We start from the raw sequence: 144,179 nt of genomic DNA on the forward strand, positions 1-144,179 counted from the left end.
TATCTACATCTTTTCACAAAATTGATCAAATGGCTTCTAAAACTATCCAGCACTTGAGTAGTATTCATTTTGTGTCAAGTATTGCTCTAAATGCTTTTACATATTTTAAATTACTTAACCTCATAACAACCCAATGAGAGAGAATGATTGTTATTCACATTTTACCTCTGAGGAAATAGGTCACAAGAGAATTTGAGTAAATTCCCAAAGGTTGCAGATAAATGGAACTCTGATTCATGCCCAGGCTGGCTAACAGTTGAGAGTCCATTATCATCTTGCTATATAAGCTTTTAACAGAACAACATTCAATAAAATAATAATATTATAGAAGTAAAAGTAAAAAATAAGTATAAAAAGCCAGTCATAAATGTCCACACATTTCTGAGGTTAAGTTCCAAAATGTTTTCTATGAGTCTTTTCAGAGCAATCACACAACAAACTCAAATCACTCAAATACATAGATCTTACAGAGACAATTTTTTTTTAATTGAAAAGGAGAGCAGCTTTTTAAACAGCTTCTTCAAATATTGAATTTGAGAATTAATTCTTCAGATAACAAATGTATTTATGCTTAGACCCAGCAATCCTTCTATAGGGAATTTATCTAACAGATAGATCTGCACACATACAGAAATGACTCCTTTGCAAGACTAATCGTGGAAGCCTTGTATTTAGTAGAAAAGGGCTGAAAGTCACTCAAAGGTCTATTATTAGGGATGAGTTAAATACAGACTATGCATTCTACATGCAGACATGAGAAGGACCCCCAAACACATTCTTAAATTAAAAAAAAAAAAAAGAAGAAGAAATGCCTACATCAAAGTATATAACATGATACACTTTGTAAAATAAATTGAGAAACTAATGATATTTACTTGTACGTTAATGAAGATATACTGGAAGGATACATACATTTTTTTTTTTTTTAAAGGCAAAAGTCTTCTTTCTTTCAAATCACACATTTGCAAATCCCTGGTTTAAAAACATGTGGCAAATCTGACTATTTCTAGCATCCGTCCACTACATCCACTCTGGCCCAAATCACCACTTTCTCATGCCTAGGCGGTTACAACAGCCTCCACCCCTAAACCTTTGAACCGTTTCAACATGGCAGTTGGAGTGATTCTCTTAACAAGATTTGTCACTCTTTTACTTGGAATCCATCTCAGAGTAAAAATCAACTCTTATTATGACTTACAGAGCTTTATATAATTTGGCTCCAAGTCTCTGCTTTTATTTTACTCCGTACTAATCTTCCTCTAGTTCATGTAGCTGACCCTATGCTGTGTTTGGAATTAAAAACACTCATTAATTAACAAAACAGTACAAATAAAGAAAATTTTTCTTTTACAATCAAACTTCTAAACTTTCCATAGATGTGCTTATATTTAAATGTACATTGACAAGCATGAATACCCACATACTTACATACACAAACACTCATGTACACATACACACACGCATATATATAAATAGAGACATTACCATAATGTCAAGCACAATATAGTGCTACGTTTTGTTTTTAGGGCTTCATGGATGTCTCTTCGCATAGGAAAGAGACTGAAAAACCTGAAAATAATCTTGTGAATAAATTTCATTGGCTAGGTCGGGAGGAATTTAGGAAATAATTTATAATAACATAAGAGATTGGTTTGAAGTAATAGTAATATTGCTAAATGTTTTAATTCCCTCTCTCCCACTGACCTTTCCTCCCTCTCATTAAAAAAGTTAAAGAGCTATTATCAAATGTTAACAATTAATTTTCTAAACTTCTTTTCTTTCAACTGTTTTAATAGATCTCCAAATGCTCCAAGCCATCAAGCTTGCAATGATATTGAGGTATAATTTCTCATCTTATGTGTGGAAACAATGTTGAAACAAATTTTCCTTCTGTGAAACAACCATTTTAAAATCTGAATTTTTCTTTTGAGAAATAAAATAACTTATATTTCTGAGGGGGAAAAAATCCCTGAAAAGAATAACTCCTGAATCAAGTGACTTAAAATAAATTCTTCTTTTACATGCCAATGCTGAAAATAAACAAATGAATAACAGCAAGACATAAGAAAATACATAACAGAACATGTTTGTTGCAGACATGGTTTGAACTTTTGGCTAAAATTATGAATACAAACCACCCCAGATAATAAAATTCAGCCTGAGTTGTGTTTTAGTTTAGAATAGTTTAATTGAGGAAGCTTAAAGATTTATTGTAAAAAGAAAAAAAAAAATATATATATATATATATATATATATATATATATATATATATATATTAGTACCAGACTTAAAGTGGATTGGGACTGAATAGTTTTGGACCAAACCAGCTTTGGGACCTTTTCAGTACCAGTTGACAAACTTTCATTCTAGCAGTCCACTGTTAAAATGACTCAGAGACTCCAATTCTGATTCTTTCTGATCTCTATGCCTCTGAGTTCTAATTGGTTAAGAATAAACATTCTGCCTCAACTCATCTTTTTAAGTTGAGTCTCTCATGTTGTGGGCTGTTGCCCAGTATTCATTCCTCATGATCTAACCAGTTACTGCCAGGGAAGCAAGATGACATGAACCATTGCCCAAACTGTGGAATGAGCAAATGTTCTGAAAAAGGAACACAGAAGAGATAAATACCCAAAAGCTTATTTAACACACTGCAACCCAATATGTCTAATGTATGTTTCCCACTGACTAGCAGACAGCTAAGCAGATAGGCGATCAATAAATATTTATAGAATAAATCCATGTTTGCTAGGCATATATGCCCATTTTCTTGTGACATCTATCCAAAGCTATTATTGCCCAACATTATCCAATGTTTGTAGGCACAACTTCAATGGAATCATCCCTTCCATAATACAATATAATAGTTATGAACAGTTTCTGAAACCATAAACAATGAATATACTGTGGTTCCATAGGGTTGTTCCTAAAGTCACAGTCAGTCACTGAGTTTTCCCCGTACTCATTATAGTCTAGTTCAGGGGTTGGCAAAATCCAATCAGTGGTCCACATCCTTCCCACTACCTATTTTTACAAACAAAGTTTTATTGGAAGACCACCATGCTCATTTATTTATATATCATCTATGCTGCTTTCAAAATACATTTGCAGAATTGAGTAGTTGTGACAGAGTCGTTATGACCCACAAGCAGAAAATATTTATTATCTAGCTCTTTACAGGAATAGTATGCTGACCACTGCTCTAGTTCATCTGTTCAGTTTATTCAACAACTATCTTATGAGTACCTACTGCAAGCTAAGCATTGGCTAAGGGCCAAAGATTTGAAAGTGAACTTAAGAAAATCCTTGGTGCATTACAAGTTAAGATGGTATACAAACTCTGAGGAAGATTTGGGTGTTATAGATAAAGCACTTGTGCATGCTCAGTGTCTAGGGTCAGTTATTGCCCTTTCACCTAGTAGAAAGCTAATCATGAAAAACTCTTTCAGTAGGGTGATATTTGAGGAACAGTCTAAAAGAAACAAAGGTAAGATCAATGTAGATATCTGCAAGAAATATGGTATAAAGGAGGAAATAATGCATTTTTTCTCTTAAAATAGAGCTCCAAAATACATGAAACAAAACTGAAAGAATTGAAGGGAGAAAACAGAAATTTAAAGTATTAGAGGTCAAATCAATGGTTTGAACTGTGTGGAAGATCATCAATAAAACAAAAGAGTTGCACATATTATTAGACAATACAGATATCTTTAGATCCAGAATACACATTTTTCCCAAGCACACATGAAATGTTCTCTAGGATAGATCATACACTGGGCCATAAAACAAGCCTAAGTGAAATTAAAAGCATTGAAATCATACAAAATATAGTTTCAACCACATGGAATTAAAGTAGAAATCAATAATAGAAGGATATTTGCAAAATTCACAAATATGTGGAAATAAAATGATGCATTGCTATGTAACCATTGGGCCAAAAATAAATCAAAAAGGAAATTAGAAAATACTTTGAGATGGATAAAAATAAAGACATAACATATAAAAACTTACAGGATGGAGCTAAAGCAGTGTTTAGATAGAAATTTACAGATGTAACTATTCAAATTAAAAAAGAAGAAAGATCTCAAATCAATAATAATCTAACTATTGAAAAAAAAGAAAAGGAAACTAAATCCAAAGCAAGCAGAAAAAATAATAATAATAAAACCTGGAACAGAACTAAATGAAAAAGATTAGAAAATTAATAATATAAATCCATGACTCAGAGTCTTTTTTTGGAAAGATCAACAAAATTGGAAAATCTTTAGCTAGTCCAAGTATATAAAAAAAAAAAAAAGAGAGAAGACACAGATGACTAAAATAAAGAATGAATTAGGAAATACTACCAATCTTGCAGAAAAAAAATATTAAGAAACAGTTATTAATATCAGTATGCCAACAAATTAGATAAAATGGATGTTTCTAGAAAGATAAAAATAAATAAACTTGCTTAAGAAGAAATAGAAAATCTGAATAAACCTATAGCAAATAAAGAGATCAAATTAGCAATTACAAACATCTCATATAGAAGGCCAAATGGCTTCACTGATGAATTTCACCAAACATTTAAAGAATAATTAGTACCAATCTTTCACAAGAAGAAAAAAGAAGACGTTTTCAACTCATTTTTATGAGGCTAGTATGATCCTGATATCCAAACCAAACAAAATATCAAAAGAAAAGGACCCTGTAAACCAATTTTTCTTTTTTTTTTTAATGCAGAACTTCTCATCAAAAACTAGCAAACACAATCCAGTAACATATGGAAAGATTTATACAGCATGACCAAATGAGATTTACCTCAAGAATACAGGTTGATTTAAAAACCAAGGTCAAGAATTAAATACTGCCCCAGCTGTGAAAAACACTTACCTCTGAGAACCTGAAAACAATGAAATGAAAAATAATTAAAAATCAAATGAATAATTGTATTACAAATTCATGGTGATATATTAATATTTTGTAAATAAACTATTTATACCAGAAACACTTTGTCCATAAGAACCAATATCAGAATTTATAATATTTGGAAACTGGAGAAATAATCTATGTCAGACGAACTCAGGCCAAAGGCTCATTTATAACCAGAACTTCATTCATAAATTGAACCTGAACTCAGTCAGGTTACTGTTGTGTCTGGACACAGGAATTACATTGTCCCAGGCACTACTAGTTGGTTTACTTTTCTTCCTCCAAAGAGCAGGCACCAAGATTAAAATTTACAGGTCATAACAGAAGGGGTGACAAGAAAGTTTTCATGTGATACTCTTGTCAGATTGTAGGCTATTACTTTTACAACTGCTCCCCAGACTCCATGTATTCAAGGGTTCTGGGATGATGAATAAACTCATGTCTAAAAATTATCAGACTAACAAACTGGTTTGAATCAGAGGATCTGTTTTCAAATCTAGCTGTTGCAATTAAACAAACGAGTGAGAAAGAAACAATAACAATAAAAAAACCCTTAAACTTAAATCTTTAATGGATAGCCCTTCGAGTATATTTTTCCCCATGATAAAACTCTAGTCTGTATTGAAGTATTAGAAATCTCTGCATGTCTGGCCACCCCCTGAACCAGGACAACTTCCTGGTCTTTCTTCTGCTCATTGTAAATGATCATCTATTGGCTTGTGCTACTTAACTGTCTCTTCCTGACCAGGACATTTTTGTTTTTTCTCTCAAACTTACTGAAGTTGACATTGAGTTGCCATTTTCTCCACTAAGATTGTTGGCTGAGAAAGAATTGTCAAAATTGTCAATTCTAGTGTGACAGGATCGTTTTTGACAATTGCTTATAACAATGAGCAGAAGAAAATACTGTAACATAATTCAAAGGTCAACAGACAGCACACACAGGATAGATAAGCCTAACATTCATGGCTCTTGAGCTCTTTAAATTCCTTCATTTAAATTGTGATAATGACTTTCGATGTCAGCTATCATAAGCCAGCCTTGGGTGCAAATTTTTTATCAATTGACTCAGCAAATTCTTCCATTCACAGCTGGCTGCCTACAGTACTACACTGAAGGCAGATTCACTGGCATGAGACACCAGTAAAATTAATTTGGCCCAATGTAAAATTATAGTCTGTTTTGGCAATATTTGTCAAAATGTAAAAGATACATTCTGTTTTGCCAAGAAGTTCCACTTGAAAGAATTCATTCTTCAGATACTCTGGTGTAAGATCTGAAAGATGTATATAAAAATGTATTTAGTAATGCATTTTATAGTGATAGGAAAAACTTGGAGACAGAAGTCGAATGGGGAATAGGTTTAATAAGTTAGTGTTTCAATACAATAGAATTCTAAGCATTCTTTTACAAAATAAAGCACATCTACACATACTGTGTTAGTAGGTACTCATGATAATTTCTTTTATTAAAGAAAAATAAAATAAAGTTAAAACAGTATAAATAATGTGTATAAAGTGATGTCATTAATGTACCATATTTGTTGAGTATCAACAGTATTAGCAATGGCTACCTGCCTTTGGTAGCAGGATTATGAGTAGGAGAGTCTTTTATTTAGTTTCTTCACTTTTATACATTTGATTCTTACAAAGACAAAAGCTCATTCTGTTATTTATTTAAATATGAAAATTCAAACAATGATAGAAAATTGCATAAAATTATGCCCAATTTTTCCTAGTAGAAGAGACATGAAACCTCTTACTTTTCTATTTTACATTTATATCTACTCCCCAGGGTTTACCTGGGTTAGTTCTGTTGTCAGTGGCCCATGTTGGTAAAATAGGAACTTTCTCTGGGTTTAGGGGTGCATTTTGGAAGAGTAGACAAAAGAGATTGATCATTTACTGGAAGCCTTCTAGAAACTCTGCTTTAAAAAAACAGATCTAGCCAGCTCCAGATGCCAATGCCTCTGAGATAACACAATCAGAACTGGTTGAAAAACTGCCATACACGTATGATAAATGAAGAATAATCCGAAATTCTTATATGAGTGATTTTAATTTAGCAAAGGATTAACTTGTGTTAATTTCCTGAAGGCCAATAATTGGAAGTCATACCTCATGACTGAACACATGAAGTCATGAACACATCCAGTGGGTCGTTTTTATTGTGAGCGTTAGTGGATATTTCCAGGGACCGTTGGTGAGCTGTACCTCCTGAAGCAGATTCAGTACTCACTAAGTCTGAAGAACAAGTGTGCAAGAATGTAGCTCTGGAATTGAGTTCCTTGACTTACAAAACATGTAATGAGAATCAGCTTTTTAAATTGTATAATGGGATGAATAATGATAGTACTTACCTTGTAAAGTTTCTATGAGAATCAAATAAGTGGATATAGTAAAGCATGAGTATAGCTTAAATTAACTAAAGTTGTCACTATTATTTCATCATTACTTTAGATATAATAAACCCAAGACCCTGTAAATGTTTTTCAATCTCAGTCATTTATTCAATTTCTTTATAAAAAATGCAATAAATAAAACCCTTACTGTCAGGAAAACAAACAAACAAACAAACAAAAAACCTCTTTATTTACTTATCTGAATAGTTTCAAGAAATGAATACAAACTTTCAAGATATGAATATAAACTTGAAAACATGATTAATGATTTCCACATGAATTTTCTAAACCCCGTGGAAGTGGTTAGCAAGTAAGAAACATTTTTTCCCATTATATAGTAGTTAATAAATAGTTTGGCACTCAGACGAATACATTCTGGCAATCATTTCAGATGCTTTCTTAAAGCAAACTTTGTCAAACAACATTCACTTATGTCATTTTGGTTGTGAATTAATTGCCAGAATCTATCCTTATCATAGAAAATGTTAAAATATTATTTGCCTTTCTGCTTATATTAGGAGGGCCCAGTATAGGCTGCAGTAATAAATAAACCTTAAAATGTCATTGGCTTGTCACAACAAAGGTTTATTTCATGCTCGTGCCAGTTTGGGCAGCCTCTTACAGTTTCAGCTACCGTTTCTGGAACAGATGGCCTCTAAATTTTTTGGAGAGAGATCTGAAGGGCCATTCAAGATGTTTCTAAAAGCAAGGCAGGCCTGAAATCACTCTGTATCATCTGGCCCACATTTCGCCAACCGAGTCCAGGAAGATGGGCCGACCCTCGCTGCATGGGAGGCTGCTGTTTAACCTGGTTGTGTACTTTGGAAAGAAAGATAGATGAGTGGAGAAGTCAGATCTTGTCTCTATCATACAAATCCACATCCACACACGATTTGAAATTCTGCTAGTTGGTGAGTCTCAAAACTGAACAGCAGACTTATTTTATGCTGATGAGAATAGGGTCTGGCACAGCAGGGGCTACAAGAATCTTGGTGGATTAACTGATGTAGAACCACAAAGTTTGTTAAACTAAACAATGTTGAACTGATTGCTTCTAGCACATACTGATTACAAAAAGTTCCCTTCATTCAGGACTTTGTTTTCAGATATAATTCTTTTTTGAAAACAATCAATTACATGTAATATTATTTGCATTTCATTATTTTATTTTAAAATGTATCACATTAGTATGATTTATCGAAATTATGTTTACTCTTACTTCTGATTTCTGGGAAACAATACAGGTTTTCCACTTTGGCTAGTGTTAAATGTGTTTCTTTTAAAATGAATGCATCAAAATAAGGCAGTTTTATGTATAATCTATTAAATAGCTAAACATATAGGTATACAAACACATAGGAAAAATTGTGACTGCTTTCCTCAAATAATTGAAGTTCAGAAATCACATGTCTAAAAAGTACCATATATTAGTCATAAATTTAAAATAAGGCTGATGCTTGTAGGTAACCATTAGAGACAGTAGCTCATTTGAAGTAAAGCCAATACTAAAAACAGCAAATGAATTCACAACTTATTTCACAAGTCTTTCCTTAATATTATGTAAGTCACATAAATTTACATACATTATGCAGGGTTAGTTGTTATTTAAGTTAAGTTGAAAATAAAGTGAACAAAAAACGATAACTGAATTGGCTAATTTTCTCCACTTGTTCACAAAAAGGCCAAGTACTTAACATTCCCACTGTTTGTATTTGTGTGTGTATATGCATTTTTGTGTGTGTGTTTATGAAATGTTCTTTAAATGAGAATGGAAAAATACCACTCTCAAGAAATTGTATTTCACGTTAAATAAACTTAGTAGCTATTTGGAATTTTTACTGAGAGTCATATATTATGGAAAAGTTGGTCAATGTAATATTGAGATGTTATAAATAATATGCACTACTATAATCAGGATAAATGTTGATTTTCAACAAATATGTATGATCTGACCAGTGTGCTAGATTCTGGGATGGCAATAAAACAGGCTTTGTCCTTCAGAATAAAGGGGATGGAACACATTTGTAAGTCAGTATGCTAAATGCCAGTGAGTAGTGTCCACTGATCATCTTGAAGCCACATAAGGGAATATCTAAATCTATTTGGGAGAATACAGTTGGGGGTATACATTTAGCAGAGATAAATTTATGATTGTATTACATTAAGAATGAATAGGACTTTCCTAGGTGTTCAAGTTGAGTGAAACTATTACAGACTACGTGTGTGTGTGTGTGTGTGTGTGTGTGTGTGTATCACCAATGTACAAAGGTAGTATATTTGAGAAACACAGAATACTTCAGTATAGCTGAGGGAAGGGAGAAGAAAAGGAATAGTCGGGGCCAGTTACATAATTTGCAGAGCCCAGTGCAAAATGAAAATGCACAGCCTTTTCTGGGCTTGTGCATGTGTAGGAGTGGGGAAATGTGAAACCTCCTCCTCTCACAGGCCTGCTGTCCTTTTCCCTATGGGATAGCATCTTTCATGTTGGAATGACCAGTGTGCTCTGCATACCTGGATTGGAAGTGGGAGCAAGATTCCCACCTTGTCATCTGCCAGATCATCAGGTATACAGCCCATGGTGCTCCTGCTTGCCTAGACATGGCAGTCCTGCCCTGCCTTGCTCTGAGTGCCACGCGGAGTGTGTTTAAGCCCTACCCTTCTCTGCTCTCCCCATACACACACCCAGTACACTGCCACAGCCAAAAACAAAGATGGATAAATACAAGTATGATTCCACTATCTCAACCCAGTCATCATCCCCTGTGAGAGCAGCAGAAGTTACTATGAGGTGTGGGATCTGGGAGGCAGAGAACTTGACCTGTAGGTGATGGATGGACCATGTATGAGCCTACTGTTCAAGTCTCTGGTACATTATTCCATAGAACTTTACCTACAAAACACAAATTCAAAGATGAAAATAGTAAGCATTCAAAGACTGTAACTACCTAACATTAAACTTTAACTTTCTCTGGTCACCTGCCCATGAAGGTATACCATGGGCAGCAAAAAAAATCAGATGAGCAGAAGTAAAGGCTGCCTGTATTTTCATGCCAATGTGCTCAGTTTTACAGTTACAAAGAGGTAAATGTACAGTATTAAAGGATCTTTTTTTTTTTAATATAAAGGACAAGTAGCAGTAGTAGTATAATCATTGAAAAGAAGTAGAGGTCAAGAGTCAGAAACATTGTAGATTTCTCAGATTAAAAAGTTTCATTAAAATTTATTTTAAACTGTAATTTTTATAACTGAATAAAGCTCACAATCACTATTATAGCTATGACTTTATTGGGTTATATTAGTAAAAGCATCTGACGATTTAATTTCAAAATTGTAAAGTTCTAGATTTCTAAGGATTAGATTTCTTCCACATATTTAATACATGAAACCAAGAGATGAATATTCCTGGTTTATTATGAAACTTGGAGATAAATATTACTAAAATACAAAATCTCAGTACATCACTGTCTTCATATAAATTGATATTTACCTTGGAGATTATATTTAAAGACTTTCTGTTACAAATGTGTATACAAATTTGTTAGAAACTAATAAATAGACTGCACTAAAACCACAGAATACTACACCTTACAAGTCTTAGAAATTACCTCCTGGAAAATAAAAACTCACACTCCTCCAGAATTTTATAAAATCAAGATCATGATATTGTCAAACAGCTTATTTGATAGAAATATCAGAACATTAATAACCTGATTTTCCAAATTTATAGGCCAATACTTGTATGCTGCATTTAAAGTCATTATTTTCACTGAAACAGTCACCTAATTTTTTCTAGCATTTAAATACCATTTTTTTTTTTTTGCAAACACTACTGCCGTGATTTTGCTATAGACTTATTGTCATAATATTTGCAAAATGCTTCTGAGCCAGAATTTTTCTCATAGAATTTCAAGCTTAATTTGACTTATCCTACAAACAGACAAAATGAAATGATATAGCCAATAGAAAAACACAGAAGTGAGTCAAACTCATGTTTCAAGACCATGAGTTTATCTCAGCATATTTTTCTGTGGGCTCTGTGGCAGCTTTAATTATAAGACAATGGAATGATACATCTAACCACATCTTTCTCGCTCATTTCATTCTTTCGCTTACTCCTCCAGCTACCAGATAAAACTCGTACACTGTCAATGGACGATTTTCTGCCTCCTGCCCTTCACTGCTCCTTACTGCCATATTTCATGGTGTTTTCCAACCAGTTTGGCTATATTTTCAAATCTACTTATTCTTATCATAAATATTTGTGAGGGGCCCTATGTTTTAAAGGATATTAATTAGATAAATTTCATTTTGAGGAAGTAATTTCTTGTTTTGCTTTTCTTAGGTCAAAAATTTAAAATACAATGTAATCAGGCTCCAGTTAATGAAAGCAAATAAATTTTCCTGAGGGTCTTTAAAAGGAAAAGTTTATAGATGCTTTATTATATCATTTTCATCTTCCTGAATTCTAATAAGTAAATAAGGATTCTCAAAGTTAGGGGTAGAAAACTACACCCTTATGGACAGTTGGAAGTGCCCTGGAATAAGACAAGAGGGTATGATGGAGACATGAAAAAACTAGAGAATGTTTATACTGCCTGAATTCATTTAAACTGCATTTAAAATTTTAGTTAATTCGACTAACCTACAGTGGAAATTTGTTTCCAAAGATGGCCATGACAATAGCTCACATCTTACATGCCTTTCACAATGAGACTTTATCACTCTCATAATCAAAAATGGTATCATCCTCACCTCCTCCCTTTGAAATTAGTCAGTCCTTAATAGGTTTCACGGTGAGACTGTAGCCAAAGTGAGACTTCGGGGATTCCGAAGCTCATCTTTACAAACACTTGTAGTTTCCGTTTTCATGCTTTCAGCAAGTTTTCTTCCAGACCACTACCTTGGGACTTCCGGGGTGTGAGGAAGGCCAAGTAGGCCATGTGGAGAGACCATAGTAGGGAAACCAACGTGCCCTTAATGAGAGACACTGCTTTTGTGCTTTCGCTTCCCCTTGCAAAATGCAGTCACACTAATTACCCTAGGTGAGTCCAACAGAAGAACCATCCACCCATCTGACAGAATTGTAAGAAAGAACAAATCATTGCTATTTAAACCTATGTTTGGGTCGTTTTTATTTAGCCATTGATAACTGATACATTACCGAACTTTATCCCCTGCAGTTTATGACCCTAGCTCTAAACCCTTAAGAAACTAAATTAAACCTCTAGGACCTAGTAGGATAGAATTATATTATTTTATTTAATTGTTTAATGTTTAAGCAGCTTTCTTTGAGTCATAATATAAGCTCTCATTATATGCCAGATATAAACTCATTCTATATAATATGTTTTTGCTGTATACCAATTCAAATTTGCGAACATGGTTTGTACATGGAAGGTGACAATTAAAGTATTTAAAATGTCTTTTTACTGACAAAGCCTGGGTTAACATAGTAATTCGAATGTTAGTTATAAATTCATATATATTTCACACTGTTTCTTGAATCAAATCTCCAATTGGGAAGTGGAGAAAACAATTTGAATTCCTTATAGATTTTAACAGTAGTTTTAATATAAGCCTACGTACAAGTGAGCTTAGAAACAAAACCTAATTACATGGAATTTTATACAACAAATGCCTGGTAATCAACTTGCTGTACACATTCTTTCCTTTTGCCCTTCCTTCCATCCTTTGTTTTGGTAACCCTGCTTCAGCTAGGGGTCATCTTTCTTTGACTGCGGGGTCATGATGGTCTATCTGGCCAACTAATGCTTACCTGTCAGCTCTGTCATGAAACCTTTACTGATTCTCTAGGCAAAATAAATGATTTCCTATTTTGTGTGTCGCTCTGCCCTGTACCTGTGTCTATAACAGTACCTATAATATTTATTTCAATATGTTTATTAACTTGTATATTCCTTCTTATAAATTGTAAATTTCCTAAATTGAATGACCACTGTCTGACTCATATGGAATCTCTAGAATATAACAAATGCTTGGTCGGTACTTAGAAATTTAACGTATGCATTTTAAGGAGTGAATAAATGAATCTACTGTTTATTTTTGTGACTATATGGTCTTTATAAACATTAATCCTTATCTTAATCAGACTCAATTATCGCTATCTTCATCTTCCAATCTATATAGTGTTATATTACATGCAGTGCTATTTCTCCTAGGAGCTTATGGATATCATCCCATCCCATGCTGGGCTGAGATAAGATAGAGTCTCAATTTTATTCCAGAAACTTCCAGCTGGGCTAACTTTTTTTTCATCTCCTTGTATTAATTCTCACTTAGTTTCAAGTTGTAATGCAACAAATATCTAAATGAATGAAGAACTGATTCAGTAAATCAAACAAATCTCAAGTACTTTACTTGTTTTAGTACATGGTAGCTGCTTTAGATAATAAGACCCTCATCAGTGATTACAATCACAATTATAATATTATCCTGTAGGAAAAAGTAGCCCCTTTGACAATTATTATCTTATTACATAATTAAATACACCTATCTATACAGGACTATTACATGATGCATTATTTTTCTGCTTTATATTACTTTCAATTATACAAATGATCCATGATTTTTCTTTTCTTGCAAAAATTTAATCTACAAACTGCAAAATATTCTTTGAGTACCCCCTCAAATTCCATTTCCTTTACTTCCTCCCTAGATATAGCTACTGTCAAGTTGTATATTTCTTACTATATCTGTAAGACATACATACATGGTTAAGTTCAATTAAACTCATTGTATTTATGTACCTGTCATTTTGCCCTGAGAAAAAGAAAGACGTGAAAAGCAAATTCCATTAGTGGAATGAGAAGACATCAAATGTTAACTGTATATTTTCCTTGAGTACACAGTTAAAATCATGAAATCTGCCAGTCATAATTTTGAAATCATGTTTTTAAAAGCCCACTTCATTTTAAATTATATATATCACATAAAAGAATCCAGATATTTATGTTTTATGATAGCTTGCTTGGATGTAGTCCAAAAGGTAAAGTGGGTGAGTTTATAGTCTCCTAACTAACAACATATTGAAACAGCATGGTGTAGCAGCAACGATGTTAAGTGTGCTTGTTTGTTTTGCTTTTATCAAACGTTAACATCTGCTTTGCAAGAGGGACTTCTTAGGATTTCGAAGGACAGCTATGTTTTACATTCCCATCTCCTCCTCCCCCACACCCTAGCCTCAGACATTTCCAGAACCTCTTCTACCAGACCCTCCTTGGTCTTAATTGTGAGAACAATGGGGCTGTTCATAAAGAGCCGCTCACCCCAGGGGCCCTGCTGGCTCCTTTATGGTTTCTGTGTGAGCTTGACTGATTACCCAAGGAACATATACTATACCTTGTCAGATTGCTTATTAAGGAGGTTGGGACTTGATTTTTAAAGAACCGAGAAGAATACATTTTTTTTTTTTCTTAACTGTTCCATAATACAGTTCCTCTGGGCACATATTACAAAAGACTCAAGGTGAGGCAAGCACCAGGTTGCATTTAGGCAGAGCGGAAAAGCACTGTACATTGTGATGAAGTGCTTTTAACATTTCACAGTTTAACGTAATTGGATTCTAATAGGAGGTTTCTGTCATGGAGTCTTTTCAGTCAAGACTCTTATCAAAAATCTTAGGTCACTTACATTTCCCTTTGAAAAGCAGATTTTATTCCAAATGCTATCCCTGGAAATAACTAAACAACTAGAAGACATATCGGCAAAGCATAGCATGAGAGATTAATGTAATTATCTTTACATGGATTTTACGGAATGTATGTATGCATACATGCATGTGCATGCACACATATACACGTGCACACATACATACAGATAGACAAATAAACATGCACTTATTTATTTTCATGGAAAATATATCTTCTGTTATTCAATGACTGGCGCAGGGGATGATGAACACTTTTCACTATTCATTTTTTTTTTTTCTCATTATTTGCAAAAGCAAGTAACTTGAAAGTGTGCAACAAAGTTAGATAGATACATGTTAGATATGTTAGATATATGGTTTATTTTTATACTATATCAGCATAATCACATAATGCATACATTTGTCTGTTTTAAATGAAAACGGAGGAAAACAGAGGTTCAGGGTAGAAATGAAATTCCTAGGAATTTAAGAATGTTGTTTCAGATTTTGAAATTAGTTTACTATGTAGCATTGGGCATTTTCATTAACTTTCTTATATCTCTTCATGATTCCTCAAACATAAAATTAAATCAAATATTGGATACATGTTAGCAGGTTATGTGTGAATCACTAAATAGATATTCTATGAAAAAAGAGATTCTCACCCATAAAAAACTTAAGTGTCGCATTTAATAAAAAATGTTCTTACTATTTCATTTCTTCCTGGCAAATAAAAAATGTCAGGTAAACAGTCATTCGATATTAGTCTCAAAAAGCCTCTTTCCATCTATTTATAACATTATCAAATTTTAAAATGTATTTGAACAATTGTTTTATTTTGCACATTCAAACATTTTATTTTGCAGCTGGAGAAACTGAAATGCTTAGAAGTTTTTATATCTTTTTAGGCTGTGGAGTGGAACAATCAGAGGAACTGTATTTCTGGACTCAAATGGAAGCCTAGTTAAGTAATATTTGAATAAACTAAATGATACAGTTAGAGGTCCTTTAAGAAGAGCACTTTGTGATCTTGCGGGGACTTTTCATTACTTATTCATTTTTTCAAAAATAGTTCATTCTAAAAGCTGAGGTAAAAGTAAGAAATGCTATTTCAGCATAAAACCAGTAGATTCTGTGTATTCATTATTGATATAAAGTACATTTTCCTTTTATAATGCGACTGAATATGACAGACATATTTTGAATATTAGCTACCAGAGCACCGCTGTAATGAATCCTGCAGAAGTTTAAAGAATAGTCTACCCTTTTTTAAAACTAAACAGAAGAATGTTTAGTCTTTTAGAAAACTAATAATGGCATACACAAAAAGAAAGAAAATAATCAATATTTGATGTCATGATTTATCTCTATATTAATCTGAACTCTCCAGATAAGAGTAACTATTCAAAAACTCAGTATATCTTACACAATATAGAGAATGCGTCATCCAAAAGAGATGTGGTTTCCAATTGTGTATTCCTTACTTAGGAGCTTTGTGACCTTACACAAATTACTTAATCCTCCAGATGCTGAGATTCTTCATCTTTAAAATGTAGTCTAAATTGATATTAGATATATTAAAACTAGTAATAGATCATTTTCTCTCCAAATTGATTCATAATATGAATCTGATAGATTCAAGAGGAGGTCCAAAATGAGATAAATGAGACTGACTTCCATTTAAAAACATTTTAGAGAATGGATAGAACACTAAGTAAAAGGAGAAAACTTTAGAAATTACAGAGTAAAAATAGATTAATTTAAAATAAATAGCCATGAGACTGACAACAGACATCTCAGTAGCAATAGCATAATCCAGAAGACACTGAGATAGTATCTTCAAAATGCTCAAATAACCCAATTTTTATTTTAGAATTCTATGCAACTAAACTGTCTTTCAAAATGACAGTGAAATGAGAGAATGGTGCACAAAATTAGAATGAGAGAATGTGACTAAAAGGTCATTATTAAAATAACTTTAAAGAATGAACTTGAAGAAGTAAATCAAACTAGAATGAAGAATGAGATATTAAGAACAGTAGTGAATTTAAAAAAACTTGTAAATGTATGATCAAAAATTTTAAAAAAACAGATTTGGTTTCAGCTTTGCCTTGGAGTCATTACTCTTGTTATAACAACATAAACATAAAAAAAAATAAACCTAAAGTGTCACATTAAATAAAAAATGCTGAATAGCAAAAGCTAAATAAACCAAAAATCAATGACTTATCTTGGATGTATCAGAGAACTGAGATTGCAGACAAGCTACTCCCCCCAAACCTGGAGAAAGGCTAATCCACAAAGTTATAGTCAAAATCTGTTTGCCTACAGTAGAAGTCACTATTGCCATAAAACTGGTAAAATTTACCATTTCAATGTTAATTTTGATAAATTGCTGGAGGAAATGTATGGGTGCACATGAGTGAGAAGCTCCCAGAAACTGCAGTCCTAGAGGAAGCTCGATGCTTTGGTGGGTTTTACTTTCAGGAACTCCATCCTCTTCACAGTGAGTATCCCAGAAAAAGCCCAGTCTGGCTCTGGCAGTGGAGAATAATGAGCATACTTAATGATAAAAAACACTACATTTCCACCTAAGACCTGGAACAAGGTGAAGATGTCATCTCTTACCACTATTATTTAATATTATACTGAAAGTCCTAATTAGTGCTATAAAAAAGGAATCAAAATGTATACAGATCGGAAAGGAGTAAAAAACTGTCTTTGCCAAAGGTGACATAATTTTCTATCTGCAAAATCCCGAATACACACACACACACACACACACACACACACACACACACACACACACACACAAACTCTTATGATTAATAAGCAAGTATATGATTAATTATGATTAATAAGCAGGTATATAGTAAGTTAACATGAGACAAGGTTAACATACAAAAGTAATTGCTTTTCCATACACCAGCACACTGAAATTTGAAATTAGAAAAAAAAAATCATTTACAATAGTCTTCCCTCAAATAAAAGATTTCGATATAAATCAAATAAAATATGTATAAAATCTATATGTAAAAATTACAAAAATTCTAATGAAAGAAATTGATGATCTCGATAAATATACACATATTCCGTGTTCATGAGTTAAAAGATTCTATTGTTAAGATATCGATTGTTCCCCCATACATTTATAAATTAAGTGCAACCCAAAAAAACATTCAGCAAGACATAGATGTTGACAGACTAATTCTACAGCTTACATGGAAAGACATAAAACCTAAAATAGCCAACATGATACTGAAGAATAAAGTTGGAAGATTTCATATAAAAATACAATAATCAAGACAGTATGGTATTTCTGAAAGAACAAATACATAGATCAATAGAACAGAATAGAGATTTTTGATAAGACCCGTGTAACAGACAATATAATAGCAGGAGTGCCGAAGACAAAAGATTGTAAATAAAAATAAAATTTTTTAAAAATGAAAAGATATATAACTATAGCTAAAATGTAGACTAAGAAAATGAAACTATCATAAACTTTATTTATGCCTAAGAGTCGAAAACCACAGATGAAATGCATAGTATCCCAAAAGATTCAACTTACCAAATCTAAATTTTAAAAAATCGTCAGTTCCCAAAATATAGCTGTTGAAAGTTTGAGACAATACTTAAAAAAAAAAAACCCACCTCAATTCAGATTGTTGTTAAGATGAATATTCTTTTTTTATAGCCAAATGCTTATGCAAAGTCTTCCAGAAAATATAAAGAAAGATTTCCTTCATTTGTTTTATGATACTCTTATAATATTTATAAAGCCAGACTAAGATAATATATTTAAAAATCCATTAGCCAATATCAGTAAACTAAATGTGAAATTATATGCAAAATATAATACATCATAACTATGTTGAATTATTCACTTAAATATAAAAGTGATTTTTACTTTGCCTCACCCATTTATATAAAACTACTCTGGAAAAAAAAATAAGATGAGCATTCTTTAATTTGACTGTTCAAAAAAATTGCAAAATAAATGATTAAATGTAGTATAATATCCTTAAAGTAAATATATAGCTGTACTTTATGTTTATGTGTGTGTGTATATATACATATATATATTTTTTCGTTTTGTTTTTACTCGTTAATGCTATTTTATTGTACAACCAATGCTTACAACATAACCAGTGCAGTAAGACAGAAAAAGAAAAAAAGCAAAAGAAATAGCTTTGGGAGAAGAATAACATTATTATTAATCATTAGCGATATAGCCTAAACAAAATCCAGAAGGATCTATAAGAAAAAAAATAATAAATTTCCTTAATAATCTCTTAACTGAAACACTTAGGTCCATATGTTTCAGAATTAAGAATGTTTGGGTTTTAGAAAGGTAAAAAGGTGCATAATCATATATTATGTAACATTCTCAGCACATTGGGAGCAGCATTCCATAATCGAATACATTAATGCTTTTCAATGAAATCTATGAATATTCACATTAATTAAGACAAAGACTGTAAATAGCTTAACATCTGTTCAGATCAGATTTGGCCTTGAAATAAGATCGGGTGCCAAACTTAGTTTAAAAACTCAGTATTTAAAGCATTTTTAATTTCATAATTGTGAATAAGTGATTATGAATCTGTTGCAAGAATAGAGTTAAACACAATTGCTATATAAAATTTAAATATACAAAAACCAATTACATTATTTTATACTAGTTACAAAAATCAGAAAATACAATTTTTTGATAATTGTTTACAATAAAAACTATAAAAATACCTAGGTATTAATCCAGAAAAAAATACTACCAACAAATCATACAAAGAAAATTATTAAAAGTTATTAAATTTTAATGACATAATAATAAAGTTTGAATACGTTGAAAAACATCATATTCGTGTATAGAAAAACTCGATAGTGCAATTTTTTTTTAAACTAATTACACCATGAATTCAAAAGCATAATGCGAATCCAAAGAGATTTTTAGGCAGAAATTGAAAATACATTGTAATATTTACACAAAAGAGCAAAAGGCCTTGAACAGGTAATTAATTTTGAAGTAGAAAAAGTGGAGCCCTTTCCAAAGAAAACAGCAAGACTTAAAAAGTTTGAGTAGTGAAGAGATGGGTAAAATGACCCATGATACAGAATAGAGATCCCCAAAACCAACTCTCCATATGAGAGAAATGTGACCTTATGAAGCAAGGAAGAAAACATGGGCTATACAAACAACAGTGTGAGCCAAATTTCTTATCGATGAGGAAAAAAAAAAAAAACTTAACTTCACAACAGCCACACATTAAGTAGATAAAAGTCTGCCTGTTAAAAATATTTTAAACATTAAGGAAAAAAAAAAATCTGATCATATACTTATAATTATGGAACAAGGAAGGATTTTATTAATCTGATACAAAATGTATAATATTATAGGAAAAAGTGATAAATCTGTGTTAAAATCATTTTGTTTCTGAATTTAAAACACTGTAAACATAACTAAAGAACAAACTTTAAATTGAGGGTAGGCATTTACTCTTTATGTAACTCATAACAGATTAATATCTTTATATAGACAAACCCTTCTCAATCAATAAGAACAAAATAAACAATCCATTAAAAATATGAGAAAATAATATAAAGATACGATTCGAAGAGGAGGAAATTCGAATTGCCAATGAACATGAGAAATGTTCTGCAAAAACGTGTCTGCAGAAGGTAAATTCAAATGATGAGATGTCATTTCATATCCAATAGATTAGTAAACACTGATAGGTCTGACAATACAAGTTTAGAGAGGACTGGAGAAGCAATGATTGACGCACTGCTGCATGGAAATGGGTAAAAACTTTTAGTGGCCTTTTCACAATATCTAGTGAAATGAAAGGTGTGGATAACTCATAACTTGTAACCTGTCAGTTCCATCCTTAGCATGGACCCTGGGGAATCTCTTGAACACATGCACAAGAAAATAGATTTAAAAAGTAATAGCAGTAGTATTGGAAATCATAGATAAATTATAAACATTTTTAATGTCCAGCAACAAGAGAATGGCTACATTTTGAACAACAGTAAAATAGGATGAAATGCAGTGATTCAAATTTATAAACTGGGCCTTCATTTGTTATAAGGCTTGAAAATGAAAGATAGGTTATTGAATGAAAAAGAGCACGTGCAGAAAAATATATACGTTAGATGATATGTAATATTCGTAATAAAATATAGAATATAAAAAGAAATATAAATAAATGTAAGAGATATATGGTCATTTATTAAATAGATAAAAGATTTTATATTTAATATGAAATTTAATTTAATATTTAAATTTAATATTTAACATACATTTGATTTATATTATTCATATAATTAAAATAATAGATATTTTCTGTGTTGTATATTATATTATACGTTTTATTCAAAAAATCTCACTCTGTGTAGCACTGTTCTAGAGGTTGAATTGTGAGTAATTGAAAGGGTGTCCTGGTCAAGAGCCTCTTGGTCTCAGCTAGGCAAAGCTGTGATCTACCTTAATCTTCCCACATCCCACCGTGATGTTTCACCTATCTTGAGTAAATAACCCCTCAGGTGCCACTAGACTTGGCATCCCTTTGTCCTCCTCTTCTTCTAATTTCTTTCTCATGGTTTCACACCACTTTATCCTCCTTATGTTGAAATCCATATCCCATATCCTCCTCCAGCTATGTAGAAAGGAATGCCTATGTGTCATAGATCTCGTAAATGTGCCTATGAGCTGAAGCTATGGTAAAAGAACCAATTTTAATAATTGCTTTGGTTTGAAGTCTTTATGCAATTTTACCTATCTCTCTACTCTTTCTGATTCTTCTCATATCTTCGTGTAGATCCAAGTTCTTATCTAGGATTATTTTTCTTCTTCCTGAACAAGTTCTTTCACACTGTAGTGCAATCAACTCTGGACAGTTTTTATTATGAAATAGTCTTTATTTGGTGTATCAGTCAGGGTTCTCCAGGAAAGCAGAACCAATAGAATGAATATATTTAGAGAGGAAATATTTATTTTAAGAAATTGTCTCACTCAACTGTGGGGGCTGGCAAGTCCAAAGTCTGCAGAGGAGGTTGACCCACTGGAGACCCACAAAAGAGCTGATGTTGCATACTTGTGTCCAAAGTTGTCTAGAAGCACAGTGCCTTCTTCCTTGAGAGTCCTCAGTCTTTTCTCTTAAGACCTTCAACTGACTGGATGAGGTCCAACCACTATGTAAGGTAATCTGCTTCACTCAGTCTACTAATTTAAATGTTAATCACTTCTAGAAATTACCCTCACAGCCACATCTAGACTGCTGCTTGTCTAAAACCTGAGTATCATGGTTAACCACGATTGACACCTAAAATTAAGTATTACATTTTGTCTTCATTTTTGAAAGGTATTTTGTGAGTGTAGAACTCTATGTTGACAAGGTGGGATATTTGTTTTGTTTTCTTTTCTTTCAACACTTTAAAGCTGTCTTTCATTATTTACTATTCTGCATGGTTTCTAGGGAGAATTTTTTGACATTCTTTGGTCTTCCATATGCGATGTGCCTTTTTTTTGCAGGGGGGGGGGCTTCTTTTAAGATTTTCTCTTTTTCACTGTTTTCAACAATTTTATATTACTTATGTTTCTTCTTCTTAGATTTTTTTTGTACCTACTGGTTATGCAGTGCTAAGGTCTGAATGCACGTGTCCTCCCAGAATTCACATGTTGGAATCTTATTGTCCAATGTGAAGGTGTTAGGAGGTGGGATTTTCAGGGGTGCTTTGGTCATGCAGATGGAACCCTCATGAATGCCATTAGTGCTCTTATAAAATGAATCCCATACTGTTCCTAGCCCCTTCCACCATGTGAGGACACAATGAGAAATCTGCAACCTGGAAGAGGGCCCTCACCAAACCACACTAGCACCCAAATCTTAGACTTCCAGGCTCCAAAACTGTGCAAAATTAATTTCTGTTGTTTATAGCAACTCAGTCAGTGGATTTCGTTATAGTAGCCCGAATGGACTAAGACATGCAGGTTTATAGTTTTTTATCAGATTTGGAAATCTTTTAGCTATTACTTAAAAAATGTTTACATTCTACCTCCTTATTCCATTCCTCTCCTTGTGAATCTCTGCTTATACATACATAAGACCAATATTATTCCACAGTTCATGCTCTTCAGTCTGGCTCCAATCATTTTTCTTTCTGTGCTTCATTTCAGATGTTTTCTAAATGCAAAATGGTTAAGTAGATTAACTTTTGGAGACATTCTGAACTAGGTCTTGGCAGAAATGGAAACACGGAGAAAGTTTAAGAAGCAGGCACCACTGTTTGTGATCATTAACTCTCTCCGCTTCCACAGGACTCTGCCTTCATGCTCAACTCTACCTCAGTGGGAGAACTGGAGTAAGCACATAGATTTACATGTTCTGCTGTTCAGGACGTCTCTCTTGGGGAGTTGTCACCACCCACCCTCCCTCCCCCTTTCTTGTAGGCAAACAATCTCTGTTAACTGTTCTCTGAGAACCGCCTCTATCATTTTAATTTGGCTAGGTGATGAGACAGCTTCTCTGTGAGCACAGAAATCCCCACAAAACCATAACCAGTGTCCCTCAGTACACCTGAGGGACAATAACCAGCTCAATTCTTTGCCACACTTTTTAGAGAAGGCCATTCTCAGCATTGCTTTGTGCTCAAGTTTGCATATGAACTTCTAGTTTCCAGGGGCGTTCTACTATTTGTTTGATAATTAAGGTCACTAGTTAAAGAAATTCAAATCTCCCATTTTTGAGAAATATTGAAATACCATTATCAATACTATTGGGTTGATATTTTATTTTTCTCTATTAGGCAGTATTTCTATTTTTGATTACTACTTGAAATAAATCCAGATTAAAGAATATTAATCAAAATTGTATTTTAAAAGTGAAAATGTTAACGTTTGACTACTTAAGACAGAAGTCAGTTCCTAATCCTTAGTCTTCTCAAATTATTATTTTGGAACTAATTAATGGTCATGATACAATAATAATTGATCCCATGGTACACATACCTTTTCCAGTGCAACTCATTAAAATAAAAAACATTTAATATGATAATCAACTAAAATATCATTTAGCTAATAAGATGCAGCATCATTTATTGGCTTCAAAGTTATTATATATGGCAGAATACTAAATAGCCAACTAAATACAGGAACATCCGGTAATCCTTTAATCAATGTGTCTTCACCTGTATTTATATAAATCTCAATTTGGTCTATGTTGCTTAGAGTTCATAATACAGTATTATGGTTATTATTATTACCATTATTTGGTTGCTATATTATATTTAAACATAACCATGACATTACATCAGAGGACAACATTATAATCCACCATTTTATATTCTAAGTGCACTTAGGTAAAAAAAAAAAAAAATCAATGGAGAAAACAATTTCTTTCTAAATATTTTAAATATTTTCATATCACTTTGTAATGCATAAACATCATAAAAAGCATGCTAATGAAATAATGTGCAGCAATGAAAAGTCAAAATGATCTTTCACATAAAATTATGTATTTTATATCATTGCTTACTCCATTCATCACAAAATATGAGTTATTACCCTTTGGCTTCATCACAAATTTCTGAAAAAAAAAAAAAAAAGCATAGTATTTCCAATTTACAGATAAGAAAGTGAAGTCCCAAGAGGTTAAGTTACTTATCCTAGTTATTAAGTGGTCCAGCCAAGATCGATGTTTTTGTCTATTTTATTCCAAAGCATCTTCACTGTGCCATGATCCTTTCTTCATATTTTTATAATACGCATGCAAATAACTTAATTTTATTTCTAGGAATTTTAGGAAAAAGGAATGGAATTTTTTGGGGAGGAGGTTAAGGATTACATTGTTAAGTTGTTCTCAGTTGAAGGAGGAAAAGGAAGTGGAGGAGGAGGAAGGGAAAAACAAGAACAAGAACAGGAACAAGAAGAACAAGAGTAAGATGACTTCTTCCATGTAGCATCCATATTCCTATCTTATCTTATATTCAGATTAACATATTTCTTTCTCCTGTTCACACACAGGTGTCATAGCCAATGTTTGTTTTGATCAATTTATTTTTGTATTATTCCTTTATCGATACCACATTTTTTTGTACTGGATTGATCAGACATGGTGAGATCATCAACTTAAAGTTTGCATCTTAAAACAAAATTCCCTAGGGTAATGTAATATACTGATTTGGAAACACAAAGGACTTATTCTGGAAATGCTGATGGTATTTTCATCAGAATACTGTTAAATAATGTGTATGTGAGAATCATGGAAGTCATACTCTCTGATAGTCTTTGTTCATTATAGGATAATGATGAGTAGAATTGAATTAATTTGACAGAATAATAATTATCAACAGCAGATTTACAATGCCTTATCACTTATTACATATCAACATGGTTTGAGAATATAATTTTATTTGATTCCACATTTTTAAAAATATGAACATTACAATATATCTCATGAATAATCCAACCAAAATAGTCCATAGATGTTCAATGACCAATCTGTGAACTATTTAGGACAACTTTTGACTTCTGTTTCAAGTTTTTTATCTGAGAATATATGACTAAATCAAGGTCATACAACAAGCCAATTAAAAAACCAGTAAGCAAATGTCAAATTTTGTGTTCTCTCCAATGTCTTAATTTATTTTCATTAAATTCTAGAGTTAAAAGTTACCAATAGGCAAAAAAAAAAAAAAAAAAAAAAAAAAAATCACTTTAAAGAAATGTTAAAAACCTTCTGGAATAGAAACAAACCAATTTCGTAGAGAAGAAAGGATTCAAATCACTTCCATGAACCTGACCCAGACTGAGACAATTCTCTTAGAACACAGACTTTGAAGTGAAAACCTGACAATTTGTTATATTACCAATTTAGAAAAATCATCTCATCTTCTGTTGATACAATGCCAACCTGTCATCTTACAAAAATTCTCCTCTTATTCTGTCAGATCATCCAACATAACAACTGTTTTCACTCAATCTTTCAAATTTTGGGGGCAAGGGTTAGAGGAAGGCTGTTTCTTTTCTGTTAGGAATCTTTTAAACCTCTTTTGAAAAATAAGGGTAGGAACCAGAATTCGTGGGCTGGAAATTACCCAGATTAATTCTCCATCACCTTTTGTTGCAAGAGCATAGGATTTTCCAAATTCTGTGGAAAAAAAAATACAAGTTTTGTGAAACCGAATGTTACTTTACTGGCAGAATGTGTCGTGGATCCAGTTCTTCCACAGAAACACATTCTTATTCTTCATAGCAATAATATCCATTGTTATATTACAATATTGCAGCTAATTTTATAAATGCCTAGCTCTCCAACTACATCTTAATATTTTAATATTCTTAAATGTCAGAACCTTCCTCACATTGTTTGTAATGTTATGTATATAGTTGGTGTTTAATATTTAAAATGAATGTTTAGATTATATACTTTTTTAAAAAATCCGTGCTTTTCTGGTGGTTCTTATTACTGATACTTCATGCAAGAAATTGGGACACATCCAACTGTCTATCATACAAATATACTATCCGTGTAGTACATTCTGTGATGATCTTTCTGCCACTTTCTCACAAGCAAATTTTGCATGACCAGTTAGGAATGAGAAGACTGAAAGAGCATATATACTGTTAATCACCCATGTGTTCTGCCCCATTCTTCATCAGAAAAGATATTCTCACTCAGGATCAGATCTTTTTTATATTATTATTTATAACACATGAGCATCCATACTAGTTATAGCTCTGATATTGTAAGAGAGAGAGAGAGTAAGAGAGAGAGAAGAGAGAGAGAGACAGAGAGAGACAGAGAGAGAGCTTGTATGTGTATGCTGTATTGTGAGTTCCTTCAATGCAGAGACCATGCTGTATTAGTCAGAATTCTCCAGAGAAATAGAACCAATAGGATGTTCATAAGTTTGTGTATATACTGGGGAGGATGCAGGAGTGGAGGAGAGAGGAAAGAGAGAGAGAGAGAGAGAGAGAGAGAGAGAGAATTGACACTTGCAGTTGTGAGGACTGAGGAGTCCAAAATATGCAGAACAGGTTGGTTGAGAACCTAGGGAAGAGCTGATGTTGTAGCTCAAGTCCAAAGGCAACCTAGAGGCAGAATTTACTGTCCCTCAGAGACCTTGGTCTTTTTCTCTTAAGACTTTCAACTGATTGAATGAGGCCCACCCACATTACAAAGAGCAATATGCTTTACTCGAAGTCTACTAATTTAAATGTTAATCTTATCTGAAAAATACCTTCATCAAGATATCTAGATGCTATTTGACCCAATATCTACGTACAATAGCCTAGTCACAATGACACATAAAATTAACCATTACACTTGCCATAGGTATTAATCACCCACTGGATTCCGAACTCAGCATAGACTTTGAAAACTTGGATGCTTTTTCATATTCCATGTATTTGCTGTATTTTGAATCTCTTGGGAAGGCCTCACTAATCATAACTTAGTTGCAGTGACCCAGCTCAATTTCTACACTTTAAGACTAATTCTTAGATAGAAAAATTAAAAAAAAACATTTAAAGAGACAGTCTTGCTTATCAGTTAAAAGTGAATGTCAAAGGCGGAAACATTTGGAGATATATCACCTCATCAATAGTTTAGTAAGAGTAATTTCTACTGTAAAACTTTGTTACTACTAATAAATTAATCATAAATATTATTAATGGTAATATTATATAATATGACTTGATCATCTTGAAGAGGACTCATGTTGAACGTCTATCATTAAAAATGCTACGTTATAGTGGTCCAATACGATACAAGGACCTGAATTAAGTGGACTCTGAATCAGCATCTATTGTTATTCCTCCAGGAAAATATATATGTATGTATGCATGCATGCATGCATGCATGTATGTGTATGTATGTGTATACGTACATACACATACATACATACATACATACATATGCACAAAATTGGTATGCACAAAGGTGGTACATTTAATACTTCAGAGATGTTGGAATAAAGTCAAAGTATGGATCAGAAAGTCAAAGTATGGATCAGAAAGAATAGTTTTAAAGGTAATTTTTAAATTTCTTAAATATATTCTTGATCAAAAAAAGAAAAAAATTCTAATTTCATCTCAAATATTGTAAGTACCACCTGGCTGCATAACATAGCCTCAACAAACAAGATATGGCTGGATTTTACTCTTGTTTTTTTAAAAAAATATAATTATAATAATATATAATAAATATATAACAAACATAATGTTAACGGAGACTGAAGTCAAAAATAGGATAACATTCTAAACAAACCATTATTCTTTTACTGGGTCCAATTAGCAAGAACGGCTTTTCTCTGACTGGCAAGGCCTTCAACTAGCAGTAGTTGTCTTTGGGGACAAAAATAAAATAGAAATTATTTAGTTCCAAAAAACATTTGATTTTCTTTTTATTATAAAAGATTGGGAACATCATGGTAGGTCTGCTTTTTTTTTTTTTTTTTTTACTTTAGGTGTCCCTTTGCCTCTAGATCACTAACAGCTCCCACCCCAAATCAATTCTGCAGTATATTATCTAGTATATTAATAAAATCCAAACAGTGATATTAGTAATAATGCTTTGTATTATGAAAAACATGCCTTCATTATAGTGCTGATTTGTTGGCAAAAATTTGACTTTGAATAAAGTCTGATGGTGAAAACAAGTAGATTCACTAAACACAGGAGCTCATACAATTTTGATTTATTCATTCATCAGGCAAATATATTTAATATCTTAGCTGTGGCAAGCACTAAAGTAAATTTAGTCAAAGCAAGCATGATTAATAATCTTATTTTCATGTGGGCTATAGTCTCCTACAAACTATTACTCTAATAATATTCAACCGTAATATTACTATAATAATATTATCAAGATTACTAGATACTCATTAATGATATTCTACTTTGTTTTACCTGCAAAATATAAAAGTTTTTTAAATGTAAATACTTTATTGGGTAAAAGAGCTAACAGTTGAACATTGAGCTCTCCAATGTATCGCAGTCACTGAAAACCAAACTGTTCATTTTTAGTCAAGGGGTCACTGTTGGTTGATAAGAATTTGAGGTTGCTTCTTTTTTCCTGTTCCCCTTCTTTTTTCCCTTCCTGCACTCCCAACTCTCTCTCCCTCTCTATCTCTTATTTCAGCATCTTTTTTATACAGCATCATTTCGGGGGCAAGGAAAGTACCATTTATACAACAAAAATCAGAGACAACTTTATGAAGAACATTTTACTAGTTATCACCTAGTACTATTTCCCCCTAAAAAAAAAATTATGGTGGCACAATCATTTCTTTCGAAAAGGAACAAAGTACTAAAAGAAAATCACAAAATCTCTCAGAGTACATAAAATAATAAATATATAAAAATAAAACAAGATATAAAAATATCCTAATGGAACTTTGAAATGACTCTGAAGCTGTGTTCCGGAGGGATTCTGAGTGACTGGCATTATTCTGACACAAGTGTTCTGTCACACCTTCCCTCATTAAGACACAATTGCATAAGGCTGCAGGTTGTGGGGTGTTAAATGAAGAGCCTGTGGTACAGTAATTTGTGCCCTGTGTGGTGAGAATGGCAGCAAGGATGTGTTAATTATATTTATTTTTTGTATTAATGTGCTGGGCCAGAGAATAACAAGAAACAAATGTCAGCATCCCGTTGATTTTTTTTTTTGTACACCTCAAGGTAGAAACATGTTACATAACCATATAATAGAAAAAAAAAAGAACTGTGTGTTGTCAGGATTGATATAAAGCTTACTCCTGTAGGAGATGGAGAAAAACCTACATGATCATTTTCAGAGGAAAAAGTTAATCAGGGGAAAAGTTAATCTTGTTTTATGGACCTGTGGTTAGTGAAGGGATTAAAGCTATGGAAACATACTCTAAGCATTTTCTTTAAACATCAGTTAGCAAAATATACTTATCCAGCTGTCTAGGCCTGCATGGAAATGAGAGAGACAACATGAGGTGACTACTCTTCACTCCTTTATTAAAAAAAGAAATGACCTTTTTAGTTTTCTTCATGGACATTATCTGTTATCAGACCCATACTTGGTAGCTTTTCTTTTATCTGATAATGACTTTCCTGCCAAACTTAAATGAAATTCAGTAGTTCACAGATCTTAATTTATTAGCTTTAACCCTGTTTCAAACCCAAGGGTCACATTATCTTTGTCCTGTGTAGGGAAAACCAGTGGAGACACTGGATTACCTCAACCCAAAATTTCTTCACTAACTGTGTGAAAGGGTGTCTTGTTCCATATTAAAAGCACGTTCCTTTAGTTTAAGGTGCTAGACTGTGAGTGTGACAATGGAAGATGGAGAGAAGACAGAATAGGGATTAGTAAACCAAAGCAAAACTAGGACAGCCTGCAGAAAAGCTGGATTGTAGGCAGCATAAAAAAAGGTAGAAAAACGTTGAGTTAAGATGTGTACAAATACCACTGCATGGAATAAGACTGAGGTCTTATAGTCAGTGGCCCTCAAAGCTCAGGTTTCAAAGTTCAAAAGTTTAGAGGACATGTGAACTGGAAAATCTATCGTAAGCAAATGGCATGATGAAAACATGCCCATTTAACCAGTCGATGAATATTGGCTATTGTCACTCTGTGCCTGTCAGTATGCTAAGTTCTCAAGATAACATTAAAACACACCGTCTGCCATCAAGAAGTTTACAGCCTAGCTAGGGACAAGCCAATTAATAATCATTGAATATGGTAGGACTACGAAAGGGTGCTAAAGGAAATAGTAAAACACACTTAACCTAGCCACCTAGCCGAGTGATGCCATTTGGGGTGGAATAACTGGTTTGCCACTTCAAGCTTTATGTCCTTGATTCATTCCTCATCAAGGTAATCTTTTAAAAATATAAATTGCATCAAGTTACTTCCTTGCTTAAAGTTGCTAACAATTTACAATAATCCCTTCAAAAGCTTTTTTTTTTTTACCACCCAATCTAAATTGTGTATCTATATCTGCTATTGACTGAATCGTGTCCTCTCCAAATTCCAGTGTTTAAGCCCCAACCCACAATGTAATGCTATCTGGAGATGGAGCCTTTGCAGGTTTGGATAAGATTATGAAGGTGGGTCTTCCATGATGTGAATTAGTCCTCATATAAGAAAAGAAAAGACATCAGAGAGTGTCATCTCTCTCTCTCTCTCTCTCTCTCTCTCTCTCTCTCTCTCTCTCTCTCTCTCTCTCTCTCTCTTTCCCTCCATCCCCGCTCCAAAAGGTGAGAATCTGGACAGAAGGCAAACCACCCTCAAGTCAAGAAGAGACTGGTTACTGGAGAATCAAATCATTTGGTACCTCGATCTTAGATTCCCCGGGCTCCCCAACCATGAAGAATAAATTCCTGTTGTTCCAGACACCCAGTATAGTATTTTGTTATGGCAGCCTGAACTGGCTAAAATATATCTATATCAATGTCATCTTATAAGTATGATTGTTTAATATCAATTTTCAGCATTAGACTCTAAGCTTCATGAGGATTACGTCTGTGTCTGTTTTACATCTGTGTTTGTTGTTATACCTATGCCTATCCAGGAACCCTCTTACATAAATATTTCCTAGGAACTAAGCAGAGTCCAGGAACTGATAAATGACACAGTCATTGTTCATATTGTTCAGTCCAGTCACAGAGAAAAAACAAGCAAATAAATGTAGATTGCAGTAAATGTTGGGAAGAAAAGGTGTAGAGTGTGTGTGTGTGTGTGTGCGCGCGCGCGCGCTCACGTTTGTGTACATACATTAGTTTTTCTATGTAAATATGATCATGTCAAGCAGGGAGAGAGAGGCAGGGAAACATTCCAGAAGAAAACAATATGTAGAAATCCCAGTGTCTTCACCACAAAAGAGAGGAGACCAATATGAATGGAACATAGCAAGTTCTACTAAGAATGCCCCAAAGTGCACTATTAAAGCCTATTACCCATAAGTTAGAATTCTCAAGAATTCTTTAATAAGAGTCTGCTAGTAAGTTTAGTTATGGAAAAAGGATTGATTTTATTGGTTTACAAATCGTGGGAGTTGATTGGGGACATTTATCGATAACCGATAAGTGAAAATGTCATGATATTCAGGGTAACAATTGATTTTACTGAATTAATATACTATATACTTAATATTGTCTTATGTCTTGGGTGATTGGTTAAAAATAAAATACATTTTTATATTCATTAGCAAAATATCACAAACTGAAAGTTGTGTTACCAAGTGTATGGCTCAGTAAATGTAGTGATCAGGTGATTCAGAGCTTTTTACATTCATTGGAGTACTCTATGACAGTCGACTATAAAAAAAAATTTTATCAAGGATCACAAAATAAAGAGATGGTATATTTTTCTTTCATTTCTTTTTAAAACATGAAAATCTATAAATCAAGTTATAAATTTGTAATAATTTTATAGAGTGAGTACATGGTGAAAAAAATAATAATTTATTTTATTAAAATTCAAGGCGTCGCTCCAAGACTTAGAATCTTCATTACAAAAGCAATGTTAATTAGTATAACTAGTGTTTTTTTTTTTTTTTACTTTACTATTGGATTGGATTCAATGATTTTCAAGAGACAGATTGAGAAAGTTCTTGTGTTGGGGTTTCCTGACTATTAAAACTTAATGCTTAATTAAACAATTAAGGCTGAGAAAATAATAGTTTAGAGCTCCAGCAAGGTGCTTGGTTACGGTTATCCACAAAGAAAGAAATCCATAGAATGGATTCATAGAATGTTTAGGTCTCATTCGAATATTGCTGAGACTGAAGAGGGCATTTCTTACAATACAGGGAATTGTCTAAATCATTCTTAGGTGTATTACATTTTGTATGTTTTCTTGTGTACATTTGAAGGTATAGGAAGTACATTCATATTGACAGGTTTAAAATAAGGGAAGTTGATAAAAAATTTCATATTCTCAGTTGTATTCAGCAGAAATGGCATCAAAACTATAAACGCTATAAATGAGTGTTGTAAGTTATGCTAAAATAAGCAGATTATTAGAAAATTAAAAAAATATATGTGTGTGCATTAATTTTTTGTTTGAGTTTTACAAACATTTCAAAATTAATGTTTGCAAAATTCTAGGAAAACAGACCTGTTCTTGGATATAAAAACATATTAGTCAATAAGGAATTACATACAGTCTGAACCAACTGCTTCTCATTGCTAGGAATTATAAATGTGTCAACAGGTTTATGATAATGATCACTTTGGAGACAATAGTGATAGTAGCAGCTCACGCTCTCTGAGTACCAACTATATTCAAATCTTCTTTTAAGTGTTTTATATTTAATCTTCAAAGCAAAGAGAGTGGCGCTAATACTATTTCCATTTTACAAATGAAGAAACAGAGACAGAGAGCTTAAGCAGCTTGCACAGGATCAAGCCAATAAGTGATAGTGTTGGGATCTAAACATGGCAGCCTGGCTGTGGGGTATAACATTCATGAGTCATCACGCTTTTCTGAAAGCAGGTCAAAAGACAAATGAATGGGGTAGAGGGATATAAAAATGAATGAGCTAGCACATGAAGACTTATCATGGTGTGTAGTTACAGGGTAAGCATAAGATAAATTCATATGGCATATTATCATGCTGTGTTATGATTTTAATAAGTCTAACAAATAACTACATCCCCTAGAATATTCTCTTACGCACAGTAAATACAAAAAGACAGCACACTTCAAAAATAGCTAAAACCATATTCTATATGCTTTGCACATATTAAACTGTTTAATTCCTGCAAAAATCTTATGAATTTGGTAATGTTTTCATTTCACTTAATGAATGTGAAATCAAGTTGAGGCACAGAAATGTGAAAAAACTTGCCTGATGACACACTATTAGTATGTTTTTGAAATTGAGCTTTAAATAAAAGTGATTTAGTCTAGAATTTGTGTTCATAATACTATACTGTACTTCTTGAGGCATTCTAAGTTTATAGCCCATTAGTAGCCTAAGTTTAGAGCCCATATTAGCTCATTCAAGTAAATCAAAAGTCCTTCTAAGCTCACAAATGCCTTTATGACTACCAATGATCAGAAGCTATGGGCCCAGATTTCAAATTATGACTTATTAATGACCATGAATCTATACCAAGAACATACATGATTTCCCAGAAGTTGCAAAGATGCTTACAGCACTTTTAGCAATCATTTCAGTTTCCATTCACAGTTTGGTGCAATGTTCTGCTAAAGCATATTGTTTGCAGTGGTATTCATCTAAGAAGTCAAACACACTTGAATACAAGGGACAACTGAACACGTTAGACACACTGACACTCAGAAGATAGATTCAATCTTTAGCAAAGTTAGCATAGTTCCTTATCTGTACAAACAGTATAATTTTGGGGGAGCAAAGCTCCCATGAATCTTTCTTTATCTGCTAATGTGCACTAAAAAAACTTGTCATGTAGTTCACTATTTTTAAGACGTATTGTCCGTTGTTGTTATAGCACCATTTTCTTCTATCCATTCTTCCATCTGTTGTAGAGATGGGTAGAGGTAAGTGTGAACTACATTTCCCAGAATCCTTGGTAGTAGGTTATGGGTTAGATTCAGCCAATGAGAGTCATTCCCTGCATGAGGAGGCAGATGAGAAACGAAGCCATCCTTGCTCCCAAAGCAGAAGCCTTGGCTGTTCTCCAGTAATCAATCTATCCAGGTGCTGTAGGCCTCTGATGTGATCCACTAGCTTTCTCTGACTGCAGCACCCACTGGTTTTCCGAAGGCTACAGGCAGCTTTCCTGAGCTTTGCTCCCCAGCCTTCAACAAGCCTCAACCCTCTAATACTCGGTTTAAAATGATTCTCTCAAGATACTTAGAATGGTTGGCTTTTCCTGATTGAACGCTGACTAATAAATGCATTTGCATTTATTCATTCTAAAAAGACCAGTATCATTATTACTTCATGTTTGTCTGTCACACATCACCTTGTAGAAATTTTTTTTTTCCAAATTTATATTTTAAAAATCTGTGAAGTGGATAGAATAGACATTATCTCCAATTTATACATAACTTATCTGAGCTTGTATTTATCTGTAATATTTATGAGGAATGATTTAAAGAAAGCTAGTAACAAAATCAGTACAATAACTTAGTCCAGTCGATCTACCTAATCCCCAACTCCATGATCTTGAATTCCACTCAGTGTTCTCAGAGTCTCTTTCCTGAGAAGAAACTGAATTCTAACCTATAATTTTAATAAAAGGAAAATATGAAGCCCTATGAGCTGCTGAAACTTAAAAATCTTTTAAAACTGTAATATGAAGCCTAAGGTCATTTTTCAACCTCATACTGACTCTGCAGAAATTTTAGTCGCCATTTTATAATTTGAGCTACAAACATACACACACACAAAAAAACGAACTAGTACCTTAAAATTTAATTTTAAATTATATATGTTTATATTTTTATAATCCAACTTCCTCATGAAGATAATATAGAAAATAATGGAACATCAAATAAATCAGCAGTAGCACCTCTTAAATGTGGTATCTTTTTAAAGTCCCCTCTTTTAAAAATATTGTTGGACTGTTTTCCTACTGAATTAAATAGTGAAAACAATAAAATTGAAAGCTTAAAAATGACTTTTAATTAGCAAAATTTTCTTGTTATTGTATTTAGCATTTCCATTAGAAGAGGAAAGTCTTGTGGAAATATTTTTAATGCATATTTGTTTTTCCTTTGAAAATTTATTTGACTGTTACAGCATATGAATTTTTTATAACAACATTGCTTTTAAAATTATAATATGTTGTATATCAAACTGGAGAGTCAACATCATATTAATTGTGTTGTGTTTGCAAGAAAACACTTTATAAAATAGATTATCAATTATCATGAAATTTTCTGCATTTGTTGGTGGTTAGAGGTGGTAATTTTTCTATTATACATTCATTATTATATCAATCATATGCTTTTCATTGCTATTCTCATTTATTTATTCTATTATAAACATAATTATTCAAAATAATTCAGATAAATTTTCCCTCCTGCATAACCACAAAGGTAGTGTAGAGGGATATATATATTTTTTCTTCCTTGTTTTAATTAATTTGCAAGTAGTATAAGTTAGATTTCATTAATAGGTAGATTTACTATATGTTTCATCACAACTTAAAGCCATTTTAGAAATAGAATAAAAAGAGTCATTTAGAAACACTAAACATTTTTGGACAAATAGAAATCATAGTGGACACTAACAATCCAATCGATTTCACTAGACAGGTCTATGCTGCTATAGGCTTTGACTGACATCTTCAACACAGCTCCTAGAATCACAACTTCATTGGCTATTAATTGGAAAGTCTGAAAGGTGGCAGTATGTTCTGGTTAACACTGCAGTTACACTAATAGACTCACATGGGCTCCTTGAGTTATGAGATTTCATTAAGATTTCTTACATAAATTAATGTTACAGTTTAGAATACATTGACCAGATTAATTATTAGCAACCACAATAATATCATTCCCTCCTCTATCACCAAAAAAAAACAGGGAATAAGATTTATCAAGAGCTTCTTATCTTCGGTCTCTGACTAAATGTTTTACATGTACTTATATGAATCTTATGTAGTTCTTAGAAAAACCCTGGCAGGGTTGATGCAGTAGAAAAGGAATGACAACATAAATATGTTAGTTTCCTAGGACTGCAGTTACAAATGATCACAAACTCAGACGCTTAACACAACAGAGATCTATTCTGTCACAGTCCTGAAGGCAAGAAGTCTGAAATCAAAGGTGTAAGAAGAATTAGATCTTTCTGGAGGCTCCAAAGGAAACTCTGTCCCATGCCTCTCTCCTAGCTTCTCGTGGCTCCCAGTAATCCCTAGTGTTCCTTGGTTTATGGTTGCATCACCCCAATCATCACATGGCCTTCCCCTCTGTATCTCTCTGTGTGTCTCTGTGTTTCTTTTCCTTTTCTGTCTCTTATAAGTATACTTGTCATGGCATTTAGGACAAACTCCTAACTTGGGATGATTTCTTTTTGCCTTAATTCCATCTATGAAGACAATTATTTCAAATAAGGTCACATTTTATGGTTTTGAGCAGACATATCTTTTGGGTGGCCACTATTCAATGTACTGCAGTGAATATCCAACTATATAACTCATTATTTTCACCAACTTGAACCAGTTCGACAGGAAGAAGCAACAGGTCAGCAGTAATTATAAGTTGTCATTGGTACCCATGCTCAAATAAACTCCATTTACATACCAATACTAAGATTATTTCCCTTCATTCTTTCAACTCTTTTAAATATAGTAGAAAGCCTTCCAAAACTTCTTCTAATATCTCTCATTCTCTGTGGAACTACCCAAACCACATATAGCTCCTGGCCTCACCTCTAATGAATGTTTATATTTTAATTTTTTTCACTATAGGAAATGTCCCTCAATTACCATAGCTATTGAGAATGAGCGCAATATTTGTAGATAAGTCCAAGGTGACCTCTCTGTTCATTTTTTCCCAATACCAACTGGATTTTTGCTTTCTTTCATATTTGTAATTAAAAAGTGTCTTAAAATTTATGAATTTCTAAGGTCTTTGTACTCTTTGCTTTGTTTTCATGGACTTCTACATTCTTTTTCTACTAACCAACACTGATAACTTCCTGTCTTCCAAAATAATAGAGTCTCCTCTAATCAATACTCAGAAACCAATAATTTTCAGTACAGAGATGGATGAAATATCAAAAATATGTCCTTGTGATTGAAAATGTTTTTATTACTAGTAGGTATTTTGTGTAAAAAAAAATAATAATAATGTGTTGCTACATGAAAATAATTCCCCAGTTCTTTTGGTTCTGTTTATAAATTTCAAATATAACTATATAAATGCAGTCATCTGGCATTTTTTTGTGTTGCAGTCCTCATAAAAAGAACTATTTCTATATGTTTGAATGTGAGTTCAATATTTATTTTATTTACCAGTTGCTTTTTAAATCTAAATTTTAAATCCACTTACATTTCTATTTTTAATTTAATGCTTATATTTTCTAGTATAGTAATTATAATTTTCCAATGCCAACTAGAAAACAAGTAATATATAAGAACTCATTGATTTGTCACTTGACACAAAACACTTCCGTCAAAGTAAAAAAAATACAGAAGCATTTAAAATTATATATAAATAATTTATGAATTAGATATGAATCACCCTGGATAACTGATTTTTTTTTTAATTAGAACTTTTACTCGACAACATATTTGACTTGCACTTCTCAGGCTCTGCCATGATGAATAAGAGGAAATCAGGAATTGAATAAATATGGGAAGATTTAACATCCTGTACTAGACACTAGAAGGACTGTCATACTGGTTACCACGTTGATTGTCAACTTATGGGATAACAGCAGAAAAGGTGTCCAGCTAACCCAAAGTTTTATGACAAAGAAGTGCTGTCTCTCGCTACTACATTTAATTGTTTTTATTCATAGCAACTTATAACTGAAACAAGAGACCATTGTGATCTGCCTAGGAGAATTTTGTTATCATTCGAGCAGCTAAACCAATTGCCTGTATCATCTCATCTATATTTTCTGAATTTTCTTACAAAATCTGCCCACAGTCATGATCTAGTCCTGCCGAGAACTTCTCCTTGCCACAGAATAAAGAATGCCTACTCTGTATGGGCGCATAATATAGAAATTGCTAAATTGAATAACCTGATTTCCTTAGTTTCAGAAATCTCATTTTTGGGACAATGTCAAAACAAACTTGAATGAGAGTTTAGCAATGATCATGAGGGTTTGGTTACCAGGGGGCATTTAACATTAACACTTTTCCCTCATTCTTGGCAAAGTACTCCTAAACTAAATCAGGAGTATTGTTAACCAGCTACTGATTAATATGTTGGACAATGTAGTAATCAGCTACCCAAAGGAGCAATTAATCAGAGTAGTGAGAAATAAATGGCATCTTCAGAGCACGTTTTATGGCAGTCTAAAGACCTAGTTTGTCATTAGAGTTCTCATATCAGAAACGAGATGACTATTAGCCACGAATCTACACAATCAGTCATTTAACACTTGATCTTTTGAGTTATATTTTCCTCAGAGAAATCAGGCAATGCTTTTGCAGTTATAAGAAAAAAACTAAAAGTATATCTTGGAGATTTATTATGAGCAACTGTCTCACATGAGTATGGAGGCTGAGAAGTCCCCTGATTGCTATCTACAGCCTGGAGTCTGAGGAGAGTCAGTGTGTGTAATTCAGTCTGGGTCCCTCAGGGCCGAGAATGCCAATGGTGTAAAGACCAGAGAAGATGAGATATTCCAGCTTACTCAGTGAGGCAGAGGGAAAAATGGTGGTGAATTCTTCCTGTGTATGCCTTTTGTTCTATTCAAGTCCTGGATGAATTGAAGGATGCACCCTACATTGGAAAGAACAATCTACTTTCCAGAGTCTATCAATTCAAATGCTGATCTCATGAGAAATGTCAGACACTCAGAAGTAATGTTTAATCTAGACATCCATTGGCCAGTCAAGTTGACACATAAAAGTAGCCATTACATATATTAATAAATAAAACACTGCAGAGGCAAATGCTCAAAAATTCAAGACGATGGTGATGGTTAATCCATCTGAGTTAAACTCTTATTAGAACACATTCTATGGAAACAATGGGTGTAAGGGTAGCCTTTGCATTTGTTCTGTCTTGAAGTTCCTTCAAATGTTAAGACATAACCATTCTTATCTCCTCTTTAACATCATCTGAGTTTACTCTTGAGAGCCCTTTATATTTCTGTCATATTCTAGGAATTCCTGGAAGAAAGATTTAGTTTCAGAATGTTGATAAATCCTAAAGACTCTTTTACTGAGTAAATGCATAGATTCCAAAGACCCCTGGGCACAGCAGACCAGGACCCACTCTAGAGGCAGAAAGCTTTGTACCTTCTTCAGATTCCAAACTTTTAGAATCAAGAGGCTTGGGCTTGCTGCTAAATGGTTCTCAACTTCAAGCAAAGCTAGTAGAAGTTTGAGATTGAACAAATATGAATCAAAATTCTAGCTTCATTTTTTTTGAAGATGGATTCCCTTTGGCCACCTCCTGGTAAAATGGGACAAGAATACTTACTTTACAGGGCTTTTGTGAGCATCACAGAGCTTTAGGTTCAGATTATTGGTCAAGTTATAAACCTTGTGAAAAACGAACATTATTACAGATAAAAGATATAAAATGCCCTCAGACTTGAAAATGTCTACAACTTCTCTGCATCAGATGACTCAATGCATTGTGCAGATCCACAAGTCCAGGGCTACTGAGGTTTCAAGCATTATGTTTATATAAGAGCTCAGTAAAGTCAAGGTAAACCAACCCAAAGATTCTCTGTGCATAAAGGAACTGAAATGTCCTCAAAATCATTATGGAAATCTCAAACACTTAAATTCATGATATCTGCTTTTGGGACTAGTAACAGCACAATTTTGGTGAAATTGCCCTCGAAGGCACTTTTTGTAGTTTTCCTCTTCTCTTCCACCTGGCTGAGATGCAACTTTGTCAATACGCTAAATCATTTTGAGATCTACTGGAGCGTATTCTGTTCCATGGCAAGGTTATCCTATTTATTCTAATGTCAAAAAGGAAGCTGGTAAAATCATTGTGATCTTTCCATTACCTAGTTATAGAGACATATTTCTCTTTAATTTCTTCTAAATCAGTGTTTATTTACTGATTATGTCAAAACGACATTTGAGACTTTTCCAGGTTTTGTCTTCTGCAAATAAATGGGTGTGAAATGGGTGTCCAGGCATGTGCATTTTGAAAAAAAAAAAAAAATCCACCTATAAATTTGAAGTGGACCCCTAATTAAGAGCCAATCATAAAATAAAATTGACCCAATCTTTGTAAATGATTTTTTAAAAGGAAAAACTCAGTTACAATTTCACTGTTTCCTGAATTAAAATTTTATATTGAATACACTGGAAAAATCTTTAATTTTCAGATTATATTACATCACTATCATTTTATCTTTGATTAACCAGAAAAAGTCAGGGAAAAAATAGCACTGTAGAATTAGATAATAAGGAAGACAGTGCTACTTGCTGCTACTCCTGAGAGAGCTGCAAAACTCTGAATTTCAGTTCATTACTATACTATAGCCTTTCCGATGCTCGTAGCTTAATCCTGGCACTAAACTACTCTAATGGCACATGTAGTGGACAAGACGGGGTCTTTTTCAGAATTGGTGATTACAGCCTTTAAGTTGTTCTTTTCTTCCAAGAAAAGAGGAAAAGGACAGAAATAGTCTACATGTGATTAGCAGCTTCAGTTGCTATGCAATTTAAAAATTTTTAAAAAGTACCAAGTCAGAAATAAAAAAGGAGTCAACAATCAGCAGCTAGTCAAAAGCATTTGTTTTGTTTACATAGGTACAGTCTGTAGGTGATAGACATAATACACACGCACATATATATGTATACATATACATAGATGTAAGGTGTATTTATATGAACAAATAAATAACATGGGCTTGACAAAGCATCTCAGAATAATCCTACTTCTAGAAGTCAAGAATTTCAGAAGTCAGGTGACTTTTAGATTATGAGACTCTTAGCAAGAATCTTTTATATAACTCTATTGCAGTACAATTAACACATGAAAATTGCATATGTTTAGATTGTGCATTTTTATAACTAAAACTATCAGCATAATCAAAATAATAAACTTACCCATCATTCCAAAATGCTTCCTCATGGCTTTTTATAATCTTTCTCTCTAGCTCTTTTCTTTTAGGCAATCACTGATTTACTGATTTACATAAGTATTTTGAGACTTATTTATTGTATAGTATGAATCAGTAATAGTTCATTTCTTTCAATGCAAGTAATATTATGTTGTATGAATATACTACAGTTTATTTATCCATTTATCAATGACTGACATTGCATTGTTTCTAGCTTTGGGCTATTACAAAAAAGCCACTATAAAGTCATTGTGTACAAGTCATTGTTTGGCCATATGCTTTCTTTTTTCCTGAGTAAATACCTAGGAGTAGTGTGGGTGGTTCATATGATAGGTGTGTGAGTGACTTTTTAAGAGACTTCCAAATGATTGTCAGTGTATCATTCTACCTTCCTATTAACAGTGTCCCTAGTCCTAGTACCTCTGCATTCTCACCATTACTTGCTATGGTCAGACTCTTTAATTTAAACCATTTTAATACCACATGTGCAGTGACATCACACTATGATTTTAATTTGCATTTCCATAATAACAGATGATATTAAACTGATTGCTATGGGCATATTTGCCATTTATATACCTTCTTTGGTGAGATGTCTGTATAAACTTTTTATCCATTTTTGAAAACTGAGTTGTTTGTTTTTTATTAAGTTTTAGAAGTTCATTACGTCTTTTGAAGACCAGTTTTACATCAGATATGTAACTTGCAATTTTTTTCTCTTAGTCTATGGCTTGTCTTTTCGTTCTCTTAACAATGTTTCTTGAAGAACAGAAGCTTTTAATTTTGATTAAATATGTTTTTTTCTTTTATTTACCCTGATTTATTGTAATGGCTAAGAAATTTTTGCTTAACCCTCAATCACAAAGGTTTTCTTTTATGTTTTATTAGAGGCTTTATAATTTTATATTTATGTTTTTAAACATTTTAAGTTACTTTGTAACGCAGTGGGAAATATAAATTTAATTTGATTTTTTGTTTGCATATGTATACCCAATTGCTCCAGCACCATTTATCAAACTGACTATTTCTTCTCTATTGGATTATTAAGAAGAATTTTTTAAATGTATAAATATAAAATAGATTATGCCAAAATAAGTTTAAGCCTCATTTTTATAAAAAGTACCTGGATAATTGAGGAAACATTTTGCTTTCACTCACAGTCACAGTTGGTCTTAAGTACAGCAGAATTGAAATGTAAAAACCAAAACAAATAAAATAAATAGATTTGAGGTTTATTTTGAATCTGTGGTCAAGTTAAATGACCCAGTAGCTCCAAAGTGAATCTCTACTATTCGTGTTCCTTATCATATAGTAAAATATCTATCTATTTTGGATGGTGAATGGTAGTTTGTATGTTGCTGAGGAATAGAGACTTTCTACATTATTAAATTTATTTTCATAAAACTACTAAGTCACTAACTCGGGATCAATAGATAATGAAGCCAAATGTCAGAGAGCTATAGAGGGAGGGGATTTTCTCCCTCAAACCGAGATCTATCCCATATTGAGCTTCATTCTGCATACAAATTGCACAAACCCAACTAGTGAAAGGACTCCCCTTTATTCAGTCTATTTTGGGAGAATAAAATATATAATATATGACATTTCTAGTATGGAAATTTCAAGGTCTCTAATGACTACATTGCATCTTTCTATTACTTACAAAGTTCATCCTAATTTTATAGATAGAAATGATATTTGAAATGATATGTTATAATGTTTTTCGGATTTTACTTTGTAAAAATAAAAACATGTTAAATTAAATTAAATCACTCCTCTCCTTATGAACACAAAAGAAAGCCTTAAAAATATTGTAGCTTGAACCAAAAGGTAAAAAGAGAGATGCCCATAAATATAATATAATTTTGATTATTATAATCACTGATGCTGTAAAATTACCTTAGAGTCTACCAAGAAAGCTCTAGCTCTCTTAAGAAGGACGTGCTCGAGCGCACGCGCATGCGCACACATGCATACCCACATGGCACGCGCGCACACACACAACTCACTTGAATGGGCACTACTTCTGTTTTACTAAAAAGTAAAACAATGTTTATCGCTTTACAAATAGCTCACCGAGTCTGCATAAAGCAGTAGCATCTTGTTTGAAGTTACCTCAAATACACTTTTATAGCCCCATATAATTCTCTACCGCACCTGGGTATCATCATCTAAAAGATAAAGGGCTTTATAAGATTCAGGCTCAGTCTAGTCCTGTCAAATATCAATACAGAAAAAAAAAAATTGAGATTTAAAGCAATATGATTAGTGCTATAAATGCTTATAAGTTTTTTTTTTCTCTATTAGATATCAACACAACAGTTTTTAAAAGCTCATTTTTCAAATGACAAAATTATTACATTCATTTTTCAGGCAAGTCATAAAATTAATTAAAGTCATATAACCCAATAAAGGAAAAAGGTGATTTTGCAGTATAAACACAAAAGAACTACTTCCTTACCTAACACTATCATGAGAAGAGAAGAGCTTCTGGCCTTTACTTATTGTTGAGCCATTTATGAATGTATGTACAGAAGTTATCCTAGTTAATATATATAAACTCCTCAGAGGTAAATGTTGGACTCTATATTGTGTTGTGCATTGACTATTAGCATGAGCTTGATTCATGCTTTAAATTGAGTTGACTTTAATTTAGAAAAACTAGACCAACTGGCTGAGGTTTGACAATTTAACTATAGGAACTAAAGCTTAGTAACTCTGTTGAGGGTCTATTCATTTTACAGGGAATAGAGCCATGATTCAAGGAGTTGCTATCACCAGGGATATAATGTACAGCATAGAGAATACAGTCAATAACATAATACCTTTGTACAATAACAGATGGTTACTAAACTCATTGTGGTGACCACTTTGTCAGGCATATAAATGCGAATGACCATATTGTATACCTGAAAGTAAAATAATATTGAATGTTAGCTATAATTTAATTTAAAAAAAATAAAGAAATCAAATAAAAAAAGGGAAAAGAAACAAAAAGTTTCCATCACTTGTCAGCTTCACAGAGTGTTATGGACAAAGACAGAATGAAATTATAAATCTTTTAATTCCTACTTTAAAAATCTCTCCAATACTAGAAACTTTTAAAAAGTATCTGCTGTTACTTGAAATAAAAATGCTTTTTTGTATGCCTAAAATTGATTGCAAAATAAGCTCCCACCTGACACTTCCCGAGAACTAAGAATTTTTAAATAACATAGAACTTCATTCATAGAGCCCTAGCTTTAAAGAACAATATTCATGGGAGGGAATACTCATACAAAAGCAAATAAATATCTATGCTATTATACAGCCGATTTAAAATTTGGATACCAATTGTACGGCAAAGAAAAAGAAATTTCAAGATATATGAATAAAAGAAACTATTCTTTAAATCAACCAAGCATTCAATTAAGTGTTTCTTAACTTGTCAATTGTGAAATTAATTCAATTCACCACTTTAGTTCTAGCAAAATAAAAGTCCTTATTTCCTTTCCTCTTTTCTTTACCATGCCCTTTTCTGTACAATCTTACCAGTTTCTATTGACTTCAATTATCACCAATTCGATTACAACTCTTTATATGTATATTTCCACCACCCTCCCATTTTTTTCTTTCATTCCAGACCCAAATGCACTAGACTCTTCTACTTGAAATACCTATAAGTGCTTCAAGTTGAACATGTTAAAAGTTGAGAACATTATCATCTCCTCTCAAGGCGTACTTTTCCTTCCTTGCCATTTCCTATGTATGCCCTTTGATAGAAGTGTCATTTTGTACTTCTACCATTGCCTCACATTTCAAATCTAATCACATCTGTTAATTCTAACCTGAAATAGTTCCCGTTTATCCCCCGGTTTTCATTTCTACCACCTCTATGTGACTTCAGAAACTCATCCCTTTCTATGTGATCTTTACATTTTCTTTCCATTTCTCAGACCCATTTCTCTTACTCTCTTCTCTAAAGCCTTTATTTGATGCCCCCTACTACCCAGTAGAGCAAGACCTTCTCTCCTTTATGTTCCCATAACAAGCAATCTGTTCATGTCTATTGTAACACTTATCACACTGCATTCTAACTAGTTATTTATGTGTCTAGTTTTGCCAAATACTGTGAGCTTCCTTAGGTCAAGAACTGTATAATTTTCCTTTTTGCAAACAAACTGGAAACAACCATAGGGTTTAGGAAACAGATAGAATTCAGTATGTGTTTGCTGAATAAATGAATAATAATGAATAGGTAAATGCATAGATGAATGAAGGAATGATGGCTGAATTAAACACAGCCCCTTGATTTTTTATCTCAGGGACAGACTACAGTAGGAAATAAGTAGACAACATACCCAATCCTGACACTATCGAAATAGCCACATATGGGATCAGGCAATCAAAAGGGCTCTTTTTCAGAAATACTTTCCTTTTGATCTCTTTGGTGCTCGTAAATCTTTAAAATAAGACAAAGGTTTTCATTATATAATTTGGGGAGAAAATAATTTAAAAAATACTTTAGTCACTCATTCATAGTGTGATGTGAAATTAAGGATCAATAACATTGAAGTTAATTTTCGCCCTTTATAGAACATTACTATAGATTCTGGCTGTCTGAGTTTAAGACCCAACTCAGCACTGTAATAGTTTGACCAATACATAGATCTTTCTGTGCCTTGATTTTCTCATATGTAAAACAGAAACCATCATAATGAGACTATTTTCCTAGAAATATTATCATAATGATAAACCTCAGTAAGTTAATACATGTGTAATGCTTGCAGGAGTGCCATGTACTTAGTCTTTTAATAAACTATTATTTTTAATTTCTGATAATTAATAATTGACATCAGGACTTTTCTGGAGGGAGATTTGTGATAATAGAAAGTGAATCTTACCAGAGGTAGATTGGGCCACCACAGATAGGACAAAGAGTCAAGGAAGATAGAACTGGGACAGTCAAATGCAATCTTTCACCCCCTGAAGTATATTTGAGCCTCTACCAAAATCCAAAATTTGGCAACACAATTATCATATCATTTAATTTTCAGATAATAGTAGGACAGGTTTTTACAATAAAAAGCCTAGGTATCGATGGAAAATGGCCAAGACTCAGTTTTAAAGTAGCTTACATTTTCTGAAGGAAAAAATATTGAAGTAAATATTATAAATCATGCATTGACACTTGAAAGGGAAATAGCCACTATTAAAACGACAACAATGAAACCTGTAAGTAAAGACAGAAAATATGAAGAAAAAGACCCAAGAGTAACTTTCTGAGCGACGAAGAGGGAGGAATGTCACTGAAAATGTCAAACACGGGTATAATTGTGTAAAAAGCCATTAATCTAGTGGTATGCTGTGGAAGAAGAAAAACAGTCTTTTGCTCAAAGAGCAAGCATTCTATGATCGGTTTTCACTTTAAAATATAAAGATATCTAAATAAAGTGGAGAGAAGAAAATAAAAGTGGATCAATAACAATGAAATTCTTCAAGAGATAAACTCAAAGACTTGTGCAGTTCATTGGATTGATTTTGGTTGCAAGAATTCCAGAGTTATAAAATAACCTGCCATTTATTTAAGTGTTACTTCTCTATCACTCTCTTTACACAAATGAAGATAAGGAAACAGAACATAAATCTCTCCCTTTGCATAAAAAGACCAAAATAGTTGTACTAAGGACTTGCTCCGTGTTCTAAATTTGTGTTCATTATACATAGGAAAACCTTTCAGAGACCTAACTGCTCTCATTTTAAATCCTTGTCATTCACGCCATTCAGACTGATTTGCTTCCTTTTCATACCATAAGAGATAAATTAGCAGAAAATTATAGGAAGATTGGTGAAAGTATATAAATATAATCTGTATAATATTTATTCGATGTATAAAACTGCATATAATCATATGCAATACATACATATTAAATCTATAATATCTGAAATACATTAAGGTAATATGACAAAGTAAATCAAAGTAAAACAGAAAAGAGCTATGCAAAACAAAAATAAAAATTCGAGACACACAAGCTATCTTGGACTAGTTAAAGCAGGAACATTTACTTGCCGACATCTCTAGTTCGAGAAGAGCACTGCCATATTATTTTGGAGAATAATATGATGAATATGCACACTTACAAACTTCAGACTTCATGGAAAGTTTAAATTATAAAGAAAGAATGCAAAATATTTAAGAAAGATTTCTGCTTTTTTACTAAGTTTTATTACATTTCCTTTGCAGAAAACTCACCTATATAAAACATTTCATTTGAGGATAATGATGGAAAAATGAGGTGCTACTATATTTATGAGCGCTGTTATAGTCATGGCAAGATTGTAGATTGTCTTTCTCGCGTTCTAAGTAGTCAAAAATAGCTGGGTTACTTTAGCTCTTTCTGTTATGGTCAGTTTTAATAAGGAATAGTAGTTTAGGCATTAATGAAAAACAAATAAGCACTACAGATTATTAATTTGAAAGGCCTAAATCTTGAAAGTCTTTATTAAATTTAATTTAATTAAAACAAATTCATTGAAATTAAATGATGATAAAAATTATTTCAGTAAAACATCTCATAATGAAGACCTTCAAATAGTTAAATGACAATGACGAGGGCACCATTTCCCCAACCTCTAAATGTTTTCCCCCATTCAACATAAAGATACAAGTCCAAAGGAGCCCTTTGAATTATTTGAATCAATCAAGCAATTTTTGGAGAAAAAGAACAATAGGACTAAATTCTGTTATAGATCCATATTGTGGGCTAGGTATGGTTGAGACAAATAAGTTTTCTATAAAAGAACACAAGCAGAAATGCTTTTGTCAAATTCATACCTGGTTTGTGAAGTCCTCCCAGGGTTTATCTCCACTGCTCTTCTTCTTTGGAGATACAGACCATGGCAAGGTCCTCCCAGGGGATGATGGCTGAGCTGCAAGTCCGAAGAAGCCTGGATTTGTGTTGATTGCATGAGGAAAGCTGTCCTGCAGATGTGAACACCAGCCCATTACTCTTACATGAGTGAACAATATCCATTGCATTAAATCAGTGACAATGTCTATGTGTGATCATTGCCTAACTTACCCTAACTAGTTGAAATGATTACTTAGAGAGTTCAGAGTTAGATAAACTTGGCTTTCAGTCTACACTCCCAATTAATTAAATATGTGGCTTTGAGCAAGTCTTTCAAATGTTGAAAGTCTTCATTGGGCCATTTTAAAAAGGGGGAAATAATACGCCATACCCACTTCAGAAAGTCATCATGCATTTTAAATGAGATAATACTTGATAAAACATTTAGAATGATGCCTAACAAAATATCTAATAAGCAGGAGTTATAATTAGTTTGGTAATTGAGTAACATAAACACTATTCAAGAGAGAGAAAATAAATATCTAAATAGCTTTTAAGTCTATGTATGTAAGTGCAGAGTCTCACCTCAATGTAACCCAAATGGCAGTTCAGTTTTTTCTCTACTGGAAAACTGCATAGGCAAGAGGATCCTTACAGGTTAATAGGTTTAAGTATTTTTAAATTCAAAGATACAATTTCAAATGTGATCCAGACTCTTCAAAGCATGAATGCAAGACTATCTTGTGTGTACCTAACACATAAATGTACACACACACACACACACACACACACCCTATATAGTGAAGATTTTTCCCAGAAGGCACCCATATTCCACTTTGCTTAGTGAAGGTAAACGACTCAAAAGAGATGAAAGAAAACAATTACCTCACTGGCCCCACAAAGTGAATGTGTGTAAAATATTTGAGGTCTATGAGGATAAAGTCCTAGTTCTTCTTATTTATGTTCTGCTATTCCACAAACTAAAAAAGAAGGAAAAAGAAAAGGAAAGAAATTAAATATATAAATTACTAAAGGCAAAATGTCATCCTGTATGACACTCACGTTGATGATACTTTAAAATAACTTTTTTCATAAATGAGAGTGTGAGCGTTATAATTTTACAGCTTATAGGTCTCAAGTACACTGAAATTAGATTCATGTCAATATATAAGAAGAGTGAAATAAGCAAGACCTTTCTTCTTTTTTTATACCTTTCAATAACAAATTGTAAATGCTTTCGTCCACATCTTTCTTTAGTGTGATTAGTGCTATTTTGGCTAGCAAGATTTTTATCCCACCCTCCCAGCTCCCCCCACCTACACCCCTTTGCCTTTTCTTTCTTCACCATTGTTCGTCTAAACTACAAGACCATCTGTTCACTTGGCAGATGTGAGTGAGTTCTATAATTGTTGTCATTCTTAGCATAGTGCAAACCCTGCACAATCCAGAGAACGAGAAGTATTACATTCATGAGTTAGCCAAATGTATATTGTTGTCAAAATTACTTGTCAAAACGTCAAAGGGAACAATATTTGATTTTCAAAGCACAGCATACATCTACCCAGATTACAATATGAGGGCTCTATTATGCTGTTACTTATGCAATGCATCATCCAGATTTTGACTAAAGTAAATGGCTTGAGCTCTCCCAGGCTTTGATTTCTATTGTGTAAAAGGAATATAGGAGTCAGTTACAAAATCCTTTGTTCGATCAGTGAATCAAGAGGTTTTTTCCTGAAGTATATCAAACATATACATTTGGAAGACGGAAACCTCTGGTATGAATGCACTTCACTTTTAAACAACCTCAATACATGATAATTGAGATTTAAACATAAAATACTTTAAAATGTGGAACTGGGAGATTTTTCCAGATGAAAAGCAACTAGATATTGTATTAGTTTTCTCCTGTTGCTGCAACAAATTACCACAAATTTAACTGCTTACAACCATACATTTATGTATATTTTTGTAGATCAGAACTCTGACGTGGGTCTCACTGGACTAAAGTCAAGGTGTTAGCAAGTCTGCTTTCCTTTCTGAGTCTCTAGTGAAGAATTCATTTTCTTGCCTCTTCCAGCTTTTAGAGGCCACCCCCAATCTTTGGCTGTAGCCTCCTTTTATCTTCAAAGTTAGAAACATTATTGTATCTTTCTGAGCATTCTTCCATAGTATTCCCTTTTCTGAGGAAAGCCAGGGAAGGTTCTCTGCTTTTAAGAAATCATGTTATAGTTTGGGCTGTCTTGGAAAATTCAGGATAATCTCCCCAATTTTAAGTTGTTAACCTTAATCACCTCCACAGAGTCCTTTCTCCCACATAAAGTATCATATTTACAGGGGTTAGGCTATGGGCATTTTAGGTAATATTTTTCTGCCTATCCATAGCTATTAGCCATGCTATTTTTTTTTTTTACAAATGACAAATGAAAGGCATAAAATAGGTTATATTAGCTCAAAGTCAAACAAATTGTAAAAAATTGAAACTATAATCCCCAAACTCCAATTCCCTGCTCTAGTAACTAAGATACACCACTTTTTTCAGAATTTTACTTGATTCTTCTTATGAAAAAGAAGCGAAACAAAAAGTTTCCCTAAATGGTATTTGCACTTCCTAGAGCTAATAGCAGAAATAAATTATTCTTTGATGATATAAATCAGTTATTCACGCAACTTTTCCACAATGCATAGACCACCCAGAGTGAGTGAGAGCAGGCGTTTAATTAATATGTATACTGTTGATGACAATAATGATGATGTCATATCACAACACATTCCCAAAGACTCTAAAAATTGCTTTTAATTTCTAATTGACTTATGAAGTAATCTGGTCTTACATACACTGAAGATAGATGAGTAATAAACCAACCAATTAGAATGTTCGTACATGTAAACTTTTGACAAATGCTTATTCGGTGGCTAGTTTAGGCTAAGTGTTGAACTCGATGCTGGAGATAAAGGATAAATAGGGCATGAAACTGTCCTGAATTAACTCAGTGTGTTTGGAATAACACACACACACACACACACACACAATCGGGTGTCGTGTGTTCTCTTAAAGCTGCATGATAGAGAACAAAGGAGGGAACAGCTAAGACTAAAAAGAGGGATCATTAGAGAAGGTGAAACTAAGATTGATTTTTTAAGAATAATCAGAATTTCAAATATATAGATAAGTAGTAACAGGCTTTCCCCGATTTTCTCAGGAACCATAACAAATGACATGAGGTTAATCAAATCAAAAAAAGTTGAGCAAAAAAGAAAAAAAATTAGCCTCTAGGAAACTTATATCATTTTTTCTCCCCAACTTTCCTTCCGTATTTAAAAAAAATATGAGTTTGAGAATGGGCAGTGGCAGTGTATGAACAGGCCATAGGCCTGCTTCCCCAAAGAGTAGCCTTGAGCTCTCAAGCTGAGTGTGTGGGTGTCTGCTTCATAAGTGCTTTCTGGGGGAGAGAAGGCCCCTATCTACAACTTGCTATTCCATAAAATATCAGCGTCAGCTCTGGAGAATTTCCAAGCAGATGCTCCTTAATAAAACGTTGACTTGTTTTCAAGAACTGCTGAGCCACATCAATAAATAATAATATCATTGGCAATGACTAAGATTTTATGAGATATTTTGGAAAGTACTAATATCTTAGTATGTATTCACATTTTCAGTAAATATTTATCAAGCTACTATTATGTGCCTGCCAGGCACTCTTTCATGCATTGAAGCAATGAACAAAACAAAGTCTCTGTCTCCTCTCTTAGAGAGATGAATGTGTACTCTGGGAGATGATAAAAAGTGTAACAGAGGAAGTTAAAAGTAAATAAGGTAAGAGCAAAATGGTTTATGGTATCGTTATAAAGGGGATTCCCAGGGAAACTCATGTAATGTTTGAACACAAAACTGAGTCAAGTGAATGAATATCCCATGTAAAAGGAACAGGATGTACAAATGACACAGGGAAGACCAAGCACAGCGTTTCTGATGTACATCAAGAAAGCAATGAGACAACAGTGCAAGCAAGAAAAACCGTAGGAGCTGAGGACAGAGAAGTAGAGGCGGACACGCCCACATGGGGCCTTGATGGCTTTGGCTTTGAGTTTAGGGGGAAGTTACTCATGGATTTTGAACAGGACTCTGACATGATCTGACCTACATTTCAAAGGGATTTATCTGGCTTCTGTGCTGCAAAAGGTTAAGCAGATCGACTAATAGGGATCTGTTGCAATTATCCGAGTGAGATATGAGGATAGCTCCTCCATCAATATGAGCTTGCAAATGGGGTAAATGGAAGATTTATTCCTGCAGTTTTACACAATGAAAATTTTAGATCTGTCTGCACTGGGGTAAAATGATACTAATGTTAAAAACACATGGCCAACAAAACTTGTAAAACTAGTGGAATTTTGAATTACTAGCTATAATTCTTGAATATGACAAAGATATTAATACTGAAAACTATAAAAAAAACTATACGTGCAAGTTATATAGTCATTATTTGTAGGATGTTGTTTAGAAAGTACCTATCTATAATCAGTGAAGTCCCGCACACTTTAATTCCTTTATTTTGAATATTTGTGCTGAGTAATTATGTTTTAGTAAATGTACTTATTAGTCTGTTTATTATATTGTTATATTTAGAAATATATATTAGGAAAACTAGTGACAAAAATATTACAACTTATATGTTGCTAAATTACATTTTCATATACAACTATCAGTATTGAAAAATCAGGATTCACCAGCTGTTATTATAATGGTCAAAACCTATAAACTATGGCTAATGTATATTGTTACAAATAAAATCACATCCAAATATGTCCACTTCTAAGTTATTAAGAAAGTTTTAATAACTCCATATGTTTATGATCCCTTCTGGATTCTAATGAAATAGTTGTGATACTTAGTTTCTGGGCCATATGTACAATCACTTTAAAAATTTCTTGGTGATATAGATAACTTTTTTTGTGAGATTGGATATCAGTTGCTAAGGTTACAGACTTTTTTTTCCCTTCCTAATAACAGACTATATTGGGTCTGTAACATGAGTCTCCTGGGCACTCAGAATCTGATTGCCCTGTGTTTCATTTTCTAGGCTTTCTTTGTATCCAATGCAGAATTTTCAGGTCCCTGCCCTGTGTCAGCTGACACTAGTGCTTTTGCTAAGTGTATACACCCTTGTCCTCAATGAATAAGGGCTTGATTGTGCATTGATTAAAACAGCTTATTTTACTGTTAAAGTAAATTACACAGAAATGGCATTTCCTACCAAACAAAGAAAAATAATATCATAATAACACAAACTTGACACTTCCCTAATGCTTTAATCTGACAATCTCAGCACACTTAACAAACAGCAATTAATTAACCCTTACGACATTTCTGTCAGGAAGGTCTGATTACACCCATTTTACAAATGAAATGCTAAGAGGTAACATAACTTGGACAAGGTTACATAGTTTGTTCGTGACAGACCGGGAACCATAACTCAACAACCTTGGCCCTGGGCTCCCAGGCAGTCAACAAGCAGTCAACAAGTACTAATCAGGAGAACATATTGCTTCTACTTATACTAAGAAAATCTCCACTTCATAAGAATCCCTAGATGGCTATTCAGACAAAAGTTTCATTATATTCAGTCATAATGCTCATCCAAGTTAATCACCAAGAGGAAAGAGAACACAAAAATCTATAAGCTTGAAAATCCAGAGGCACATCTTGTCAAGATACTGCTGCCTTAAAACAAACAAACACACACACAAATAAATAACAACAACAACAAAAAACTCTGAAATATCACCAAGGAAGAGGTTTGAAGAAGTGCTACTACCTAGGGGTGATAACTAGGTTAACTGCAAAATGTAGTTGTCAATGCATTCTATGACTCAATTTTTTTTCTGATAAATTTATATTTGCGTCTTCTAATATCAGGAAGAGAAAATGTTTTCTTGTGATTCACATGCTCAATCAGAACCAGCCTGGGAAGAAGACACGAAGACATTTGGGAATGCTAATAGGTACATTCTCCTAGTTAGGAAGTTCTTTTTTTTTTCCTTTGGAAGTAAAACATTTAGTAACTCCATTGCCAGTCCTGTGGACTCCTCGAAAGCTATGCCTACGATTAAGCTGGATTCTGTAGCATTGGACGGGATGGCTGGTGTCACAGTGACGCGGTAGCTGGTAAGTCTATAATCACCAAACATCAATTGGTATATATGACATCAAGGGCGGAGAGCCCACATCATTTTCCTTCTCATACTGTTCCAGAAAAAAAAGCAAACTAATCAAGCCCCTCATTAAAAGTTACCTTTCCTCAGAGCTATCTTTAATGAGAATCTTATTTTAGTAAAATTTACATATCACATCCTCTGCCTGAGACTCTATGCTTATTTACTCTGTGAAAGAGCAACTGCTGAGAGGCGCTCGGGCCACTGTCATAAACACATAATGGAGAAATACACTCAAATACTGTTGTTTCTCTTCTTGGCCACAGTTCCGTTTCTATCTATCCCTCTCCTTTGACCTGGATGAGTTTCCTCTTCTGCCTCTACATGATTTTGATTCCCATGGTACCTTCCTGTTTTCCAAGTTCATTAGACCCTTTTTGAGACCACAACTTCAGACTGCCAGCACCCCAAGACCAGCCATTTCAACACCGTTCTCTCGCTGTCCTAAGGTTAAAGCGCTGCAGCTACTTTTCCAGTCTCCAATCCATGATTTTTTTTTTTATATTATTTTTTTTCCCTCATCTCTCTGTCCTTCCATTTTGTGACCTTTTATTAACCACTTATTAATCATCTTTTACATGTCAGGCCCTGAATTGTGACATGGGGATTTAGTGTTGAATCTATCTCAGACTATACCCTCCAGCAGGTTATAGTTTAGTGGGACCCCAAATATGTTATTTCTTTATTTAAATATAAGACTGGAATATGCACGTTGTATTAGAAAAAGCACAATTCATTTCTGAGAGAGTGGCGGGAAGGGCCAGGGTGTAATCCTCACATTTAATCGACTATTCCAGGTATCTCCCCATTTCCTCAACCCTCCCTCTGGCTGCTTATGAATGCTTCCTATATGTTAAAACCAAAGCCATCCAATGTGCAGTACCACACTACTTTTCCTTTCCATTTCACAATTTCTCTTTTGTTATTATCCCCTTCCTCTAGTACCTCAAGTACAGTAGCTTGTAATTAGTAAGCTTTAAATACATGTGAATTGATATCTCCTTCTCAGCGAGGACATTCCTAGCAATGTTAAAATTGCAAACTACGATGCTCCCCTTTTCACTCATCCTACACTTTTTTTCTTGGCACCTCTCACAATTTAATGCTCCAAACTTACGTATTTCACATTCTCTGACTAGAATGGATGTCATGGGGGCAGGAACTTTGGACCAATTTGTGAATTCTGTGTGCATGGCATGTAGTAAAAGTCCAAGACATGTTTGTTGCATAAATGATTGATCCTATCTCTACTTGTGACTCTGACGCAATCTTGCTTCCTGATTCTGAACTCAGAACACTTTTCGCAACCAGATAAGCCCTTTCACTAAATTTCCCTGACCTCAAAGAAAGCAGAAAATTTTAAAAATGAATGCGTAATAACTGATACATGGAAGCTATAAGATCAGATCATGGAAATTGCTATGAAGTAAAATGAATCAGGAGAAAGAGAGAGGAATGCAATTTGCTATTCTACCTAGGGTGTCAAGAGTGGCATTGAAAAGAAGTGACATTTTAGTTGACTTGACTAATATCACTCAGTATAACACAAACTAATGTTAATACAAATTCCCTGAGTCTCTGGCTAAAACATAGATTCTGATTCACTAAGTCTGGAGTGGGGCTTGAGGTTGTGCGTTTCTGACAAGACCCTGGATGATGTTCATGCTATGTGCCTGTGGAAGCAGCATGTGACTTATAAATGAGAGAAAAGTACATTATGAAAAATGGCTATTATGTTAACATAGGAGCTGAAATTCTTACTGGATACATTAAAAAAGAATATATAGCTTGAGATCCACATGAACAGAAATAGGCCACTTCAATTTTTAATAGTCATTTGGCCTCATAGGTGTTTGATCATGTTTTAAAAATAACTTGATTTTATTATTTATTTTATATACTTTATTAAAACGTTAAAAATACAGATGAAAAGAAAACAAGAATTTATAAATCCATCCATTAGAGATGATGTTTTGTGTACACCAATTTTCTATTTTCTTTTTTACAGCTTAGAATTATGTTATATGTGTTTTGTAACTATCCTTTAAAACTTTAGCATGTCCAATTGAATGTCAATGAACATTAATCTGTATAAACTTCTTTGCCACAGCAACTAACATTTTAATTACCCAATAAGTGCATGTTCATGATGGGAAAATAGGAAAAAAGAATAAACATGAAGAATAAATCAATCATAACATCACTACCCAAATATATATTCAGATGTAATAATGTATTTGCATCTTTCTAGATATATTTTTGTATGTACTTCTACCTAACTTTTAATTAAAAAAGGAATTTAGTATACACATAATTGTTGTTTGCTTTGGAATTTCTTAACATAATTTAAAGGGCAAAGTATTTTGTTATATGAATATTTAAACCTTTATGTTTAAGTCTGGTTCTAGTTTTGAAAAAAAAAAAACATGTTTGCTCTCTGGACCAATTTTTAAAATAAACTCTTAAAAATAAATTGCAATAACACATTCATTTTTAAAGTTTTTAAAAAATATATATGGTCAAAATGGCCCTGCAGGGATAGTTTTTTCATATTTAGAATTTTATCACCAGCATATATGAGCATACTCATTTAACATCTTATCTAGTGATTGTTGTTATTATTCTTTTTAAAGTTTACCAATATTCTATGTACAAATGTTACACTTTTATAAATTATATTTGTAGCATTATGTATGCAATTTAAATGTCTTCATATTTATTGACTCACTAAATGTTTTAGTGTTTTCCTATGATGCCAATTGTTCATTTTTATCCAGCAGATTGTCTCTTTTATTGATTTATATAATTTACACTGCCTTTAATGAAATAATAATAGCTTACATATACTCAGCAGTCACTCTGTGCATAATGCTAAGACTGTAATATCCATTAGTTATTTTCCCCTGCAACACTTAATATTGTTCAAACTTACTAATATAAAATCTCTCTTCATATAATAAGAATATTTACCATTTGTTCGCCATATATGTTGTCATTTCCCTTCAATTTGTAATTACGTCTTTGCTTTGTTAAAAGTGCCCATTTCTAGCTTTTTCTTTTTTATTTCGCATCAAATATGTAACAGTATATTATGCAAACACATCTTTCAATGTTTATATCCAGCACAAAAAGGTATTCCTCAACTTGAAATAAATAAATGTTAGTTACATTTTCTCCTAGCTTTTTTATGGTTCATTTTTTACAATTAAATCTTTATCCCATTAGAAATTGATTGTGGTATAAATTGTAAAAAGAATTTAAAATTTTCATTCACAAATAATAACTTATTTGTCTCCAGATCTGATTTTTTAAATAATCTTTCTTTCCCATTGATCTGAAGGATCAGCTTTATTATGTTATTCATTGTTTCTAACTTTCTTTTATCCTCCATTAGTCTTTATAATTTAATACATAGTTTAACTTATAGAGGAGCATATTAGCTGATGTTACTTTTCTTTTTTTTCTGAAAATTATTAGGCTATCATTTATTACATAGAAAAAAAGAATTGCTGGATTTATTTACTAAGTTAGAGAAAAATTATATATTTTATTAGTAGTTTTCCACTCCAGAAATAGGTTGATTATTGTACTTATTCTATCTACTCTTATATTATGAAACACAGTAACATACTGTATTCTAATTTTATATAAAAACCATATGTGCTTTTTATTTATATTATTCCTAAGTATTTATACTTTGGGTTGTTATTGCGAATAATTTTTCTTTATTTATTTTTACCTTGTTATGGTTAGTACATAGCAAAAGAATTTATTTTGATAGTAAATTTTACATAGCTTTTACATTCAAAGTACAAATTATAGTACTAATTATAGTACATTTCAGTTTATTTGTTCTAATTTTCAAGGCAGACTATAAAATTTGAATACAGTGATAAAATAAAAATTTTTCTTTCTGTTCATTTCTTATTTATTTCATTGTCTTATATTAGATAGAAGTTCTAATGTAATGCTAAAGAACTTGGTGACAGCAGACATTTGTAATTTATTAATGTCCCTAATGGCAAAGTGTCTGGTGTTCTGCCATTTAGCTAGTGGTGGTTGCTATTAGATTGAATGGACACTCTTTATTATTTAAAAGGCATTTCCTTTTATTTGTATACTTATAAAGTACAGTTTTATTAAAATATGGTTTTTAAATTTAATTGAATATCTTTTTAGCATACATCAAGATGACAATATATTTTCCCCCATTTTCCTAATATAATGAATGTTATCAATGTATTTTATAAATATTGACCCGTCTTAGAATTTCTAGAATAAATATTACTTGGAAACATTTATTAATATCTAATTTAAAGTGTTAATTTAGGTATTTGGGTTGTTAATATTATATATAACATCTTTGCATTCATATTTACGTGAAGTTGCTTTTTTTGTTTGCTTTACTATTTGACATTGTCAAATTTATTTAAAAGGTGAATTAATTGAGAGGCTTCTCACTTTTTTCCCACAAGATTTAAAATATCATGGCATATATCTCTTGAAACTTCATTAGAAGTAGAGTATATTAGTTTCCTAGGACTGCTGTGAAAGGGATGGCTTAAAGCAACAGAAATGTATTTTGGAGATTCATAATCTAAATTCAAGGTGTCGGCAGGGCTATGCCTACTCTAAAGGCTCTAAGGAAGAATTCTTCTTTCCAGCTTTTGGTGGCTCCCAGCAATTCTTGACATTCTTTGGCTCAATGTTGAGTTGCTCCATTCTCTGTCTTCACTTTCTCATGTCCCACTTTTCTGTGTGTATCTCTGTGTCTTCTCTTCTTATGAGGACGTAACCACTGGATTTTGCACCCACCTTCGACCAACATTACCTTAACTAATTACATCTGTGAAGGCATTATTTCTAAAGAAAGTCACATTCTGAGATTCCAGTTAGACATGAATTTTGGAGAGGACATTATTTGATCCACTACATAGCACTTAAAATCTTATGAGTCTGGTGCATTTTTTTTTTTTTGCCTGTATGTAGAAAAACAGTCATTAAAAAAACTAAATAACTTTCAATCAGGATATTCACTACATGTTTATATAGTAATAGATCAAGAAATTAATTAAAATATAATTCGATAGAATTGCCATATCTTTTTAAATATATTGTACTGTCCAATATGTAAAATTATTCAAATTGGTTTATAAACACAGATAGGAGCTTAGTCAAAAATATGTTAAACCTATGCTTAAAATTTGTCCATTTGATCAGTCATTGTTTGATCAGGAAAATAGAAGATGCTTATTCCATATATAAAGATTTCGATTTTAGTTAGTATTTACATGATTATTGGAAGAGCTGAGAGAGTAGAGGCTTGGGAGAACTGCCATCAGAGTTATAAAACTCACCTTGAACGACCTAAGTAAGTGAATTTTCAGAGCTTTCTGGAAGTCTTTTTGATTTTTTGTCTGCCTGTAAGTCTGGCTATAACCGCCTGTACAAAATAATGGCTTATGGTTACATCTACCTTCCAAGATTAGCATGAACTCCTCTCACTAACAATATTCAAGCCAGAACCATATAGGAAAGGCAACTCTGGGAAACAGAGTTTCCATCTTTCAAAGGCCCGGCGATGGTGCCAAGTTGATATTACATAATCTAGCACATCTGGTATCACATAACATCTGATATTGGTGCAAATGGTGGTCAGAGAACTAGATGAGCAGTGATTTCAGTAATTTAGCTATTGGTCCGTCTCTATTTCTTTTAATAACTGTAAAAAAAAAAAAACAGTTACAAATCTTACCTCTTGGTAGATAAGTCTCACAGACACATGTGTTTTAGATCAATTCGTTGCTGTTTGAAATACTGCTTAAAGTGAACCATCACTAAAAAGGAAAGAAAGGTCCTAGGATTCTTAAGCATGCAATTATTTTCAGTGTTCTTGCCATTATATTTGTAGAGAGACGATTAAACAATAAAAATCATAATAGATTAGCTGTAAGAAGTGTTTGACATATATATGAAATTTCAGAGGCATCTTTTTAAGTATAAATATTCTCAACATTATTACAGCTAATATTTGTTTGTTATACACTTACTATATGTACCAGTCTCTGCTTGAATCCAATCATTTATTTAACACTCTCAGCAATTCCATTAAGTAGGTAGTAAATATCAAAACCTACCTTTTAATTATGATAGTTCTGATTATGGAAGAAATGATTCCTAGAACTCAAATAAGAGTGGGATTAATCTTTCTATTGATCAGACATATAGTGACTATTCATTAAGTTATATAGTTTATTTTGGAATGAGTTAAAAGGCCTAAGTTGTCAAACATAATTTCATAAAAGTCTTCTTTAAAAATATTATGTGGTGAATTCGTTCAAAATGTTTACATTAGAATTTATTTGCCCAAGAGTCTGTTTATTATATATCTATTCTTTTACAAACTGAGCAAATTAATATTTCTTTCTTAGATTAAGAACTCCTCTACAATGCATTTTATCACTGGCGAACAAAGAAGAAACTCAAATCATAAAAGAAATTCAGTCTCTTATTTGGAGGTCTTGACCTCATTGGAGGATAAACAGAGCTACTTTCAGCAAAGGAAGGAAAGTAAAGAGCTCTCATAATTTAATGTCAAGTGTGTCAGTTTAACTGGAAATGTTCAAATCTTAATAGACTGTAAATCAGAAGATTCTATGACATAGTAATTGAGTTAACATTAGCCTTTCACCTTTATGAGCTTGGGGATAAATCTGACGTAGGTTAAGGGGGGAAAACTTCTATTAATTTTCAGGTGTCCACTAGTCTGTGACCCAAAATTGCATTAGCTCCTATTTTAGTTAGAGTTGACTTACATTAGGTCATTCTAGACACCTTGGATCAATTTTTTTCAATCACTTATAGTTATTCTGACTGTGAAAGGTATTAAGACGCTGAGGAACACTAACTCAAAAGTCATCATCCACTTTTTAAGCATATTTTAAAAATAAGGTAAATTTAGAAACATAATCATTCAACAGGATTTTTCAAAATAAATTTCCAGCAAATCTAATGTATTCTTGTGCTGTATTATTTTATAATGATAACATTTAAAAGTATTTTCAGTCATATACTCTTTAATTCCATGTGTTGAGGTTATCAAATACATGCCCATAGCAAAGAACACGAACAAACAAGTAATAGGAAAATAAAATAGACTAACTGCACATGAAAATGTGTTCAAAGTTATATATAATCAAATAAATGCAAATTAATGTAAAATAAATATTATGTTTTGCCAATAAACTAATACTAGTGATCACTGTTATCTGAGTTTGTAAAAACGATCACTTTTTACAAAAGATTGAAATAGGTATAAGTTAGTAAAATTCTTCTGGAAAATAGTTTATCAGTATATACCCACATGAATTAAAAATTTTACACTTTGTAACACATTATATTTTATCTTTACACATTGTACATACAGAATGTTTGATTCAACTTTCTTATAATGATAAAAGTATACAACAATCTAGGAAAGTTGGTACTTATCTAAAGAATATGAAAACACTCATATGAAAAGATATCTGTATCCCTATGTTCGATGCAGCATCATTTACAATAGCTAAGATATGAAAATGACCTAAATGTCCATCTATGGATGAATGGATGAAGAAGAAGTGTTATATATATATGCACAAAAGAATTCTCATAAAAAGGTGAAATATTGCTATTTTCATCAAAATGGATGAATCTTGAGAGTGTTATTCTAAATGAAACAAGTCTGACAAAAACCATATGATTTCACTCATTTATGCAATATAAAATAAAAAAGTAAAAAACAAATGACAAAACAAAACAATCTCATATATATAGATGAAAGATTGTTGGTTACCAGAGGGAATGGAGTGAATGGGTAAAAGGGGTCAAACATATGGTGATGAATGCAAACTAGACTTTTGGTGGTGAGCATACAATAGAGTATACAGATATTGAATTATAGTCTTGTATACCTGAAAGTTATATAATGTTATTGACCAATGTCGTCACAATAAAAAAAAAATGTGAAAAAAATTGCACAACAATCCAAAGGTTCAAAAAAATAAAATTAAGAGTTACTAGAGTATACCCATATGATGAAATATGATCTAGCAAATGAGTTTGAAAGTGTATCATGAAAAGGAAAATATTAATCATCGCTGAGAAATGTAGACTAAAAATTGCTTTAAAACTATGGTCTCAAATTTGTAAAAAAAAAGAAAAAAGAAAAAAGAAAAGGAACTCCTTTTAGAAATAACTCAGAGGAAATCTACCAAAATTTTCATAGTGACTAACGAACTTATAAGGTTGAATATCTAAAATTTCTATTTGTGACATTTTATTTCAGAAAACAAGTACATTTTTATATTGTACTTTTATGTTTAGAAAATAAAGATATGACTGTTAAAAGTGTTTTATTTTCTATCCTTTGTTTAAAAATGACCCATTAGCTAAACCAAATATTAAAGGTTCAAGTACAGTACTTAAAAAAATTATATGTAAACTAAATTTATAAACTGAAAATTCATTTCATATCTTCAAATGTGCTTTTTTACTTGTGAGATGATTCTCCTCAAACTCAAGAGCTACATAACTTAAGTGGAAGCATCTATTGTTTCTAGGACAAAGAGCTGATTATTAAAAAGAATAAATCATACTCTATGACTAAGTCGACCATGTATATTTGGTGAGGCACAAGTCAATTGTCTCACAAAAAGCAAAAGATATATTGATACTGTGGTTAAGTAAGTGCTATTAGCCACAACTAACAGTGCCTTAGCACTAATTATGATTCTCCCCATCTAAGTATTTTATGCCTGGTTGAAAGATGTGAACAACTTAAAACTCAGGCTATCATGTCAGGAAGTCAGAGGCAAACAGTACATTCAGGTAAAGGGCTCTATAATGATTTTTTGAAATTATATTTAGTCCTTAAATCTTTATGACTCAATCATTAGAGAATGATAAAGCCTATAAGGTGACCCATGTCCTTTTCCATATTTAAAAACCACCGAAAATTTTAACTGTAGATATGAGAATAGTGATGAAATTAATGAAAACAGTTAACGGAGGAAAAGTTGACAGAGAAAGTGGATATAAGAATAAGAATGCAAACAAAAAAGATTCAGAAAATAATTTCCATTTTTTCACCTCTCAAAATAAGATTGTGAAACTATAGGTAAAAAGGAGTTAAAAAGAAGGGTCATCCATATAAAAGAAATGATAGAAAAAGGTCAAAAGAGAATTTTCCAGAGAGGAAAGGAATGGATTTCTAGCACATGTATATTTTAAAAGCTCCTTTTGTTTTCTCTGTATCTGGGAGAGCTTTTCATATGTCTCTAGATGCCGCCTGGATGCACTTACCTGATAACAGGTGGATAGAATTAGGCATCCGTCTTAGAATGTCACTGCATATTATGTTTCCAATATGCTCCTCTAGTTTTAGCAAGTCAGCTGCGATGAGGGTGCAAAACAAACACATTTAAGTCTGTCTCTGATTAAGCTAATGATAAACCAATAATTGCTGTTAGAAGCAGAAAAAAACAACTAGAGTTCAGGCTGTCAGGATGATTCTATCTCCAGTTGAAGATTTTCACGCCCGGTAAGATTTCATTTAAAGCAAAGATTAAGCCATATGTCCCTTTAGTCATTGATATTTTAATTTGTGTATGCCGATCTCGTATATAGGAAAACTGTTCTAAATCAGTAGAGTGGGTAGTACTTAGTAATTCAGAGGAAGTGCAGATTGATAGTCAAATGATTTATACGGAATTGATCTTCCAGAAACCCAAATGTTGTTGTGATTGATTCTGCCCTTCTGTTACATAAAGGTGCTTGCTTTCTTTAAACCCCCTGCCTAACTACTTCTCACCAAAGCTGATGAGATGAGGAAATAATATATGGTCTTCCCAGTAGAAGACGTTCGCTTATTTATTTATCCATCCATCCATCCATCCATCCATCCAATATGTATTGAGAATATATTCTGTTCCAAATAATTGATAGAGTTAGTGTTGGAGAAAAAATGAATAAAACACAATAGGAGAAAGGACTTTTTAGCTTAATGATTGCTACTATCAAAAGCTGGACAATGCAGTGGGAAAAGACCTGTGACATACAAGCAGATTATCTCATCAGCTGAGACCTGCAATAGTGGCAGTGATCTCCCTATCACAGACAAAATAAATTGTCCTATATTTTCATTTTAATAATGCAATAACATTATTGATATCTCTTATGTTTTGCATAAACATAAGCTGGTGAAACTATGAAGCCTAACAAAGTTTGGATTTTCTGGTTCTTTGGGGAAAATGTTTTGTATTCTTTTATTACTCAAACATGAAAATGAACTCTTATGACATTAGGAAAAAGGGTGCTTTGTCCCTCTCAACTCTGTGGCCATAACCTATTTCAAAACCAATACTAACATTCCTATACCTCCAGTTATAAATTATAAACTTAAAATATATGTACATATGTAAGAATTCATATATTTATATATCTATGTTTATATTTAAATGTATTTACCAAATATTCATATGTCTACATATATATGATAATAAATTAATATTCCCTAAATATCTTAAAGAATGATCTTAAAATGCTAAACTCGAAGCAAATAAGATTATTATTTAAAACTATCCTTAAGTAAGTAAATTAGTATTTTGTTCTTTCCTCTCCATGTTCAGTTATATAATTAACAATGGTTGGCTCACTCACTCCCTCACTTGTGTATTGCTTAATTAATGGAAACTACATGCTATTTTATGTAATAAGATTGTGTAAACATTTATCACAAAACCTATGCTCTCACAATTTCCTTATTTACATATCCATACACAAAACAGGATAAAAGACAAAAACCTGATAATGCTATCATAGACCCCAGAAAATGTGACTTTTTTTTCCCTCACGAAAATACAACATAGAAATATACTTCACATTTGCTGAATGAGAAATAAAATAATCTCTTTTTGTTTAGACATCTGTGTTTTCCTCTACTGATGCAGTCTGAATGGTTGTCCTTGGTTCTGAGCAAACTTTAATTTAGCATGAACTCTAGCAGGTCTGCTTTTAAATCTGTAAAAATGCCAGGTATAACATCACTTACCAAAAGACCTCTGCTTGGAGAAAAAATAGTCACCTCACATTTGAGATACATGGAGAAAAAAATATCAAAAGATGGCTACTGTATTTTAAAGACCAAGTAAACGCTAAAACATTGGTAGTACCTTGTTCCAAACTAAGTCCAGTGACACATAACAATACTTTTTATAATTTATGTTTTTGCCAATTTGTCAGATGTTCTGTATAGTTTGTCTCTTGCTTAAAGAATTTGAATCTCATTGGCTGGATATTAACCTCACATTTTAAAGTAAAGAAAAATATCTCTTTTTCAAAAGACTTTATAATGTAACTTTTTGAAAGACTTGAAAAGGATATTACCTCCTCCCAAGAAATTAAGTAATCAGTAAAGCAAATTTAGAAATACACAGTAAAAAGAACTATATGCTGATTTTTATTTTTAAGATTTATGTAGTAATCTCTACTACTGGCCCATGACCTCTAATCTCAATTACAGTTGGTAGCACAATCTTTTTTCTTGCTGAACAATGGCTGTCCTCCCCATCCTTTTCCTCCATGTCCAGTTAGCCTCTCTCTCTTAATATTACTTCCTAATAATTCCTCAATTGTCTCCATTCATCCCACCATCCTATTTTCATTCCTCATCATGCCTCACTGGTGGCAGATCTAGTTCATGCTTACCTCTCTCAAATTCTTTTTCAAAGTTCTCTGCTCCTCACCTTTTATTTGCTAGCAACATTGGATTCAGTTTATTTAATTCAGTTTAAATTATTTCAATTTGATTTAGGTATTCTTCTTTAATGGTCCTCTCCCTACTTGACGGTAATGACGATGACGATGATAATGGTGATGATGATGATGACGATGATGATGACGATGATGATGATGATAATGAAGAATTCATTATTAAGTATAAGCTCAGAAGTGAGCTCAGAGCTCTGAATTCTTACTTAAGTTTTAGTTAAGAGGCCCTCCATTTACGAGAGCAGGCAGGAAGGCCTTTTAACACACTGAACTGTAATTTTTAGCTTGAGATGTCTGAGCTTTTTGAAAACATGGATTTTCCTTTACTCTTCTCAGTACCAAGTAAGAGTTTTTTGAGTGGATGAACTTCCTAATTTCAGATTTTATAACATTTATATTTTCCTATGAATCATTAATTAATAAATAAAATTGTTAGAAAAAATCTACATACACCTAAAGGAAGTAACCACCTTTCAATATCTGAAAGGAAAGGCTGAGCTCTATTACTTGATACTGAAGGGAGAGCTAGGCTTGAATAGTAGTCTTTCTTAATGGACCAAAGGACTGAACTTAAACAGGGTAATTGGAGTTGGGGAGTTGTGATCTCTCAGAAGCAAGAGTATGGTTCCTGGAGTCAGCTGCTGCTGATAGGTTGACTTTTACGTGTGGTGTCACTAAGTAATGGGCTTTGGGAAGCATAGTCATGTGAGGTTGACACTGAATCATTAAAATTTAAAATTGGTAAAAAAAAAAAAAAAATGATTCTGACAATTACTTATTGCTATGGTTCAAAAACAACCAGACTTTCCCTGTTTAAGTCTTACTATAGAAGTAGGTTCTCACATCTTTGCATCTGTTTAAGAAAACCAAAATATGTGATTTTTTTGTGTTCTGGTGAGAGGACATTGATTCTTATCTATCCACTAGCATAAATTCCCTGTGACATCTAAGTGGGAAATAAGAATTTTGCTGTGTAAGCTTGGAAGCAGTATAACTAAATTTTAATAAATATAAGCAATACTTCATTCACAGCTAATTCAGTTTACTTTTTCCCATTATATTTTTTACTTAGTGAGGTTTTATTGGTTCATCTATTCTTCTGTTGTTGTTATGCCCAACATAAATCTTTTTCCATGTGGCCCAAAGTTTTTATTGGTCACTTACAGAAGAACTTAATGTTTCCCACTCTTATCTTTGAATTTCTGTACACTGCATGACAGAGTCACCAATGAGTAACATGTTTCTTTCTTCCTTCAAAATTCAACCTAAGATGTGACTATGTTGGGAGATCTTCTTAAACTAAGACAATTCAATTTATTTCTGTATTTACATAGTTCATTAACACTTTAATCAACATATTTCAATTCCACCAAATGTTCTTTCTTTCATGTGAATATGCTTATACCTCAAATAGATGGCTAATATTCTAGGACTACATATTAACTTATGAAAAAGAACTTTGAAAAATAATTGTAAGTTATTATCATGCTTCATTATATCTTGACATACATCTGGCTTATATACAGAAGTATTATAGATACAAAAAAGAAAATTACTTATATATTTATTATCTATAACATATATAATATATACATATACATATATTTACATATACACATTCATATCTGTAATATGAATGTGGGATGTGAGGTACAATAAAAAAGATTTAAAATCAGAATTTTTCTTTCATGTAAATAAACTAAATTGCTATCTGAAGAATGTTGGTATCTCACAAGAGAAACCTCGTAAATATAATGCTCAACTTTTGGTATGGATGGAAAACATAAAGCAGAGATAGTGATCTTGGAACCATGCTGCAATAGAAAACTTTTTGAGAGTTCTAGTTTTGCCATTTGGAATTATAAGATTTATTGCAATTTACTAAATCTTTTAACTTATCATTCTCAGACCAAGATTTCTTAGTTGTAATCTATAAATACTATGTGGAATTTGGAACAAATAACTGAAAAACAAAACCTTTAGTATAACTCATACTTTGATTTTTTTGCAAAAAAAAAAAAAGTAAATGTACCTTTTATTTCTAAGCTCTAAAATGGACACGATTTTTTCTGCCAGTCAAGATTTAGAAGGCTGTTTCAGCCTTGAATAACCGAAATATTCCAAACCACCATCCACAATGTAACAAATGCATTTTTGTAGAACAGATTTAGTTCATTTAATGAGGCAAGAATTACAAAGCAAAAGTCTAGAAGCTCTATTAATTCATAAAATATGTTTAGTAATCCACCCAACTACTTTACAGAAATATTTGTGGTCCTTTGTGATTTAGTTTTCTTTTAAAGCAAATAATTTAAAAAATTATTAATGTATTTACCTTACAAAATCATCTAGGAGGTTTAAAAGTTTTTCTCCAGAGCTCCAGATCAAGATAGTGACATAGGAAGTTCCTGAAATTTCATCTTCCCATGGATGCATCAAATATATAGCTACATACTAAGCAATTCCCTCTGAGAGAAATCCAGAAAACAGTTGAGTGACTCCTACATGTCAGGCAACTGAGAAAATATCCACATCAAAATGGATAGGAAAAGTTGAGAAATACTCTCTCTATAAACCCTATCCTTGGCACAATGACAAATAATTGAGAGGGATTCCCCAAATCCCATCTTTTCCCTGAGGCGCAAATGGTTTGAACCAGACATCTAATGCCTGAACTTTTAAGCCTGCTGCCTAAAGGATGAGTCTCAAATTAACTAATTCTGGAAGCCAATAGGACTTGCATTCAAGAGTCCCATGAGACTATACCAAAAAAAAAAAAAAAGAAGTAGTTGTTAGCAGGCATGTTAGCACTCACCATGGCTCTGCACAGAGGAAGCAGGCATAAATACCTACATTTCAGTCTTTCCCTGTAAGGGCTTCGACTGAGTACTTTCTCAGCTGCTGTCTGAGCATCTAATTTTAATCAACCTGCACTTAGGTGCTGACCACAATCTTCTCCTTTGGGACAATGCCAAGTCTTGGTACACCCTCAGTTACTGGGAGCCACTATGAAAAAGGTGGCAGCTTGGACAATCACAAAAGTTTGAGAAGCAATGAGGAGCTTGGGTAAAGCTTATTGATGAGGTTCATCTACACAAGACCAGTATGTCAACAATGGTAGAGGTGACTATTTTATCTAATGTGCAGAAACCAACACAGAGAGTCATGGAAAATGAATAAATAGTGGTAAATGTTCCAAACAAAAGAACAAGAAAAATCTCTAGAAACCAATCTTGATGAAATGGGGATGAATGATTTGTCTGATAGAGGGTTCAAAGTAACAATCATTAAAGATGTTTACCAAGGTCAGGAGAGCAATGAATAAACAAAGTGAGAATGTCAACAGAGAAATAGAAAATATAAAAAAGTACCAAACATAAATCACGCAGCTGAAAAATATAATAACTGAACTGAAAAATTCAATTGAGGAATTCAATCAATATCAGTTCAGATCAAGCAAAAGAAAGGATCAGGAAACCCAAAGACAGGTAAATAGAATTAATCCAATTAGATAAGTGAAAAGAAAAAAGAATAAAAGAGAGTAAAGATAGTCTAAGGGGCTCATAATATACCACCAACACCCAAATACACTTTATATAGGTCCCAGGAGAAGACAAAGAGAAAGGGGCAGAAAGCTTATTTGGAAAAAAAATAATGGCTGAAAACTTTCCTAACCTGGGGAAATAGACATTCATTAAAAAGACCCAAAAATGCCAAATAAAATGAGTCCAAAAGGACCCATTCTAATAAGATACATTATAATTAAATTGTTAAAAGTTAAAGACTAAAGGAGAATCATGAAAGTACAAGAGAAAGGCAACTCGTTGCATATAAGAGAACCCTCATAAGGCTGTAGGTGGATTTTTTTCAGTAGAAAACTCACTGGGCCAGAGGGAATGGAATGATGGATTCAAAGTGCCAAAAGGAAAATTTAAAAAAATTTTTTAAAAACCCACCAATCAAGAATACTCTAATCTTGGAAAACTGATCTTCAGTATTGAAGGAGAGATACAGAATTTCTCAGAAAAACAAAAGTTGAAGGAATTCATCACAAGGTTAGCCTTACAAGAAATGTTAAGTAAGTTTTTTGAGCTGAAATTAAAGGATGATTATTAACAGGAAAACATATGAAAGTATAAAAGCCACTGGTAAAGGTAATTATATGTCAAACTCAGAATACTTTAATATTGAAATGGTGGTGGAGAAATCACTTATAACTTTGGTATAGAGGTTAAAGAACGAAAGTTTAAAAAATGATGATGATTTGTTAATGTATACACAATATAAAAAGATGTAAATTGTGATATCAAACTAATAAAATATAAGAATGAGTATAAAATGTAGCACTCTAGTATGTTTAAAATTAAATTTTAAAAAGAAAAAACACCTAAAATTCATATGGTATCAGTAAAGCCCCAAATAATGAAAACCATCTTGAGAAAATAGAACAAAGTTGGAATTGTGACTCTTCCTGATTCAAAGTATATTACAAAGCAATAGTAATTGAAACACTACAGTATTGGCATAAAAACAAACATATAGATCAATGGAATGAAATAGAACACCTAGAAATAAACCCATGCATATATGGTCAATTAATTTTTCAATAAAGTCACCAAAAATATATAGTGGAAAGGGTAGTCTCTTTAGTAAATGGTGTTGGAACAGCTGGATAGCCACATCATACAAAAGAAATTAACTGGACCCATATTTTACACTACTCATACAAATTAACTTAAAATGGATTAATGGCTTGAATGGAAGACCTAAAACCATAAATTTCCAATAAGAAAACATAAAGGGTCAGCTTCTTGATATTGATCTTGCAAATTTTTTTTTTTTTGGATTTGATACCAAAAGTAAAGTCAACAACAGCAAGAATAAACAACAACAACAAAGTGGAACTACATCAAACTAAAAAGTTTCTGTACAGCAAAGAAAAACATCAACAAAGTATAAAAAACAGCCTATGAAATAGGAGAAAATATTTGCAAACCATATATGTAATAAAGGGTTGTTAACCACATTATACAAAGAACTCATCAAATTCAATAGCAAAAAAAATAAATAATTAAAAAAAGGGCAAAGACTTGAATAGACATTTTTTCCAAGAAGATATACAGGTACATGAAAAGGTGCTCAGCATCACTGACCATCAGGAAAATGTAAGTCAAAATCATAATGAGATATCACTTAGTATCTTAGGATGGTTATTATCAAAAAGACAAGAGTAATAAATGCTAATGAGAATTAGAGAAAAAGGCATCCTTGACACTGTTTGTGGCTGTGTAAACAGGTACAGTTACTAGGAAAACTGCTATGGAATTCTTCAAGAAATTGAAAATAAAAATAATAGATGACCCAGCAATTCTAATTCTGGGTCTATATCAAAAAGAAATAAAAACAGGATGTCAAAAGAGATGTCTCTAGTCTCACTATTGTGAGCATTACTCACAATAGCCAAGGTATGGAAACAACCTAAATATCTATCAATGAATGAATGGATAATGAAAATTTGGTATATATATACAATGGAATATTATTCGGCCTTTAAAAAAAAGGAAATGCTGACATTTGTTACAACACGAATAAACCTGGAATGTATTATGTTAAGTAAAATAAGCTAGACAGAGAAAAGCAAATATGCATGCTATTAGTTATATGTAGAATTTTTTTAAAAATAGATTCATAGAAACGGAGAGTAGAATAATATTTGGTAGAAGCTGGGAAGCAGGTGGAGGAAACAGGTACAAACTTCTAATTATAAAATGAGTAAGCTCTGAAGACCCGGTATATAACATGGAGAGTATAATTAATAATAATGTGTCATATAATTGAAATTTGCTGAAAGAGCAAAACTCAAATGTTCACACCGCCTCCACCCAAAAAAGGAAATATGTAAAGTGATGGATGTGTTAGTTAACTTGATGGTAAGAATCCTTTAACACTGTATACAGAGGTCAAATTATCATGCTGTACACTTGAAATATCACAATATTATTTGTCAGTAAAATCTCAATGATGCCAAAAAAAAAAAAATCTAGGGCCACTTTCGAAAATGAATTTCTACTTTGCGGCTATTTTACATTTCTAAAAATAATGCACATGAAAATTAATATTATCATTTAAACTGGCATTTTTATTTTCCTATCTCTAAACTAGGACTATGAGGTTTAACAAGTCTTATTTTATTTTATAATCTCCTCCATGTAAGGTTTGGTGGTTCTAACTTTATTTTTTGTTTTATTCTGCATTGCAAGAGAAAACGGCATATGGCATTGATACCAATTTCATGAAAAACTTGAAAGAATTTTATAAGTTTATACATGGTACCACTTGATGAGTTCAAAAATATAGGCCCTTCATTTGTCACTAAAATGACTCTAAAATTAGTATGATCACATAATAAGTTCAAATAACGCTTCCCACTCTTATCAAAACACAACTCAGAATGAAAAGCAAATTTGAAACAGGCTCAATGTTTGGTGTCTTTGAGAAAATACCCCAAAAAGTGAATGGATGCCTTAGTTTGTCCAAATTATTTTTCCACCAAACTATGACATAATCATCAATGCATGAAAGTATCTTTTGCCCACAATTCCCACACATGCTGTGCCCTAAGGAGGAAGATGAAAAGGAAGAGGGTGAGAAGTCCTAAGTCTGTTAGTTCCCTCACTTCGAAAAACCTCAAATCAAGAAAATGACATGTAGCTTCTTTTACAGTGGGATCAAAAGAAATCTAAAGACAGCTGTGTTTTTGTGCACATGTATTTTTTTAAGCAAGTTTATAGTTCGAATTTTAGGTCTCAAAGACCAGATGTTGGTGATAATAGAAACACCCCATGTACTTGAGAGGTAGGATGAAGAAAGAGAAAGAAGAGTCTTTAACAATTGAAATCACGTCTACTTTTTGAAAAAAAAAAAAAAGCATAAACCAAAACAGTAGAATATAACACAACAAAATCCACTGAGTGCCTGGTTCCAGAAAACCCACAGAGTCACAGATAAAAAATGATAAAAGGATATTGCCCATAATTTAAGCAGGTAAGCAGAATTGTCAGAGCTTGGCTTTGAACTTATGAATAAAATATACCACACTTAGGTTTTATTGTTTGTTTATATGTTTAGTTTTTTACTAAGAAAGAGGGAAAAGGATCTTTAAAGATAAGTTGTGCTCTTTCTACAGAAGCTAGGAAGACAAGGAAAAAAACAATACATACACATATATATGTGTGTGTGTATACACACACACACACACACACACACACACACACACACATATATATTTTAAGTTATGGGGTTGCAAAGGGGAGTCAAGTTCAAAAAGAAAATGGAAACAGAGTTTGGAAGGTGTGTGTGGGGTCAAACCCTGGAAAAAGATCAAGGGTGAGACTAGCAACAGCTTTGATGTATAACCATGGATGGTTTTTAAATGGAAACAAAGGAATACCTTTTTTTTCTAAAACTCTCACAATATTTTTATTCCCTTTCTGAAAGTTATTTAATGTATCTTAATTTGATCAGCAGTACAACTCAAAGAAGGAGAAAAGGTGTTATAAAAAGCATTTCCGCAAGACGCTGTGATTTTAATTACCGTCAGTCCTTTAGATCATCACTTTGCTTTCCAGTTTTATTCCTTGTATACATATAAAAAACATCTGTGAAAATATACCTTTTGGCAGACATAAAAATTGACATTTACAAATATTTCCAAAAATTTATAATATTTTCATTTAAAGCCTGAACACTGGATAATTATTTACCAAAAATTACACCACTGTTTCACTTAAGAAGCTACAGGAAAACATTACTCTTCAAGGACTGCAAGACCATATACTTGGTTTCAAATGTCTACAGCATCGTCAGCTCTGTACCCTAAAACCAATTGCCATACTCTGTGTTTTTGTTTGGGTATTTCTTAATTCATTAAAAGGTTAACTTAATGTCAAGCAAGGTTGTTGCTAAGAATAAATTTTTAAAAATCCGAGAATATGCTTTGGAAGCAGAAATCACTGCTATATTATTACATAGGGCACATTTAAATTAACAGAGGAGAAAAGTCACTGATATTTGATCCCACTTGCTATGGTATTTAACACCAAGAATAATGTTTAGTACCAGAGTGACAGACAAAGGATGAATGGACATCCGTCAGATAAACGGATAGATAGATAGCTCAATATAGATATTGATATATATGCCATTTTATTTCCATTGGTCGAGTAGTATTTTAGTGGGGAAACTTGGATTTAGAGAGACTCAAGTAACATGCCCAATGTCACACAGCTATGAAATGACACAACATAAACAATTTGTACCTAAAGCCTGCCTTATGATTTGTGGTTCAGCAAGGGGCTCTTCTGGCCTAGGTTGGCTTGACTGGAACATTGCAGGGCTCAGCTGGCACACTGGGCACACTGGCTCAGCTGGGCTGGCTGGACACTCCACATGGTTTCATGCGAGCAGGAGCTTATTCACAAGATAGCAGAAGACTTCCACAGAGAAGAGAAACTCAGTACACAAATGCCTTTCAAGGCTCTGCTTATGTCATGTTTGCTAACGTTTCAATAACTAAACAAGTCACATGATCAAACCCAGATTCAAGGGTAGAGAAATAAACTCTTCCCCCTGATGGGACGAGTGGTAAATGGATGGATATGTAGAAATAAAAAATCTTATGGTCGCTTTTGAAATCTACCAACCATGACATTTACAATATCACAGAAACCACTTATTTGTATGTATACAGGGATGCTGCATATTTATCTATACATATTATGTATTTTTATGTGTGTTTTCTTTTGGAGGAAATGAAAGGACTCAAGAAAAATATGTCTAGTATATTGCCTTTACTTATATAAAGAATTAAAGCCATCAAGAAAGCTCATACTAAAGTTTCATGCATGACACTTGACATGTCCCTGCAAATGTGTATATGTGCACTTATTTTTACCATTTTTTTTGGTGCCCTACCCACTCCCAGAGAACTGGCTCAGACACTGTTTTAATTTTGAATTAACACATTTAAAAAATATGGAGAGTACATGTAAAAATCTGGATTTCTGGCTGTATTTGAAATATCGAAAGATCTAGAAATGCCAGAATTATTTGGTCATATTGACAATAATTCACTGAAGAGTAGGGTTTTTTTTTTTTTTAAGTGGAGTTGGGGAATTCCAGTTTATTAGCTTCCACAAGCATTTTGTTGTATTTCTCTTCTCATGCTGAGGCTGAAGGTTTTAGAAAGAGGGCACAACATGGATGATTAGAGATCATTTTAAAATGCAATGTATCTAGCCTCAGTGATCCTTGCTATAATTATCATCAAGACCAAAAGCCTCTTACCCCTGACTTAAGAAATATTACTGTATGGTTAGTAATTAACATCATTAACATCTCTTGAACTTGACATCATCAATTAATTAAGGGCAAGGTTTTGTTCTCTTGGGAATTTAGTAAATTGTATATAATAACATGTGCGTGTGTCTGCCAGTTGTGTGTGTAGGGGGAACAAAATCGCTTCATAGAGAGGCGGGAGATGAGAGCTTCAAATAAGTTCCATGTCTAACTGTCACATCTGAGCAAATCACTTAACACCAACCTATTCCCCTACCCCCAATAGAAATAATGAAAGACTTCATAACCTTCTATGGATGCCTTCAGTCTTTAAAAAAAAAAAAAAAAATGACAGATGGAATGCACATATTTTGAGGGGAGTGGAAATGGAGGATAGCTGGGACTCTTAAAAGTGTTCCTTAGATTCTGCTAGGTTTAGTCATGCTATTTGAATTTAATAGCAGAATCAACACTAAGAATCTTAAACAGTATCTTGGCTTGTCAAACCTGTACTAAGAGAAATACTCAGGCTTATCTGATTGTACCTAGATTCAGGTATACAGGTACCAAATTGCCAGACAAGATCAAAGAGAATTTTTCCCCTCTTTTTTAGGCATAGTGCCACATATACTTGGCCAGACAATTTCCTACCCCACTCCACATTTTTTTTTCTTTTTTAGCTCTACTGTTTACTGTCTCAGTATTACAGAAAGATGGCAATATTCTAAGCCTAAATATACATGAGCTCATCCTCTAAGTCCATCTCAGGGGGAAAATTCACACATATGAACATTTCAAGGTTACTTTTGAACATTGCATTCCTTCCATCTAAAATGTCTTTTAAAAATAAAAAAATTAATATATATTGTATTGAATCCTAGAACTTGAGTATCTTTACATGATGATACCACAGGTTCTTTGGCTCTTTAGAGCAATCAATGTTTAGACAGAAGTCAAAATTCAAACCTAAAGAAGCAAATATTTACTTTCTAGAGGTAACTTTTTATCTGATTTTGGTTTCAAAAGGCTACAGTGCTTTAAAGATGGCCACAGATTTTGTGCTACTTATCCTTTTGAAAGGTCAGGCCTATGCCTCTTCCCCTTGAATTTGGGCTGATATAAGCATGGGCTTTGACTAACAGAACGAGGAATGGCTAACAGAAGGGATTTTGATTATATACGGAAGTGAAGCCATGTAACTTGAAAGACTGTGACTTAGCTATCTGAAGCATCTCCTCTCATCCCTCCTGAAATGCTCCTTCTTGAAACCCAGCCATGATGCTATGAAGAAGCCTAAGCAGCCACAATAAGACTAAGAATGAACTCCTAGCGGGTAGCCAGCACCTTCTGCTTGGTACATGAGTGAGGTCATCTTGGACCTCCCAGGAGTCTTTGTGCCCAGCTAATACCACATGAAGCAAATGATCTGCAAAGCTGTACTCTGCCCACGTTCCTGTCCTGAGCAAATAAAATAATTGTTGTTTTAGGCCACTAGGTTCATGCATAGTTTGTTATATAGCAATCAAAAACTGAAACATTCCTCAGAACATTTTTTTGAGACCAGTCGAGAAATTGGTTACATGTGGCTTATTCTCATTTCTATGAATGTGATGGTGATGACATGTTATGTCTCCTCCTGATGGATGACCATAAAGTGGATGATCTTCACGTACTCTGTATTAAACTTAAGAATCTGACAGAGCTAGTCCAAAGAATTCTTGAGTTATGAAGAATATTTGCCTCTATTTACTCAGACTTTGAAAAGGCATTCCTTTGTGTTCAAGTGATCCTGTTTGTGTTGAGGGGTGGGTGTGTGGGGAGACGGCAGTCAGGTCAGTCATTTCTAAAGAGTAGCTCATCCTCACTGGTCCTCTTGAGAGCCATCTGCAGTAACATGTCTGGGGCAGGCAAATCAGAAATGAGCAGTTTTGTTTTCCTATATATTGTTTTGGCAGCAATTAATAAAACAAAGGGCCATGTTTGTATCTCTCCTCTGAAATGTGTGAGTTCTCTTAAAGGAATTCAAAGCCCAGTGAAGGTGATCAACAGCTCCGTGAACTCACACATTCTTTACTTGCAGCCAGTAAATGAATCACGTCATTATCTTTCCTTTTATATGAGCATTTCAATTGAGAATAAAACACACAGGAGGCGCAGGCAGAAATTCAGGATGTAACTTTTTTTTCAAAACATAGTATTTCCAGCCTACGTTATGGCATCTGTGTTCACCAACTCGAAACATAACTTGGCAGTGAACACAAACACATTCGCATAAGCAGACGAAGCCACAAGCACGAACAGGCTGATTTAAAAGCAGCGATTTCAGTTAATGGGTGTATTTGGTGTAATGTTGACATCTACATTGTAGTGGAAACTGTGGCTTTGAAATTACTTAGCGTCCCTATTGCCGTAAACTGTCTTACTCTGCAAAATCCTAAGAGCGACGATACTTTTAAAGTAGGTTTTAGGTATTAACATGCCTTGTAAATAATGGAAAGTAGAATCATTTTATAAACCAGAAGGCTGAGGCACAAACAGATGCTTGACAAAATGAGTTTGGTCACAAGAAGGACAATCTCATGGTGCTTATAACAATTCAGAGTCTTCTATCTATGAGATCTCAAAAAGTGCTCCCCAATCAATCATTTTTGATTCAAAATAGTACAATTGTTGGTTGATGATGATAAATAACTCTCTTATTATTTCTTTCTTCTACCAAGCCATTTTACCCTCTCTACTCTGGGCACTAAAATCCTCTAACTTTCATCATCAACAAAACAAGTTAAAATCAGAGTATAATTAGTCTTGAGTAATACTTCGGTTATAAAGTAAAATATGATATCCAAAAAGAGAAAAGCTCAACCAAGTTTTTACCTTCTTATGTTTTTAATTTGTTAATAATGAATTAAACAAAATCTTACTCAAATCCACACAGCATCTAATTGTGTAGCATAGGAATGCTTTAGCTTAGGAATTTGTAATACCACATAATTTTTCTGAGTGTTTACTATGCACCCAATTAATTCCTAATGAGAACACTCTTATTTAGAAATTATAGTTCTCTTTGCTTATAGTTGAAGAAGCTGAAGTTTAACAAGTTTAAGTAGCTTGGCTAAGCTATTGTCGGTAAACGACAGAGTTGGGATCCGAACCCAGACCTCACTGACTCCAGGACTGCTATTCTAGGCTTTGTATTTACTCTTCCTATTGGTGATACAGACACTGTAACCGCCCCCCACTCCATCCCGGCTTTTGCAGGTTCAGTTAGTAAGTGAAAGTATCATTATTTTCCACCTAAGGTAAGTTTTTTTTTTTTTTTTAAAGGATCACTAATTGCTTGAGAAAACTTGAAGATATCTGGCTGTGAATGATTCTAGAGAGAATCCTAAATTCATCGAGGGAAGGGAAGTGAGTAATTTAGAAACATTAGACATTGGAATTACACTTTCAATAACTATTGCAGCAACAGAGTGTGCAAAAGTGTATTTTCTGTCTATTCACGTGTTCGTGGGGAAATGTCATGTGATGGAAGGATCGAAGCCTACTGCTGAAATTCCCACAGACACTGTCTTTGGGTCTCATCATGCTGCTGCAGAGCAGACATCATTACAATGAGGTGCCATGTGCCACTTTGGTGATACTGGCCTCCTTATCCCTATGGCTAAGAACCACTTCTGTATTTGACATCATTATTATTTTAAGCTTGGATGTTTTAGAAAGATAGGATTAATCTGAGGAAAATTCAGTCGGGCATTTCAGGAATCCTGGCATCTTTAGGCACTTGAAGAAAATAGAGCAGTTTTGTTAAATCTGGCTGGCCTAGTGGTGTGTCTGTGTGTGTGTGTGTGTGTGTGTGTGTGTGTGTGTGTGTGTGTGTGTATCAAGTGGAATGCTTGTCCTTATTTTCCCCTTTAATTGCATCTCATCAGCAGCGTGAACTGTTGTTCATCAGCCTCTTCTTATTGTCGTTGCCTGGAAGTAGAGCATCCAGCTGGTAATTTCTAGCACTTGTTGTTTATAACTAAAGTTTTATATTTCTCTTTGATGAGAGACAAAATGAAAAAAAAAGATGGCAAGTATGAGGAAAACTAGAAACTGAGTAGAAAGTATATTTGTGTTGGTGATAGAATATAGCCCAGTTCTTAATGAGTCAAGGTAGATGTACTTGAATACTTAGTTAAAAGTATAAATAGTATATTTATTCTACTATACTGTGTATTTACATGATTTTAGTGTATTCTCAAGATTAAGAAGCCCTGATCTGCCTCTATATTATCTAAATATCATCCAAACACTTAACCTGTTTCCATTCTAACATCCACCCTCACCCTTGAACAATATATCAATGAACCTGCATCAGTGGGCATCAAATGGTTTTATTTGGGTCAGTGTACAATTATAGGGCTTGCAAGGTACATTCCCCAATGCTATGTCTGCTTTTGCTTTGGCTGAAGTTCAGTTGTACAATCATTGAGGTACTAGATTGCTCAGTGCTTGGGGTACTAGTTTAAGCACTCGATATCCAATATGTCAACCTTCAGAAAAACTAGTAACTCATGAAGTGAAGAAAAAAAATAAAACTTTGTACAATGCTTATACAAAATAGGAATCCCAAAAGTACATGTAGAGAATAGATGGATTTATAAATGAACTAATAGAAAACTGTCCTTGCTCTTTTCTGATACAGGAAAGCCAGAAAGGGTAGGAATGAATACTACTGCAAAATGCAGTTCTGGAAGAAAAGAGAGTCAGCTCGACAATGGTAGAAATAGTTGAGGAGATAAAGTACGACAGAGATTCCCTAGGCTCCTTGTGTTTCGACCAATCTTACTCCTTAATATTCCTTACGATGTTGACTGCCTAATAATTATGATTTTAGTGATAACTCAGCTAGGTGTCTGTGAAACAATAAGAAGACCTTTTCTCTTCAATTGAGTTTTACCAACTTAAAATGGTACTAGAGAAGTAAGTAGCCCAGTTCTTTTTAATAGTTAAAAAGGCTGATAAGATGCCATGGGTTATCAAATATTCGTTTCTATAGAGTTTTACTAATTTCAGTAAGCTCATATTTTTCTCTCAGCTGACTCTCAAGTAACACAGCAAGATAAACTATATAAACACGTATATCATGTAATATAAATGAGGAAACCAGGGGTCAAAAACTTTGGAAATAATACATTGTGTTAGATTGTAGCAACAGGAAAAATATGAGTGGTGTTCTATTATTGATTAGTAGGACAACAGGTGATGGAGAATAAATCCGCCCTTAGAAGTGCCTAAGGATATTTTGTACAAAAGGGATTTTTGCAATTGGATGTGGAGAGCTACAACAATAAAATAAAATAAATAATGACAAGTTAGACCAGAACTTTAAGGTGTTCCTATGAAAGAGTTCATTAAATAAGAATTAAAAAATAAAAAAAAATTTGTCTTACTTAAAATGTATGTCAGATTTTATAGCTCTCTACGCAAAACCTATAATGCTTTCCCAGCTTAATCAGAGTAAAAGTGAATGTTCTACAAATTGTCTGCTTCTTATCCTTTGACCTCCTCTTCTGTTATTCCCTGTTTTTATGATTGCTGTGTGTGATGGTTACTTTTACGTGTCAACTTGACTGGGCTAAGACATGCCCAGAAAGCTGGTAATCACATTTCTGGGTACCTCGGGAAGGTTTTTCTGGAAGCACATTCTGTTAGTCCAATTCTGTTAACCATCATTCAGTATATTAGTATAGAAACATACATAATATTCACAATATTGATCTTAAAGTATTGCAGGTATTCCATTTCTTTTAAATTACCATGAAAACATAAGAGTTATATTCAGAGAACTTGTACATATGTAAACAATAATAGATAACCTTTAAAAGAATATAAGATAATTAACTAAAATATGTAATTGTGTAACTATGGTGAAAAATAGAAAAATGTCTATATTCGTCATTACTTACCTCAAAAAAAAAATCTTAAAGAGAGGCGACTTGCATTGTTTCGGAAAGCTGTATCAGCTCTGTGCAAGCTACTCTACAAATATATTCCCACCTTAACTACAACCCTCAGAGGCAGCTGAGAACAACAACCAATTGTATTGGATACTTCTTTGGGTCAAAGGATGTGCTGAGAGTTTTGTTTTTCAATCCTGCTGACAAACATTTAGGTTTGGCATCATTAATATTCCCACTACTCAGATGAAGAATCTGAGTCTTAGAGAATTTCAGTGAAATTTCACTATTGGTACTGGTTATCCATGTATTATATCTATCTCTGTCTAATTTCAAAGGTTATGATCTTAATGACAAGATATTTGAAAACTTCAGGTATGTGTGTCTGGTGTTTGGAAACTACCAGAATTTAGAATATATAGTCATGTAGATGTTTACAAGTCATTCAGAGTTTGGCACCAAAACAAAAACAAAACAAAACAAGCATCTGAACCAGTTGATGATTTGATCTAAATTTTACTTGATCATTGACTTTTGAAAACCAAATGCAGCAGATTTCAAGAGTCAAAAGCTATAGAACGTTGGTCTGCATTTGAGGAAACTCAAGTGTATCCAGAAGGATGACTATACCAAAGATCACTTCACTTCATTGAAAGAGTCCTTTGAGCTGCCATACCAGTTACCTGGAGGCTTGGACATTCAGAAAGCTTCCATGAAATGGAAAGGACGCCTCCCACGGGTTAGGCAGACCGAGTGTTCTGCTTGCACACAAAGACTCTGTAAAAATCCATTCTTGGAATTTGGGCTTTCCTTGGAGCACTTTTCAAATTATCTCTTTCCTTTCTTTTGTTTGAAAGGATAATATAGTTATAGCGCTACAGAATTCACTTTCCCTCTAAAACCTGTAAAGTTTTACCAACCAGAAGTATTTGAAGGAAAGGTCATCCTATGAAAGAAATAATTATTCCCTTGAAAGATTTTTTTTTCTAAAATTCTTTATTATAGAAAAAGCTCACTGGGCACTGGTTTCCCTCTAAAGAAATTAAGCTTCTATAGCGTACAAATTTAAATGCAATGCAGCAGACTACCAGACATTTAAAGATCCATTAGGTTATCAAGCCTGTCCTTCTGTGGCCTACTTTAAATTCTCTCTGCAAGGTGATTAAAAGTAACATTTAATAAGAGGTCAGTTGACAAGTAATTATTTAGCACCCACAGGGTGCAGAGCTATACAAAATGCTCAGAATTAAAACCTTTAAAGTTACATAATGGGAAGGGAGAGAATAATGTGTGTTTCTCTCTGAGCATAGGAATAATATTCAGTACTATTTTCTCCCATATTTTGGGAAGATAGGCTGTCAAAAAAATTATGCAAAAAGTTAGCAATAACTAATGTTTTTACAATGTTCTCTCCTTTTCAAAATGCTCCTACATTTCACTGTAGGATCAAAACACTTTCTATGGAGTAGAGAATGTATTATGATCCCATATTTCAAAGGAGGATCAGAATGAAAAGTTATTTGGGGGAGCACCCTTAGTTTTCTAGTCTCTACTTCAGATTTCCTTAGATGATACAGTATGATTATGCTTGGGAATTTGCAGATATAGTGAGTCTCACTTGCCTTTTGAAACTTTCTTGGACTCAATTTTGACTCCACATGCATTGACTCTGGGTGATATGGTTCTGCTTAATGATTCAGCAATACCTTATGGGTGTCCTTGCTGTTACCACCAATTACCCTCATTCTTGCTGCTGCCAATTTTTGCACATACGTTGTATGTATTTACAATGTGCAATATGCATGCAGTAGCTTCCAGATTGTACTTGCTTTCACTCTTGCTTCCTTCTAATGTTCTTTCTTCTTTAATACAGCCAGAGACATATTTTTAAAAGCAAATTGGATTCTCAAACACTTCTTCCTAAGTGTTTGATGGCATCCTGGGAATTTTAAGATAAAGATCAAAATCTTAAAGTGACCTTCAAGGCTCTCCTTTTTCTGACCTTGATGATCACTCTCTCCTCATCTCTCATCCCTCACTTCAGTCATATTCTCTTTCCTATAGTTCCTCTAGCAAGTCCTCTAACTGGACAGAAATCCCCCCCATATCTTGATCCAGTTTATTCTTACTCAGCCTTCAGCAAGTCCACACAAAGAGATTAGATCTTTATTCTAAGTTCCCCTAACATTGCATTTTTTAAAAAGTATTGACACGGAGGGTAAATTTTGAGTCTATGTGATTAAACTCAGTATAAAGTATCAGAATGCCAAAGCAGAGATCATTTTCTGTTTCGCTCATGATTGCCCCTCAGGGCCAGGACTTGAAGCATCATAAGGTTTCAATAAATATCGATTGAATGTTGAAATTATTTTCAGACCACCACAACTTTCATTCTAATTGGGTTGCAAGTTATGTGAGTACATAAATGTCTGGTTTAGCTATCAGTGCATCTGATGGTGTTGGACACATTGAAAATGTTTAATAAATATTTGTTTAATGAATGAATTAATGTCGAATGCCTTTCCCACATATAACATTGTAGTAACCCTATCAGAAAAGGACATGGGGTAGACTGGTAAATTCCTGCTGATGGGTGCTATTTTCTTGCTTGCTTGCTTTCTTATTGATTTATTTTATTATTTATTTATTTATAAAGGTTTGATTCATACATTTCTCTTTGTTCTAGGTAATCAACTTTATATAGTTCATTAACCTAATACTTTCTACCTCCGATTGAATTTACTCCATTGTATATTTCACACACAAAAATAGAGAAATATATGTCACACATTCATTAAAATTCTAGAAAGTGAAAGGCTATGGATAAGAAGAGGAACACCAATGTAACAGTAGATTCTGTTATTATATTGTCATTAAAATAGATACAGTCTTAGCACAGTTAAACTCAGCTCTGAATTTATTGACAAGTAAGATAAGAAAGAAAAGCATGATAGATTCTGATTCATCTTAGTGAACCAGTTTAAATGCTTACATTCTGCCCAATTAATAATCCTTTAGGAAGTGTCGTTATATTTAGTTCTATATCCATAGATTTTTCCTTTTCATTGATCTTTTCAGAAATCAGGACTTTGATTTTACTCATAAGCAAAACATTAAATTTGGAGTAATTACCTAGATTTGTTAGTACTATAAAAACTGTTTTATTGAGAAATAGATTTATTTCCAAATAGTTGATTTAACTTTACTACTGTTCACATATATGATGTCCATCAGATAACCCTGTAATTTCGTTTTGACTCATGATCTTTATTCAAATATTTTAACCTAGCTAGAAAATGTCCCCTAGTTTTCATGGACTTATGTCTCTTAATGTAAGTTTTGATGTGCTCCTCTCTGTAGTCCCATAACCTTTTTTTTTGCACCTTCTAATTAACAAGCATTTGTTCCTTCAAGGAAGATTTAAACCCTCTAATCACAATCTCTTTACAAGATTCAATTTATTTTTACAATAAGATATTTTAAAAAGTGAAATGTTTTCTAATTTTTATATTTTTTGAAAAATTCAAAGTTCACCCCAGAAAAATTGGATGAAAAGAAGGCTGAAGAGGAAAGGAGAAGAAACAATCTGTAGGAGTATTGAGTTTTAAATGCTCAGGTATAACCTTAGTCCTGGTTGAGCATTCTCCCCAAAATCATGTCCACTGAAAAAATTGCGAATGTCACCTTATTTAGAAATAGAGTCTTTGCTGACGTAATCAAATTAAGATGAGGTAATACTGGATTAGTATAGGCCCCAATACAATGACTGGTGCCATTATAAGAAGAGGAAAATTAGAGCACAGATACATACAGAAGAAAAGTGACCATGAGAAGACAAAAGCAGAGATTAGAATCAGGTTTGCACAAACCAAGTAACAGCAAAGATTAACAGTGATTGCCACATGCTAGAGACTTTAGACCAGCCTTGCCTGGCCAACATCTAGATTTCAGACTTTCAACTTCCGAAACTGTGAGAGAATAAATTTCTATTGTTTTAAGCCACCAGTTTGTAGTAATTTATTATAAAAGCTTTAGAAAACATTCTAGAAACAATAAGTAGAAATTGTGCTTTTTCCCTTTCTATTACCTAGATTTCAAGACAAAAAACAATTCTCAACAATACCAGGTCTTTCACAATCTTCACACATGAGAAAGATCACTAAAAATTAGAAGGTGGAAGACTTATAAAAAAAAAAAAAAAGTTGACCTTGAGATTAAAAGAGTGAATTTTAGAAATTGTTTTTGGATTAATAATAATACCTTACCACTGTGTAACACTTTCTACTAATTTGACTCTTGAGGCACCCTTCAATGTAGATAAAACAGATAGAAAAACTTTTAAGTTGCAAATGAAGAAATTTAGGTTCAGAGAGATTAAACGGCTTATTTGAGTTGTTTGACAAATCAATATTAAAGCCTAAGGTAGAACTGATGCTTTACTTTTATGGTTTAGCCATGAATCTCACATGTGGGAAGGACTAGCCCATGATTTTCTAACATGATACTTGACCTTTCATTTCTAAGTCGGCACACCTTGCTTCACCAGGGAGGCAACCCTGGGGCTGTCCGGGGGACGGGGAGAGTCAATTTCTTCTATCAACTAGCACATGGGAAAATGTACCTGGGCTGCAAATCAGATCCCAAGACAGGCAAAGGGCACTGAAGAAATGAGAATGTAAAAGAAATGAAAGAACAAAGTCCAAAAGATGCTAAAAGGGCTCTAGAGAATATGAATTATAGCATGAAACATAAAAAGTCCATTACAAATGACGGAATAAGGAATAGTGGTTTGCAGCTGTCAGAAAAGCGTCAGGCTGAAAGCAAGAGGATCCTCTAAGAAACTTATTAAATAAGACAAGACCAGAATGCACGTCCAGAGGATTGTGATTCAATAGATCTAGAGTAGAGTTCCTTGGTGATTCTGATGCCGAGGCAAGTTTTGGCATCATTGGTGCAAAAGAAGTAAAAGGATATGCATCTGCTTTCCAGGTTGCTCACTAGACCAAGTGTTCCTGCCCTTATACCCATCCATGATTTCCAATATCCCCATCAACTAGGGCTCAAAGAATGTCAAATACGTTAAAAAAAAAAATGATGGAGAAACTGAGGTTAAGGATTTACTTTGATTTCTTCTATATCTGGTACAGAAACAAAAATGCATGCTTTTCTTGTACAATGTCTTCTTTCTACTAGGAGATAGAGGCTCTAGGAGAGTGGTCTTTGTTTTATTTGAAATCAGTCAGTTGGTGAAATTGTGAAGTAGAAAATACATAGGATTTGTTCATGACCCCTTTCAGTACGATTCTCTCAAAACCCTCTTCAGCCTGTGCGGAATATCCAATAGACAGGCAAAGCAATTGCTGCAAACACAATATCGTAAGATTGATGAATTCATTCAAAATAAAAAACAGAATATTGTTGGCCTTCAAAATTCACTGAATCTTTTTTAATAGTTTTATTATTTTATTCTGAATTATATATGACGAGATGCCAAAATCTTTTAGTTTCTATGGCTTCTAGGTATGTTAATCAAGCCTCCTTTTTATGTTCTGTTACCTGCCAATCACCATTTTTTTCTACTACTATTGATGTGTTCAAATATGTTCACTCATTCCAACTGTTTTCTCAACCCTTTTTTCAACTACTATTTTTCAATTGCTGTTTATGTGTTCAAAATTTGTTTGCTCATTCCAAAATTAAATTGGCCTCGAATAGGATTTAATAAATAAATTCACCTGGAATAAATGTCGCAGGAGCTACCTCTTCCAGAAACCTTTGCTGTATGGTGCTTTCTTCTTTCCAACCCCAGGATTTTAGGCATAAGTGGCAAATCTATGGTAGAGCTCTTTTGAGGCCCTGTTACTTTCCAACTTCTCAAATTATACTCGAAGACAGCTGTCTATCTTAGCTATTCTTGAAGCCTCTTATGACTGTTACAACAACAAAAATGTTACTCTCCTTTTTTCTTCAATTTTCATATTTTCCCTTTTGCTAATGAGCCAGCATTAGCTGAGTGTTTAGTAAATGTTTAAATTGCTCCAGTTGAAGTTATCGTCTACATTCATAATAATTAACCTCCTTCAATATTGCCTTTCCAAAGATTTAAAATGCTTTGGTAAGAGTTCAAATGATGATCTAGGGATTTCAAAATCTCTGAGATATTCTTCAAAACTTGTGGTGGGCAGAGCTTATCTCGCTTGTCATTTTTGTAGTATCCACAATCGCATTGGAAACCAGAATAATTTATCTTGTAGATTTTTATCACCGTTGGCTGCTTGTCCCAGTTAGAACAAGAAAACAAATAACAGAAGATTTAATTTGGTGTTAAGATGCTCAGAAGGTGCTTGATAAGGGATTACAGAGATAGTTGGGTTTTACTTCCTTTGCTTTTCTTCTTTGCCTTCATTCAGTTACAGACACACACACACACACACACACACACACACACACGCATGCACACACACACGCACGCACGCATGCATGCACAGAGCAATCAATCTTCACAGTCAAGGAAGAAATCAGTTAAATTCTAAATGTTGCATGGACTGAAAATCTCTGTAAATAACAATATAAGAATTTGAATCCTGGATCTTCAAGTGTTAGAATCTGTCCACGATAAAGTTCGTGATAGAGCAATAGATAATGCTCTAATGATGGCTTATTAGTCTTTGCTTTGGAATTTCAGTTCCCATAGGATGTTTCTAATGATTATTTTCCACTACCATTACCTTCAGAAGCTTGTATAACTTGAATGGCTGAATGTGATGAAACTAGTTTCTTCCAGACTCCTTGAATTTATTATCATCAATGGGTGTTTTATAAAAGAAATAAAGCACCTTTTCCTAGTTCAGACTTGAAAGAATATAAGGAGGTATTTTAAATGTGCCCACATGTACTCCCTCCAAGACACATAATTGGAAATAGTTAACAAATCTCACCAAGAAACAGCTTTCTGTAAAGAGAATTGGATAGCCTAACATTTGTGGAAGACAGGCATATTTGTCCGGTATATACAATAGAATTTGCATCTTTAGATTGAGACAGGCCAAGCTAGTTAACCAGAGACCCTATAATTTACAGTAGTTGTTTTTAATGAGGCCACTGAGAGATCTGGAAATGTATGCAGAAAGCAGGGAGAGTGAAAGTGGTTCTATAATAGAAAACAGAGGTTTCTAAATGTAGTTTGGGAAGACAGAGAAAGGCATAGTAAAAATTAGCATAACAGCCATGTCCATAGAAACATTCTTTACTTCTAAGCTTTCATTAAATCAAATACTAAGTGGCAATTACTGAAATACAATAGGCACATTCAGGCTCTGACAACTCTTAACCTGTCTGGGCTTTATAAAACATTTGTCCCAGGTCACATGATGTTCCCATCACATGAGGTGACTGTTATACCACAGGCTTAAATGCCATGTGGAACAATCTAGAGGTCTCTGAATGGCTCAATTATTTTGAGGTAATTCAAGATATCACTGTTGAGGCATCCAATATTCAATGTGTGTTTAAATAGACTCTTAGGTACTGAAAAGCATAAACTTATGCAATGTACAGGTTATCATTTGTTTCAAAGGAAGTAGGACTTATTTCCTTATCCGGAATTGTTACATTGGGGGAACACACCACATGGGATAATGTGCACAATGAAGCCCAATGCTGTAAATATTTATTATGCAATGGGGTTCAGAGAGGCCTGCACTGAGTAACTGAAAAATAGGCAAGCAGAAGCAACTGCCAGCATTAACAATTCATGTTTTTATCTTCTGGTTTCATGTTTTTCAACTCTGCCATATTGTTGAGAGTATAGTTAATCTAAGCAACTATTAAAATGTTTCACGTTCATATGGGGTTTATCAGCAATTATATTTATATCGACCAATTTGGAAACGAAGGCTCAGTCACAAAACTGACCTGTTACAGAATTAGCCCTAACTCGATATTCCCTAAAAGTTAAAAAAAAGTAAGTGAAGTGAAAGAGTTCTCTCACCAGGTCACAAATCACCATAATGTTTCTGCCCTTGGACCCCTGTACTCAAGTTTGATCTTCATGCTGTCCTTAGAAACTGGAGGTGTCAGACACACTGGACAGTAATTCACAGACTATCAGGGAGGCCCACCTCAGGAAAGGGTCTTACCATAGAGTGGCCATTTTAAATGCTCAGATATAACCTTAGTCCTGGTTGGGAGTGAGCTGAAGTGAGTTTGGGGGATTGGAAACAAGAAGTATCACTAGTTGGTCAGTGATTAAGGCTTATTTATGAGCCTTTAGGATTTAAACCCGGGCAACCCACTCCACACACACTCCTTCTCTTTCACACAAATGTGGCAGGTTGTTCTCTTGTAGATTCTTTCCTCATTAAGGCTACCCTTCTTAAAAATGTTCAACAACGTTTGGCCTATATAAAATTCTTTGGAACCTTGAATAAAGTTATGGGAAAAGGAGGCTTAAAATCTGGATCAAGGCTCAGCAGCTTTCTGAATGTTTCTTGGCTCCAAATATTCCCACCTTTCCTATAATCTCAGATCCAGCATCTGTGTTCTTTCCTTTTATATGTGCCCTTGTTTATCTCCCATCCTGTTTCATTTAACTCACCCCACCAATTCTTTGAAGCAGTTATTTAAGTACGTAGTACCATATAAATCGGTGTGATTCAAGGAAGTTACTGAGGGGGAGATATGAGAGGCTTTACATGATAAATATATTATAAAACACTAAGGAAACCTATAAAAACCATAATAGATTCAAATAAAACCAACATAATTAATTACCAATGTGTATATGTGTGTATATATGTGTGTGTATGCACCTATGTGTATACATACGTACAAATTTTTTTTGACCATCAGATCAACATGTAACAAAATTCTATGGGTGAGCTCATTTTTAACTCTGGATGAGTATGGAAACCAGAGCCCTATCTTTTCAGAGCTTCCTCCAGCGCCCCCTGGAATTGCACCAGAGGTCACTCGGCCTTTTCTCCTCAAGGATCAGCTATGGATGTTGATCCTGCCACAACAAATTCTTCAAATTCCTAGTCTTAGGATTCTTATCTTGCTTCTTTTTATTCTCTACTCTGTGTCAGTAATCACTTGATTTAAACATAATTACTTGAGAGAATTTTAAAAACTTTATTATTATGAAAAGTTTCAAACACACACAAAATATGCAGGAGAATAAAATCAGCCACACCGCCTGTCTCCCCGCCTCGCCCCCTGCCTGCCCCAACCACCACCACAAACATACATCGCTCTGTTTCACTAATTTCAAGCCATGGTCGCCTTGTTTTTTTCTAAACCCTCTTTCATTTCCCAGTCCTCTAAATTGATTTGAAGCAATTCTCAGATATTTCATCATTTCATCCAAAAATATATCAGTGAACATTTTAGAAAAGGAGTATTTTGAAACATAATTATATACCATTATCATGCCTAAACTCAGCAACTCAACATTAATTCCTTGATATTAAACAGTTAATTTTAAAATTAACCATATTGTTTCATAAACTATTATTTTAAATCTCATTTGATTATATTAGAATTAGAATAAGGATTATCTATCCCAGACTGTGGTTGACATATATCTCTTAAGTTTCTTTTAAAATCTCTCTTTCCAACTCTATCTCTCTCTCTCTTCCCTCCGCACACCTCACTCTTACTATTTATTTGTTGTAGAAACTGTGTTGTTTCTCCTTTTTCTCACCATCTAGAGTTTTCTAATTGTCTTCTGAAGGTGTTATTTTATGCTTACTCTGTCTCATATTTTCAAAAAATAAATCTAGATGCTCCATCAATTTCAGGTTTGAGCTTTTTGGAAGGTAGAAATCATGTCATGTTTGGTGGTCTTTCCTTTTGTGATGTTAACAGTAACTAATGATTATTACTTGGATTTATTACATCAATAGGAGCTACAAAATGATGTTATTCTAACATTCATTTTTCATTTATTATCTGGACTATTTATCTTAAAAGAATCTTGTTTACCCAACTCATTTCTGACTCAGGGGTACAATGTATATGGAAAAGGTAAGGTTAAATAATTACTTAGGGGTCTTTTCCCTTTCTTAGCAGTTTCCAACATAAGAATTGGTGCCCTGACATCATTCCATGTTGACAACTGAAGTATTGTGTTTTGCTTTGTATTTATCTTGAACAAACAAACAAACAATAAAAGGAACCAAGAAACAGATTTTGAATTGAGCCATTTCCCTGGGAACATCTTGGTTCCTTTTCTTGGGAAACGATATTGAGAGATCATAATCTGTGGCCCATGATGATAATTTCTGTTGAGATTTTATGACTTTTCAGTTGTCAGAATTAGAATATAAATAATTTTTAAAAGATAAATACAGTATGACAGATATAAAATTTTACTCGAATTGTATATCTGTATCACATATTTCTTAATATTCCCAAACACCCATTTTTCAAAGATACAAGATAATTAATTATGCATTTACATTAACTCAAAATGCTCTTGTAACAGTTTCAGGATAGTACTATGGCCACTACTCTCACTGATATGATTACTAAAAACAGCAATCCTATTAGAAACATAGAGTGTCTTATTCAGCTCATGCTGCTCTGACAAATACAAAAGACTAGGTGGCTTAAACAACAAAAATGTATTTTCTCACAATTCTGGAGGCTGGGGAGTCTAAGCTCAAGGTACAGGCCAATTCTGTTCCAGTGGGTTATAGTCACCTTCTCACTGTGTCCTAACATGCAGGGTTAGGTTGTCGCTTCTTATAAAGGTGTTAATATGACCATAAAGACATTACCCTCATGACTTCATTTAAATCTAATTATCTTCCAAAGGCCCCATCTTCAAATTCCATCACACTGGGAGTTACAGATTCAACATGTGCTTTTTTGGGGGGCGGGGGGGGCAAGAATGGGGGAGTTAGGAAAACATGGTCAGTCCATAGCATATAGTTGCATTACTATATTTTAAAGCCACCTAGAATAGATTCTTTGTTATGCCTCCAACTCAAATATAGATAAGCATATTACTTAACTTTGCTTTAGATTTTTATAAAATGTTCATTGTATTTAATTGTATTTTGTTATTATGTAAAACATTTCCATGAATACAAATTGAATTCCACAAAATTAGATATCATCAGTGATGATTATTTTCTCTTCCTTCTCTCTACACTATTTCTTCCTTCCACATAGTGAGCCATTCAATTTTTTATTGCTTATCCTTTTAAAAAGCATAGTTAAGGGACATAGTCTTAGGATCTACTTTCAATTTACCAAGTGAGACTATCTCAGAGTGAGGCCAGATGATTCTAATGCACATCTCTGTTTACAAATCCTGCGTTCTTCTTCAATCATCTCATTCATTCCATGCTATCAGCTATAATTTAAAAGGCAGTGACTCAGAACACCATTCTTAACCTTCAATCTCTTCAGAAAACAAACTATTGGAAACCATAACCATGTACTATATCATCCTATTTTATTACTTTCAAAGTAAACTTATTGAGTATCTAAGTACTGATCTGACGAATGTTTAGGGTGCCTTGATTCTTTCCTTTTCCTTATATTCTATATAAATTCTGAAATTTCTTCAAAATTGTTCCTTACAAAGAGTCAGCTGTCTCTTTGTCTCCACTGTCATAGACTTTGTTTAGACCAGCATTTCTCGACTTCAGCACTATCGATATCTTGGACCAGATAATTTTTTGGCATGAGGGGCTTTCTGTGCATTGCAAGATGGTCAGCAGCATCCTGGCCTCTACTCACCAGATGCTTGTGTCAGATCCCTAGCAGTGACAAACAAAAATGTTTCTGGACATCACCATATGTCCCGTGTGTACAGGTGATGGGGGCAAATGGAGACTCTCTTCTAGGAGAGAACCACTGGTTTAAACCTTCAGCATCCAGCTCTTTGATGACTACAAACCTTCATGCCTGGTCTCTCTGCCTCTAATACCATCAACCTTCCACATTGCTATTTAAGTTATCTTTTACATTACAAAGCATGTTCTTGTTACTCCTACTTTTCGGTGTCGGTCGGTATGGGGGGGGAGGTGGGGGCGGGGGAGGGGAGGGAGGATGGAGGGAAGGAGGCGGGGAGGGGAGGAAGGTAGGGATGACAGTTTGGATGCTTTCTTTTGTTCGTCTTTCCTTCCTTCCTTCCTTCCTTCCTTCCTTCCTTCCTTCCTTCCTTCCTTCCTTCCTTCCTTTCTTCTTTCTTTCTTTCTTTCTTTCTTTCTTTCTTTCTTTCTTTCTTTCTTTCTTTCTTTTCTTTGGTATTGGAAATACACAAATTCCATAGTAGGCTATAAACTATACTTCACTGATAACTCTTTCCACCATTGTATTATGTCTCTCATATCCCAACTACATTCCACATATTTTTATCCTCTACTGTAGTCATAGATAGCTAATTTATTCCACGTCCCCAATCTGTCATTTATGTTTCATTCCTCTGTACATAGTTTTTCTTCAGCTATATACCACCTCTTTTCTTAAGATGAAAAGTTCCTCATCACTCTTTTAGGTGGTTCTCAAAACGTGTATACTGATTAAAACCTTTCCTGTCATCCCTTATCACAAATGTAACACCAAATACATTGTGTTGTAATTCTTCATCTTCATCACTTTTCAGGAAGCTTCCCGAGGACAGAGGGATCTAGTGACAGTGCTTAGCATAGTGCCCACTTGTGTCCTCACCTATATTCTCCCAGAGGACTCCATGTTAGTACAGTTAGTACAGAAGTCATTCATTTGAAGTTCGTAAGCTGCTAAACTTAAAGTGTAATTGACTGGCTGCATGTGATCTAAAGTACTGTAAAAGAAAACAAAACCAAAACATTTCTTTCAGGGTTACTCTTAACTTTAAAATGTATTTTATTACTGCTAGAATCGAAATAAAAGTTAGTAGTTCTTAATGTGAGAAAATGGCACCCATGGCATTTCCAAAACTGCATGCAGAATGCTTCCGTGATGCCAGCAAAGGTCTGCTTCTCCTGACAGCACACCCTCTGATCTGTAACACTGAACCTCGTTACTCACCTGGGCCTTTCAGGGGTGGCTGCCATTTATAGACCCATGCTTGCCCTTGCAAGGATTCAGGAGAGAGAACCAGGCCAATTGTGAGACACCATCTCTGCTAACCCATTGGAGAGAAAGTCCTATTTGAAGTAATGGAGATAAGGTGACCAGAAAGACATAGAAAAGTGGAGTAAGTAAACAACATTTGAGTCTTTTGTTTAGCTGCCTATGAAAAAAAGAACTTTAGTAAGATTTAGAAAGAATTTTTTTTAAAAAAATAGGAATTGAGCATTGGTTAAGAACTATCTTTCTTTATAAAAGTTTATTCTTAAGTTTTGCCTTTTCTGTTCCTGATATAGTAAGTTAAACAAGCTTTCTGCCTTCTAGATAAAATAGGAAGTAAAGTCAGCATTAACTGAATATAGTTTACATACCATCAATAATGCTACAAAGTATGTAACATCTTCGTTTTATGTCATTTGGAAACAAAGATTTTGTGAGGTCAATAAAAACATTTATGGGCACAAAACTGTAAGTTTTGATGTATAATTTAACATGATTCTTTCTGATTCTAAAGTCTTCATACATCTTAGTTATACCTCTTACTTTCCCTAGCTAGTATTTGTCACTTTTAAATCTTAAAATTGTTGTTTATTTCTACCACACTGGGGGTTAGTACATAGGCCTGTGTTCACTAGATCACATGGGCAGAAAACTCCCCTTCAATTGGTGGACTTTGCTCTTCGTACCAGGCTGGGAATAGGGAGAGCAAGTGAAGAATTACTAAAAAAAAAAAAAAAAAAAGTTTTAGTACTTGATGTCAATTACAGAATAATTAAAATTGAGAAACCCCCGTTCAAATGCAAAGATTCTAGGAATGGATAAGTCTAAAGTAGATGAGGTTTACTGGAAATGAAATTTGTTTTTGCACTATAATGTTTTTGAAATTTTGCTCACCGAGTGAAATAGAGGGATATTTGTGTTAAGGGCAGAATTCAATCCTTACAAATCCTTTCCTAGTACTGCGGGTAAAACTAGACAATGCAGAGGTGATGTAGTATGTAAGAACATGGGATCTGAAATCGATCTTGGAGAGAAAATTCTGCCATTGGGACTTGAGAAGGTGAATTTCATCAGTCTGTAGGAAGCATTTTCATCCTTCACATCTAATAAGAAAGGTAGATGAAAGGAAATAGGGCCAAAGGAGAGAGTGTAATTTGAAGGAAGCTGAAGACCAATACTTTTTGATTTTTAATTTTTCCAAAAGCTTAATGAAAACAAATGCTACCGTAAAAGCTACCCTAAATCATGTAAGGATTTAAGATATGCCCATCTCCTCATCTTCACCTTTTTACAATTAGTCCACTATGTTGGTAGCACACATATAGCTGCTCATTCAGGATAGTTTTCCCAGCATTCATTAGTTTTTCCCATGTATCAGAATTGCATTTCCTCTCTAGGATATTTCTGGCTCCACGATTTCCTTTTTGAGGTACAACTCTCAGAGAGACATATATGGGCCAGAGTTAACCTATCAGCATATACACATTAAGAAACATGAGAGGCCTGAAAATTCCATTGACCATTTTTAAGTGGAAGATTATTTCACACCTATGGAGATACTAAGTTGGACTTAGGAATAGTCGCCTATGTTAGGATCTAAGCATACCCATTAAGTGCACAGGTAATTGCCACAAAGCCCCCAGGTGAGGCATACCCAGAAAATAGGATAATTCCACCTCAAGGAAGAACAGGCCAACTCTACAAATCAGACAACATAGTGGAGACTCAATTTAGAGGTACCGGTGGAGTTGAATCCAAGATCTACTCATGATTCTTGCCTTAAAGATTTATATATACTAATTCGCAAAACACATTGTGCAGTAAAGGAAACTGGTATAATTACCTCCTTTTTATAAAAGCAAAAACAGAGGCTCAGAAATAAATCAGCCTTCTCAGAAATATATTATTACCAAGGAGAGGAGCCCAAGTCCAGGGCCCTTCATGTTTGAACACTGTAATTTTGCACCATCAAAAACCAGCGTTTCTTTTTGATTTTGGTATGGATCTTCCTTCTTGACCATGTTGGTTGTGCATGGCCTTTGGAATGTGTTAGCCTAGACCGACGTCTCTAAGAAATGCTGCAGTTTATTTGACAAGGACTTCAGCTCCTTGCTAAATTATATTTGTGAAGAAGAAGAAGAAGAAGAAGAAGAAGAAGAAGGAGGAGGAGGAGGAGGAGGAGGAGGAGGAGGAGGAGGAGGAGGAGGAGGAGGAGGAGGAGGAGGAGGTTAATCTACAAGAAATAGTAACAATAATATCCCATCTTGTGATCATTTGGTAATCCTAACAGTAGTGTTCTAGGGAATAATTCTCCTTTGATTGAATTAGAATTTCATTTTGCTAAAAGTTCCATTGAATCATAATACTACAAAAGCAAGATTCAATAAGAGCTCTGGAACAGCATTTCAAACATATAGTTGTTAATTAACTATAACTATACAATTTACAAACACATCTATTGAAAACTTGAAACCCTGCTACTAGACATATCCATTTATTGCAGATAGTTACTATTCCATCGCAAAATTATCAGTCATTTGCTAATATTTTAAGACTTATTATGGTTAAATAATGTGCTTAATGCATTTTCTTTTTTTAAAATGACAAGAATTGCATTTAAGTTTTGATAAATGTTACTTTACATCAAATGGAAACAAAAACTGACTGAGGATATAAAATACTTATAAAAATCAAGTAATTAAGAACGTTTTCTCTAGTAACTGCTGCTCTTTCCCAGTTTGGAAAGGCTATAAGTTTTAATGATACCAACAGACACACACATGCAAAATATGTATTCTCTGGGGAAAAAAATTCAAATAGTGATTCTTCCTGTTACATACCAAAAGCCACTATATTGAAAGATGCCCATCCTGTGTGTGTGTGTGTGTGTGTGTGTGTGTGTGCGCGCGCGCGCGCGCTTCAGTTGCTTGGTGTCACTGCTTTTTCAACAATTGAGAACAATAATTTTACCTGGTTTATCTTTGTGGGCACAGTTCCCAACTTGTGCTGACTTACAGTTCATGTTCAATAATCATGTGATTTTGATTGGTACTCAATTTGGCAGTTAGTATAGTTCATGGTGCTACTCCGGACTGCTCAGAAACTCACATGATAAAAGAAAGAGCTGATGTTTCAGGGGCCACGCACAGAAATAAGCTTCTAGTACCTATCATAACTTGGCTGTATCAAACTTATTTTTCTTAAAGATAAATATTGATTTACTGAGTTTATAGCATGTATAAAGTTCCTGGCTAAAGGGTGCTACATATGTCACTTCATTTAAATCTCAAAAAAAGTCTTCTATGGAAAGTATAATATTTCTAATTTTATGAGTAAAGACACTTATATTCGAAGGAGCTAAGCAATTTGTCCAAGGTCAAAATCACTTAATTTAGGGGAAAAAATGACAGCGAGAGAAATTATGATCACATGGCCAGCCCACAGTTCTTTTTACAGCCCATCAATTCCACCTCTTTATGTTGGCATGACATTTTTAGGCTAAAGTTCTAAAAGGAGAGGTCAAAGGAAGAGTCAAAAATAAAGCAATCCGAGATTTTTTAAATTGGTTCTGACTTCTACTGATAGTGTTCCCAGATCCTCTGCTTATTCTACTAGAGTGCTTAACTTCTTGGGTCCCCTGATAACACTTCGTCCAAGATTTTCAAACTCATTTTCCTGTTACTTCGCCTGATTCTTTTCAAACTGGCATCTCCATACCCATGACCTCCGCCCATTTTCCTGACTCTGATCCATTTCTGCAATTTTATTTAATGATTTGTTTAGGGTTTTAACATTGATCTATGCACCAACTACAGTGAGTTCAGCTGTTGCAACTCAAGAGGAAGTCTGAGAATTTCTTTTCCATAAACAAACAAACAAACAAAAACAACAACAATAAAAACACAAAACGTTTGTCTAACACTAGAGTTTAATTTCAGTATCCAGGAAATTCTGATCCTTGCTCTTGATTTTATTTCACTTTAAGTACCTTCCTGCTTTCTCCTTCAACTTTCTGCTCTTCTTAGCATCTCACATGGGTTATTCATTGTGCTTTACTCTCATTTTTTTTTCTTCATATAACTTCTTCTTTCCTGTACTATTCACAGCAGTTAAATTATTTAATTTTGTCAGCAAAATATGTAGTACCAGAAGACTGCTTAATAAAATAAGTTTATCCCTAGAAAGAATTTTCCTGAGTAAAATTGTGGTATTAGTAATATGAATAGTAGGGTATTTGGGGCAATAATCTAATAAACAACAACAAACATTTGTTTTGAGATTTACTCTATGCCAGGGAACTTGCTAAGTACTTTATATGCATTATCACTTTTAGGTTTCACAATAACTTCCAGATAGATAGTATCTCTGTTTTTAAAATGTGAAAAGTTGTAGCTGAAAAATGTTAATTGCCCAAGATCATACAGCAGAGCCAGGATTCAAAACTGTATTTATCTAAATCTAAACACAGAGCTATTAACCACTGAAAGCTATCTTCTTCCTTTTAGTATCTTCCTCTATCCTTGTATTTCTCTTTATTTTACTGGAGAAAAGTAAAACCTGTGTCTTCCTAATAACATTTCCAAGACCACACAGGTAGCATGTAATAGAGCCAAGATATTACCTTGCTTGCCTTAATCTTTTTATGACACCAGGCAAAAATATTCTGAAAGGGATGATACAGAAAGTATGATTGTGTTTTTAAATTTGAGATTTGTTGCATTTTAAAAATCATGAATTCCTTAAAAATATCTAGCCTTGGTTCAAAGAAACAATTTTTATCACTCCCTAGAGCCACTTAACTCCACAGGCCACCTGAGTCACCTTAGCAAACCCACAGAAACAGCCATTCCAAGGCTTGCTGCCATGTAGGAGTGTCTTTTAAAATCTTAGCTGACTGCTTAAGTCTTAAGATTAGTATTTTGTTTTTACAAAACAAAAAAACAAAACAAAAAAAATTTTTACTCATTTCCCAACTGAAATCTTTTCATTTTCTCATGATGCTAAAGTAAGATGTACTAAAGTTTAACAGAGCTTTGGAGGATCTTAAATTCAGTAAAGGGCCAGTGAAGTTCTTTAAATATTAAGATATTTTAAGATCCTGAGAAAGATACTTATTCTCTCTGAATTTCAATTTCTCTCTCTGTTGAAATGAAAAAAAATTTTTTTTTTTTTTCTGTTGAGTTTAAAGAATTGTCCTCTAAGGCAGGCTGCATTTTTTTGGTGTTTAAAATGCTTTGTTCTGGTCTGGGCAATTCTGTACGACTGCAGGCACTACAATTAATTAATGAGCATGTGTAGATGTGATACCTGTATAGCTTATAGTATGATAGAATATGGGTCACTTACTTCTTAGGTGAATGACCTTGGACTAGTTACTTAACCTCTCTGCTTTCCATTTCCTCATCTGTAAGATGGGGCTAATAGTAGTAACTATCACTTGGGCTGTTATAAAGATTAAGTAAATCGATATGTATAAAGTACTCAGAATAGTTCCTGGAAAAACTATGTAAGTGTTTCTTAAATAAATGTGTGTATTTGCCAATTTCTGGAAAAGAGCCTAGAGTCCTTGTTCCACTGAGTTCAGCAGAATTGCTCTAAAGCGTTCATGAAACATAGATTTTTCCAACACCCAGCTAGCTCACTTGATTCATTCTTGTTACTGCCTGATGCTTGATGTCTGCAGGTGTTTGAGCGGCTCCCACCTGAACTGTTATACTCCCCAAAGAACATTGTACTTTAACTAAGGGAGGTGTGTCAATTTGGCTTACATAAGAAAAATGTGGCTCTTGCATAGTCACAGGCAGTTTCTAGATGTGATGGGATTCTTCATCCCTAATTTTGCACCACTTGAACTGACAATAGAGTAAATCCTGATCACATCTACCTTATCTGCCAATAGGTGCTGGGAGTATAGACCATTAACACACACTCACATGCCCATGGAGCGGGTAGGGAGGAAGAAGGTAGAAAGGATGGATAAAGAAGAAACTAAGAGAGCATTTCCAGTTGTTAGATCTTACTTGCAATAGCCTGATTGAAAACTCATAATAGCGACTCACATATAGCACTGACCAGGTACCAGGCTCCATCCTAAGTATTTTCATATGTTGTTCATCACAACAACTTATGATGTGGGTATTATTATTATCCCTGCTTGACAGGTGAAGAAGCTAAATAAGAAAGTGAATCAGAAACTGAAACAATAAAGATTTTAATAAGTAAATATAATGGCTATGATGTAAATTGTCTAAAGCAATTTTCAGCTCTTAGCTAGTTATCAATATATGTCCGTTTCATTTTTTTGTTCCAAAATGATGTACTTATTATCTTCAAGACAGAAATATTTCTAGCCAGGATTACAGAGTAACCTGAGGCAAACAGGCTAAGATTCTCAAGGGAAGAAAAATAGTTGGAAATGCAAAAAAGGATCACTTCTCCAGACAGAACTTTTCCACAGTGGTGATATTAAAGAAAGGAGTTAGGTATTCATATTTAATGGCTGCAAACAAGTCTTTCAGGATGATGTAATAATATTGGAGTCAATATCTCTTGTCTCTCAACAGGTTTATATTCTTTTCAAACTGTTAAGTTCTGTTCAATTACTTCCTTTTCAGCCTTGAGAACATTTAATAAGTGTTTATAAGTTTTAGAATGCCAATGCTGAATAAAGAACCCAAGCCCAGGTAACTGTTATACCCTGAGGTGAGTCTTCCAGGCCCAATTAATAGTAAAGCTGTTTCTCAATTCTCTTGGAATCAATGAGCAGGTAATTTTATTGTCCTCTGAAGTCCTTTCGTAAATGACCTTCACTGGTAAACACATTTTGGGGATCATTGCCCACCTCCCCTTCTGGTGACTATAACAACGCATTGTCCAAAGTAGGTGCCAATGAATTATATTTATATTCATCATGTTGAAAAGTGAGCCAGATATTCTCTTTCCTTGTGTAGTGAAAAATCAATTAATCAGAACTTAACTAACCAAGATTCTATATTTAAAAACATATTTCAATTCCTTCTACCAGTAATTAGCATTTAGAAATTAGAGCAGATTTCTCTAAATGCAATCTTATAATTCTGAAATCCAGATGTCATTCCAACTGTGATTCCCTTTTAATGCTTGAGATCCTCTTCCAAGCTTACATGCTTCTTGCCAGAAATCAGTTCCTTGTGGCTGTAGAACTGAGGTCCCCACTTCTCTCTAGCTGTCAGCTTAAGGGTGTAGTCAGTTCTTAAAGATTCTCACAGTTTCTTGTGGAAGTTCCTCTCATAGAATCTTTTCCAGGTACTCTCACAATACGGCAGCTTACTTCTTCAGGACCAACAAGAGAATCATCTTTCTATATTCTTAAAATTTAAATGTTCTAGTAAATGATATATTTTATAGTTTTATTTATATATTTTATTTATATAGTTTTAATATTTTATATATTTTTTATTTTTGTTTTTTTCTGACACCTGAAACATAGTAAGGTAAATGTAAATCACTAATTGACATTAATTTATATCTATGAGCTTTTTATTTCTCTCATTTATTTCTCTCTTTTCTTTTTTATCTGCCTTTCAATTAATTGTGTACTGTAGATGATGATGATGTTCCAGTTTCCAAAGTTATTATACTCCTGTGTAATTCTAAGTATAAATTAACAATGCATGCTTATCTTACCAAAAATGAATATTACTTGCTACTTTTATCCTGTTAAATAGTAAAAGTATTGTAAATTCCTAACTCCACATTCTATTTTGTTTTGTATTTTAATTCTTTATAATTTATAAACATCATAAGACATTATTGTTATTGTCATATATCACTATCCATAGACCTTTGATCAAAGTGAACTTTATCTATCACTGCTCATTGCTTTTTGTTTTCTGACCTTGTATCTGAGCTCATACTCATTCTGCCTTAAAGAACCTCCTTAGTACTTCCTTTAGTGTGAATTTCCTGGTGACTAATTCTCCTGGTTTTTGTTCGTGTGAAATATCTCTATTCTACTTTTATTCTCACATTTTATTTACGATGGGTATAGAATTCTAAGTTATTTCTTTGCAGTGCTTTCAGTATATTTTATTTTGGTCTATTTTGAGCCACTACTAGTTGAACATCAACTGACAACTGGTCTTTGAATGTGTTGTGTCATTTTATTTGGAAGCTTTTAAAATTTTCTCTTTTACTTTATATTACATGTGCCAAGTACAGTTTTTTTTCTCTCTCTTTATGCTTTTTGACTTCAAAGGTCTTCCTAAATCTGAAGGTTAATATCTTACTAGATTTAGTAAGTTTTCTGTGATTATCACTTCAAATATTGTGTTTGCCTTATTCTCTTGTCTTTTTAATTCTGAACATTGATAATGTATGTATAAAATCTTCTCATATATCCTCTGTCATTTATACATTATTCTCTATTTCCCATCCTTTAAATTTTTCATGTTTTTTTCTTTAAATTTTTTTCTCTATATTCTACTTTATCTTCTTTAGTGTTAAATCTGATTCAAAACATTTCTTAGTTAGGGATACCAGATTTAATAGATAAAAATAGAGGATGCTCAAGTAAATATAAATTATAGATAAACAACTGATACTTTTAAATATAAATATGTTTCAAATATTGCGAGGGGAAAATACCTATGTCGAAGTCCTAATCTCTAGTACTTCAGAATGTGACTGTATTTGGAGATGCCCTTTAAAGAGGTGATTAAGATAAAATGAGGTCATGTGGGTGGGTTCTAATTCTGTATAATTAGTGTCCTTATATAAAGATGAGATTAGGACACAGACACACACTGAGGAACGACCAAGTGAAGACGGAGAAAGATCTCAGAAGAAACTGACATATCACTTTGACTTCATCCCCTAGCCATTCCCTCAGAGCAGAGACAATGTTCTGCCCCCACGCCCCCCTCCCTCCCTGCCTCCACCCCTCCACCCTCTCAGTCAACAGCAGCATTACCATGCAGCAGAAACCCTGGTGAGGGCAGCTGACCTGACCCTGGGCTTTATTTTTTAATCATTAAATGTTGAACACTTTGATAATTTAAGGCTCTAACAGTTCTTACAATTGCCTAGAAATGATTCAGCTTTGCTTCTGACAATTGGTCAGACTTAGAGACTAGCATTCTGGGATCGCCTTAATTCAACTTCAGTTCTTGCAAGTGTTATTTTAACTCTTCTTTCATTCAACCCTCTTTTCATGATCCCAACTCAAAGTGTAGGGTTTTATCAGACTCTTTCCAGCCTTGGTGAGCTCTGAATAACAATTTTGTCTGTCTTGTTATGAGACTTCCAAAAGAACTGCTCAGCCTTTTCACCTTTAAGGCAACTGTTCCAGAATCAGAAAAAGCCACCAGGAAAAAAGTGCCCCAATTCCTGGGCTTATCTCATTGCCTGGCCGTCTTCTTCTGGATCTTGGCCTTATGAGGCACCACTACTTTGACTTTCTTTGATGTCTTTAAGAACTTGATTTAATATTTTTAAATATCCTAATTCTCATTTCAAACTAATTCAGAGGTTTTCTCTGAATTAGCTTAGTCTAGAATTGCTAAAAATAGAAGTTTATAAAACAGGTAATTAAATCATCCAGCTAGTAAATGGCAAAAAACCGAGGCCTACCTGAGTTTAAAGCCTATGTTTTCTACCATCACATCACACTGTGAAAGAAGGAAAGGGGAGATACCAGGAAATGCAAGCAGGTATAATTGAGCTCTGGACAGAGTGTCAGACCCATAGATTTCTAAAACACTGCACACAAAAAAAACAACTTTGCTACAAAACCAGCTATCCCCTCATTATGGTATGAGTGGAGAAAATGTCAATGATTATCTTAGCAGAATCCAGAGTTATGTGGCTGTAGTGTGTCTATGGATTATAAAGAACAAACTGCTGTTGCTGGTGCTTCCACATAGATGGTGTTTCCACAGAAATTCACCTTGAATGGCAACTTTGCAGTTGGGCATTAAAACAAAGGTACTCAGGACAATAGAGAAAAGAGACTGCTCATGATGACAAAATAATCAAACTTAAATGCTTGTCATCTTCAAAAGTTGGCAAAATGAATGTGAAAAAATATCTAATAAACTATTAAGAAAAATTGAACAGGCTAATACTTCAAAGGAACCAAGAAAACTATATAAAGTAATGAGAGTCCTCTAGAATGCTAAGGGACCTCATAAGCAAAGGAGAAATTTTGTGAGGAAAGAGTGAATTCAGAGGTAACGGATATTGCTATCAGATATGTTATTAAATTAATACAAGTTGAAGTTGAGACACAAAAGGGGAGAAATTGATAAGTAAATATTTGCCAAGTTAAAAGCTTTGGATCGAAGAAGGAATGTAATAATCAATCTTCTAAAACTTTATTCTAAGAATGAAAATTGAGAAAAGAAAAGCTTAAAGTATAAGAAAAGACTTGACACTATCCATTAAGCTTTTCTCAAAGCCATGGTGTTCTGAGAATCAGCCTCACGGCCCCACATGTTTTTAAACATTAATTAAAAAAAAATTACAAAGCATAATATTTTAAATTTCTGTTTAAATATAAACTGAATGCATGTAAAATTGTACCAAAACAAAATTCTTCTATAAAGAACAGAATGCTTCCTTTCTGTGTTCCAAAGAATAAAAAAAAAGTCTTCAAAAGACTTTGCAAAGTGAATCCATCAGTAAAGCATTTTTCATACATTTGTTGTGGTATTTACTTGGCATTTTAAACATTTTTTCTTGGTGCGACACATTCGTTTTACACATATGGGTTATTTTATTATTAACACATAATGGAATAGTTAGGCAATAACATTTCATGCATAAGCATGTGAAAATTAATCTAGCCTTTCAAATAAATTTGTATATGTTCCACAAATTCCACTTTCCCTTTCTAATTACCAGACCTACACTTAACACTAAGTTTGAATTTTTTCTCCCATTTTGTTACATGCCACAACTAAAAGTTAAAATTACTCTATTTTTTCTAAGATAAAAAATGTTATCCAAGAAAAAGCATATTCATTTATTTAAATTATTTTTTTTTAAATCAGTGATCTTGAAAATAACATAAAGAGCACTTTTGTTCTCTAAGTACCCCCAAATGGCCTTATCAAATTTTACTCATTTAGCCTGGAATGCCTGCATCATTAAGATTTGAATAATATCAAAGATAGCATTTGTTAAAAAAAAAAAAAAAGAAAGAAAATCTTTCATATTTTTTTCTATATTAGTAGGAAGATTTGCTATTGTTTCACCGTTTTCCACTAACATTTTGTCTATGAAAGGCCAACATTTGAAAACACCTGAGGAAAAAAAGGAAGGCAACTGACTCAGCCATTAAACCATTTAATGTATTTGCAAAGCAAAGTTTATTAGATCAGCCACAATGTTTAAAAGGCAGAGTCAAAGAATGAGACTCAGGGTTTGCAAGTTGTAATTACCATATGGTGAAATTACTGGGTCCTGAGACTTTCTGTTTGAGGTTTGGAAAGGTGAACTCGAGTCTGTTAGTCTCTTGCTTAAACTGTTTTAAAGCATTTTGAAACTCACCAAGTTCAAGTTCTTTAAGATAAAGATCCTTCAAGATAAACAGTTCATGCCTATTGCTTTCACTGTCAATCTATATATCACCACTCAGTGACTTCTTGACACTTCAATAATATTCTGTTTGTTGTTTGCTTTATGGTCATTGCTCCCTGCCTCTACCTTTGTGCCCTTCTTCTCTGCTTAAAGAATTCTTCTCTCCTTCATTCTTCAAGAAAACTTCTCTGCTGAATTGTGTTCCTGTCTATATTCTTGCACATTTCAATGAATATTTCAGTCACGGTAATGGCTCTGTCTTATTTTAATCACTTGTTTATATGGCTTCCTCTCTACAAACTCTAAGCTTGCTCAGGAAAAAAAAAAAAAAAAAAAACTTTCTTTTTTTGTTTTGTATCCCCTCGAGGAGTATTTTAACATTGGAAAGAGATGGCATTCTAGGCTGATGTAAATATAGGTAAAAGTCAAAGTCAGGAATGAGTAGGGAGGCATCATTTCAATGAAAAACAAGAGAGTGTGAGATCCTGGCTTTGTTAAAAAATATACATTGGACCACGTGCCTTGCTCAGCAGGATACTGTACTACTCACTTACAGTAAAGTCCCACCTTTACGAAGCTGTAATTCTAATATGGACCATAATATATAATGAGAACAAGTTGGTAAAGAGCAAGAGGGGTTAAGAATTAGGGTAAATAATGGCTAGTCATTTTATGGTGGTTACTTTGGAAAGGATGTGTCGAAGTGAAAAAATATTTGAGCTGAGGTATTTAATGAAAGTATGTACAATAGATTATGAGGAAGAACGAGTTCAGATGTTAAAGTATGAACTTATTTGATGTTTTAAAAATGGAGGAAAAGAGAAAAATCTAAATTTATGTATTGAAGAAAGACCACTTATCGTATCCAAAACATCTCTGAGGATAATTACAAGACTTTTTTGGAGGGAATTATATGTGTGAAGTAAAAACGAAAGGAGGAATTTTCAAAAAGGAAACAGGAGAGTAGTCAGAAGGGGAGAAAAATAATTTGTCTTTCTATATCTTTTGATGATATCGCTCAGACTGACTTTGTGCTTGGCTCTATGACTTGTTTTGGCCAATGGGCAATAACAAATTTTACACAACAGAGATCCAAACAAGACTGTGTGTGTGTTCACTTCCTCTCCTGTTGCTTGGTCAAGCCTGCTCGATAATGAGGCATGTGGCGAAGACGCAGCCACTTCAGATGTCCTATTCAAGATCAGACACATGAGAAGACCCAAGCAAGATCGACAAAGAAGTCCTGTCTACATGCAGCTAACTGCAGGACTATGAGTGACGGTGAGACCCCAGAGTTCAGCTCAGCTCAACAGAAGCAGCCAGACAACCTGTAGATTCTTGAGCAGAAGGATATGTTTTTTATTGTATATTACTTATATAAGCAGCATAGATTACAAAGAAGATACTTTCTATAAAGGCATATATTAGAAGTTGAATTCTGTTCCTCAAAAAGATGTGTTAAAATTCTAATCCCAGCACCTGTGAACATGGCCTTATTTAGAAATAGATAATGTCAAGTTAATATGACATTCTTGAAGTGTGCCTTAATCTAATATGACCAGCGTCTTCATAGGAAACAGAGAAGAGGCATAGAAGAGAACATCATATGAATATGAAAGCGGAGATTGGAGTGACGCATCTACAAACCAACAGATGTGAAGGATTGTTAACAACCACCAGAAGCAGGAGAGAAGACAGAAAGAGATTCTCTCAGACTCCAGTAGGAACCAAATCTACCAACAACTTGATTTCAGACTTCTAGCCTCTAGAACAGTGAGAGAGAAAAAATTCTGTTTTAAACCACCCAACTGGTGGTAATTTTTTAAGGTAGCCCTAGAAACCTAGTACAACATATGACCAAGGATCAATAGCTTCAGGAAACCAGGTTTTTAAAGCGAAGCTTGAAATATAGACATAGCTCTTGGCTAGGACTTAGTAGCTCTTACATATTATTATAAAGACAAAATGAAACATTATAGCTGGCATAAGAAGGAAGTACTCTGATCCCTATAATCGAGAATATCCATGTATCATTTCTTGAAATGTGGGAATTCAAAGCCTGCTGATAAATTGAGTACAACCAGATATTTTTACTCATCTTTTTTTCTTATTTATCTCTCCAAAAACTCTTTCTTACCACGTTTCTCTTCCTTTTATTGAGGTATTCTTACTTTTGCAGAGAAATCCTTTCTCAAAGTCTGGGCTGGAAGCCACATTTAAGTTCCCACATCATTCTGTGTACTTAAAACACTGGCAATTTTGTAGTTGACATTTTAATTTTCTACCATCAAGCTCTAAGCTCTGTGAATTCAGTACTATGGCTATATTTAGCTCTCACAGTGCCTCAAATAGGTGCTCAATAAAGATTCATTAAGTAAATTATATTATTAATTTACTAATCAGGACTTTTTTCCTTAAGAAGCCTCTCATCCTTAACTGGTGTTCTTTTCTCCTAGTTTATCATCAATCTGTTGGATTCTGATTATGACAGGAGGCCACCCTTGAATACTTCAATCAATGGAAATGATCTTATTTTGTTTTTAGTCAAAACTTTGACATTTATTTTACCATTTGAACAGCTCATAGGCAATCTTTTTTTTGTCAAAGACAGGCACATGTAAATATAGCATAACAATTAAAAGTTTTGGAGTAGGACATATCTAGTTTCAATCTTCAGCTCAGTGACATATAAGCTGTGTGAAATGCCAAGTTACTTAAACTCTCTTAACCTCATTTTCCTCAATACATTCAAACTAATAATACACATATTATAGAATTGTCATAAGAAGCAATAAGAACACATGCAAAGATATTAAAACATATAACCTCGAATTGCAAAAGTAAAAGTTTCAAAAAAATATGAATCTCATTATATTAGTTTGCTAGATCTTCCATAACAAAGCACTGAGTCTGAGATTAAGGTGGCAGCAGGGCTGATTTCTTCTGAGGCCTCTCCTTGTTTTCTAAATGTCTTCACTTGTACATGTCTATGTCCATCCTAATCTCTCCTTCCTGTAAGGACTCTGGATTAGGGCACAGCCAAATGACCTCATTTTACCTTAATTACCTCCTTAAAATCCCTGCCTTCATATACAGTTACATTCTGAGGTCACTTTCTGAGTGTTAAGACTTCAATATATCAAGTTTGGGGAAATGTAGTACAGCTCATAACACCCTTATTCCAGTTTCATATTGTCAGACCAAAGCAGTATTTCTTATGTTCCACGTCGTGCTTATTTTATTATCCTAAAGTTTTGTTTTCACATTTAAAATTAGAGGTGTTTAGCTTTTAATGTATCATCAATGTCAAAAAAATGACTGATAGTAAATATAGTCTTCATTTTTAAACAAAATTCAACTGTAATATTCCACTTTAAAAATGGATTTGACAGAAAATTATGTAACTGCTGTTAGAATATTATCACAATACCTTATACGTCCCTATGGAAACAGAGTTTTTCTCTTTCCTTCCTATTTCCATCACATTTTATGTGTCCCCTTCAATACTGTGCCCTGGCACAATACCCATTACAGGCAACTTGAGTCCCTGTGGGCTGCCTGCCTATTCAGTTCTGTAGAATTTTTCTCCTTGACTCCCCTAAGACATTGCAAAGAATATGTTTCCTTTTGGCAGTAAGCACTGGGTGCATTATGGGTTGTAAATGTCACTAACTTTGCTGCATTTTACCAGTTTAAACCTAAATATACTAGTGTACATACCTAGTTGAACAAAATTCATAATGCTCTATTGCTGGCTAATCATTATTAATTAAATTATAATTATGATAACATCAAGACCTGGTGTCTGATCCCAGAATATTGGACTAAATCACTATGGGGAGTATGTAGCAACATTGCTGTAGGGAGGGCTTGAATTGCCAAGTCCAGTCATGTAAATTTAAAATTTAAAACAACTTAAAAAGCCTTGAGCATCTACTATTCTCTGGTTTTCAGTTGCAAGGTGTGAGTCACAAGAGAGAATGATTCAAAGAAAATCCTTTTCCATCACTTAAAATAAAGTTAAAGCCCATACCAACATCCTACTGTTCTCATGACAGCCGTTATCAGGATGTTAATAATCATGGCACCGGAAGTCATCTTTGTCTAAATAACAGTAATATTTGAGTATGGAAATTTTTGCCTTAAGATTATCAATACAGATTTTACAGCAATAAATTTCCATCTTAGGAATTTAATTTGCACATATAATACCAAAATCTTGACAAGTTAAAAAGTACATTCAAATATAACCAAGCTTAAAAGTTTTGTGATTGTTGCTGTTTTCACATTGACTATTTTCTTATATATTTAATGCTGCCCAGTGAAGAGACATTATAATAATTTTGTTAAGATAACTGAAGCTTGCATTACCTGAGAAACTTTACTCATTTTGACAGCTCTGTTCTCTAAAGAATAAAATAAATGGGGTTGGGAAAACATGTTATCCGTACGGGAAAAAATTAAAATCACTTCAAATTCTGCCTTACTTATGCAGAAATAACCCTTTTATGAGTCAAAAACTTTTATGTAAAATTGAAGCTGTAAATAGTAAATAACAGATTTTTTTTCTTTAATAATAGTTGATTAGGATAAGCCTTTTAAAGCAAGAACAAATGCCTAAATGCCTAAAAGAATGCAATTGATTAAATTATATAAATATTTGTAGTTTTGGTGTGGTAATAAAAATTTCTTTCAAAACATCAAAAGGTAACTGAAAAATTTAGTTAGATAATTGATTTTTAAAATTAGGTTGCATTCAAGGAAAAAGAGTAGAATTTTCTTAATATAAAAAGTTTTCAAATAAATAGAAATAATAAATTCAGGAAAAACATGAAAGAAGATATAGAGTTAAAAAAAATAACGAATAAAGAAAAGGCAAAGAAATACAAATTTTCCAAAACAAATATAACAGATGCTCAATTTCATCTCACAATAAAATAAATAAATAAAAAACATGTAAAAAATTGCATGTATTTGACAAAGTTATTTTCGAAACTATGCAGGTAAACATACACATTGTTGTAATGTTTCAGAAGTTAGTTCAAGCTAAGTATACAAAAAAAATCTAAAATATACATTCCCATTGGCCCAACATCTCCCCTGTTAAGAATTTAATCTACAAATAGATATATAAAATATTCATTAAAAAACTACTTTTAATAGAAAAACATGAGAAATTTTATCATAATCAAATACAGAATAAATTGTTTTTGAATAACTGAAAAGAACACAATTTAGTCAAAATTTTATTAGACATTGACTGATAAATGTCACTTTTCTTTTGTTTTCCAAAATTGGGCATCAGTGAATAATAGAAAGGAAAACTATCATTTTTGTAACCCTTCATGTTAAGTGGGTGAAAAAAATGGTATTATCTCTTACAAAAGAAAAGAGACCATAACCTTAGAAAATATTTTTTTTTTCTTTCTTTCTAACCATGTCTAAAAGTAGAGCTGCTATACAAATAGGTCATCTTTTTGTATTACATGACATGAAAAAAATACATTCATAGCAGAATGAAATATATTTGCTTTGATCTTGTTACAGTGTGAAAGGGCCTGAATGGACATAAAGTCCCATTCATCATGCATTTACGATGAAGGCATTAATCAAGATAACACCATGTCTCTTGTAGTGAAAGCTGTGGATCAGAAAACATACGGAAACAGTTTCAGAGGAATACGTATTTTCTTGAGATCCTCTGCATTCAAAACCAAAACACTCCCTGTCCAATGCAGCTCGTATATTTCCATCCCAACATCTCCATTTGTGTTTCCCATAACTGCAGTTAAAATGAAATATTAGCTTATGTTGGGTGATGTTTAAGAGGGCCCCATGAAATATTCTGGCAGCCATAGGCCTTCAAAGGTAGTGTGGGAAATCATAACGTCTGCCCTGAGGGGATAAAGTCGATACCAGCCACCACAGATTGCTTATGCTTTTGGCAACTGAGAAAATGATGGTTTTATTTACCAAATGGCATCCATTTGAGGTTCTTGCAGGGCGATCAAGTTTGAGATCCATTGTTCATGTAAACTACTACACCTCAGAATATAAATAACATTCAAAGCCAAATTATCAGGAAAATTTCTAATTCTATGTTAATATTTCCAGCTCACTATCAGCTCCAATCTAGAAAAGATGCTCCTCATAAAATCAAAATATTATAGTCTATACCCTTTCACTAGTGCATCATCATCGCTAGTTTCTCAGTTGAGTTGTTGGTATATTATTTTCAATGGCTCAGAGAAACTACAGTAGTTTGCTCATTTTTTTTCACCCTGCATCCACTGCTTAGCTACTATCACACACATATGCATAGATGCCACGAGTCTAGGATGATAGTTTCTAAAAACAATTTAATACTGTGTGAGCATAGTATCTCTGTGTCATCATCACAGCTGATGACCTGCTTAGGAGAAGATGTTTGATTAGGCTGTATATTCGATAATCTGCTATAAAAAAAAATACTATGTAAATGGTTTTAAAAGGCCTTAATGTGAAAGTGGTTACCAATATTGAGAGTTAAGGGCTTCATTCTGTCCCTTTGTTGTCACATTAGTTAGAGCATTAGGGAAATGTCCAAGGATACTAAAAAGATATTCATCTCGCTCACTCTGATTGGTGAATATTTTTCTCAAACTGTGATAGAGTTTCTAGTAAGCATTGACTGACCTGGGTTTGACTACTGCCTCTACAACTAACCAGCCATGTAACTTTGGACAATATGTTTAGCCTCTTTGACTTAAAGAGGAAGAATTCTTCTAATTGAAAGTTACAGAAATCCAACTTTAATTAGTTTAAAGAGGAAATAAAAGTGTTGGGTGATATGACAAGAGCACAAAAAAAGCAGGAATGAAGCTAAATTGAGAAATGACTTAGTCCAAAGGCTTCACACAGTCCATTTCTCTTTTCTTTCTTTGTATGGAACTCAATCCATTTTAATACAGATAAGCATCTTTAATGCAGAAGAAATATTCCATGAATCACTCCACATATGGAAACGGAGAATTCCCAACCAGAAATGCAGGGGAAAAAAAAAAACTATTCCTCACCAACTCAAGCTGGAAAAATCTATGGGAATGGGTCTGATCCAAATAGAGACAAAAACTCATCCATGAAAAATTCCAAAGATGAGGAGTGGCTATAACTAGCCCCACCTAAATTATGAAATGTTCCTGTGGCTAGTGAGGCCTATTTTTTCACTAGAAGAAATGTAGGGAGAGGAATGCCAGGTTAAGGCAATTATCACTTTTGTTTTCCCTGAATTTTCTGAATTGTAAATTCAGAATAATGGTACTTATTCTATAGAGTTTCTGCGAGATGTCAGTGGCATAATATACATATCTATTAGCATAATTCTTGTCCAGTGAACCAGAGTCAAGAAATAGGAGCTTTATTATGATGACATTTATCTTAAAGAAGCCAAATGAAATATTTTTCAATGGCATGACTAGTCCTTCTATTACATGAGACAGGCCATGCAAATTTAATAGTTGCCCACGTTTAGGTCATTTGAATTCCATTGTAAAACACACATATTTCTCACTCTTTTGATTTATTAAGCATTTTATGTGCTTTTATATTGTTGCTGAAGTTTATTTCATTTTTGATAATCACGAAATACTTGATTGTGTTTTCTGACATGTTGATTTTCACTTCAATGGCTTATTTAATATTTATTGAACACTTAAAATCTTTGGAGCATTGTATAAATATATATGTATATGTACAGTTAGTACACCAAAAGGAAATGTAATATTTTTAACATTAAATATGAAGCAAAAAGCTGATACATTGATGTTTTAATGAAGATAGAAAACATTAAATCGATAAGTGATTCAGAGGAGAGAAACTAACAATAATTTGCTTATTATTAATGAATACTGTTTGTCACATACAGTCAAATTTTTGGCAACAAATACTTAATTGCTACTTACTATATACAGGAAATAATGGTAATAATACAGTCATAAGAATAAAGTCACTCTTAGCATATCCTATATTTCAGAGGTTGTGTGAAGTGTTTTACACATATTTCCGATTTCTCTTTTCTCGAGGTCTATGGAGTTAGGTATTATTGTTTCTACATTTTAGTATTGAGCCAACGGAGGCAGGGAAAAATTGAGTAACTTGACAAAGTTATACAAGGTAGTTAATAGTAGAGCTTCTGTTTGAATCCAGCTCTATCTGAGTCTAAAGTCTGTGCTACTAACTGCTACAAAACACCAAGCAAGGCCTTACAGATCAAAACACCAGGGTTTGTACATCTGTGTGTTTTTTTCTAACATCTTTCCTATAAACCATTCTGACTACCTCTCAATTCAAACCACTCAGGCTCCAGGGAAGATAATTAAGAGTTATGACTTCAAGGGACTTCCTGCTAGGTCACCAGCTGGATTTCCACGTGTTAACAAAGATAATGTGAAATGTAAATACACAACATAATTAGGCAAAAATGAGCGTTTAAATTAGGAGCAAAGGGCCCAATTTTCTGGGAATATGCACAATGACAAGCAATTACTCACGTGGAATGTGCTGACACTATTATTTCCCACCATATCAGACACATGCCATTGCTTATAAAATCTTCCGTCTTTTAGTGCTTACAGTTTTTTAAACTGCCATTGCTGTTCAAATCGAGGAATAGTTAATGCTGACATAATGCTTACCACACTGGGATCGTACTTCTGCTTGTAAAATTTCTACGTATTCCATATGTAATCTCCTTTGACTCTAACTTGTCTTTCTTTTTCTACTACCAGCACCTTACCCCAGCAAGGTGATGGCAAGTGTGAGACCAACATTTCTCAATTTTATGGAACAAAATTCTACAGGACATAAATGACATTGTATGAGATCCACATTTAGCAAGTTTTGAAAAGACTGGGAAATGTTTGGAAAGCTTTTGCAAAACTTCTCAAGATTATTGATATGCAAACAGGTATATTCACAAAGGAGATATAAAATGCAATGATTTCTAGATAGATCTGATCCTGAAACAGTGCTCCTTGAATCATCATTCTAAACTAATTAGTGGTATATTACACACTGGAGAAAACACTGGTTGGAAACACGTCACTGTGCTCATTTTGCCTCTGTTCCTATATCTTATTCATTCCCCATTTTCTTATTCTGTCAACACACTTTATCTATAATATGCGTCAACATCTGTAGTAGCTAACATTTGTTACATACTTAACTATATGATAAATTCTGAGCTAAGAACTTTTCCTTAATTCCAAGAAATCCTTTGAAGTGCTGTTACCAAACCCATTTTACAGATAAATTAGCTGACAATCTCAGAGGTTATGAGAAGTACCCAAGGTCCTGGGGTTATTAAACAGTAGGAAAAAAGACAGGCACTCAGGTTATCAAATTCTAATGCTAGATTTCAAACTCCTTAGTAAAGTAGTAAAAACTTTCATGTCCTGGACACAACTTAATTTTTGCTTCTGATACTATGCTACTCACCTTTCTGATCTTATTCCCTCCATCAATCGTTAGGTAATAAAACAATTTACAGGCATTTCTTACCATATTACTAATTTATAGTTCTATTGTAATAAAAGTGAATGTATCAATGCATAATAAACAAATAACTAGCAAATATTGAAAAAGTTGTCTAAATTAAATTATTAATGTATTTTAAATTATATTTTATAATGGACTGAATATAATACCCCATAAAATATATATGTATGCAAGGGGGTATAGATTTGTTTGTCTATATATGAAAATAAAGATAGCAAAAAGTATGTAAACAGAAATATTAAGATCATTTTCTTGATTTCACCAGCTTTAACCACATTGGAAACAAATACAGCAATTACTGTTTAATCTAGGTTTTCAATACAGCAGATTGCAAAATTCCTAGGCATATATTTTCCATGTTGGTTTATGAAGGTTTTTTTCTTAATATGCTTAATATTAAGCACCAGGAAAAGCCTGAGGAATTTTAGTCTTGGGTAATTTTTTTATGTGAAGTAGAGAAATTTCAAGCGTTGCTTCTGGCATTGCTAAATATCTTTAGAAAAACAAACAGACAAACAATAAAGTATTTCAGTATAATTCAAAGAAACAATGATAAAATGTATTATATGTCTTAGTAAGTCATAGAACTTTTTTAGAAAAGAAAATTTATTTATTTAATCATAGTGTGCATCTTTCTTTCTCAAAAAAATTTATTAATTGAAAATGCACGAGGTGGGTAAAATAATATTGCCATAACTCCTCCCGCCCCCCCACCCAAAAAAATCTGTCTTGGGAAAGTTTCTTAAATTAGACATGAAACATGGATTTGACATTTCTCACAGTAAATACTAAATAAAAGCTCCATGAGGGCAAAAATTTTTTGTGTGTTTGTTGTTTACTTGATTAATATATGAATCCTAAGCACCTAGGGTGGTGTTACCATATTGTAGCCTCTCCATAAATGTTTGCTAAAATTGGATATTCAAAATCAAAATAAGAGATTAAGAAAAAATATAGAAATTGTGAGAAAAGACAAATTATTCATTGTGAAATGAGTTACAGAAATATACACTTATGAGTTCTGAGAAAAAAGGTTTCCTTTGCTCAGTGGCTCTCAAAGTTTGTCCCCAGACCAGCAACATCAACTTTACCTGGAAATTTGTGGGCCCAACCTCAGATATACTGAGTCAGAAACTCTTAGGGAAGAGAGAAGTACACTGTGTGTAACAAGCTGCCAGGTGATTCTTATGCATAAAAGTTAGAGAACAATTGCCTGTTTAAACTACAAACAATTAGACCCCTCCAGAGACCTAATGCCTCTTTTAAAATATAAATTACTAATTTTTAGTTCCTGGTATATGGAATACAATTAATTTTTGTACATTGACTTATCCGGAACTTACTACATTGACTCAAGTGTTTTATCCATTTTGTAGATATTTTGAATTTTCCTCATTAACAGTGATGTAGAATTTAAACAATGAAAGTTTTATTTCTTTTTTTCATTCCTTATGACTTCTATCAATTATCTTTCCTTTTTGTAACTTTAATAGCCTATAGATGTCCTCCTTCACCACCTCATGATTATTATAATTTTGATCGGTATTACTATCGTTGTTATTATATTATATGGTCTATTTATTTGTATATACTCACACACTTACCCTTTTTATTCCTCCCTATATCTCTGTATTTTTTTACCTGAGATTATTTTTCTTCTGTCTTAAAAAAATTTATTTCCGTATCTGCTTTAATGTGGGTCTACTGGCAACAAACTCATTCACTTTTTGTATGTCAAAATGTCTTTATTTTGTCGCCACTTTAACGTTATTTTATAATATCATTTTAAAGATTTATAACAACAATAATAAAAATGATAATTTCACTCTTTTCTAGCTTTCATTATCTCTGTTGATATGTTGAATGTTATCCTGTTGCCGATCAAAAGCAATGCGTCTTCCCTTCCCCAGATGTTTATATTTTCTCTTTGACATGGAAATCAGTGGTATTGCTGTAATGAGGTTAGAGGTGATTATTCTTGGGTTTATTAGTCAATATTTTTCTTCAGTTTCAGAAAATTTTTGTTAATTTCTTCAGTATTGGGAAATTCTTGTCCAAATACTGTTTCTGTCCCATTCTTTGTGCTCTACACTTCTGTTATTGCAAATACAAATACATTACACTTTTTCATCAATGCTTTATGTCTCTTATGTCCTTTTTTATATTTCTCACCTGTTTTTGTTCTCTTTGCCTCAGACTGTAAATTTTGAGCTAGTTCATCTTCCAGTTGTTAAATCATGTCTATAGATTTTGGTTGAACTCATCTATTGAATTTTGAATTTCAATTATGGCATTTTCTAAAATTTTAGATTATTTTTCACTGATTTCAATCCTCTGAAAAAAATATCCATTATGTCGTGCGTTTTCTTGAACCTATTAACAACTCTTTAAAAGCCTATATCTTTATAACTTTAGAACTGGATCATCTATTTTTTCTTTCTTTTGATCTTCTTGGGATGCTTTGAAATTTTTGACTGCATGCCAGACATTGCCTGAGATACATTGTAGAATTCCAGAATGGTGTCATCTTTCTCCAGAGACAGTTCATTTTATTTCTTGTAGGTCAGTTGGAATGGGAGCAGATAACTTGAATCTAATCAAGGCTAGAAGCAACTCTAAACAGTTGCTTGCACATTTTGTGAGATTAGATCTACCTCTGATTCTTTATTGTTCTTAAATAAAGCCCTCCTTAGTTCTCAGGTGAGAGATCGGGATATTAATAATCTGGGTCCTGAAATATTTCTCATGTAAACTCCTCTTGACTGGAGCTATTCAGTATTTATAAAATATGTTCCAGGCTTCTATATGTAAGTAACAATAGTAGTTTAAACACTTTGAAAACAAGGGGTCACTAGTTAAGATTGGTCTCATATTGTTCTATCAAGGTAATGACAGCAATAAGAGTCATCTTATGAGTACGATAACCAAAAAAGACTCATATCTTGATATCAATTTGTAGTATTTACTCATATAATGCAAAGTAATATAAAATGACCAAAAGCATAACAATGCAGACATGAAATCATGTAAATTTTCTGTAAAACTTCTGAGTCAGAATTGAGTTTATGGAAATTTGGAAATTGGTCTTGATCAAACTGTACTTTGTAGTTTCAACTTCTATTTCTTCCCTGAATGAAAGGCACAAGAGGTTTTTTGTTTTGTTTTGTTTTTCATCAAAAGTAACAAATGAAAATGAAGTCAAAATTTCAGCTTGCTTCTTAAAGTTTCAAACTTATATTGGAACTGGAGTGAAAGGTTCAGGAAAAGACTTATCGCATTGTCAAAGCGAATTCACCCAATGGTCAGTAAGTATTTCATAAATATGTAATTGATGAACTTTCAAGATTTGCCATAGGTAAATATAATAAGATGATTAATTATTTTGAAGAATTTTAAAATGAGATGTAGAGAAGTCATAGACCATCTGTGCAAAATTAGGTTGCATGACCCAAGGCCCTTTAATTAGCTCTTGAATATGTGAAATTTTAGATTTAGTTGTTATCTCCTGTAAGATTAATAATAGCTTTTCATATAACAAGAAGCCTTTTATATTGTAGATAATGAGCACTGGTTTTCATCAACACAAAGGGGAGAAGATGAAAAAAGTAGATTTAATTCACCTGAACAAAGTACGAGATGAGATAACAGGTAGATTTTCCTCAATATAATGGGGGATGTATTCTGAAAAGAGCAAACTAATGGTAGTTATAAAGTTTTTCAAGATATAAAAAACTGAATTATATCCCTGATGAAAGAACTTATCTTGATAGTTTCAAGCATTTTAAAAGATGTTTGAGAGCCAGGGAAGGGACTAGGGAAGAGGGAGGGTACGCATTTGGCAGATGAAATTCTGTTCCACCATTTAGAAGTGATATGACCTCACATAAGTCATTTAAGAACCCAAAGTGTCAGTTTTATGTGAGATGGTAAAATGGTGGTAAAAAATGACTTTCTTGTATGTTTGTTCTATGATTTAATGAATTATTCTGCAGGGCTTGATATGTGATCATTGCCTAATATATAAAGAGCTTACATTTAATCCTCATAACTACAAGATTATAAAGATGTTATTAATAGTATTCCAATACTCCATAGGGAGAAATGTTACATTATATGCCTAAGGTCACATAGCTAATAAATAATGGAACCAGGATTTGAACTCAGGCAATCTGGCTCAAGAGTTCTTATTTTATATCACTTCTCCAAATAAGCACTCATTAATAATAGATGTTCTATTATCATGATGTTTGTTAATTTATTAGTATGCTAAAGAAGGCACATGAACTGATTGATGGTGACACACCATTTGGTTGTCTCTATGAGGGAACCTTCTGACATTTATGAGAAGTGTCCCTATGATCTCATTATCTTTTTAAGAAAACGAGGCAATACCTTCAGTTCTTCTCCTTAAGCTTGTTCAACCCTTTACTAATAAGTTTAATCATTTGTCTCTTCCCTTTCTCTTACTCTATTTGTAGCCATACCTCATTCCTCGTTTCAGGGAATTAAAGCTAAAACTAGGAATTCAATTCAAAAGACAACATTTTCCATGCAATTCCTAAGGTTTACATTTCTCTTTTTTCTCTCTTAATCTATGCCCCTTTATTCTAACACATGTCTTTGGAAAACTTAATTAACTGTCTAAAAGTTCATCATTCCAGAGTATCTATTCATATATGTGATATAACCATGCTTGAACACCCTGTGAGTGTGATGTAAACATTTTTTTAAGAAAAAACGCATTGAAGCATTTTTTATGTATCTCAAGTATAGCCTGATGAATTTTCATAAACTGAACACTCTTGAAACCAGCCATCAGATTAATGATGAAAAGATTACCAGTACTTCCAGGCTTATGATGTTCCAAATGCTCCCCCGTCACTTCTTTCCAAGGCTGCCTACTCTCCTGACTCATGACAATATAGATAACTAGTGCTTATTTTGACTTTTTATAAATAGAATCATATAGCATGCACACTTTTTATAGTTTCTTTTGCACAATTTGTGAAGTTTATCTATATTTTTACATGTAGTTGTAGCTTATCTTCTTTATTGTTGCATAGAGAAGCACTGTGACTGTGTATTCAATTACAAAATTAAAAAAAAAACCTTTTAAATTATCTCTAGATTGGAACTATTAATGAATAATAATATTATAAACATCTTTTTATGTCTTTTAAGTAATATATGTGTATATTTCTGTTGGTTATGTACCCAAGGATAGAATAGCTGGGACATAGGAGGGCTCGTAATTTTTAAAATAAAATTTAGTTTTTAGAATATATTTAGATTTACAGAAAAATGGAGAGGTTAGTACAGATATTCTCATATACCCTAAATCCAGTTTCCCTTATTAATATCTCACATTATTATGGTAAATATACTATAATTAAATAAATTATATATATCAATTAAAATCCATTTCTAATTTAGAGATCCTTAGTATTAAATTAATTTTCTTTTCTTGTTCTAAGATCTCATTCAGGATACCACATTACATTTCGTCACCATGTCTACTTATGTTCTTCTTGGCTGTGGCAGTTTCTCAGACTTTCCCTATTTTCCATGACTTTGAGAGTTTTGAGTAGTTGGATGTTTTGTAGGATGCACCTCTATTGAAACTTTTCTGATGTTTTTCTCATGAGTTATTGGAAGACCTTGGAGGTTAAAGTGCCATTTTTATCATAGCATGTGAAGGATACATACTATCAACATGATATGACTGTCGATATTGGCCTTTTTCATCTGCCTGAGGTAGCATTTACCAGATTTTTTAGTCTAAATTTACTCTTCTACCCTCTCGCCTTTCACACTACACACTTGGGAAGGGAGTCAGTGCTCAGTTTACACCTAAGGAATGCAGAGATATGCTCCCCCTCATTGAAAGAAAAGTGTCTTACACACACACTAATTTATTCAATCATTTATTTATATTAGTATGCACCCATTAGTATTCATTTTATGCTTTGAGTTAGAATTAACTCATTTTTTAATATGGAAACTTTGATAGCTCAATATCTACCTTTTGATACTAGAATTCTAGATAATACTGTGAAATACTGTTGAGAAACAGTGTTCCATGGGTGTCTTATAATTCTGCGTATCTTTCTAGAAGAGACAGCATTTTTTGTTTTGCTTTGGACTGCATTTTCATTGAATAGTGAAAAACCTTACAAGATAAGAGGTAATGTCTCCTCCCTCCAGAGGAGAGGGAAGATTTGTTTACTGTTCTGTATACAAGATTTGGGTTCCCTAAACTCAGGATTGCTCAGGTGTGATGCAAACTCACTGTGTGTGCAGCATTTATGTGCATCCCTCTGAATCACGCCTATGGGACTTTGAGTCAAGGTTAACTGTTGCTCATGTTAATTGTTGTGTTATGAGTCATAAATTCCTTTGTCTTTGACCCAGAAATCTCATTGTCTGCAAGAATTCATAGACCTATGCCATGCTAACTTGTTAGCTTATAAGTAAGGCAGAATCTCAGGTCTTTCACAGTTCTGGGCAATTCCCAACAAAGATTTATACACACACACACACACACACACACACACACACACACACGTTTACAAATCCATATGTCTGCTATACTATATCATAGCTTTAATATACTTTTTATTCAACTGCCATTCTCCTCTCGTCTTGGACTAATGACAATGGTCTCAGTGTCACTTGTGGGAGCTTCACCATTCCCTTGGCTGATGATGCTCCCACGGCAAGCCAGTGTCATTTCCTCTAAACACTGTCTCTTGTTGATCACAATGCTCCTACCCCCCAGAGCCAGGTGAATGTTGGGCTATGAGAAGAAGTAAAAAAAAAAAAAAAAAAAAGTCTCCCCCTCCAATTTCGTGTTCTACACAATTTGCTACATAGACCCAAACCCACTTCTTTAGTTTCGAATCCCCGACCGTATTTCCATATTATATGCTTCTTTTCAAAAAATATTTGGAAATATGCAGAAAAAAGTTACCCATGAGCTTATAAATATCCCTTACTCAGTCTAAAGCATTTCTCTAGACAAAGAGAGGGTCATTTCTGCCAAGGCAGTTCTGTGTATCACTCAGGGTATTACAGTGATGAATAGTAGAAACCATAACAAAATTGGCTTCAATTACAAAAAAGAATTTACTTTTTTTACTTATAGAGTATATTACAAAAAAATTTATTTTAAACCATTCAAGACTTGATTCAGTAGCTTGAATATGTACTTCGTCTGTTATGCTTCATGTCAATCTCTTCTCAGACTTCAGGGGCCAGCAGATGACACATGCGGCTTAAGGATATCTGTAAGCAGCGTCCAGGGCCTGATTCTTTCTCATTTTCTTATTTATGTTTTGCGAATGAAAGAGAATTTATTTATCTCAACACAAAACCTGTAGTCTTACTTTAGTTCTCTGTGTCCATTTGAACCAATCACTTTGACATGGCCATCTGTTTCTAAAGATTACTTTAGATTGACTGGGAAATGGGGCTAATTCCACCCAAACCATTAGCATATATATAATGGGAAAGGCATTAAATAAATATTTGATAAGCAAATATGTTTATTATTTCTATAGGAATCACTGTGGCTAGGGACCTGGGAGTCTCCGTTCTATTATCAAATAGTTGTGGAACTGTGTTCAAATTACCACATTTGTGAGACAAGGGTAATAATTCTCAAACCCTTTCTTCTACACACACATATGTGCATGCTCGCACACACAAACACATGACTTTCCTACTAAGCTTCACAGTGGTATTTTATATATTATACATCAAATGATCTAGCAGAGGTAAACATATATTGGAAAATAATGAAGCATTATATCCATTTTACTTTTCGTCTAACATTAAAATAAACTCTCCATTCATCAGATCTGTATTTATATTAGGCCAGCTCCCATAGATTATCTAATAATCATCAGTTAGCTGCAAATATTGCAGTGTCAAAGTTTTTTTTTCTCCTCTTGCTGTCCTTCTGAAATATCCCACAATTATCAGATATTTTCTGCTCAGGCAGTAAAATCTGTTTCTCTTGAAGCTAGGAAACAATTATTTAGAGCTCACCACATACACAAAGAGACAAGCTTATGTATGAGATGGATAGAAGGCAGTATCAGTCAATATTCTAATACCAGGCACATTGGAGAAAACAAATACTAGGTGATTTAATTACTCTTTTCTTCTAAGTATCAAATGCTCTTTAAAATTTCTTACTAATATCACTCTTTATCTTTCTCATTAGATAAGGGATTGGTGTTAGCCAAGAATGTAATGGTTTTGTTTGTGCAGTCCAATAAATAGTTTAAAAATGTATTATCGAAATAGTACATGCCGCTATAAAAGTGATTAAGCTCCTGGAACCTACTCAACACGGAAAAATGCTGAAGGACCAAGATGACTGTTTGTCACTCCTCGGAAAAGCAGCTCTTCACATACGGAAACATCAGCTTGCCGGAATACATTCTTCTTTCACTCTCAAATACAAAATCAGTTCCAATTTAAACTGCTTTAGAGAACATGCTATGCAAATAGAATGGATTTAGCATTTACCAAATGAATCAAATCTGGGCTCTGTGGAGGAGCCTGGGTCTGACACCTCTTGCTGAAATCTGAAGACTAATTCCATTCATTTCCTAAAAGTTCATATCCTTGCTGCCTTAAGGCACCCTTCTCTTCAGAAGTTGTACTCTCGTGGCTGAAGAGGGCCTTCTTGATTATAGATATGCAATGTATGGTTTGCACAGTGTTTTAAAAAAGATTGAACCAACTAAAGATACTTAGTTTTACACTAAAACTCAAATATGAGCTTCTCTGGAAAGGGCAAGCTCTGGCCTGTAGCAATTCTTTTTCTCACAGGCTCACAATAGCCAGAGCTGAGGAGCAGTGGCCTCTCACAGACACAGAGCAAGAGAAGAGCCCAAGCAGGTAGGTCTCTCTGTGCTTCGCAAGGTGGAGATTTGCCCACATGCCTAAATTGTTGCTTTTTTGTTTTTTTTTTTGTTTTTGACAGGAAAAATATTATTATTTTGGTTCATGTTACAGTAAAAAAGGAGAGAAAATACAAAACAGAAGGAGTTTTTTTTTTTTTTCCTTTTGGAAATGAAAAATATTTCTACTTGTTTGATAAGAATTTTTTTTTTTTTTAAAGTGAGTGCTTTTAGGAAAGTATTCTCCTAGATTGCTTCTCTTATTCACATTACCACTTTGGCCCATAAGGCATGTGAGTTTGTGAACCCTGTCATAGTTAAACCAGAATCAATTGAAAGTTATCTTCCTGCCATATCCTGCATAAAACTTGTATTCCCCCTTCCCCTTTTTTGGAATTTAGTTCCTGTCATGGCCTCCTCACTTTCTTCATCCTCTTAAAATCACGACTTTTTTCACTGAAAGATGATGTCCCATCTCCTCTTTGAAGCCTCTATTATGTCCATGAGTGACCAAAAAGCAATGATAAATATGATGATTTCTTTCATATAGGTAACTTATGTGTTATTTAAATTCTTATCTTATCATACCATCATGATTATAAACTCCAGAAAACAAGCTCCAGTTGCTCTGTGTTTTCTTCTTGTCTTGTGAATACCAAATATTCTTCAACTGATTTCCTGATTGATTCTTATTCAAGCAGCAAAGGGTAGAGATGTCAAGCGAAGGCATTCAGCATAAATGCTCACCCCCTCTCTTTTGTGCTTTTCCTCTCCTATTCCTGATACAGACTGAAATATCCAGACACTAACACATCCTGCGCCCACATCTTCAACCAGTCTGGTAAGTCACATGAATCTAAACCTGGATGCCTGTTACGAAATTTTTTTATGATAAACAATATAGTGAGCGGTTGAACATGTGTAAAAACGTACCAAGCACCTAGAGAAAAGTGATCCCTATGGATATAAATTGTTTGGTGTGTTTTGAAAACACTCAGCGGGAAGACAATACCAAAGAGATCACTAGAAAATTCATTTTATTTCCATGGCTTCTTGAGCAGATAAGAATTAAATATTTGGGCCCGGGAACTTTTTTCTTTGCTATATGGCCTGTTATGTATAGTATCTATCTTTTTATAATATAGTGTTCAAAAAATTGTCAAATTTATTCTTTGGCAAATCACATACAGAAATTGTCATCTTTTGCTAAAGGTTTTAGTTTATTCCAAGAGCCTGAAAATCCCATAATAAGAAGAACTTTCCAGAACTCATAGGTCTAGTTTGACTCTTTGATCTGAAGAGCAAAGCCATCTTTCTTACTATATTTAGGTATCTGTAAGGTATCTATTCCTGGTTTCCAAACAAAAATAATTGACATGTACAAAAAAATCAGCACCATTGAGGAACTCCCTAAAAGTTTGGAATTTAGTTCTGTGTGGTTTATTTTTATTCTTGTTTTACTCAAGCTGGTATGCCTATTCCATTAGCATATGCACCATATGCAGCCAAAAACTGTTAAAAGCTCTTTTAAAAAGTAATTTCAAAAAGGAAGAAATGAAACTAAACAAAAAGAAAATGAAATTAGCAGTTCTTTGCAATGTGTGTTTATTTAGGAAGTCTGATAAGGGAGGATTAATATTCCTAAATTCTTGGTAGATGCAGCACTACATTTATTTATAAGGGATGGAGTTGAAAAGATAACTTTTAAATTGTTATTTTTGAAAATATAGCTCCATAAGTGAGAGCCAAGAATAAACGAAGAAGCCCACGGCCTTGTTTTTCTGATAGTTGGGTTAGACATTGCATAATCTGGTAGGATACGAAAAGACATAATTGAAGGCATCTGATATTTTCTTTGTTCCTTAACATATTGAAGATGTGCAGCCCATCCATATGGATTAAAAAATCCAGAAGCAGCCAGATTTTACCTAACAACCCAATAAATCAGTATTTTTGAGTTTTTGTGCTGTGGTCATAAAAGCAAGTCATGTAGCTCACTGGCTTCAGTTCCAACTTGTTAAAAGAGGAAAGTGGAATTAATACTTAAGGAATTTGTGGAGATAAATAGCACTCGGCACTGATTAGGCACTCATTAAATTAATTTTGAAAGAGATTTTAAATGTCTAAGCTAATATTTTGTGTTTGTCATTGCAGTCATCATCGCGTGGTACGATCAATAGGTTTAGCTTCGAGTTGGAAACTGAATAAAGTAAGTCAATGTCACGAAGGGAACTGAGGCAGAGGGCAACATAGATATTTCCCAAGGTCATACGAGTAAAGACAGAATCAGTTCCCAAAATTAATGTTGTTACTTTGAAGCTAAATCTGTTCCCTAAGCATCTCTAAACATTAAATAAAGAAAATCAAATAAACAACAAAACAAGAACACTCACAGAAGATGTTTGCAACTCCCTTTTTGTAGCCCTTGCCCCCATAAACACCCAGAACACAAAGCAAACAGCTCCATATTTATAGGGTTCCAGACACAAAGCTTCATTCCATAAGAGGCTAGATGTCACAGGAACTGGGAATGCAAACTCAGAAGGCAGGTTACTTGAGATCGAATTCATCTTCATCACTGTATTAGTCCTCTATAGCTATGTTAACAGATGACCACAAACATAGTGATGGAAAACACCACACGTTTATTATCTCTTACTTTCTGTGAGTCAGGAGTCCAGGCTCTGCAGAACTGGGAACTCTGCTCATGATCTCACAGGCTGAAATCAATGATTTCACTGAGTTGTGTTGTCATCTTGAAGTTCCAGGTCCTCATCCAAGTTCCTTCAGGTTGTTGGCAAAATTCATTTTTTTTCTTTCTTTCTTCTTTTTTTTTTTTTTTTTTTTTTTGTGTGTGTGTGTCTGTGGAATCTCTGGTGACTTGCTTTTTCAAGGTTGTCGAGCAAATCACTTTCTTGAGAGAGGAGAGAGAGGAACCAAGTTAATAAGGACCTGAGTTAAATTGGCAAGTTCCCTTCACCATTGCCATATTCTACTGATTAGAAGCCAAGTCACAGGTTTTGCTCACATTCAAGGAAATGGACTATACAGAGGCACAGCTCATTGTGTGTGTGTGTCCGGAGTAGGGGGTGGGGGGACGGTGGTGTCAACTCAGGGTGTGCCAGCACTGATCACTTCCAGGTTACTCAGTTTGGGGCACACTAGTCAACATCTCTGAGAAATCTATTTTCACTTCTGTGAAAGGGAACTAACAGAAGTACCTGCCTCCTAGGATTACTTTGAGGCACAAATAACAGGTTATACATAGAGCACTTAGCACAAAAACAGCATGTTCTTGGGATATTTTAGCTATTCTTTCAGTAGCTATACTGTGCAGAAAATTTAAATATTTGGGCCATTTTAAACAAAGTTGAAGCTGCCATGAACTATTTTATATAGGCAGGCTGTATAATAAATTGAATAAATATGCATGCAAATACATGTGTATATGTATACATATATATACAACTTTTATATATGTGTATGTGTAGATGTAGAAATATATTTATGTGTATATGAATGACTATATTCATGCACATATATGTACACAAAAGAGTCTCACCAAACCTTTATTTTCAGGTCCTGCCTTAAAGTCAATTATGGGTAGAAGTATATATTAAGTTAACAAATTACTTACTTTTTAACTTAGAAGTGAAAACTTTTTTGAATAAATGATAGAACCTCATTCATAAGATTTTGGAAAATAGAAGAGTTTCCCAGACTCTGTTCCACAAAAGTCTTATTTTATTAAACATCCTAAGTCATGAGAGGTTCATACAGTCAAGTATACTCAGAACATTGGGTTTACATAGTATTTCAAGTTTCCCTTATTTCAGACTACATTTCTAAAATGTCTTTGAACATATAAGCTCCTTTTCCCTTTCTTTGCATCTTCTGGAGCTTCTATTCCTCAAAAGAACCTCCAGGATTGCTTAGGCAAGACGTTCACACCAAGGGGAAATATTGGACACATGTCTGTGGTCATGACTGTTTTTTGTTTGTTTTGTTTTGTTTTGTTTTGTTTTGTTTTGTTTTGTTTTGTTTTGTTTTGTTTTGTTTTGTTTTAGGGCCTACCCATCTCCACACGACGAATGACTTTCCTTTCAGTGCTTGAGCACTTACCAATTGATTCCCATGTGGACTGAAGTTTCTTTTTTTTTTTAAATTCTTTTATGTCACTACATATTTGACCCCTTTTATCCCTTCTAACTCCCTCCTCCTCCCTCCCCCACCTTCTGGTAACCACTAGTCTATTGTCCATGTCCGTGAGTCTCTGTTTCTTTGTCTTGTTCATTTGTTGCTTTTAGGTTTATGTTTTGTGTTCTCCCCAAATCCGTATGCTGATCCCTTAGCCCCCAACATGGTGATATTTGGAGATGGGGCTTTAGGAAGGTGATTGGGGTTAGATGAGGTTATGAAAGTGGTATATGGTCAATAGCAGTGTCTTGTCGGGGCAAGACACCAGAGAGCTTTCTTACACTCTCTTTCTGTGCACACACACATCAAGGAAAGGCCATGTGAGCGCGTAGTGTGAGAACAGTTATCTGCAAGCCAAGAAGAGAGATCTCACAAGAACCGGATCATGCTGGCACCCCGGTCTCAGCCTTCCTGCCTCCATGACTATGAAAATAATTTCTTGTTTTTTTTTTTTTGTTTTTTTTTTTTTTATGACTCCCAGTCTATGACATTTTATTGTGATAACCCAAGAAGGCTAAGACACAAACATAGTCCATACTTTTTCTCATCTCATTGTCACAAAACCAGTAGGACATAAATAATGCAGACTTTATTTGTGTTGCTTCAGGAAGACTAGTGAACTTAACCATGTTCCACAACTAATGGGAGCCAGGAGCTGAAGTCAGGCTTTCGTAATCCTGAGCACTGTCCATCATGTCATATAATTGATACCTTTCTAGGCTGAAAACCATGGCTTATTTTGACCTAGTACTGATAGATAGCAACAGATACCACACACTGCATATTAAAACATTACCCCTTGCTCAGGAAAAAGGATTCGAAGTAAAATAAATATCTTGAACTTCTGAGTTACAAATATATGCCTTGGTTAGAATTTTTTACATAATGAATTTCTCTACAGAGCCTGTAACATATTAATAAGTTTCTAATACATCTCCATACGAACGAGGTTCAGTGTGATTGCCCTTGCAATTAGGAGAAGAGAGTGGGAAAAAATTAGTTCACTGATAAAACAAGTCTTTCATTTTCATAATCACATTATATAGTAAAATGAACTATAATAGTTTTGAAAAAAAATCCCACTTAGGCCTCATGGGAAAGGATACGTATATTTATTTAGATAGAGCAAATCTAATACTCAATGTGAAAAAAGAAATAAATAGTATTCTAGATATCTTTTTCAGGAAAAATAAATAAAACCAAAAATGTAGCAAGCTGATGACTTTTTGCAATGAATTTTTACCTTTCTCTGTTATATACTACTGTGCTATATATTCCTCTTTGTTAAAAATGTCTTTCTCAAACTTTTGAACAAGGAAAAAATGTCACAGTCAACCATCTGGAGGCCTTAGTGTGTTGTGAGACCTAGGCGATTCTACATTTCTATACAGAAAATGAGACAGTTGTCTTACAAAATAAATAAATAAATAAATACAATGGAGAAGAAAGAGAAAGGAAGTAAGGAGGTCAGATTATTATAAATAAAACCAGTTCTTGCATTCCATTATACCAATGACAGCTGTATTGTAGTTACCCTCCACAACTTTATTTTACTAACCAAGAACAGACCAGGATATATGTTTTAACTTCGGTGTTTTATTGCCTTGTCTCCTTATTTTCCCTGTAGGCATCCTTGATGTCTGCTATCACGGAAATAATTGGTATGAAAATTTTGGGTGTGGGAGATCGGGGGATGGAAAAGCTCAGAATTATTTATTCCAGGCTCTAGAATAACCCCTGAAATTTACACCCATCCCCCCCAAGAACAGTGTTGCATTTCATATTGATTGTTTTCAGACATTTAATTATGTCCAAATTTACTACATATATTTTTTACTCTCACATGTTCAATTGATTCATCTAGGTGAGTTGAAATGTAGGTAATTTTAAAGATATAGAAGTGGAAAACTTTTAGTAAGTTATTTATTTGGATACAAAGAGAATTAAGCTAGGTCTTGATCTCCAGGTTATTGCTGTTCAAAGGAAATTTCTATGATGAGAGAAATCTCTACAGCTTCTGCACCAGCACAATGTGCTAATGAGTTAAAAAAAAAAAAAAAAGTGTGAGGGTGACTGAGGAGGCTCACCTTAAATTTTAGTTAAATTAACATAAATTTGAATAGCCACATATGGCTAATGGCTAATATGTTGTTGGAAAGTACAGAAACATACTTGTAATGTGGTTCTATTATTATCACGTCTCTCAGTTAAGACAAAGTGTGGTTCTGGGTAATAGTTGATTAAGCAAGGCAGGAGTCGGCTTTCTTTCAAGGTCAAAAATTTTAGAAGAAATTTGCCTGAAATATTATGGAGATGGAATGGTATTTCAGGATGTTAATGATCCTTGCTCTATCTAATGCTTGGTTTCACCATATGTGGTTCCTACTTTCAGAACCACAATATAACCCAGGATGGATGAAACTCCTCTATCTGACCAGAAATGAGGTCGAGACAATGAGAAAATAGAGTAAAATGTGATTGCCAGCTGTCTTCTAAATATGGTTCCTAGAACCTGTCCCAACATTTCTACTCACATCAAATTATCTACATTTAGTCTCAAGATTCTACATGACTGCAAGGGACAATTAGAAATCGAGTTTTTATTCTGGGCAGTCATTTGTTCAGCAAAAAAAATGATAACAACAACAACAAAAACAACAACAAACAAAAAGGAAGTTTTATTATTTGGGAAGGAGGAAGAAATGGAGATTGAAATAACTATAGCTTCATCTTCATCGTTTAATAAAAATAAAAATAAACTTGAAAAAAGGAGAGGAAAGGATTTATATAGAGAAAGGCTGGTCGTTGAAAAAGGCAGAAAAGAAAAAATTATCTCTAAATATGAAGTAATATTGCTCAGTGAAACTCCTGGAGATGGATTCCATTTTATATTTGTAAATTTCACACACAGAAAAATAAATTTGGAAACAATGAGATACAATTGCCAGCATTTCAGAGTACATGTTTCTTTTTGGGGTTAGTTTTGAAAATTTCATGAAGATTTCAATTTTTCCCCAGATTATGGATTGTTGTTTAATATAGTTCCGGCTGAATGTATGCATGTGCACACAACACACACACGTGCTCACACACACACCAAGAAATTTTCAGTTCTGAATTTTACCAACAGCTGCTTTAGTGCCTGAAGGACAATTTCCCTCCTTTTAGATAAATCGGAAAGCAACTTGGGTTAATACAGAGGAATGTTAGTCTTGACTAAGGAAAGTGTTATGTATAGCTTTTTTTTTTTTTTTTTAATGTATCATTTGCTCTGAGATTTCTCTGACTACTTTCAAAATCCTCTGAACCTGTGCTGCTCCAAGTGAGGGCCACTGACGAGTCATTCAGCAAAATACGAAGATATAAGTAAAGAAATTGTGAGCATTTAGAAAACTGTTATAGCAGCTTGGCAGAAAAAAAAAAGAAAAACATATCTGTTGGATGTGATAATAAAAATTAAAGACTTACATTTTGCTTGTCTTTTGTTTTCTAACAACTTCGATTAGATTTTTACAAAAGTTATGGTCTCCAACGTATTGGAAATTAAAAAGAAAAAAAAAAACAAAACAAAGTTATTCAACTTGGGTAGTTTGAGAAATGCTAATTTGAGCCTCTCTTGCATTTTTACTGTGAAATAGACTTTTCCAGCAAAGTTTCAATTGTGAAAACAACCACAACCAGAAGGTAATAGTTATTGTCATTTTCCAAATGTTAAAAATAAAAATAGAAAACAAACTGTGCAAATAACCAAACATAAACCCTCCTATTTTGCACATGGAAGGCACAATACCCTCTTTCCGTCTCTGTCCCTGCGGAGTACACCTACCGGCTGGCCCATGTTTTTTTAACTTGGGACTTCATCCGAAAATTAAAAGAGGAATGGAAAAATCTAGATTTGCAGGGCTGTGATTGTTGCACAGGTGTCGTGTGGTGTTTCTACACATTCAAATAGCACCGTGGAAAGAAAACTCCCAGAGCCGGCTACTTGCTAAAGGAAGGCGCATTGCCAACGTGTGCCCTAGTTTTAGGACCACATCGCAGCCTTCAGGACACCCTCTGTTGACTCATCCACCACCAATTAAACATATATAAGCCTCAGAGACCCAGCACCCCCACGGAGTGCTTCTGCATAGGCCAAATTTCTCATTATCACTCACAGTTTAGAATTTTCTCACTCAAACCTTAAAATAAAGTTAAAGAGGGTAGAAGACAGCAAGCCTTGAAACACTTCTAAAGATCAGAAAAGCAAAAGCATAATATAAAATGTGCCATTTCTATTAAAATAAAAAAAAATCTGTATCAATGTTCACAATGAATGTACATTTTAATGAATTTATCTGTTTCACTATCTATAAAATTCCTCTTCTCCTTCCAATTTTTCAGACAGTCTCGGTTCATTCAGGCTGCTATATAACAAGAATACTATAAAGTGGGTGACTTATAAACGATAGACATTTATTTCTCAAAGTTCTGGAGGCTGAGAAGTTCAAGGTCATAGGATTAGCAAATTCAGTGTCTGGTGAGGGCCACTTCCTAGAAGACCATCTTTTTGCTGTCCCCTCACATGGAAGTAGGGCTATGAGAGAATTGACGGGCCTCTTTTATAAGGGCATTAATCTCATTCATGAAGGATCCACCCTCATGACCAAATCACATCCCAAAGGCCCCACGTCAAAATACCATCTATTGGGGACTATGTATGAATTTTGAGGAGACATAAACATTCGATATGTAGCATAGACAAAATATGTACTGGTGAAATATAAGAAAAGTAAATCTTTTAATATAGTTTTATTTGACCTTGTGACTTCTTTGGTTATAGAAAAAAGAAATAGAGAGTTAATTTCTCAGTCTTAAAATCAAATCATTCTAGAAATTAGCTTCAATATTTTCAAATCCATATTACATCTTACCCTATTACTTAATGCCATGCAAGCTAATCTAGAATGTTTTGCTTCTACCTACAGTGCCTTGTCCTGATCAAATTTCTCGAGGACAAGAATTATGGTTTTTATTTTTATTTTTATCCTTGGGCATCTAGATAATTGTATAGGATTTTGCTCATGGAAAGGAATCAATGAATATTTTTCAATTTAATTTTTACCCACTTAGTCTTTTCCTATTCAAGTAGTTAAACAATTCCTTGTGAGCTAACTAAATTTCCAGAGAACCTCTTCCAACACCTCTTTCACTCTGAATTATTAAAATAATTAAATGTGCATATTCACACATGCGCGCATGTACACACGTATGCACACAACTCTATTTATTAGATGTGAAGAAAGCAAAACAAATCAAAGTAGCACCAATTTTCCTTACCTCCTTTGGTTTCAAAAAATATCTTCATAATCTAGGCATCGTTTTATAAGAAAAAGTTGTTGCCAGCAACAAAGATGATGTTAATGAACTCATTAGTATTAACATAATAGTTGGATATCCATTTTCAGTTGCTTAGCTTATTCCTAAAGGGAAGTTGCAAGGTTTAAAAATGGATCTCAAAGTATCCTTGGGACTGCAAGTTGTTTACTGTCTCAGTATTACTCTCCATCTTCTGTGGTACTTTCGCTCCTACCCCTTCACTCTTGTCCCTTAGAGTCAGATGGCTTTACGCTGGTGCATCTCCCCAAAAGCAATTAAATCAGACAAAGGAAACTTATCTCTCCTATGGCTTATTTCATTCTAAGATGTAGAAAATGAACAAAATATGTTGCTAATTTTGGCTCAAATACTCTAGCTTAAATAGGAAGATACATTTATTAAATCTATTCTTCTCAGTGAGTCATTGCACCAGTTAAAAAATTATTTTTGATCATAATATATTCTGAGTCAAACACATTAACTATTTGAACACTGACCATTAGTTTCATCTTGGATTTTTCTAATCAGTGTTTTTTGAACAGGAGTGGGTGAGAAAGGAACATAATTTCTACAGGAAAAAAATAAAAAATTAACCCAGCATGCAAAACTAGAATATTCAATCAAATCTTTAACTCACATACTTTTTAAAAAATAGATTTTTGATATCCAATCTAAATTCTAATTTTTGTATATAATTTTGATGACTATATGTTATTTGTATCACTTCAATGTATTTTCGACTCTAAATGAAAAGCATCATTTTGTTTTCAGTCCAGGGTGCAGGCGAGGAGACATGCTGGTTTCCCAAACCACATGACCACTTTTAAACACAAATGTTAGAAAGCTCTGTTTTCTGAATGCCTAGTAAATAACAGGCACAAAATAGAGACTTGATAAAAGTTAAGAAAGAAATTTAAGCTTAATTATCTAGGGCTGTTACACTCACTTCCAGCTGGGCACTAGCTCATCCTTAAAGTTATACCACTCACCAACAGAGGGAGTGACTGGGTTTCCCACAGTCCAGAAAGTACAAAAAGCATATCTATTTTTCTAGCCCAATTAGGAATCGCATAGGGTAAAAATCATGGGCAATAGTGTCAGACTGCTTAATTTCAATGTTTTTCCGTGACTCGTTAGGCAGCACTTTATCAATTAACTTCACTTCTCTGTGCCTCAATTTTATCTTCAGGAAACATGGAGAAATTAATAGCTTGTTCTTCAGGGGGTTTGTAGGGATTAAGTGATATGACGCAAGAAACACGTTCAGAACAATGCACAGAGCTCTCCCTCAGAAAATGATGGATATTATCGTTATTGCTGTTTTTGGTGTGAATTTACTTTCTGATGGATTTAAAAATGCTCTCTGCTTTCTGTCTATTAGATGCATGTACCTGCTCTTAGCCTTGAATTCTCTGCTTTCAAATTTTTTTATAAAACCAATAGCAAGAAACAGTACCCGCAGAGTGCTCTTTGAAGGAGATGTAGTTTATCCTCCTGGGTTCATTCTTTCCAAAATGTGTCCTTCAGAACACTGTCAATCAGTGCTCACTGCATTGCCCACCCACCCTAAAACAAACACACCAAATACTCTGTTTTTTATCGTTATTATTTTTTGTTAAGTTTTATGTAACAAGTCTTTTGGTATGATCCTATTAGAACAATGCATTATCCAGAGAAAAAACCTATGAACCGCTAATCAACATATTCTGTTGTACCCTTAGATCTTTCTAGAGATTTTCATAACTTCTACATCTCTTGGGGTTTCATAAAACCATGTGTACGAATTTTGCTTTAGCGTTTTGTCACTGTTCTATACTGGAGGACATTACCATAAAAATTATATTATACTCGCTACTGTATTTGTCTCAGAGATGTTCTTAGAGTTCACTTGATATATTGGGGCTGTGCTAAAGGTTTTACATATATTAACATAGGTAGTCCTCACAGCTGCATAGAGTAGGTAGTAATATAATTGACCTCTTTTTATATACAAGGGAACTGAGGTTTAGATATATAAAGCATACTGCCCAAGTTCTCACCACCAGTAAATGTTGTGACCAGGATGTAAATTCAACCAGAGTTCAATCTACAGATTCAATGTAATCCCTGTCAAAATTCCAATGGCATTTTTCACAGAAATAGAGATAAATCCTAAAATATATATGGAATAATAGAAGTCCCTGAATACCTAAAGCAATCTTGACAAAGAAGAGCAAAGCTAGAGGCATCACACTTTCTAATTTCAAACTATATGACCAAGCTATAGTAATCAAAGCAATGTGGCATTGGTATAAAAACAGACAGCAATCAGTAATTTTTGACAAAGGCACCGAAAAATACAAAGAAGAAAGAATAATCTCTTCAGTAAATAGTATTGGAAAAACTAGATATCCATATGCAAAAGAGTGAAACGACTCTGACATCATACACAAAGATCCACTTAAAATGAATTAAAGACTTGAACAGAAAACTTAAAATTATAAAACTCCTGGAAGAAAACATAGCTCCTTGACATTGATCTTGGAAATGATTTTTTGTGTTTCACACCAGAAGCAAAGGCGACAAAGGCCAAGATAAACCAGTGGGATTGCATCAAACTAAAAACCTCTGTACAACAAAGGAAACCATCGACAAAATGAAAAGGCACACTATGGAAGGGGAGAAAATATTCACAAATCATATATCCAGTAAAGGGCTACTATCCACAATAGAGGCACTCGCACAACTTAATAGCAAAAAACTCAAATAACCCCATTGAAATTTAAGCAAATGACTAAAATAGACACAGTCAAAGAAGACATAAAGGTGCATGGAAAGGTGCTCAACATCACTAATCATCAGGACAATGCATGTCAAAACCACAGAGACATCACTTCATAATTGTGAGATGCCTAATATCGAAAGACAAGTAATAAGTGCCAGTGAGGATGTGGAGAAAAGTGAATCCTTGTGCACTGTTGGTGGGAATTTAAATGGTATAGCCACTATGGAAAAGTGTGCTGTTCCCTCAGCAAGTTAAAAATAGAACTACCATGTCATCCAGCAATTCCACTTTCGAGTTGATATGCAAACGAAACAAAAATATATCTATTTTGAAGAGATATATCTATTTTGAAGAGATATATTTGTGCACCCCATGTTCACTGCAGCATTATTCACTATAACCAAGATATGGATTATTCAACTGTGAAAACAAAAATCTTGCCATTTACAACAACATGAATGAAACTGAAGGCCATTACGCTAAGTGAAATAAGGCAGACAGAGAGACAAATACTGAATGGTATCATTTATATGTGAAATTAAAAAAAAAAAATGTTGAGTTCGTAGAAACAGAGAGTAAAATGGTGGTTACCAGAGGCTGAGTATTGTGGTGGAGAATGCAGAAAGCTTGGTAAAAGGGTACAAAATTTCAGTTATAAGATACGTAACTGGAGATCTAATGTATAACATGGTTATTATATTTAGAAACACTGTATTGTACAATTGACATTTGTTAAAAAGTGGAACTTAAATACTCTCACCGAACAAGTAAATAATTAAAATTTTAAAAAAAGGTAAATATATGAGGTGATGGATGTGTTAATTAACTCAATTGTAGGAATCCTTTCACAACACATAGGTATATAAAGTCATCACGTTGCACACTTTAAATATATTAAAATTTCACTTGTCAATTATAACTTAATAAGGTGGGAAAAGAAAAAGAGAAGATAGTCTTATTTGGAAATAAGATTTTTGCAAATATAGTTAAGATGATATCAGGCTAAGTAAGTCCTGATCCAATGACCGTTCTCCTTACAATGAGAAAACAGAGTCACGGGGACGCTAGGGACACATGGTGGGAAGATGGTCCCGTGAAATGGAGGCAGAAATTGGAGTGACACAGCTTCCAGACTAGGAATGCCAAGGGTAGGCAGCAATCACCAAAAGCTAAGGAGAGGCAAGAAAAAATTCTTACCTAGAGCTTTCAGAGAGAATATGGCCCTGATGACACTTCGTCTTTAGACTTCTGGCCCCAAGGACTTTGAGAGAATAAATTCCTATTGCTTAATGCCAATCAGTTTGTGATAATTTTTTAAAACAGTCCTAAGAAATCAATATATCAGTTTATAAGTAAACACATAATCATTTTCTAAGTTTTAAATATATCCACTACAAATTTAGTCGTTATATTTTAGGCATGTTCTATCAAATATGCTTCGCCGATTTGGGGACTGCCATCATTGTATTTGCTCAGTCCAGAAACTAATAGCTACAGTTATTTATTCAATAAATAAATATCAAGTACTTACAATCTACAAAGTATGTAGTGAGTACTGAACATACAAAAATGAATGAGATACTAATGATTCTCAACCGCAGGAAGTATAATATAATGTAGTGAAAGGGGAAAGATTCTGAATATTGCAACGTTTGGGAAAGTGTGATTCATTTTGCATTAGAAAACAATCTATTTTGAATTCTTCCAAGGGCTTCCTAAAACCAAGACTATAATTATGACACAGAAAAAAAAATAGTTATGTTAGGCTGAATTTCCATGGATTAGTGAGAAACAGCTCATAAATAGTGAAGTGAATTGATTGCTTTTCTAATTTCAAAAACCCATGCACATACTTCCGAAGGTTTTAGTTTGTTTTTCTTTTTCTTTCTTTCTCTGAGGCATAGTTTTAGCTTTTCCTTTAAGGAGTGCAGTTCTGTTTTGTCCACTGTTCTTTTTTGGTAAACAAAATGAGGATAAATCCTACAGTAGTTAGTGCTCCATTTTTAAAGGACTCATTAAAAATAAACAGTAAAGGAGAGGCAATTACTGTTAACAAACATAGGCATAAAAAATACAAATAAAAGGCCATTAACACAGAAAACTAATTACTCAATCTTTCATCCAGACGATTCTGTCAATTTCAATTGCTGACACTGACTAACAATTTCATGACAAGCTTCTGCTGGCTGCGGGTTGTCCATTCATTATTTCCTCCTTTGCATCTCTCTAAAAAAGAAAAAAAACGTTCAGCAATGGCAGAGAATTTTACTAAAGTCCATTTAAAATGTAGCGATGACTATTCTCTTTTCCTTTCTTTTTTGCGAGTTTTCTAGTTTTATCCTATTTGCGAATACAAAGTGGTGATGTAAAAAAATTTATTGTGATAGATGTTTTACTCATGGATAAAAAGCAAAGGTAAAATAAACTTTGTTCCTTTTTAGTGGAATAGGATTTGAGAGAGGAGAGATTGAAATGTTGAGAAAAGCACAGAAAATAACATGCAAGATACATTTTATCACCCCAGAAAATACCTTTGCAATTACTTGACTTGACATATTTTATATTAAGCCTTACAAGCTACATGTGACTGTGTGTGTGTGTGTGTGTGTGTGTGTGTGTGTGTGTGAGTTTCTGTCTTTAGGAAAACAAAAGAAAGAAGCAATTCTAACTATTTGTAAAAAAACAAACAGTAGGAAGTTAAGTTTTTTGGTTCATTTGTTCACTTCAGCAAATTGAGCCTACTCAGACCTCACAGGATGCAGTATTGCTAAAGGTTTACACTAACACACTCAGAGTTCAACCTGCCAACAATCACTGCATTAAAATCATTTTCGTCATTGCCACATCACTAAGGGGAACATCCTGTAAGGATCCAACTGGAAGGAAACACAAGTTTCTGAGTGATGCTATCTCAAGAAAATAGCATCAGAAGAAACATGCGTGATTCATTTATGAATAAAATGCCAAGAATTGTGATAAAAATAAGAAATAAAAGACACATAGTCAGATCAAGCTGTTCATTGTGCAAATAGGTGCAGTATCTGTCTTCCCTAGCTCATACAACTCTCGCTGTCACGGTAAGCAGGTGGGAGAATGAAGCAATTTACATAAAAAAACAATAAGCCTCTTCCTCCGTACCCAGATAGCACATACCTCAATGGAGAACTGGGGAACGGAACAAGTATTTCACTCAGAATTAAGTGAACTGAGATCTGCTGTAAGTTAGAATGTGATCTTAGGCATAGAACATTACCTTTTAGTCTTGAATTTTTTCTCAAAAATAAGAGAAATGGATCAAGTTATCTTCAACGTCTTTCCAAGTCTAGCATTCTACAAAGTCGACCGAAATCCAATTACTCCTTCCTGTTAGCAGTTAAGGAAGCACTGGGAGAGAGCCGGAGTCCCCGATGTCTGTTTCAGCCCTGCAACTGCTTAGAGCAGCAGCTGGATGGGTAAACCTGGACATTAAATCCTAACTGAAATGTTTATACACAAAAATGCAGGTCACTTTATACGCCAGTTTGACTTAAACCCACAATATATGATAATTGAAGCTTTTTAAAAGAAAAATATACTCTGCACATGGTTTTATGAAAGAAGTCTATGTACAGTCAAATAAACACCAGCACTGCTTCGACTATGCACTTTGGTCACTGTATTGCAAGATTTTGTTAGATATTCTCCATGGTAGTATGGGGGGGGGGGGGGAAGCAAAAACTGAGTCAGGATCCTGGCCAAAAACTTTATTGTCTCTATGACTCTGAGGGAGTTACTTTTCTCTCATATCTTCACCTATTAAATACCTTGTGAAAACAGATTGTATTTAGAGATTGTCAGAGATGACTCAGAAGTAGCAGATTCTCAATACGTGAGAATTATTATTTTTACTATAAGTCTCTGATGTGGTTAGAAAAATGTTGCATGTAGCCCACATATTTCAATTATGGCTCATGCTATAGGTTTATTCTTTGGAGCCACAGAGATATTATTCAAAAGTGCCTACTTTATTCAGCTATTCTTTTCAGCACTATTAAGTGATCATCTATTAGACAAGAAATTGGTTAATCTTTTACTTCTGAATATGGGTATATAAAATATCTCAGAAATTTTCCCTATGCAGCTTATGTACTATGTTTGAAACTAGACTCTCTTGATGTGCAAGTGATGAGAGAATTTAGAATCTGATGAATGTGAAAATAAAATCTTGGTAAATTAGTCGATACGACTGGGTATAACAATTTGATCAAATTCCTGGATCATTATTACTATACAATCATATGAAGGGAAAAGAACAAGAGGAAGAACAAATATTCTTTGGTAAATGATAGTCGGTATCTTAACAGGTGTAATTTTTCACAAATACTTCCTTTGAATTAGTTTAGATAGGCTATAAAAAGGAGAGATTATCTTCCATCCCCAGAAGCAAAAGGAAGAGAGAGAGAGAAAAAAAAAAAGAGAGAGAAAAGCAGAAATGTAGCATAATGTCAAATCCATACGACTTTGTACTTGAAACTTGTGACTAATACTCAGAGGGAAGTTACTGTGGGAACACTATGCATTTATTCAGCAGGGTTTCAGGAGAATGGAAAATTTATTGAGTCTAAAACCTTCTGGAAACAAGAAACCATTAGGCTATTGTTTCCACTTAGAATTTTCAGTTATATAGTTACCTGTAGTAATTAATAAAAAATCACTTTTAAAGTTCTTTTTACTACTATCCCTAATACATGGTAGAAGAGAAATCAATATATTTCACCTCAATCATTAGGCACAAACAAAAAGTATAACTAACATCATAATTTTTAAAAAATTATATATGATTCTTTTCTTTAAGAAGAATTTCAGGTTAATCTGTAGTTGAGACTAGAGATGAGAGAGAGACAGAGAAGAGAGAAATAGTCACCACATCTTGTTCTTTCTACCATGGCTACGGTACCAAGAGACACTCGATGTATCATTAGTAAGTTTTGATCAGCCTATACTAAAATTTTATATCATCCTCTTGCAACAAGAGAGTTCCTTAATTAGTACAAGAGCTGATGTCTTTGCCTTAGTGTTTTCTGGAGCATGGTTACTCAGTGGCTGACTCACCTGGCTCTGCCCACACTAATACCCAAGAAATGAAAGTATAAAAGTAAATTGACCAGATCTGGCCAACAGAGGCAGGAGAAAAGAGAGCCATAGATGCTCTAACAGGAGAGAAATTAACAGGCAAGTTCTGGATGTATCTCACATCAGTGCCAGCCACATCAGTGCTAGCTCTAGCACTCTCTGGCCATACCTGCTTGCTAGGAGACTGGAACAGGTAAAACAGCTATTCCCTAGGAGAGAGAGAGAGAGAGAAAAAAAAAAAAAAACAGATTTGGTTAGCTTCTAACCAGTCTCTGCCAACATGGTGTTCTGTCATTTCTTCTATTTGAAATAATAACTAGGTACTGACTACACACTGTCAATTCCAAAGATCCAATACCAAGCAAAATTAGATAGTTCTTTCCTTTCCTGAGAGCTCAAAACCAAAACATGTTTTAAAAAGAACTCTGCATGAATGCTCTCAGACTTTTGGATTTCAGGAACAAGTAAAATTTACTTTGTTGCAAAGTAACTATTTTTTGCTCATATTCTATGGATGCTTAGAAAATGCTTGTAGTATACTAATCTCCAAAAATATTCACTCTTTCTCCTACCCCTAAACCACACTCCCATTGGTGTTTACTTCCCTCCTCCACTGATGTTGGAATTTGGCCATGTGACTTGCTTCGGCTCAAAATGTTTGGAATGTGTGCACCTTTCCTCTTGAATATGGGCTCAGCCTTGTCTGATTTGGTCGAAGGAATGCAGGTGGAAATCACAGTAAGCCACTTTCAACATTAAGCCTTAAGAGGTATTGCTCTCACTAGCCACTGGCACTGCTACCTCTGCTGAGAAGACATGCTGGCTAGCCTGCGGGTCCAAAGTGAATGAGAGACATGTGAGCTCAACTAAGTTCATCTCAAATTTGCTGACCCCGACCAACCTACAGATGCATGAAATGAGAACAGCTGAGATCTGCTCAATGGTTCCAAGTGATCCAAAGACACATAAGAAATACATGTTTATTTTTATATAACACTGAGATTTTTGACTGTTCGTCATCAGTACCTGACTGATAGAGTGCTGCAATGTTTTATTTGTGGTGTACAAAGTTTTACATGTGTATTAAATTAAGTATACTAATAGAATATTCAGATTCTTAACTATTTGATCTGTAAGGGCTAAGAAATCTATATAAAGTTCTTAAATAAAGTTAAGATTCTTTTCAATGCACCTGATATGTCTAACAGTTTAGCTTTATGTATTTTTGTACCCACATATAATCTTTTAAAGGTGTTTCAAAAATATTGGTCATTCCTAATTATGTAAGTTTCAGACACCAACCTAAAGTGATACAGTAATATTATTTTCCCAAATCCCCTTTGGTGTTAATTGCATTTGAACAGCGATTTCTGAAACATGAAGATTATAAGTAAAGGATACACCTGAAATAATGCAATTTCACAGACTCAGGAAGGCAGATGGAGGATTTATTTTGAGAATAGTGTCTTTCAATATCAGATCTCAAGTTATATTAAATATGTGACTACTTAGCTTATCTCTTGGGATAGTCCTGATAATGAAATCTGGAGACATATGTGAAATGGGATAGCTTTGGAAAGAGAAATTCATTTACTGGATAGAACCAAAATTGAATTCTGAGAAGTACATATTGAAAATGTGCATTAACCGAGTGTTAGTTGTTTTGTTTTCCATTTAGGTGTCTACATATTTTGCTTTGTGTACATCTCAGTGTGGCATTATAAATTTAGGAAGAAAATTGTCCTTGAAAGAAAAGATAAAATCCAATGCTACCAACTAATTTTCACAGGTGGAATTTTCTCTTTAGATATGAGTCTTATGATTTAATGCATGCTGTCAAACATTTAAGATAGATATACATACATATATTTTTTCTGAACTGTGGGCTTAAA

Source organism: Rousettus aegyptiacus, unplaced genomic scaffold (genome assembly GCF_014176215.1).
Source record: "Rousettus aegyptiacus isolate mRouAeg1 unplaced genomic scaffold, mRouAeg1.p scaffold_m13_p_3, whole genome shotgun sequence".
NCBI classification, from domain to species: Eukaryota; Metazoa; Chordata; class Mammalia; order Chiroptera; family Pteropodidae; genus Rousettus; species Rousettus aegyptiacus.